A 144,179-nucleotide genomic window follows, 5' to 3' on the forward strand; every position below is an offset into this window, starting at 1 on the left:
ATATATATATATATATATTTCTTAAACCCTTAATTTTGGGGAAATGGGACACCCGGGGAGAAATGGGAAATGGGACACATGCACAAAAGAATCCGTAAAATCATCACAAAGTATTGACTGGTGATAAAACAAACACCTTTTAATTAAGATATGAGACAAAAAGGGAATAATTTGTGAACAGAAGGCTTTTTTATAAGAGACGTATATGGATAGAATAATAAATTGTTGAAGATGCCTGTATATTATTTATGACAAAAAATGGTATGGAAATGATAGGTTTCTTTGCAAATTGGATATCCATAAAGCAATTGTTTTTTTTAAACTATACCTGTAGAACTGTATAGTGGCTAATATGTCTATATTGAGGTGTACCGAGGCTCATCTTTTTACTAATATAATTGGATTGTTGATTGGCCGATCATTTTTCAAGTTACAACAGTGTTCCATATTTCTCCCCGGTCTCCCTTATGTTTTTTTTTTTTCTTTTTTTTCCAGGAGAAGGCACGGAAAGCGCGTGTTGCGAGAAGGGTGTCAGAAATATGAGGGAAAAAAAAATCTCTGGCACTTTTATCTCGTCCTCTTACATTTCTACGTCTAAATTTTTACCAGTGACATTTTTACCTCTGGCATTTTGACCACTGACATTTCGACCACTGACAACTTTACCTCTGACATTTTACCTCTGGCATTTTTACCTCTGACATTTTTACTTCTGACATTTTTACTTCTGACATTTTTACCTCTGACATTTTTACTTCTGACATTTTTACTTCTGACATTTTTATTTCTGACATTTTACCTCTGACATTTTTACTTCTGACATTTATCACATTTTTTAGAAGGTACTTTGATGAATGTATATGACGGATGGGGGTGGCCTCCTCTTGGCCTCCTCCTCTTGGGGGTGGAAAGGGTCAACTAGGCAACGAATTTTCAGATTTCAAATACGCAATAATTATGATGACTTTGAAACACAATATCGAGGGGAAATGCTAAATTTGTTGCAGAATGTACATGTGACAAATATACATATTTTGTGATGAGATTAAAGCTTGTCCTATGATAATTAAGACATTCTGGCAGCATAGCTTAGAATTGTAAGGAATTTAGACGAAATTTAACGAAAACTGGGAGGAATCTGAGGACCTGTAATTTCAACCTGTGGAAGCAGTGCTCTACAGAGCTGTAGGCCATTGTCAGTTACCGGCATGGTCATGTGCATCAAACTTACAGCAGCGGGCATCATTCGAGTCCTTCAACACTATGCGTTGCAACAGACTTTCAACCCTGGATTGCCCAACGAATAAATGATTGTTACTTCGAGAAGTAGGTATGTATAGTTCAATAAATTGAAGTTTTGATTTGAATTTTGCTACGTGGGCAACTTGAGTATATTTCTTGAGTTCTAACTTCACCCCTCCTTTGTTGGGCGGGAGGTAGGGGTGGGGCTTATTATTATTATTATTATTTTTTTTTAAAGATCATATCGCCATAAAGATGCTACATTGTATCTGCCAAATTTGGTGAAAATCTGTCATAGATTTTTCAGGACAATGCAGAAAATGTGAAAATTCCGCCTCCTCCCCCTCCCCGCCCCGATCATCAGGGCATCCCTGGATCCGCTATAATCAAACATGAAACTTCAGTCATTATATTTGTCTTCATATAGCACTAGGCCTATCTTAGCCTTTTGTCAAGGCCCTCTCGCTGTATGTTATATGGTGAAGAGAGCCCAGCTGAGTGGGGTTGCGCGTCGCTCGCCCATTACAGCGAGAGGGCCTTGACAAAAGGCTAGGCCTATCTTTGCTCTGTCTATATCCTTTATCGGGTCTACAGAAGAAGATAAAGTCCAGAGTGTATAGGACTCTGTGGGTTCACCTCCCCCCTCCCCCCATGATCACTTTCTTGGGCGGCAGGAGGGGTGGGTGTGGGCTTGTTTAATCACCACACACTTTTTTTTTTGTTTTTCAATGATATTTTATTGATTTCATTCAAATCAATCATAAATCAACCCATTCTGGGTGTAACATGAACATAAAAACGGTACAAATGCCATTCAAAAGACAAATCCATTACCAACTTATACTGCCCATCATCTCCCTTCAAACATAACAACTCGATTATAAATCAATCCTACTGACCATTTCTTCACGAGAAAGTATTAACATGTACAAAAAAAAATTTATATATATATATATATATATATGTATCTTTGACTATGGTATACTTATACTGCCAATCATCTCTCTTCAACATAACAACTCGATTATAAATCGAGTATGTAAGGGTATATATATATACACAAGGGTTTGTACATAAAAAAGCAACAAAAATACGTTATACAAAACTAGAATGAAATCATTTCATTGAAAATCAAATCCCCATGCCCACCAACCCCGATGCACTCAAACCTATCCCACACCCCCACCACAACCCCAAACACGCACATCCACAACCACCACACACATACACCCCAAACACCAACACACATACACACCAACACCAAAAACGCACATACACACATACACCCCACACACAAAACACACCCGAAGCGATACCACCTTCCTTCCTAATGAAAACGACTTTCAAATGTTGATTGATACATACAACATACAAGCGTGTAGTGGCCGTATGCAGAAAAGCATCGTCCGCCCGCACCCAAATACCGCTCCAAATACCCATTCAAATTCACCAATGAAACAAAGCTCATCAAACTCCTAGCTGCGGACAAAATCCTATAACTTTTACACCACCAAAAACTTATCCCTCCCCGCGCGCGGCCAATGACACATTATATTGCCTTCACCACTGATAACTACACTGTACTAATAAAAAGAAAAAGAAAACAAAACAATACTTAAGCTCTCGTTTCAGAAACATTTTCCCATTTCAGCAAATGTAATCCCAACTTATTTCTTTTTATAGCAATTTCTTTTTCTTCATCCCGAAAACTTATTATTCTTTTACAAATTTCCTCCAAAGTAGGAATTTTTCCCTCCGACCTAGATCTAAAAATGATATATTTCAAAATAAAAATTATTGTATTATAAAATTTTACTTTTGGATCCCTTCCCGTAACACCAAAATGAACGTCTCTCCACTCTATATTTGGAAGATCTGCCATCTCAAACCTATCTATCACTTCCTGCCACAAATTCTTAACATACACACAATCCCAAAATAAATGTTTATATGTTTCTACCGACTGCTCACAAAAAGAACACCGGTTATTTGCAACGAAACCAAACTCAAAAAGATTTTCCTTTGTATAAACAACTCCATGTAATAATTCATACTGAAATTCCCTAAGTTTTGTTAGAAGTGTTGTCATTCTTGGCCTTAAAAATATATGTGTAATTTCCTTTTTCGAAAACAAATAATCATTTTGGCCATCTTTCATTCGTAAAACATACAATTGCTGTAAATTTGTAACAAAGAGTTCATACACCTTTCTAAATGAAACATCTTTCAATAAAATTACATTCTCAAAAATTTTCAAAGAAATATTATATTCCTCTTTATCAACAGAATAAAAATCATATATATTTCCCTCAAATTTCTGGCTTCTTACAACAACCTCCCCTATTTCCCAAACTTTAACTATATTTTCACTATCTAATCCTAACCTGTGAAAATATACTGCTGATCTCATACGATCTTTTTCCAAAATTTGCTTCACTAAATAAATATTCTTCCTATATAAATTCTCACAAAAAATCATTTTCCCTTTACACAAATAATCCTTATTATTAGAAAAAATTGGATTAATCTTGCCTTCTTGATAATTCCGGTTATTCTCCATTTCTTGCCATGCCCTCAAAATTTCTAAATAAAACAATGGTACATTAAACTTTAGAAATCGTATATCATAATTGCACAAAAATATGAATCTTCCTCCCGCAGTCCTAAAAATATAATCAAAGAAAAGTTTCCATCTCATGAGCTTCTCACCATATAACAATCGCTTCAACCACATAATTCGTTGACTCTTAACAAACAATTCAAAATTTGTCATTCTAAGACCACACACACACACACACACACACAATACGCTAGCTGCCAAAATTTGGAAAATAATTTGAACATTTTGCGACTTCTTTCTCTTCTTCGTCCCAAACTTGCTTATTATGAAGCGCAATTTGTGATTGATTGCAACTTACGCTCAATCTTTATGAAACAGGCCCAGACAATCTTTGGCCACTCCCCTTCTGACGAGCCCCCGTCAACTGACCAATCAGCGCCTGAAGCTCATGTGATATAACTCTCAATTTAATACCTCGTGACCCGGGCGCTGATACATAAAACGTGTAGAGATCAGTGTCATCGGGCCAAATATATTGCGCAGATCGAACTATAGATCGTAGACGCGCATGGTGTTCAGCCCACTAAAGGCGGTGTTTACACCACTAAGTAGATTCAGCACGCCGAGCCGCCACAACACGAACGAGCAACGCACACTCACGCACAAAAACACTGCATATCGTGCTCAAAACAGAAAGCAACACAACAACAACAACAAAACCAGCACCGCGCCACGAGCACTTGCTATCGCGCGTCGACGTACGACAACACCACCACGGCATATATAACTACTACTGTACTGTAACAGATCATCACACCTTACCGTATAAAAAGGTCCGAGATAGCGTAGTCCGTCGTTGTGTGTCGGGGCAGCTCAGCTCAGCTAAACCAGCAAAGACCTGTGTCTCAAGCAAAAGCTTGGTGCTAGAATTAGACTTCGACTTTAAAGCTCTCTTTCTGCATAACGTGGTGGTAGCAAATAGACTGAACACGGAAAGATGGCAAACAGGGACAAAGCTACGCGTCAGCTTGAGGAATTTGCTGCAGCAGCAAAGGCAAGTAACTGTTAGAACTAGGGTCCTAGGGAAGTACAAACCCTCGATGACGTCGATGTATTTATTAACATGAGTAAATTTAACAAAAAATCGATTATTATTGTTAACGTGTTAGACTTTGTCATGAAAGTTTAAGTTGTAACGTTATAGCCTAGATAGGCCTAAGCTAAAAAGGAAGGTGCCGAACTAACGAATAGACAATTTCTAGTTGAAGGTTGAACTTGAAATCTTTCAGTCAGAGAGCTGTAACTGTTAGGCTACCTAGTAACATGTTACAATAACAGTTAGGCCTCTAACAAGTTACCCATGTTACTAACTGAAGTGTTAAAACTAATATTAACTTGGAATAGCCATTGTGCAGAAACTGTCGAGGAAACATCACTCAGTGTCAGTGAACAGCATCAAGTCTAACGTTAAAATGTTAAGCTCAACGACAGCGATCACTAGGGAAGCAGAAATATAACAAATTTAGGATCTAATCCAGATAGATTGCATAACTGACCATCCCGTGGATACATCGTCATCACATAACGTTATGGATCTCCTCGATTGAAAGGATTGAATCCTTTTTTTTTTTTTTTTTTTTTTCGATGGCCCTCTAACGTTAATATTACAAGTCCTCAACTTACTTAATACTGGGCGTCATCATAGGTAATTCAGGTAAATTCAGGTAGGGGCCTACCATAAATTTACTGTACTGTTAAGGGCAAGCAGAAGCATTGCCGAATTTTTTGGGTAGCCATATTGCTCGCTCCGAAATTCATAACATCTGAACAAGTCGCTCTTTCTGAATTTTGTGGCATAGGCTACGCTTCTGCTTTCTTCAATCTTACAAATCAAGTTTTCATACTTGCCAACATTTTGAAATCCTGAAGAGGTAGATTTTGCGAGGGAGCGAAGCGACCAAGCCCGAGCCAGGCGCGCGAGGGGGGGGGGGGGGAGGGTGTGGGAGGGGGGTCCCCTCTGCCACGGTGTGGACTTTTTTTTTTGTTTTTCAATATCAAAATATGAGATTTGGTGCATGCTTTTTAACCTTTTTAAAGGGTTCTTGGTATTGATAACAAACATATAATCCATGTAAATCTATGAACTATTTTGTAGACTATGCATATAAATTTAAAATCAGACCATATTGGTAAATAATTTTTGTAGGCTAAGCATATATGAAAAAGTACTCAAACATATTGGCAAATAATTTATCCCCTTATAGTGTACTTTCTATTGTAGAGCTAGTTTGATGAATAAGACATAATGTTGCCCTCACCAAATCTAAATTAATTAGCAGATGACCTGGCTGTGAGATTCCTGTATGTGGCAGATTTTGCTCTCTTCTGCAGTGTTTCCATTCGTAGCATTCACTCTTGCAGAACGTGAGCTACCAAAACATTACTATTACGCGTGGTTCTAGCTACGCGTACACGTGTACAGTAAGTCTTGCACGCACGTAGATGATAGACACTAGTACGCCACTGTAGTGTGCATACATGTGTGCATATTAGAAGGCTGAATACGGCGTTTTTGAGGAAAGAGTTCCTTCAAATTATTATTAGTATTCTAATTACTAGCTTATTTTAGGGAATCAACGCACAATGAAGGGAAAATATGACTTTCATTTCATTTTATGGTAGGTTTGCTACAAAATCGGTAGATCAGAAGAGAAAATCGGTAGCCGGTCAAAACCTCTTAAAAGCGGTAGTCTACCGCCCAAAGCGGTAGAGTTGGCAAGTATGAGTTTTAAGCAAACGTGACTCATGAGAATATCTTGACTGAGAAGGCAATCCGTTAGACTTGTTCTATGGTGGACCTAAAAGTAAATGTAGGCTCTTGGCCCTACTCTAACGGTTGATGGCAAGGCCCAAGGTTGGTTGCAGTTGGTTCGCAGAGCGCACATGAACACAAACATAGCATTCATTCATAGTCATAGGGGCCTAAAGTTACATTTGTACCATAGTGCTGGATGAGAAGACAACTGTAGGTAGCTTACTGTTAGTCAGCTTGTGATGTCGCATACAAGAACAATAGATCTGTAGATAAAGAAAATGTAAAGAAAATCCAACATATTTTCACTTTTCTCGTATTATATAGTAAAAGAACGGTTGACTTGCCTCTTTCAGAAGGCAGTTTCGGAATACCTTTATTAATAAAGGTATTATTATTGGCTTGTCAGTGACAAGCCAAGGAAATGTGCACCCTTTTCCCAAAAAAGAAAGAAAGAAAAGAAAAAGAAAGATTTTGTGAAATTTTCTTTATATTTTCCTTTTATCGTTCTAGCATGTAACACCATACACTGTAACTGGTTAGTAAAGACCCAGTCTTCTCATCCAGCAGTGACTGCACAAATACTTTAAAAATTAATTACTTTTGAACGGATTGTCCGATTTTCCCCCCAACTTTCACTGATCTAATTCCACTTGCTGCATTCACTACATCCACATGTCACATGTATACAGAGGTGGATCCAGAGGGGGCACCCCCTTGCGTTTGTTGTTGAAACAAAAGAAATAAGTAAAAATGGCAGGGGGGGGGGGGTGCATGTGCCCCCTTTACTTTCGTAAAGGCACCTCCCCTTTACGAATTCCTGGATCCGCCACTGTGGAAGGTGGACTTGTTGTTTGATTAGAGACTTCTAACATGTTGGTAGTGAGAGATTTTAAAACTGTGACCATGCACTCTGAAGTCGTAAAGAGAACAAAAGATTTGCTTGCAACTGATTGACAAATTGCCCTACATCGACGTAAATAAGCACTGAATTGATCAGTGTTTTAGTAGTAGCCATGATAAAAAATCATGGGCGTACATACTCGAGCAGGATTCGAACCTACGACCTCCTGATCACCGGACAGGCGTCATCTCCACTAGACCACCGAGCTTTCGCCCGAAAGCAAGTGTTGGTTCTAATCCTTATAGCATGCAGCGGGTACTGCTTTGTTATTCAAATTCATGATTTTCTTCCGTCGAGATGTTTTCATTGCAACTGATTGACAAATTGCCCTACATCGACGTAAGAAAATCATGAATTTGAAAAAGATTTGCTTGTTATTAACGTTAAGAAGTTGTTCTTGTACAGCTTGGAGGTGTGGAGTTGTCCCTGCACCTTATCTACAATTGCAGTGTAGTGCTATTGTAGTCCAAATAACGTTATTGTTGTATAAACTTGTACGTTTGCATGCACTGGCAGCCTGAACAAGCAGCTTTTGGGCCACCCCATCCCACGTGTGTAGTATATCTCTTGATATGGCTTAGTAGTATCATGGAGACCAGAGACCAAATTGCAAGACTGCATTCTAAAATTTGCAGCTGATCTGTTACTGTAGGTATGATAAATCTCTACTTAAAATTATTATACCCCTGCCCCACGTAGTGTGAAGGGGTACAATGTAGTGTTACAATGGGTTAAATCTACTGAATTGATAACACTTACTTGAGGGTTGAACTGACTTACGTGATGTTAGCTCATTCACTGTAGATCTCCAACTCCAGCGCCGGTGCATCTTCTACGCGCACATACATGGCCAGGGATGATATGCTGTGCGCTGCCTGGCAACGCAGTATGATGCGCATTGCCAGGATGAGGGATATCCACTACATTATCCCCTCCTTATAAATTTGACGTCCCGTCAAATAAATATTACCTTGTCTGAACACAAACACGTTTCAATTCAACCAATAATGAACTACAATTCTTTCTTTTTTTTTTACTACACTGATCTCATTCGTTACTCCTCGATCATTGCGCTGTATCCCTGTTCTTCACAGGTACCAATTTTCAAGCGCTCTAATGCTGAGAGTGACAAACGAGATCCGCGCATCTCGTCTGGTAGAGATCTGAATAACTCTTTTAAATTCTTTCATCCAAAAGAATAAAATACTCATACAGACTAATGAACAACAATGGTGTCAGAAGGTGTCTGAAACGCAATTACACCACACATCAAAACATTCTAAACGGGAAGCTAACTAAATGAATAAAGAAACTCAACAACATCATCAACAACAATAACGAAACTTTTAATTTCCTTTATTACTTGTCTGAGTGCACTTGTTAAAGATAGTAGTTTTGGTACCTCAAAAGTTTCCCTGAATTTCCTTGTCTTAGTTTGTGTTTCAGGTTAAAGTACCTTCCATATAACTAACACTGTGAGACTTACTCGCCCCAAAGTGCTCTCATGTTTTAGTAATCATGCAATTAACTGCGACCAGCAGCCCCATACGCATAGCGTAATGGGGCTTCGCATTGTAGCATTCAGGATCATGACAGATTTAGTATCGCGGGTAAATATCAACTTAAAATCCAAAAATTTCTTCAATTTGAGGACTTACCAATTAAGTTGAAGTATTAAAAACAGGCTTCAGACAACGTTTGGTTCTGCCAGTAGTCCCTTTCTGTTCGAATTGATGACTGAATGTGACTCGGTCGAGAGGACCTTGGGAGAGCTACATTAATTACATACACTGAATACTATGGCCAGCGTATGCGCACACATCACATGCGCACAAATTTCAAATCCATGAACGGATAAGATGTCTGTGTGCGCATGCGCTGGCTGTCAATTCAGCGTAGCTCTCCCAAGGTCCTCTCGACCGAGTCACATTCAGTCATCAATTCGAACAGAAAGGGACTATTGGCAAAACCAAACGTTGCCCGAAGCCTGTTTTCAATACTTCAATTTAACTGGTAAGTCTTCAAATTGAAGAAATTTTTGGATTTTAAGTTGATAATAACCCGCGATACTACATCTGTCATGATCCTGAATGCTACAATGCGAAGCCCCATTATGCTATGCTTATGGGGCTGCTGGTCGCAGTTAGCTACTGTACAGTATATACCAAAAGAAACTTTGCGTTAAATTTACGTGTAACGCAAGCGCCGATCGTTACTGCGTTAATCTTTCTGCGTTACAAAATTAACGATCACCGTGCGTGAATGATCGTTACAGATCGTTACTGTGCGTTACAGATCGTTACTGTGCGTTAATTTTTAGATCTTGCGTTAGCGGACTTGTCATGTGGACTGGCAAGAAATCTCGGAAATTGCGAGACTCGGAGATGCCTCGGTTAAGTAACTGTCGTTCGTAAATATTTACTACGGACAATTCCTGCCGGCGGAAGGCATTTAAATAGCGATATCAAGTGCCGAAAAGATTTTGTAGTTGAGCAGAACTCCCCTGGCAATGTCGTGTTGTCATGGTCGTCAAATTTGTACTCATGGGCGCAGTCAATGGAATCGGGCAAGCAAAAATTTCGAAGCCACATTTTTCCCCACAGCCAGCATATTCCATCGAACATTGAACCCATGAAATCACGCATACGCAAGCCTAAAACTAACGCCGACTGTCTAACGTTAGCGATGTCACGATTTCAACAACTGTCAGACACTTACTCAATTCAGGAAGGTGCAAAAGTCCATTTATATTCCAATACACAAAGTCACAACGTGTGTCTCGCCGAATAACTGGTGGTAGTGTGTGGTGACAAAGCCGAGTATTTCGGCAGTAAAAGTAGCTGCAGCAGAAGAACATGTCTACCACTTTCTGCTCGCATTATTACACTGCCAGCAGGTGAGTCAAGTGGTGACTTGATAGGCACGCTTCACATGAAAGTTTACCCAGAAACATGAAAAATCCCACGATGCCAAGGTGCCAGAGTGGGGAATGGGGAGGGGTGGAGAGAGAGAGAGACCAATCAACAGAAGAAACCGCGCGTACTGGCGCATTCTCGGAGGTCATGAACAGTCTGGGGTCTTGGAGATGAACAGAGAAGGAATGTTTAATTAAAGATAGCTCAAGTCGAAGACCCAGGATTACAAACGTTGATTCTTTTTTCCCCTTTCATGAAACATGCCTTCACGTTTAGAAATGGTTGCACTCCTTTAAAAAAAAAAAATCTCCTGCGATTTTTGTTAACTTAATATAGCCGTTTAAAACGTCAAACTTACCATGAAAGTGTTACTACTTGTAATAAAATAGTTAATACTATACCTATTGCTTTAATCATATCTGTATAACACAAATTTGACTAGCAATGACAATAAAAAATACTTGTATTTGTTTTGTGCGGAGATTTTTTTTTTTTTGTCTTTATCCTGACTAGTTCCTATGAAATTTCTAATGTTTTTACGGCAGCATCAACAGCCTAAAATAAATTACTGACAGATTTATAGATTATGAAATTTTTGGCAACCATCCATTTGAACGTCAGGCATGAAAAGCTCCTGATATTCAGCAAAAACAACTCAACAGATCAGAGACAAAGTTCCTTCAAATTTTGAGAAATAGCACGCAGATTTGCTGGGCGTGGTAGGGTCCATGCTTTGAGATCGTCACAATCGTGTTGTCACCAGGGAGGTGGAGTGTCTCTCTTCCACCTCCCTGTTGTCACGGAGTATCGGGAAGTTCTCACAAACTCCAGGATCACCCCTCCCTGCCAACTCCATGTTGCTCCCAGGGAGGCGGGAAGAGTCTCTTCCCACCTCTCTGTTGCTCCCCAACGTGCATCGTGAATGCGTGGCGTTTCTTGTCACCGTCAGTACCCGAGGCTGCTTTGTATTTGTCTTGGAATATTGATTCTTCTTGTCAAGACTTGAGTGTAGTAATCGTTTTGCATGGCTATGTAAAAAATTGTGATACAACGTGTACTCAACTCGTCTTTGTGATTTTTTCTTCAGTCCAAAAGGAAGACAAAATAGTATCATGACGTTTGCAATTGTTCGAAAGGTCTGCTTTTGATAACTCAGACTACTCAGTAATCACCCTTGTTTTCCCGCTCCCAGGCCCTCCAATTTTATTGAGCAATCCACACGCGCGCGCAAATTCCTTTGCCATGTGGTTTTGCCAGCCAGCTGTCGGAATGTGCTTTGAAGTTACATTTCAGCCTGGCCTGGCTGGCATGAATGGGTGTCGAGTTTCAATCAATACCTACTGTTGTTTTATTCTTGTATTTGAACATGTCGTTTCACCTGACAACACACGGAGATCGGGAAGGTGTAGGGCTAGGGAAGAGGTTTTTGTTGTTGTGTTGCAACCTAATCCGGGCAATTAACCCCAGAGGGCAATTACCCCCCCCCCCCCCCCTCCCCCGAATACTGGTTAATGGTAAGGTTAGAGTAAAGATTAGGGTTAGGTTTAGGGTGAGGAGTTTGGGTTATGGTTAGGATTAGGGCCAGGGGAAGGGTCCGGGGTAATTGTCCAGGAAGAAAAGAGGGACGCGCTTTTGTTCTTGGTCAAATCGATTTTCCTAGGTGATGCTGTGGAGCTAGAAAGGAACAAAAAAAGCAATTATGATGTCTGGCGTACTTCCGGGACGTCTTATTTTTCTTGCACTCTAAAATTTCCTATTGTTTGGCGTTATCAATTTCATTAATTGTTGTTTAGTTACCCTCTTTCGCATTATAAACTTAAAGTCCATAGAACATTCATTCGCATTAAGATCACACTCGAAAAGCTATACTGGTGTATAGTTTGAACAAAGCAAAATGAAATAACGAATATCCCGCAGATTTTCCAAAATTATGCGTCATGTGGGTCAATTCATTTTCTTTTCTTTCTTTTTTTTTTTCATTTGTCTTCTTGTCGATGTGGGAGGTAGATTCAGGATATATTACTTTTCCTTTTCCCCTTTCGGCCCGATGCGATTACTCCTGGTGCTGACATTCTTTCTGCTCGTCTTCCGAGTTCCGATTACAAGTTATACTGTTGTTGTAAATAAATGCGCATGGAGCCCCAGCTGTATCGAAAAAAAAAAAAAAAGCTATCTAAAGTTGACCGTCAAATACAAGTAAAATCAGAATCAATTTAATGGTACGGGTTCGCGGTTTCAATCCCCTCGAAGCCCGCGATATTTGCCTTTCAGCAAGACACTTTATCCACAAAAGGCCAGGGCTCCACACTAACTTTTTTTTCGGTGGCCCGCGGGCCACCAAAATGATTGATTTTTATTTTGTGGTGGCCCGAAAAGAAAAACAAACAAGCAAAACTACCGGTCCTAAACATAGAAAAATAAATATCTAGTATTACTGAAGTGAGTGAAATGAGAAAGTGGGAGCATTTGCAGACATTGTAAACATCCGACATTTGTTTTAGCATCGTAAAGAGGGAAAAGTTACCGTTATTTATTTCTGATGGAAATTCAAGCAATCATCCAACATTTACAAGTATTTTAACACCTTCCGGACGTGAAAGCAAACATCCGCTCTTTATTTTATCATCTATGAGCCGATTGATACCGTTAATCATTTCCAAACGTACAAACAACAATCTGTTACTTATTTTAGCATCGTACGGAGCTGAATATTACCGTTATTCATCTCCAAATTCAAAAGCAAACACCCGACATTCATTTTATGATCGAAGGAGCCGAATGTCACTGCTGTCCACTTTCGAAAGTGAAATGAATCATCTGACATATTTCAGCATCGCACGGAGCCGAATGTTATACTGTTTTTCAAACGTCAAGGCAGACATCCGACATTTACTTTAACATCAAACGCAACTGAATGTTATTGTTATTCATTTCGAAATGTTAAATAGCAAATGTCTGATATTTTTTTTAGCATCTTAATTATGGAGCAGAATGTCGATACTGCTTTTCACTTCCGAACGTTCAAGCAATCATCTGACATTTATTTTGGCATCTTCCGAAGCCGAATGTTATTGAGCACTATTTACTTTCGAACGTAAAAGCGAACATTCGGCATTTCATCGTCGTATTTGTATACGGAGCTGAATATCATTGTTATTCATTTCCGAACGTCAAAGGGATCATTCGACATATATTTTAGTATCTTCCGGAGCTGAATGTTATTGCCATTTACTTTCGAACGTAAAAGCGAACATCCAGCAATTATTTCATCATCGTACTGAGTTGAATACTATTGTTATTCATTTCCGAACGCCAAAGCAAACATTCAACATTTATTTTAGCATCTTCCGGAGCTGATCGTTATTGCTATTTACTTTCGAACATAAAAGCAAACATCCGACAGTTATTTAGCATCGTATGGAGCAAAATATTACTGTTATTCACTTCCGAGCGTAAAAACAATTATCTGACAATTATTTCAGCATCTTCTGGAGCCGAATGTTGTTGCTATTCACTTCCGAAAGTAAAAGCAAATATCCAACATTTATCTCATCGTTGTACGAAGTTGATTATTATTGTTATTCATTTCCGAACGCCAAAGGGATAATTCGACATTTACTTTAGCATCTTCCGGAGCTGAATATTATTGTTATTTCCTTTCGAACGTAAAGGTAAATTTCCGGCATTTATTCTATCATCGTACGTAGTTGAATATCATTATCATTTATATTCGACCGTCAAAGCAAACATTCGACATTTATTTCAGCATCTTCCGGAGCCGTATTTTATCCTTATTCATTTCCGAACGTAAAGGTAAATTTCCGGCATTTATTCTATCATCGTACGTAGTTGAATATCATTATCATTTATATTCGACCGTCAAAGCAAACATTCGACATTTATTTCAGCATCTTCCGGAGCCGTATTTCATCCTTATTCATTTCCGAACGCAAAATCAAATATCTGACATTAATTTCAGCACCGTACGGAGCTGAATCTTACCATTATTCATTTCCAAAAGTATAAGCAAACATCCGACGTTTATTTTTGTATAATACGGAGTCGAATATTGCCGTTATTCATTTCCAAAATTAAGGGCAAACATCTGACATTTATTCTAGCAGCTTACGGAGCCGATAGTTACCGCTGTTCATTTTCAAAACTCAAGGCAAACATCCGGCTTTTTTGGCGGCCCGGCGTGCGTTTTTGGTGACGCCGGTCGCAAATTAACAATGCGCGAAATCGTGATTCGATTCGCGAAAAGACTACGCTAAATCGCTACACTCGGCAGGGGCTACGTCGTCCTTTCACTAGGTCTCGTTACAAAACCAAAATCTCGCGTGAGTTCTTGCGTTACCTATCGTTAATTTTAACGAAACATCGTTAATTTGCGATACGGATCGTTACTCATCGTTACTCATCGTTACTCATCGTTACTCATCGTTACTACAAACGTTAATTTTCCCGATCGTTACTTTGCGTTACTAACGATTCAGGTGAAAGCGCTTGCGTTAATGAAACGTTAATGTTGATTAACGCAAAGTTTATTTTGGTATATACTGTATGTGTATGGGGCTGCACGCTGCTGGTCGCAGTTATCATGCAATAATGGTTTTGTACAATACCTGTACTACCTTGCCGCCTACGGCGGCTCTGGTACGAAATCATTATTGCATGATTACTTAGACATGAGAGCACTTTGGGGCAAGTAAGTCTCACAGTGTTAGTTATATGAAAGGTACTTTATCCTGAAACACAAACTAAGACAAGGAAATTCAGGGTACCAAAACAATTATCTTTAAGAACTGTAGCTGAGTTCGTCTCTTCGTCAGCCAGGCAGAATTCCTTGTGCACTCTGTACCGCCACAACTGATCACGGTGCGCAACTTTGGGCTTGCTTCGTTTGGTCATCTGAATTCTGTAGACCACATCATTCAGTCTCTGCAATATTGTGAATGGTCCCTCCCACTCTGACTTGAGTTTAGGTGATAATCCTTTGCGCCTACGAGGATTGTGCAACCACGCCTGTTCTTCTTTCTCTAAAGTTTCATCATACATCCTTTTCGGCGTCAATATTTCCTTCGGTCCTGTACCACTGGGAGTTATGGAGAATAGATCCTGCCGTTTGTGCAGAAACTTCCGCATTTCATCTTTCTCTTCCATAGAAAGATCTGTCCCACTCCTTCCAGCTGGTGGCTCCAAATGCGGTTCCAACTCAATCTGCTTCACCTCGACACCTTCTATCTCTCCCTTCATTCCCTCCCTATTTGAAGGATTGACAACACATTCGACACTTTCGCATGTTCCAGTACACATGCTACGAGAAAGAGTGCAAACATCTGACTCTACAGGTGCAGCAACACATCTCGATCCCAAATTAACCAATGTCTCACCTGACATTATCCTCACTTGATAATCTACCCCTTGGTGAGATTCAGTGACATCCACTCTCATGTCACACTTCATTGATACGTCAACTGGTACGTTATTTATTTCATTTCTTTCTGGTACCTCAGCCGAAGATGCTACAATTCTCGAGCATTTCACACTGCTAGCACCAGACACCTCTCGAAGTAGAATATCGTTCATTCCCATCTTGAGTGTTCGAGTTGCCATATCGATCATGCAATCTTGCGTAGAAAGAAAGTCAATGCCAATGATGCCCCGTCGACAATATCAGCAACGATAACACAATGCTCCACCACGTCATGGCCCAAGCGAATGCGCACCCACGCGGTACCTCTAACATCCGCCGTCTCACCAGTCACTGTGACAATTCGTCGTGCATCTGCAGTGAGTTGCATTCGTGTCTTCCTCTCGATTCTTTCCCAGACATCCGGTCTGATTAGGGTCACCCCTGACCCAGTATCGACGAGGAACCTACACGCCTCTCCTTCAACTTCATCACTCACGACAAGTCCTCCCGGCTCCCCTCCCAGTGACCTGATCATAACGTGATTTGGAGCATTCTCAAAGTTCCTAGTCGTCCTCTGCTCCGTGAGGGCGACTACTGGTCGTTTTCCTGCTTCTTCCTAGAAGCCGAAGTTGACGTGCAATCCTTTGCAAGATGTCCTCGTTGTTTGCAGATGTCACACATCATTTCAGGGCAATCCCTGATAAAGTGTCCCACCTTGCCGCAGTTGTAGCATTGCCCTTTTCCCTTTTGTGCGGTCTTCTCTCTGCCACCACTTCCACGTCTGATAGCTTTCTCAATTCTCTCAATCAGCGTGTCCATCAATTTCTCAATGCCATTGTCAACCGTTACCTCCCTTGTCCTGATATCCCTCTGTCTTTCTCTACTAGCTAGGGAGAACGACTCCAGTTCGAGAGCGAGCTGCAAAGCCTCGTGAAGCGTAGCGCAACGCTGATGGCGTCGATAAACTGATCGAGTGCTAGCGACTCATGAATTGCGGTGCCTGCGTCCGGATATGCCTGCATAACGAGACGCTCTAAGTCTACTGCTAACTCAGGCAAACTCTCATCAGGGCGGCGTCGACGATTTCTAAACTGTACGCGACTCAGTTCCGACTGGTGGACGCAGCCAAATCGCATTCCAAGGGCTTGCACTAGTACCCGAAATTCACCTCTCTGCTGTGCTGGAATGGTAGCTAGAATCGAAGCCGCTTTACCTGTCCTGTCAGACTTGCTGCCAGATAAACAGCCATCTGATCTTCATCCCACCCATTTGATCATGCTAACAAAGAAAACTGAGAGAAGTAAGCTTCCCACGGCACTGTTCCATTGTATGATGGAGGTAGAATCACTTTGCCGCGTTACTGATTCGAACTAGACTGCTCTAGTAGTTGCGACGGAGATGGTTCCCTGACTTGATCAACTTTAATTTCTTCATGCTTAGTTTCAACAGCTGTCATGCGCCCTTCAAGTTCTTTTTGACTAGCTGTAACCGAGTCTAATTTTGCATTAATCGTAGATGTAGTCTGCTGCAAGCTTACAGTCAACCCATTCAACACCGTAAGTAGGGCAGTCACGGCAGACTGATCGCTCGATATCTGATGACTTTTTCCAGTTTTAGTTTGTCGCTTAGAGCGCGTTATTACCGGTGTTCGGCGCATCATGCTTGGTACATCAACCACTGATCATAAATCATAAATGCACATTAACAATAGATAAGACACATCAGTTTATCGTCAGCTGGCAACTTAGCAAAATACACCTATCTCATCAACAAGTTATCCCCATAACTCTACTCGATCAATTCGATCACCTCTCACAATTTGCACCTAAGGTTATAATTCAGTTTCATCCCACTCCTGACACCAATGTTACAACGGGTTAAATCTACTGAATTGATAACACTTACTTGAGGGTTGAATGGACTTACGTGATGTTAGCTCATTCACTGCAGATCTCCAACTCCAGCACCGGAGCATCTTCTACGCGCACATCCATGGCCAGGGATGATGCGCTGTGCGCTGCCTGGCAACGCAGTATGATGCGCGTTGCCAGGATGAGGGATATCCACTACAATAGGAATCACCGCGATGTTGGTCGGGCGGTCAGTCGGTCTGTTGCAAAATCTTGCGTCGCGAACTCCTCCTACAGTTTTGAAGCAATTTAAATGAAACTTAGGGTAAATGATGATATTGAGGTATAATTGTGCAAGACATGTTTTTTGTGTTTGTCGGACAATGCGTTGCCATGGTAACCATAATTTTACCAAAACATTGTGGATTGAATAACTTCCATAGTATTTAAGCAATCAATTTCAAAATTGGTATCTGTGATGATCTATAGGTGTGATTATGCAAGACACTCTTTGTGTTTGTACTTGACACAGCGTTCCCATGGTAACCGCATGTTTTCTTCGAAATCTTGTGGAGTGAACAACTGCCACAGTTTTGAAGCAATTGAAATCAAATTTGGTAGGCATTGAGGCATAGATGTGCAACACATTATTTTTGTGTTTGTCCGACAAAGCGTTGCCATGGTAACCATAATTTTACCCAAACCTTGTGGATTGAATAACTTCCACATCATTCAAGCAATGAAGGTCAAATTTAGTATGGTATGATGATCAGGAGGTGTAGTTAAAATGCAAGACACCAGTGTGTTAATATCAGAAAAATGTGTTGCCATGTTAACCACTCATTTTTGTATCAAATTGAACCATTTAATCTATGAAGGAGAAATTTGGTGTGTATGATGCTCTTGAAGTGTAGTTTTGCTAAATGTCCTTTGCATCGGACAGTGCGTTTTCATGGTAACCGCATGTTTTTTCTTTTAAATCCTGTGGAGTGAACTTCTTCCACAGTTTTCAAGCTATTGAAATCAAATATGGTAGGCATTATGGCCCTGAGGTATAGATGTGGAACACATAATTTTTGTGTTTGTCACACAAACCGTTGCCGTGGCAACCACAATTTTACCAAAACCTTGCAGATCGAGTAACTTTTCCATCATTCAAGCAATTAAAGTCAAATTTAGTATGTATCATGATCTAGAAGTGTAGTTTTGCAAGACACCAATGTGTTAGTTTGAGGAAAATGTGTCGCCATGGTAACCACTCATTTTTGTATCAAAATGAACCATTCAAGCTATGAAGGTCAAATTTGGTGTGTATGATGGTCTTTAAGTGTAGTTATGCAAAATGTCCCTTGTGTTTGTATCAGACAGATGCATTGCCATGGTAACCACACTTTTCACCCAAACCTTGTGGAACTCGGTGTCAACTCTGTAATTGTACAGTAAACTAAAATTATTCTGTTTCCAATTCGACAAGTGCACAAACTTGGTATTAACATCATTGCCCTCATGACATCACGTACTATAAAGCAACACTAAGGGCGGGGGTATTAATCACCTTCAGTGATGATTCTAGTTGTTATTCATTTCCGAACGTCAAAGCAAAAATTAGACATTTATTTTAGCATCTTGCCGGAGCTGAATGTTATTGCTACCTACATGTACTTTCGAACGTGAAAGCAAACATCCGGCATTTATTCATGGCCAAGTAAAAAAAGAAAGTAGTTTCTCGTCCGGGTTTTTTGAGCAAGGCGATGAGGGAGGTCCTTACTATTTGATATCTTACTATTTTTTCGAGGATTGTCAAAATGAAAGTACAGCTGTAATATGTGTTTCTCGTCCGGTAATTCTGAGAAAGGTAACGAGAGAGGGCTTTACTATTTTCTATATCCAATTTATGAAATGAAATATCACTCTGGTAGCTGTGTTATGAGAGACCAGGTCCCAGTGTATGTCTTGCCTCCACTCTGTGCATTTTCATAAATATAAGAAGAGTTTGTTTGCAAAAACCGATAAATCCATTTTTGAAGATTTTGAAGTACGGTCTCTGTCATAAAGTACAAAATAATACCTTTTAAATGATATACTAGTCACCACATATAAAGGTACATTTTTGAGGTTATGGTCAAAAGAAGCAAACATTTTCTTATTATTCTTTTTATTTTTCTTGACCTTTAATCGCAAATATCTCCATTTGGCAAATATGGACTTATCGGTTTTTGCAAACAAACTCTTCATAAGTACCATTCTTGAAATGAAACTTCATGTATGCAGAAATACATTTGCTTTTTCTTTCCACTACAGATGTCAAGAGAAAATGACCATCTTAAAACTGGTATTTAGTGTTGTAATGGCATTTCTGATACCAGTGTACTTGCAATTCTGATGTATTGTGCTATTAATTGAAACAGGTATAAAACATGTCTTTCAACAAATGTACGACTGAAATGAATTCCATGATATTCAAAACACTGCTTTATTTATCATTGGTGTTTGTGACTTTTTGTGTCCACTACAGCTGGTATGTATCTGCATTTCTTCACAGTACAATTGTAGCACATTCAACTGGAAACTGGCTTGTACAATTGCAGATGGATGTCAAAATGATACTGGTATGGCATTATAGCATTAAACATTTAAAGATGTTTCTTCATGTTCTAAAAAGACATTTGATAATCACTCATCATTTGGATGATGAATGATTGTATACCACACTACAGATGATACGACTCACGGCCGTGTCCGTGAATTTACATCGTAAAGAAAAGTATCCCGCAGAAATACGAGACAAACCAGAATCCGTAGAAAAGTTATTACTGCATTACCGTACCTTCCGACACTGCACGCACATGCACATAGTCACAATGACAGGAAAATGTATACAAACTCCATACAATCCGCACAAGCATTTGTACAGTACAGTGGACTCCCGTTATAACGAAGTCCTCGGGACCGGCAGTTTTCTTTCGTTATAACGAAATTTCGTTATAACCGAATGAATAAACAATAAAAATACATAGAGTTGATAATGTTGCGGCCCTAAATTTTATTTCGTTGTAACTGGAATTTCGTTATAACCGTGTTCGTTATAACGGGAGTGCACTGTACAATTCATCCGCTTAAAATATGAGAAACAGGGAAAAATACGAACAATGCGCGAAATACGCGTGGAATATCAGCGATTGTTCGCAAAAATGTTGCCGCTATCGCGTTCATGACGTACCGAGTGCGCTGTACATCACAGCCCAGGCCCGCCCGCGGCCCGCCCATCCAACTACAGTTCGACTGGTGCTTTGTGGAGCAGTGTGAAATGCATGCGTTATTACATACGCACTACAGAAGCTACAGCTGTACTACAGCTAAGAAGAGGACGCAAGGCGTAATTAGAAATGAGACATCACCATTGGTAGGTGAATATTATTGTCAATTTCTTTTTTCGGCGGCCGAAAAAATAGTTAATATCAAAAAAGTCGATTCGGCAACTGAAAATCGATGCGGGCGGGGAGCGGGCTGGGACGAGAATTATGAATTTCTTGGTATTTTCAGCGCCATTTTGAAAATAGTAAATAGTAAAAAAATCGATGCGGCGGCCAAAATCGATGCGCGCGAGGACGAGAAACTGGTTTCTTTTTTTACTTGGCCTAATCATCGTACAGAGTTGAATATTATTAGGTGATCTGAGTATCCTCTCGGATCACCTTCTGTATCTGTACTGATTCTTTGTTCTTCTTCTTCTTTCTTTATTTCTGGACAAAAGTTGTGCAGAGGTTAACTCAGAAAGTTCTCAGACTATCAATTTCAAACTTATACCATGTATGTATCATGTCCCAAAGATGACAGATCTAATGTATCATTGTGATTGGTCGACCATGACGTCACTATGACGTCATTATATGAAATCACATTTTCATTCATATCTCATTAATGGAATGGAATTTTTCAATGAAATTTACTTGCCATATAGTTCAAGTCAAGCGCTTTTTACTCATATTCTCAAATTTCATCTCTACCCTTAAAACGTGCGCGTATGCGCACGTTGAAATATTTACATGCTCCAATCGAGCTCAAATTTTTTTTTCCACACGTTTCAGACCATTTGGAGCATTTTTTGAAAAGTTGAAAATATTGGACTGACGCGTACGCGCGCGTACATATACCCAAGCATAGCTCATATGCAATAAAAATTTCCCGATTTTTCACATGGATCGGATGTCTGAAATGTCAAGGAATATTTCTACCAAGTTTCAAGTCAATCCGACTCAATATGACGTCATACGGGCCTGTCAAAGTTGAAATTCCGCGCGCGCGTCAATGGCGATATACAGTGCAACTATGCCAAAAAAATGCCAATTTTAAATCCGATTTTACTTGTCAGGATGGATGGTGACCCCCCATTTTCTTTACATATTCTGAAAGCTGATGAATTGTACATGTCATTTCATCGGTTGGCGATGCTGAAAAAATTATTAAAAGATATCAAATTTCTTAATGAAATAAAAAAAATAAATTTTCAAAATGACGTCATCGAATTTCAAGTTCACTCGAGCGTATTTCACTTATCCTTTGCCGATTTACACCTAGATTTCAGTATGTTGTAGCTTCTTTAATGCTCTTTTATAATGTTCTACAAAATTTTGATTGGATGACGGCATCACCTCATAAAAATGGATTGAACTTAACCTTGTCAAATGTGACCGGTTTGCGTGTTATCTCCATGGGAGTGCAGTTTTTCTGGAAATAAAGATTGACATGACTATCTTTATCGAGAACTAGCTCACTTACCCTTTGGTGAATTTCTCCTAGATTTTAATATGTTGTAGCTGAGACTTTGGGCTATCGTAAGTGTACCCTCCATTTTTTCTCTGGACGTCGACATCACGTCAAAAAACTTGGTTGAAATTAAAGCTTATCTTTGATGTATTGAGATCTGCAACTTTCTTTGCAGTAACTTAGGAAAAACAGCCCCTATCACCCCCATATTTTGCAGATGTTTAGTTCATGTCACATACATTATTTCATAAAATAACAACTACTTGATAGGACTCCATCTTGGGTATGTAAATTAGGGTCAAAGGTCATAAATGTTTCATCCTGTATCTTGGTGAATACATGTCCTATCTTTCCCATATTTTGCACAGGCAAAGACCATGTTACAAGAATCATTTGACAAAATAGTCACTTTTTGCTCAGATGCCATCTTGTCTGTGCAAAGTGGGGTCAAAGGTCGGTCTCTTTCTGTATCTTCGTTATGACGTGTTATCTCTGTGGGAGGGAATTTTTCTAGATGTGAAAATTGACATGATTGTCTTTATCGAGCACTAGCTCACTTACCCTTGGGTGAATGTCTCCCAGATTTTAATATGTTGTAGCTGAGACTTTGCGCTATCGTAAAAGTGTCCTCTTTTTTTCATACGATGTCGGGATCATGTTTAAAAATTTTGGCTGAAATTAAAGCTTATCTTCGATGTATTGAGATATTTCTTTCTTTTCTTTCAAGAATCATTTCACAAAATAACCACTTTTTCCTCAGATGCCATCTTGGGAGTGTAAATGTGGGTCAAAGGTCATATGTCCTTCTTTCTGTATCTTCGTTTTAGTGTATACGGAATTTGGTACCAAAGATGGCAGATATGACTCCCTTTTCTAAATGAGAATCCAAACATCTTACGGCCAAAGTCTCTAAACACAGATGAATTCTGTATGGTCATGCCTATTACAATCAGGACCCGAATCATTGATTTCCAAAAAGATCGGATCCCCTTAATTTGTCAGTGTTGACAAATTACAATCTCTAGTTATTATTCTTTTCCGAACACCAAAGCAAACATTCGACATTTACTTCAGCATCTTCCGGAGCTGAATGTTATCCTTATTCATTTCCGAACGCAAAATTTACTTTCGAACGTAAAAGCAGACATCCAACATTCATTTAAAAATCATATGGAGTTGAATATTATTACTATTCATTTCCGAACATCAAAGCAAACAATCGACATTTATTTCAGCATCTTCCGGAGCCGAATGTTATCCTTATTCATTTCCGAACGCAAAATGAAACATCTGACATTTATTTAATAATCGCGCGGAGTTGAATATTATTTTTATTCATTTCCGAATGTCAAAGCAAACATTCAACATTTATTTCAGCATCTTCCGGAGCTGAATGCTATCCTTGTTCATTTCCGAACGCAAAATCAAATATCTGACATTAATTTTAGCACTGAACGGAGCTGAATCTTACCGTTATTCATTTCCAAAAGTATAAGCAAACATCCGACATTCATTTAATAATCGTACCGAGTTGAATATTATTATTATTACTCATTTCCGAATGTCAAAGCAAACATTCGACATTTATTTCAGCATCTTCTGGAGCCAAATGTTATCCTTATTCATTTCCGAACGCAAAATCAAATATCTGACATTAATTTTAGCACCGTATGGAACTGAATCTTACCGTTATTCATTTCCAACAGTATAAGCAAACATCTGACATTTATTTGGTAATCGTACGGAGTTGAATATTATTATCATTATTCATTTCCGAATATCAAAGCAAACATTCGATATTTATTTCAGCATCTTCCGGAGCCGAATGCTATCCTTGTTCATTTCCGAACACAAAATCAAATATCTGACATTAATTTTAGCACCGAACGGAGCTGAATCTTACCGTTATTCATTTCCAAAAGTATAAGCAAACATCCAACATTTATCTAATAATTGTACGGAGTTGAATATTATTATTATTCATTCCCGAACGTCAAAGCAAACATTCGACATTTATTTCAGCATCTTCCGGAGCCAATTGCTATCCTTATTCATTTCCAAATGCAAAATCAAATATCTGACATTAATTTTAGCACGTACGGAACTGAATTTTACCGTTACTCATTATCAAAAGTATTGAAGCAAACATCCGACATTTATTTTATAATTGTACGGAGTTGAATATTATTATTATTCATTTCTGAACGTCAAAGCAAACATTCAACATTTATTTCAGCATCTTCCGGAGCTGAATGTTATCCTTATTTATTTCCAAACGCAAAATCAAGTATCTGACATTAATTTTAGCACTGACCAGAGCTGAATCTTACCGTTATTCATTTCCAAAAGTATAAGCAAACATCCGACATTTATTTGATAATCATACAGAGTCGAAGATGATTGCCTCAGCTCTAACTTAGCTTTGGACTTTGGTACTGCACTGGAACGTATATACTTATTATACCTCGCGCCGTACCGTACCAGCTAGCGCTCGTTGCATGCTAACTCGTACGAGTACGTACCGACGCGCGTACAAATCGAGCGGGCACAGTAGTGTCGGTGTGCATTGCGCGCACGTGCAGTCTCGAATTGAAACTATTTTTTTTCTTTTCTTCTTTTTTTTGTTATTTTTTTTATATTTTTTTCTTGTTCTTTTTTTTTCTTCATTTTTTTATATTTTTTTCTTGTTCTTTTTTTTTCTTCATTTTTTTTCATTTTTTTAAAAAATGAAGCCACAGCCGGTTACGATCGGCGTTACAGCCCGTAAAGATAACCAGTTAACGGCTATTAACAAGAACACTGCTTTTATACTTAGAGTCAAAGGTCATGCTGTTGGTGGATTTTTTTTTTGTGCTCTATCGGCTACATTTTGGACGGATTTTGTTCAAATTTGGTATGAATGTCTACCAAGATATAAGTCAAATATTTTGGAAGTGCTGCCCTCAGTGAATATTCGCCTTCTTGTTTTAAGAAGGGGAGGGGATCTGTTCCCCTCACTCAAATGTGAAGATAAAGCAAAAGCTGGTGCTAGTGCTGGGGGATACAATCGTATTGCGCATGCAATGGACATTTCTAGTTTTTCTGGGGGGGCATCACGGCCAACTCAAGAGGCATTTGATGACCGTTGATTAATTCAAGCCCTGAAGGAGTATACAGTACAGTACTAACTACATACTACTACACATACTAACTTTAATATTAGCCTCAGCTCATGCAAAGGAGTGTTGTAAAAAATAAATGCCAGGTTTAGTGCCATATCTCCCTCTACCCATCTCTTCTCTGCATCAGAATGTATGACAGATGGGAAATCAGTGTTGACATTCAGTAGCCAGGTGTCTCTCCGCATTTGACTTAAATGACAGCACTACAAGGCCAATATCACTACTGTGACATTGTTTTGAAGTGCAAGATAATGGGTGAATCACCCCTGAAACAGTACCTGCTGTCTGTGGCTTGGGGTATCCTGTCACAATTTTTGGTTAAAAGATTCAGTGGGAGGGGGGGGGGGGGGGTGGTGAAATATCCCTCCCGTGTTCTCCCTTTGTCAAAATTGCTTTGAGGCAGGATGAAATGTCAACACACTTGGTGGAAGTTTCTATGGTGTGGTGGGAGGTGCAGAGTAAAAGTAGAAAAATCTTGCCTCCTCGAGGGATAGTTCCTGCCTGATGTAACACAAATCTTGGACTGTTTGTCTTTTTGTGACCTGATGGGCTAATTCTCGCTATCGCCAATGACGTAAAAAGTACCCGGATGTTGATTTTAAGTGTCATTTACGGTGCATTATGGGATAGTCCGGGAGCCAAGTCACTTCCGTTCGTACGCGCGTGATACGTGACTAATGCTATTTACACATACAACCGACTGTATTCTATGTGTACTCACTGTTTCCTCGACTTGAATTCTAGCTTTAATATGATTTGAAATTTCTCCATTCTTGAGAAATTGCTCTAGATATGACTATGGGTCGTTACTGCGGAGCTGTCATGTGTTGTTTGCACAACAATAAATGAACAAATTCTACAGAAATAGGTCCCTTACTGGCATGCGAGACGTGACTTTGCCGCGTGGGTGAAGTTTGCGGGTGACTCCACAGCGCATTGCGCAGCGCGCGTGCGACTTGCTTGGAAGAAATTGCTTCGATCGGAGACGGGATAAGTTCGAGATCACGGTTCGTTCCCGATTGTGTTCACGGCACCTCGACAGAGAACAAATAAAAAAAGATTGGGCATTCCATATGACGGTATCCAGGTGGGTGAATATTTTCCAGTATTACTGTTATTTTCAGCGTATGCAGAGATGACTGATCATTGATGTGCAAGTTGATCGCATGATCAAGCAGTACAATGTACCGGTATGTCTAGCTTGTGTCGCGTACGTGCATGTGGTGCAAGCTAATGCAAAGCCTAGGGCAATGCGGAGGCTATAGCTACAGTATGTATCCATCACAGGCCTGGCCACTGGCTGGTTCGGGCACAGCCGCCTACTGTACTAGTATCCGTGGTCGGCGCTGCGCTATAGGTAAGGTACACATACGCGCATGCTGGCGCTGTGCAAAATATGCCCCGCGCCGGAAGTGCCCCAGTCCCGGAAGTGCACTAAATCTTGACGAAAAAGCCACATCCGGGTACTTTTTACGTCATTGGCGATAGCGAGAATTGTTCCAAGGTGGTGCTAAACAGCTGTTATTTGATATAGCGTACTATACAGCACATGAACTATCCTTCATTTTCATTCCGGACTAATACATTGGTCTCCAGTAGCCTTCTTGGCTGCTCAATCTTTTTGTACAGGGTATAGTTTGAGGTAGCAGATATCTGTTAAGTCATGTTCGGTAGATGAAAGCCTATCTGACTATAGCTTCAGTGCCAGCGTCCTTCTCTGTGATTCATGCCAAAATATCCGCAGGAAGCCAGCATCATGCAAAGCTGCCGTGTCCAAGGCTACTAGGGTATTTCAGATTATTTTTCCCTCTTCACACTTGACTTCTGCCTACCACAAATCCTCATGCTGGAAAACCCACCCTTTTGTCACTTCATGGGCATATCACAACTCAAACAATATGAAATGCATGGGCCCATTGTGTTTCCTTCACAGTACATAGAGCTCACAATATAAAATGCAGCCCTAAATTGCAAAACCATAGATTGTTTGGGGCTATCCCTTTGAACAGAACTTCCATCTATTTCCTGTCTGTCTGTGTTCTAAAAGCACAAATCATCATAAAGAAATCCAGGATTGGCTAAGAAGTTTTGGCTGGAATTTTGAAGTTTTTAGAATGTGTGGGTCAAATTTAGAGAGAGAGAAAAAAAAAAAAATGAACATTTCTTCCATAATGTATTCAGTGATGTTGTGAGTGTGCAAAATGAGAGCAGTTCAGAGGACAGTATCAAGCATATTTTTAGTGGTAATGAAGCATGTAAGGCCAATCTGAAAAGTGAACACTCCAATTGGAAGAATGACCAAAGAAAAATTAAGTAAAACAGAGTGATTTGATATAATTTCTCAGCTGCTAAGCTTTTATGCTGAAATGTGACACTAGCCATGTTGATGCATTCCACCATGACCAGACATTTTTGTTGGAATGGAGAGTAGGATATCAGAAAGTGATTGTTTCTTAGGGTGCGTTCATGCTTAACTTTTTGAGGCCAGAATCAGCCTTTTGAAGCATGATTAGTGCAGTTTAACATGATTGTGTCCAGACTCACCTCGATATAAACAGCGTTTGAAAATGCCGATTCAAAATGCACATATTGGTGTTTTTACAATTCATATCACTCTCTAATTACGTTTACTGGGGAAGCTGAAACACAAAGCACTGAAAAAGATGTTTACAATGACATCATCTCAATGCCTTCCGAGTTTGCTCTGGTTCGAGTGAAAATGCGTGCCCCCGGCCAGCCATCCTTTCAATTATTGTGCAATGTGTTTCCACCTCCCTGGTACAATTCACGCATGTTGTGCATTTTAGCTGGAGCTTCCAGTTGGTACTGTATGTATACATGTAAATGCATGACACAGCTCCTACAATACAATATGATTTTTTTTTTTGCCAATAATTGTCAACAAAATAAATACCCCCTTTTCCTATCTTTCTAGAGTCCATACAGTATAGTACAAATTAAGTGTCGTAGTAAATAATAGAGATTATACTGTATTGATAATAGACATGCTGAACAGGTAGCCAGTCAAAATATGAACGATGCACACACTCAATTCAGAACTTCAGAGAAAGCGCGCCCCACTTTGACATGTCTGCATAGGTCAACCTACATGTAGCAACTGCAAATGTTCTTTCTTGAGGTTAAGAAAATAAAGGAGAGCATATTAATCCATTGAGAATGGGCTGATTTGGCTATACCAGGCATTTTCCATAGACACCTACCCGAGTTTACTCGGGACTAGTTTCAACGGGTTAAACAGTACCCTTGTGAATGATGTTTTGGATTAGCATTTGGTATCAGTGTTTCAAATCAATGATTTTGCCTTCACAAATAGAGCATAAACCCACCCTTAGAAGATTTGTAATTTGGAGCAATCTTCTGTTATTAAAAATTTTATCAAAACGTTTAAAAAAAGTCAAACATGTAAATTTAGATGCAGCATTCGGTTTTCAGCCACAATTCACTGATTCTGTTGTTGTTGTTACGAGGTCAAATGTCTACACTTCAATCAACCCCCTCCCCATTAACCTGATACTTTCCGTGCTTTGAATCTGATGCATTCTTGACAGATATTTCCCTTCACTTACTCCTGTAACAATCTCTAGGAAGTTACCCATTCCTCAAAGGGTGGAATCCAATCCACAGCGTTGTGGTGAATGGAGAGCTTATCGGTAACTGTAGAGAATACTGGCAATGGCAGTGTACCATACAGATGTATACCCAATAAACATCCCTAATTTGAATGCATGTCTGGATACAGTACATCTGAATAGTAAATTGTGTTTTCTTTGATGTAATCAAATGCATTGTTTTCATTAATTATATGGGCTATATTGGGTTTAGACTCTGTATGTTGTATGTAGTGGATCATGTTCCGTAAAGACAGATTGGGAGACATTTCATGTGATAATGCGCTATATAAATGTTGTGAATTATTATTATTATTAAATTCACCGGTTAGATATCTTGCATGCAGTAAAAGTCTTTTACATTCGCTTTCAGGGGCCTACTTCAGTTTAAAACCTCCATATGCATTAATTGCTAGATAAAACTCTATTCTTGAACCCCTATGTCAATGAAAAAACTTTTAAAAAGACATAATCTAAGAGGCAATTTGTAGAGCTATACATCAAGAGGTGCAGATACAGCATTTTTAGCTCACCTGAGCTGAAGGCTCAAGTAAGCTACATTGCGATCACTCACCCTCCATTGTATGTCATCTGTTGTATGTCGAGCATAAACTTTTTACATTTTCATCTTCTTGAAAACCCCATGACAGATTTTACCAAACTTGGCAGGTAGCATCCCTAGAGGGATAGGATCTCAATGTATTCAAATGGGCACCATGCTCCCCTTGGGGGCCCCCAGGGGGCCCAACCCCGCCCCCCCCCCTCCAAAAAAATACTGTACGAGCTGAAGTTTTCGCGTACAGATATTTTCGCGAATTGCTACTTGTTAATTTCGCGGTTGCGAGGGTCTAACTGAACTTAGTTATTCGTGCGTTGTTATTTTCGCGTGTTGTTATTTTCGCAGTTCAAAGGCGATTCGCGAAAATAAAACCACCAGCTCGTACAGCTCATACAGCTCGTACAGTAGCACTTTAAAAATTTTCTTCTCTAGAACCAGAAGTTATAGAGCAAAGTTGAATTAGTACATTGATGAGTGTAACTTCAAGTCTGTTCATGGCAGATCAAGGGGTGTCCTGATGATGTATCACTTGGTCTACTCCCACTTTGTCTTATAGCCACTTACATGTAGTCTATACCCATGTATAGTCTAATCCTGTTTTGTCTACAGCCAGTTTGTCTACTGACCATTATTAAAATCCAGTTGCCACTTAGCCTCATTACCAGTTGGTCTACTTCCATATGGGCTATACCTATTTCTTCTAAAACCCACAGTTCATAAGACAAAAATGGGAAAAAAAATCCAAGGAGACTAGATTGCAATTAGACCATATAGACAAAATGATTGGCCAAACTGGACATTTTGTTATATATGACCAAGTGAGGATTAGACCAAATGGGCATTAGACGAAATTGATAGTAGATGAGTTCAGCCATAGTGGTGTTAAGATGAACTGGGAAGTAGACCATTTGATATTAAAGGGTGTGTACAGTTCTGGTGGAGGTGAGGATTTAGGTTTTAATGTTTTGCGAGATATTCAGAAACCATTCTATGAGATGTCAAAGATCATGCAATTCTAAGGGGTATCAAAAGTTTTTTTGATGAAAATCGGTTTTGAAATGGCTGAGATATCCAAAAACAAGGTGAAACAAAGAGATCCTAATAAAGTTGTGGCCTGTCGCCTTTTATTATTATCACTTTTTTGGATATCTCAGCCATTTGAAAACCAGTTTTCATCAAATAAACATTGATTCCTACTTAAAACAAAAATTACATGCTCTTTCATATTTCATAAGAGCTTTCTCATTATCTCACGTGAGAATGTTCAAAACATGAATTCTCACCTCAACCAGTACTGTACAGTTCCTTTAAACCAAGTGGCAATAATCCTTGGGGGGGGGGGGTGTTCAAATAGGATGCCTTAATCGTACATTTTCATCTTCTCCTTGAAAACCCTATGATGGCTTTTCACCAAAATTGGCAGGTAGCATCCCTAGGGGTATAGGTTCTCAATTTGTGCAACAGGACACCATGCTTTCCTTTGGGCCTCAAGGGGCCCACACCACCCCCCCCCCCCCCCCCGAAAAAAAGAAAAAGAAATAAGGAATCTTTTAAATCTTCTTTAGAATTAATAAGCTAAGTTAGTGCTATGAGTAAGTAGTTTGGTGACTATAGTTTCTTCTTTGTTCATGGCAGACCCAGGGGTGGGAGGGGGGAGGGAAAGGACCAACACATTTTCTTTTTCCTCTTGAAAACACATGTCAAATTTGTCACCAAACCCAGTGCCTTATCACAAGGATGACAATTTGTAAACTGAAATGGGTGAGACAATGTTTCATGTTTCCAATGCTTTTTATGATAATTTTTTTAGATAATGAGAAACTTATTATGAAATATGAAAGAGCATATAATTTTAAGAGAAATTCAACATTTATTTGTGAGATATCCAAAGCAAAGGGATCCTAATAAAAGGTGGGACCCACCTAGTATTAGGATCCCTTTGTTTCACTATGTTTTTGGATATCGCACCATTTAAAAACTTATTTTTATCATTTGAAATCCTCTTGGAATTGTATGCTTATTATTCTTTCATTAAGTGGTTTCTAAGTATTTCACAGAAAATTTAAAGCTGAAAAGTCACCTCAACCAAAACCTGCTGTTTCAAAAAAGGAAAATATATATATTGTTCAAAATATTTGAAAATAGTGAGTGCATGCACTTTCAAGTAGATCCAGGGTTTTGGCAGGGGGGGGGGGGGGCAATTGGCAATTGTTACATTTCAGTTGTTGTTGTTGTTTTTAAACTGCAATAGTTAAATTTTCTAAAGAGAGTGTACTTGGCCGGTATTTTTACCAGTATGATGGAATGGGCATATGGGTGCCATGCCCCAATAAAAGCCCTGAAAGCTGCCCCCTCCCCCCCCCCCCCCGCAAGTTCCCCCCCCCCCCCCCCGCAAGTGTTCTTAGGTAGTAATTTGGTATAGTTTACAAGAATGCGAGGAAGGTGAACTACGAGGAAGGTGAAATATCCTTCTCATACAGTGTATTTTATGAGTGAAACGTAAGAGACTGATGGAAAGATGGAGGGGATGGGGAGAAAAATAGAAAAACGACGGCAGTAGTTTGTTCCTGGTACCAGGCACTTTGTGCTCTGCTCTGCTCTAGTCCAATTCTAATGATGTATTTTATTACTGAATAGCAGGCATTATAACAGACCTACCCACCCACACGGCCTGTTTTTGCAGCCTTTGGATGTAAGCTCTTAAAGGGATTGTATAGTTTTGGTTGAGACCTAATTTCATGTTTCTAACATTTTTTGGTGAGATAATGAGAAACCTCTTATGAAATATAAAAGAGCATGTAATTCTATGAGGAATTCAATGTTTATTTGATGGAAATTGGTTTTGAAATGGCTGAAATATCCAAAAAAGAGCAATTCTAATAAAGTGTGGGACCCACACTTTATTACGATCGCTTTGTTTTACTTTGTTTTTGGATGTTTCAGTCATTCCAAACCCGATTTTCATCAAATAAAATGGTATGCTCTGTACTATACAACTGTATCATAAGTGTTCTCTTGGTATCTCTCAAAAAGTTAAAAGCCCAATTCTCATCTCCACCAATACTGTACCATCCCTTTAATCACTTTGTTTTTTTATATTGTATTGCTTGTATTGTTAGATGCATGTCAATATGAAATCAGTTAGCAGCAAAATCTCTGGACGGTTTTCAGCTGAAGCACTACAACAATACGTGTGCCTGTGTGTGTGTGTGTGTGTGCAGATATTACATATGATTGTAAGTGTCCATACCGAAGCATCTGAAATAAAAACAGAACACACAAAAGAAGTGTAGGGTAATAAAAAATTCATGGTCTTCACTATTTGAAAATGTGTCTATTTGGTGCTGAGTGTATATGATAATCTCATGAATGGTCTTTTAACATGCATCCTGGATACATAATGCTTTGCAAACTGGTCATTGCTAGTATAATGATTTAACAAGTGATTCACAGGGAGTTCAGTCCGTATCTAGAAAAATGAAAATGGAGGAACATTTCCTTTTTTTTTTAATACCCCCGCCAAACGAAGTTTGAAGGGGGTATATAGGAATCAGCGGACGGTCGGTCGGGCGGGCGGTCGGGCGGTCGGTCGGTCGGTCGGTCGGGCACTTGGCACAGATGTGTGCCTTGGGTTGTAGATGTGCAAGACGTATTTTTTGACAGTACCCAAAAGTACGTTGCCATGGTAACGGCATATTATGGGCAAAAATGGGTACAAATCTTGCGTCGCGAACTACTTCCTCAGTTTTCAACCGATTCCCATAAAACTTGGCACAGATGTGTGCCTTGGGTTGTAGATGTGCGAGACGTATTTTTTGACAGTACCCAAAAGTACGTTGCCATGGTAACGGCATATTATGGGCAAAAATGGGTACAAATCTTGCGTCGCGAACTACTTCCTCAGTTTTCAACCGATTCCCATAAAACTTGGCACAGATGTGTGCCTTGGGTTGTAGATGTGCAAGACATATTTTTTGACAGTACCCAAAAGTACGTTTCCATGGTAACGGCATATTATGGGCAAAAATGGGTACAACTCTTGCGTCGCGAACTCCTCCCACAGTTTTTGATCAATTTTTATGAAATTAGGTACAGATGTTCATCTGAATATGTTAATGTGCAAGACACATATTTCCGCAGTGGCAAAAAGTGCGTTGCCATGGTAACGGCATGTTATTGGTAAAATATAGGGCAAAATGCTTCATGGCAAAACTGCTTCATCAGTGTTCTTCCAATTCTCATGGAATTCATATTGAATGTTTGTCTTAGGATATAGGTCAGCATGACACATTTCTTGACAGTGACAAAAAGTATGTTGCCATGGTAACAGCTCACATATTATGAGCCAAAATGATGGAAAATTTTGTGTTGCAAACTACTTCCTCAGTTTTTGCCCAATTTCCATGAAACTTGGTACAGATGTGTGCCTGTGGTTGTAGATGTGCAAGACGCATTTTTCGACAGTACCCGAAAGTACGTTGCCATGGTAATGGCATATTAATGGAAGAAGATCAAGGAAAGATCTTGCAGATTTAACTACTTCCTCAGTTTTTTGACCAAAGCTTATCAAATGTTGTTTTGACCAAAGCTTATGAAATGTTGTTTGGCGGGGGTATAACCAGTCGCTGTAGCGACATTTCTAGTTTTTTTTTGCTTCAGTATTCTCCTATTTCATGTTTGTTGAATGTTTATGGCCTACTGGAAAATAATGTTTCCCTTTGTTTCTTATCAAAGTAAATGGCCCCTCACCCTGACAAAGAGAGAGAGAGAGAGAGAGAGAAAACACACACACACACACACACACACACACACACACACACACACAAAAGCCCTCTTCCTGAAGTATGGTTAGATTTATACATTACTGAACTGAGCTATTCTAACTAGAACACACCCATGAAAGAGAGTAATTCTAATTGATAAAAATTCTTCTGGCTTTATGTTGGGTTTTGTGATGCAGGGCAAGACTGACCGTCTGACCACATCCACAGGATGTCCCATCGACAACAAGAAGGCAGTCATTACTGCTGGTGCTCGTGGCCCCCTGCTCATGCAAGACTTTACCTTCACAGACGAGTTGGCTCACTTTGGCCGTGAGAGGATTCCTGAAAGAGTCGTCCATGCCAAGGGAGCAGGTAAAGAGATGCTTCTTAGATCTAGAAGGTGTTAAAGGAATTGTGCAGTATCTAGATGGTTCATATTGTACCTAACACTATGAGTATTACACAATTCTTAGAACCCTCCCATCAGTTGTAGGAATTCAGTAAATTTTTGGCATATGTCAGAGATTATACTAATTTTGCAATTTTATACAAACCGTGCTCATGTGTGTTGTCTGGAAGAAAAGAAAATTGTAAATGCTGAATATATTGTACATAAAAGAACAAATAACCATGATGATGCAGGTGCATCATTTGAGATGACCAAAAAAAAAAAAGTTATGAAAAGGGTATGAATAACATGGAGGATTATGACTTTTAGTTGAAATAGTAAACTTGTAATTGGATATGACATTGTTTTCAAAGCGCACTAGTAAACAAACTGAACTGACGTTCCATAAATCCATATTTTAGCCTTGTAATAGATGTGGGCTACGTGTATAGAGGTTCAATTTTAGGTCACATTTTCAGAACATGCTCACCACACCTTAGTTTGATGACTTTGTGCCTACTGACACCATTTTTGATTTTTTTGTTGTTGTTGAATGCACCAGCCACATACCAGTATCTGCATAACACATACCTATAATGTAGGTTATTTATATATTTCTTGCTGTATTGTTGGTAGAAAACACCAGATTGATAGCTAGAACTTGTAAGAGTATGGTAGCTAACAGGATGTGAAAAAAATACAGAAAAAAGTGCCAAAAAAATGGTGGTTGTGGTAGGGTTAAAGTCCGAGAAGGAAAATTTAACCCTAAATATGGGAAAAAGGTTAGTATCATGTGGAAGATTAGGTTTTACACTAAACTTATCTTTATAATCCATTTCCTTGACCCCTAAAACATGGGGTTAGACACCAAAATCATCACAATAGACCAAAAAATAGTCGAGTTACAGAGAATTTTTTTTTTTTTTTTTTTTTTTAAAGCTGAAATGGCAGCCATCTTGGATTTTATATGAATTCGGTAGAGACAACCCGGATTTCACATTTTTTTTTTCGTTCTTTTTTCTCAAAAAAGGTGTCAGTAGGCACAAAGTCATCAAACTAAAGTGTGATGAGTATGTTCTGAAAATGTCACCCTCTATAGCCCACCTGTACTTGTAATTTTATTTGTGAATATGCAGCATGTAACAGCTATGTAAATGTTTTTTGAAAAAGAAAAACATGTTTGTTAAATACAAATGCTCTCTCTTGATGTCCAGTGCTACATGTATTGTAAATCAGTGCTCAATCCACATTAACATGAGCTTTTCACTTCAAACAGGTGCTTTTGGCTACTTTGAGGTCACTCATGACATCACAAAGTACTGCAAGGCAGCACCTTTTGAATCGATTGGGAAGAAGACTCCTGTAGCTGTCAGGTTCTCTACTGTTGGTATGTCAAAGTGGCTGCCTTTTCTCACCAAAGTTCTGTGGTTTGATATGACTTTGCTTTTTAATACAATCAAGAGTAATCAGACATATGTGGCTATCTGACTTTAAATCACTCTTTGTGAGTTTATCATCCCTAGGGGGTTAGGAACTCAATTTGTTAAAATGGGCACCATGCCCCACCCAGGGGGGCCCCCAGGGGGGCCCAACCCCCCAAAATTAAGGAATCTGTAAAAATCTTCTTCTCTAGAACCAGAAGTGATAGAGCTAAGTTAATACTATAAGTTAGTACATTGATGACTGTAGTTCAAGTTTGTTCATGGCAGAATCAGGGGTGCCCCCCTTGGGACCCAGGGGAGGGGGGTGGGGAGGGGTCCTAATGGGGCCTAAATTGTACATTTTCATCTTCTTCCTGAGAACCCCATGACCATTTTCACCAAACTTGGCAGGTAGTATTCCTAGGGGGTTAGGATCTCAATTTGTTAAAATGGGCACCATGCCCCACCCAGGGGGCCGCCAGGGGGTCCAAACCCCCCAAAATGAAGGAATCTTTAAAAATCTTCTCTAGAATCAGAAGTTATAGAGCTATGATAATACTATGAGTGAGTACATTAATGACTTTAGTTTCAAGTTTGTTCATAGCAGATCCAGGGGTGCCCCTCTTGGGGGCAGGGGGGGGGGGAGGGGTGGGAAGGTCCAAATGGGGGCCTGAATTGTACATTTTCATCTTCTTCCTGAAAATCTCATGATTTTCGTCAAACTTGGCAGGTAGCATCCCTAGGGGGTCAGGATCTCAATTTATCAAAATGGGCACCATGCCCCACCCAGAGGGCCCCAGGGGGCCTCATCCCCCCAAATTAAGGAATCTTAAAAAATTTGGGCCCTTATTGTACATTTTTATCTTCTACTTTAGAATGCCTGGTCAAATTTTAGTAGTGCTGTGAATAATTTAGATTAGTGACTGCGTGAAAGGTGAACTTGCAATACTCGGGTGAGTGCTAGACCCGCGGGTCTCTTGTTGAAGTACATGTAGATAGGCCTAACTAAAAACCATATTCAAACCATGCATTTGAGCAAAAATTCCAAGTTTAATGACATAGAAAGCAAACCTAGATGTCTTCACAGCTGTTGTTTTTGTTATTATTATTATTATTATTGTTATTGTTATTATAATTATTATCATCGTCATCATTATTATTAATATCATCATCATTATCATTATTATTATTATTATTACTGAGTGCATTTCATGCTGTCATTTTTTATTTTTCTTTTTTGCAGAACAGTTCATGTGATTCCTGTTTAAATTATAGAAATATGGAAGGTTTGATATTTTTGGGTATGTGTCTGTGTCTGTGCTAGTTGTATTTGGTGGTGATGTTTGTTCTTTTGCCATCTTGCCTTTAACCTGTTAGGGATGGACTGATTTTGCTATTACATGCATTTCCCATTCTTGTATTCTTGGGACTCATCTTCAGTGGGTTAGAGGTACTGTTTACCATTGGGAGCAGTGATTGAGAAAATGTTTGAGTAATCATGTTTGATGCATATATGTAGGAATGTTGTATCACAAAACATCCTACATACAGAAATTTGCAAAAGAAAAAGCTTATATATATGGATATGATATCACTATTTTTCTTGATAAACCATACTGTTTTTCTCAATAATTATGCTGATTAACATTTTTACATTGGTTGTTTCTATCCACATTCTAGAACTATTTTGAGCACTTAGGCTGGGTTTTTGTTTCATTGGCAAAGGTAAATAATGCCTTTAATTTGTCTGAGGTAACAGTCATTTCTGCCTCTTTATTCCACTCAAACCCTGTTAATTCTTCTTGATTCAGTGGATTCAATTTGTCACAACTGAACATTCATTCACCAATAATGTGATTGTTATGAATGGGCTGCCAACTTGTGGTGGATACTGTGCTTGATTTGAGATCTGTTGTTGGTTATGGAGCAGAAAACCTAGGTGACCTCTCAGGAAACATGTAGAGCAGTTATAGTAAAATACATACATTTAGCACAAGAGCAGTTGATGTGTGACAACAAGTAGATAATACCCCCGTTCCACAGAGATTTTTTTTTCTCATCAGTCACATGTCGGGAGCAAGGTTTGTTGCATCTGACCACCCACCGAAATTTATCGGATTACAGTCTAATGAATCCTACTTGTGTTGGCCGACTATCAGGTCAGTGTCAGACATGTCTGGCATGACCGGAGAGGCAAGATCGTCCAATGAAGGAACTAAGCTCAGAGCTGTGAGCTTAGTTCGTCACGAGATGCCTTTCTTGATCGCAAGTGGAGTTAGTAGGGACTTTTCGATTTGCACGTTGAGCCAGGCGTCACCCTGTTATGACGTAGTTTTTACGTACTGCGCATGCGTGAGTGTCGACCCTCGGCTCATCGCACAAATTTCGAACGCGTTAACCCCGGTTATCACCGTCCACCCAAATCAGTTGCGCCGCGCTCAACCCACCTTGCTATGACGTCACACTCCTCTCGGGTATCGTGCGAAAGAGCACGATGACTCTCGGGAAATCCGTGCTCAATTCACCTGTTTTCCTTTGTCTTTCGAGAGAATATTTATATTCTAATTACATGAAAGCTTATGATCTTGATACGTCACAGCAGCAGCGCTGACATACAAACTACAGCCTCTGGTACCTACTTTATTTGTCCGTTTTCACTGTTTCGCACTTTGCCACTGCCTACCGTAGTCCCACACATGCATTTACACGTAATGCTTTATGCAAACGGATCTTGGTGCTTTTGGCCAAGCTAGTGCACAATGTGCATTTGCCTAGTAGTCTTACCATGCATCATGTTTTAAAATCCACATAATTCCTCCCAGGATACGCATCTAGTCAAAGACAAAATAAATATTACAAGTACAGAAATCAGTCACAAATTCCGTATACTAGTATATGCACGCAAGGCACAGGTTGCCTCCTGCACACGCCACGCACGAGACGTGACGCCGGCGCCCGAAATCGAAATGTGTTTTAGCAGCGGGTCAACGTACAGACGTGACGCCTTGACGTACGGTTGCGCTCGGCGCCACGTCCTTCTCGTTCACCCAATCGAAAACTCCCTAGTGTCGGACGAGTGTGGAGTCTGTCTGTTGAGTGTCAGATTTGTGTTGCGCAGCTATTGGACGTGTCTGGCCGATGTCCAGCAACAATCTATGTAGTGTCCGATGATTAACCGTCATCAGACGCTCATCTGATTCCAATCTGCGTCTGCCCGATGTGTTCGAGAGTCGCCCAGCACAAATTCAACACTCATCAGAGGGTAAACGATATTCTGCACAGTCCGATTACTATCCGTTGTGAGATCGAAGGGTCAATAGCTTATTAACTGTCACTTGATACTCATCGTTCACGCATTGTATAAACCTAGTGACATCTGATGGTCAACAGTCGATAAAAGGATGGTGATCCCATGGTCAGCCAACACGAGCGCCTTCGCAGAAATTTTATAGGACAATAACCTTTAGCTACATCCTGATTGTGAGGATTAAGGGTCAACAACCAAGTCCCCTTCTACATTTTGATGTAGAATTAGACCTAAAGGGATCGTATATTTTTGGTTGAGACCTAACGTCAGGTTTTTAACATTTTTTTTTGTGTGTGTGTGTGTGTGTAAAATGATGAGAAACCTCTTATAAAATATGAAAGAGCACATAATTCCAAGAGGAATTCAAAGTTTATATGGTGAAAATTGGTTTTGAAATGACTGAGATGTCAAAAGATGGGAAAGATGAGACTCACCTTTTATTATGATTGCTTTGTTTTACTTTTTGTTGTTGTTGGATGTTTCAGCCATTCCAAAACCGATTTCCATCAAATAAACCGTGAATTCCTCTTAGAATGGTATGCTCTGTACTATTTCATAAGTGGTTTCTTGGTATCTCGCAAAAAATTAAGACCCATTACTCATCTCCACCAATACTGTACCATCCCTTTAAGTAAATAAAATGGATTGAATGTATGTAGCAATATTAGTTGAACACAACAGTGAAAGCTTGAGGAAAATCGGACGATCAGTTCACAAGTTATGAATTGAAAAGTTTCGGCGCCGCTACTGATGGATAAGGGGACTACAGCATTTTGTGACATCACTTATGGAAAATGATATAAAATTCCACAAAATTGATTTTTTTTTTAATGTGAAAAGTTCACATTCCCTCCACTTGTTACTGACATATGATAAGAGAAAATTTATCTTCCCCCCTGTTTTTTGAGTGAGGGAAATAAAGTGATACTTTTTGAACACTTTTTCGAGTTCATATTTTTCATAGCAGATTCTGATGAAAATCAGTTTATATGTATGCAGTGTATACCGTAATAAAGTTAATTTAATTGGCTGTCAACCTAGTAGGTCAATATAAAGGGAAACTTTACACATGAGTAAATACATTTGTTTTTCTCCTCCAAGGCACAAAAGTAAAAATTGCAAAAGTTGACATGTTGTCTTCCATTTGGAAATGCCCTTCAAGATAACGGCGATAACAAAAGACCAGTTTAACACAGTGAGAGACATGAATGAACTAGCAAAAATAATTTTTTATTCTCTTTATCTCCTTATAACCTCAAGCAAAATCAAAGTGAGAAACTGAAGTGGGAAAATAAGAATTTTCTGTCAACTTGAACTTCAAATGATATAGGGAGTAAGGACACAAACATGAATAAATGAACAGAATATCGGTATTTCGTTCTTTTAATTTAGCAATTTAAGAAATCATTAGAAAAATTCGAGGACCAAATGTTATTTACAATTTTCTTAATTTGAGAAATCAATTCAGATTCCTACCCTTTTTTTATATTGCTTCTTCTCTCATTCCATTTCAGTTTGGATTTGACAGAAGATTCTTCATTTTCCTTATTTTGGCATTTACTAATCTTTTGGGCTTCAAAGGTATTATAGAAATCATAGGTTTATTGTTGTAACGTAAGTCATATTTTTCATTGTGTAAAATTTGTCTTTTTTTCTGATTGTTACATGGAAGAGCACTTACGCATGAATGACATCATATCCATTTTTGCAATTTTTAACTCATCTGAGCCGAAGGCTCAAGTGAGCTATTGCGATCGCTCTTCGTCTGGCGTGCGTCGTGTATTGTGCGGAAACTTTTTACATTTTCTTCTTCTTCTTGAGAACCTCATGACCGATTTTCACCAAACTTGGCAGGTAGCATCCCAAGGGGGATAGGATCTCAATTTGTTCAAATGGGCACCATGCCCCAACTTTTTTTACCCCAGAAGTGAGTAAGTGGCACTGGAAAGAAATACTGTAAAAGTGGATATTTTCGCCCGACTAATTTTTGGCGTTTGGCTGGGTAAGAAGAGTTTGCGTGTTTTTAATTCCGCGGAATCAAGACATCATGCACAGAAACGTATGGCAAGCAAAAATATTTGTGTGCTTTTATTTTGGCACCAGTTTCTGGTTGCGTGAAAATTTCCATTTTTACAGTGATTATCTTGGAGTGTGAGTGGGGTGAGGCTTTTCTTTTGCGCTGAAGACTCTTTTTTTTTTTTGCATGTCAGCTGAAGAAACCAGGAAGTAGCCCCCCCCCCCCCCACTTTTGAAAATGTTCCGCTGGCGGTGCGATGTACTTCACAGGTATTTTTACTAGTGTGATGGAATATACGCAAAAGGACACCATGCCCTCAGCTCTCAAAGCTGCCCCCGCCCCAAGTTTCCAGTGTTCTCAGGTAAGAGTATGCAAGAATGCATGGAAGGTGAACTTGCGATCTTAGGTGAGCGCGAGACCCTCAGGTCTCTTGTTACTTTTGTGCCTTTGAAGAGAAAAACAAAGGTGTTCTCTCATGCATAAAGTTTCCCTTTTTATTGACCTGCCAGGTTGATAGCCAGTTGAATTACCGTTCATATGGTATAGTACATTAAAGGGATCATATAGTTTTGGTTGAGACCTAACTTCAGGTTTCTAACATTTTGGGGTGAGATAATGAGAAAAGTGTTATGAAATATGAAAGAGCATTATTTCCAAGAAGAAGTCAATGTTTATGTGATGAAAATTGGTTTTGAAATGGCTGAGATACCCAATATAGAGCAATTCTAATAAAACGTGGGACCCATGTTCAAGCATAGTATGCCCTATACTATTTCACAAGTGCTTTCTTAGTATTTTGCAAAAAGCTAAAAGCCCAATCCTTATCTCCACCAATACTATACCAATCCTTTAACTTTTAGCCAAATATTCTCTGAGAAATATAAACATAAAAAAGTGTTTACTTTCCCTTTTTTGATATTTTGCCTGTTATGTGAAACTGGCATCACACATTGTCAAGACATTGTACTTATACTATAGACCTATTAGGAGAACCAAGCATTATGGTGGAGGCATACCAGTCGCCATAGCGACATTTCTAGTTTCTTATAATCTTCTTTTGTCGTTTTCCATAGTTGACGTCACAAAATGTTGTAGACTTCTCAACCAGCAATAGCAATTTTCCTCGAAATTATTTTACAAACTTTCTCTACTACTATTGCTGCATCTACTTAATCCACACTTACATTTGAATTTATTCCTCTGTAAGTGCCAGCAGACTCTCCTGTGCCCCCACCTAAAATGCCAGTGGACTATAATATGCACTTCTACACCTACATGTATGGCTAACAAGGATTAAATGATGGAGGATACTCTGGTCCCTGTCACCCCAAATGCTACTGTGGAGATCCAGGGCTCCCTAATAATTGAAAAGTAAACTTGAATTTACGAAACTGAAATAGAAAGTAATAAAATCAGTGTATGTTTATGATACATATTTTTTTTTTTACATTGCTGTTTTGAATTGTTTAGCTTCATGTTATTTCTTTCTTTTTGATGTATCTTGCACAAATATATCTTTAGATTTGTTCCCCACATTTATTCTTCAATACCTATCCATTTCTTACAAGAGATAATTGTACAGATTTCATGTACTCATGGCTCAATCTAATGTTATAGCTGTAATGAGGAAATAGTCTGTGCATCCAAGGATAATCTTTACTCATACCTACAAATGAAAAACAGTCACGTACTCACAACCCTTGTTATGCAGTGATGTAACGTCTGCACGTAGTCCCTATGTAATCAAGATATTTGCATGATTTGCCTGACCTCGGGAGTACTTTGGACCTGAGCTTGATTACTGTAACTGCTGTTAACATCAAACCCATTATTATAAAAAGGAATAGTATGCCTATTTATTTCTCCCTTTTATATTGTTTTGTTGATAATATGCTGATGCATCATTTGGAAGGATGCCAAGAAAGGATGTACAGGTGCCAGGGTAATCTTTTAGCCATAGTGTTTTATGGGTACTCTTGTGTGTACATGAATGTATTTTCGTAACCAATACGTACTTCAAGAGAGAATCATAGATCAATGAAGGCTACCATGTGTTCAGAGAGAAAGTGGTGCATGTGTGATGTGACTTTAAATCATAGTGAAAATTATCTGGTATTGTATCAGCTGAATTTTATTAGCTTAACGCTCTCCTAGCTGAACAGCTCAGGTGAGCTTTTGCAGTTCTTTTTTCTGCATTTTTTTCTGCCTCCACCATGAAGTGGTGCCGGAGGCATTATGTTTTCAGGTCGTCCGTCCATCCGTCTGTAATCAAATTTTGTGGACAGCGTAACTAAAAACCTTTTAAGGTATCCTAATGAAACTTGGCATGTATGTGTATGAGGGGGTGAGGTTGTGCTATCAATTTTTGGGTGCACATGGTAGATAGATAGAAAGATAGATAGATATTAGTTTATTTCATCAAAAGGAAAATACATAGCAGCCCAGAGACTGAATTGCGTATTCTTGATGTAAATAAAATACAAAAGAAACAAAACAATACGATACAATAAACATTCACATTAAACAGTCTATGCAAAAAATTAAGCCTTATTACTTCCTTACCATATATATCAAAATTCCAATCAAATACTCAAACTCGTAGAGAGCTGAATCTATCCCTAAAACTGCTATTATGCTATTACAGTATTCATCGCATAATCGGGACAGGTTGGGAGTAGCAAACACGGCCCCTTTAAGCGGGGGTGCCCGATTTCGCGATGAGCACTCACCATACACTAACGGCATACGACATGTACATTATGTAGTGCACACACACACACACACAGCATACTGACGTACTGTACATGAATACACAACCACGCTACCCCTCGGCGCGACCCTCTAGCTGTCCCTGCATTCTCGCAATGATGTAGTAATCGCAACCAGGTTCTTTTTCTGTCACCTCTCTTCGAACACAAAATATGTGGATTAAAAGCTAGCACTTTCTTAAACATTCGTAGAATTCTTGGACACGTAGGGCGTTCTGTCTAAATACATATCCACAACCATGGGAAATGATTACCCAGAACTGATGTGGGAACGTCAGTGAAAAGTCCTTCAATCATTCAATCATCACGGCTTGATTGTTTACTTGCTGCGATCACTGCACTGTACAGCGATCTAGCTCGCCATATTGAACATGTACAGAAAAGCGAAGGCGGGCAGCGAGCTGAAATGTACGTGTACTGGATGGACGGAGGTCAAAACACACCAGTCCGAAGCTTGCTTTGTAAGTTTGATGTAAACGACAACTGATAGGGAATCTTTGAAATATTGTTGTGGTATTTTGGTATATTTTTTGGTGTAAAATATCAACAAAATCAAAGATCACTTGAAGAAAAATTGTCCCATTTATCAGAGGTCCAATTATCCAGTGAAAATAATGTGCATTGGAAATGTTTCTGGGAAGCATATGTCATTCAAGCGAGGTTCCCGATTATCAGATGCCCGATTATGCGATGAATACTGTACTGCTATTATGCTTCAAATACAATTCTCTTTCATAATACAGTATTCCATCAGAGTAGTGTAAGAGAGGTGTACATTATATAAGTGTAGGTGTTTTTTTTTTTGCATCATAATACAGTATTCCAATAATACAGTATTCCATTACACATAAATAATTACAGCAGACAATAAAAACATTTGATTTAGAGTATCAAAAGATACAAATAGACCTACCGTTGTATATGCACATGTATATGCATATACAACATACATGTGCCCCATTGACAATAATAATAACTCTTACCAAATTTCAAATCAAATGCTCAAACACTACATAAAGTAACAATATACTTATCTACCTTTTACTTTACTATCAGCTTAACAATTGGTAACTTTTTTTTTACCTCCCAAAAAGGAGGAAAACAATAAACTATACAAATCCCCCACACAAAACTTTAAATCAACTGCTCAAAAATATCGGGGTAGTCAGCCAAATCAGCTATCATTTTCACTATACAGAAACAAACAAACAAAAAAATCTTATAATAACCATATGTATCAAAATTCCAATCAAATACTCAAACTCTTGGAGAGCCAAATCTATCGTTAAAACTGCTATTATTATGCTTCATACCTCCCGCCACAACAGAAGATTATCCCTGCACACTCAATCTGCTATGGCCGTCATATGCGCTGAATCCCTGGTCACTTATAAACCGAGAAGACATACCTAATCCATATCTGTTCGCCCCTAAAAAAATAAATAAACTAGAAGCACTCTGAGAGCACAGACCTCCGCCAAGCATGCAGCTCATTTCCACCACTGATTTTGTTCTTCCATAGATATCAGTGAGCATTGTGTGCTGAAAGTCGCCCGTTTTCCCAATATAGAAGCCTTTGTTATGTCATAAACCCTCAACTGCACGGCGCACCTTGCCCTAGCAGAAACTAGAGCACGCACTTTAGTGCGCACATGCAAACCTCAAATACGCGCAGCCTGAACTCCCAAGTTCATTGACCCTACCCGCCAAAATACCAAAAATCCTTCATAAATTCCCAAAAAATTCTCGGATCACCACCAAAAGTCAATCGTTTGTTACTTGTGCCATTCTTAAAGGTTGTGTACAGTTCTGGTCGAGGTGAGGATTTAGCTTTTAACATTTTGTGAGATATTCAGAAACCACTCTATGAGATGTCAAAGAGCATGCAGTTCTGAGGGGTATCAAAAGTTTAATCACTGAAAATCAGTTTTGAAATGGCTGAGATATCCAAAAAACAAGATGAAACAAAGAGATCCTAATAAAGTTGTGGCATGTCGCCTTTTATTATTAGCACTTTTTTGGATATCTCGGCCATTTGAAAACCAATTTTCATCAAATAAATGTTGAATCCTTCTTAAAATTACATGCTCTTTCATATTTCATAAGAGGCTTTCCATTATCTCACTTAGGAATGTTCAAAACATGAATCCCCACCTCAACCAGTACTGTACAGTCCCTTCAACCTTTCCTGCAAGTTTCATGCAAATCCGTTAACTACTTTTTGAGTTCTTTTGCGGACAAACTAACTAACTAACACACAAACCAACGGTAACGAAAACATAACCTCCCCCCTTGGCGGAGGTAATAAAAAAAAAATGATGCTATCATAACAACATACTTTCAATACCTTTCAGATTTGCTACAAATATCCAAATATCACAGTGCTAACATATACATGTTTGTAAAGGTCAAAGATCAAGGGAAAGTGCTGAACTTTACTTTTTCCTCCATCTTGGAAGTGGCTCAAGTTGTCTTGACACCTAGTACATATTTATGCATGTTCTACCTGACATTGTTTCTCTTATGAATTTTAGGGTCATAGGGTCAAAAGTCAAGAGTCAAAGGCCATGAGAAAATGGTAACAATTTACTATTCAATACAGAAATTGCACTTTTCTCCATACCATGAAAATTACTCAATGCATACAATGTAAACTTATAAAAGGGTCAAAGTCAAGTAAAAGTCCTCAAATCCCCAAGTACATGCTCTCCCATTCATCCAATTAAACCTACATTGTAGGTCAAGGAAGGTGAACATTTAAGACATTTGTGAAATACATGTACATGTCATTTTAATATTTTGCCAATTATGGTTATGTGAAACTGTCATTACACATTGTCCACATGTACTATAGACCTATTAGGAAAGTCATGCATTATGGTGGAGGAATAACCAGTCGCCTTAGCGACATTTCTGGTTTTTCTCATAAAACATGATACTCTTAAAAATTTGCGGCTGGGTTTTGATCAAACTTAGCAAGACTCATGACTGGGGGGGGGGGGGGGTAGGGAATTGTTGGTTTTTTTTTTTTTTCACAAGTGATTGCAGTGTCCCCAAGTCCCCCTTGGGCCACTTAGCAGAAGAATCCCATTTATCAAATACAAAGTCACAAATTAGAAAATAACTTTATTATTTACGAGATTATAAGACAGATTTTAATACGATCTGTGAATACTAGGTAGTACTTGGCATTCAATGTGCTTAAAAGCATACATTTACACATCACACATTCAAAACCAGAAGTTTATATTCCAAGAATTAAAGGTAAAAGATTAGGGCGCCACACGTGTAGATTTGGAGAGCTATATGCGATATGCGAGAATTAAGAGGATGTTGTCCACGGGGCCTTGATTATACTCCTGTTTCTGCAGGAGGCTCTCTGAAATTCTTCATGTCGTAACAAAAGGATCAGAAATCTTCCCTTATTCCGTAATAACTTTCACCTTTTAAAGATGCATACAAAACACAAGGATTTCTTTTCAACCTCTTTTGAACCTCCCTGATTTCGGTGTGCGAATATCATCAACCCTGAAATTAGCAAATTTTTCGTTGATACCTTGGGGTACCAGATACTGCTTCATATTCTATGTAGGCAAGTCTCACATACTCTAATCGCATTCCACCTGCAGCTCACATAAAAGTGATAAGATATTATGTCTTACATATTCATACTTTTTTGCAATTTTCTGTGGAAAAAAAAATGTGAGGTTTTAAATACTTTTTTTTTTTAAACATGGTATGTTGACTCTAGGCGGAGAAGCTGGATCTGCCGACTCTGCTAGGGACCCTCGTGGCTTTGCCGTCAAGTTCTACTCTGAAGATGGAAACTGGGATCTTGTGGGCAACAATACACCCATCTTCTTCATTCGAGACCCCATGTTCTTTGCCAGTTTCATCCACACTCAGAAGAGGAACCCTGTCACTCACCTCAAGGTTTGTATGGTTGAGCTTCAAAGCAAAGCAGGTGCTACAAAGGTGTATTTGTCATGTTGATACTAATTTTCTGGTATGAACAAATATGAACAAATATCACAAAGAAGTGAGAGAGTCATGTTAAATGTCATTTATTACCAGTAAACCCCCTCCCCCCACTATTTTCCAACCCATATTGCTTTGCTGCCTGTGTCAAGACCCTAGTTACAATCTGTGTAAAGGTACATGCATAAGGTAAAGTGAACATTACATGATTTCATTATTTCATTATTTCATAACTACAGGGTAGGGTAGGGTAATTACCCTCTGGGCCGGTATTCCGTAAACTAGATAAGCATGCTTAAGTCAGAAAATCTAAGCAATTTTGCTTATTTTCTGGCTAAGGTAAAATTCTTAGCTTAAGTTTGTATTCCATAAAAATTGGCTAAGAATTTGTCTTGGCATTTGGCTAAGAATTTTGCTAAGAATTTTGTCTTAGCTAAGACAGATTTCGGCTGGCTGGCTCAGCATATTTTCTTAAAAATGTGCGGTCGGTATTCCATAACGACATTTGTCTAAGAAATTTACCCTAAATTTAAGACAGCTATTGAGCTGTCTTAACTTGGGTTCCAGTAAGAAAAAATTATGGGTGTAGCATAACAATGTAGAAAAGATGGCAGCTTTAGCTCATGATTTTTCATCTTTTTGCTAAATAAAGAAGTTCATCAGTAATCAGTAATGTAAAATGAAATGAGTTCAAGGTTTGACGAAGCATCTCGTGTGCGTCTCGTGGGAACTTGCACAGTAACAGTACGGTAGAAACTCGGTGGGCCATGGGGGAATCGGGGGGGGGGGGGGAGGGGTATGTGTTGCGCGTATATGCGTGCCCTCGTAGCTCGACCTCCTTCTCAGTGCGCATTAACGGCGGAGTGGAGCGCGCAGCTAGAGGAACGCACATAGCCGCCCGGATAAGTCTACGTTTATGCCACAAAGACTAGACGTATACATGCCCTTAATACGTGCGCCGATCACAGTTTGTGTATCGAGTCAGGCGAGTACTGTCACAAAGCGTCCTCTCCGGCTCTACCAGATCGGTGAGTACGGAATACTAAATACTTTTTAAAGTTATCTGGGCCTGGTAACGTTAGGGTTTAAACATAAGCATACTCACTTTGATTTTGATTCCCGTGATTTCATGATGTTCACTCGGTGTCGTACACGAAATGTGGTGTGATGTGATTGCGGTGTGAGTCTAACTAAAAAGGCCGTAACTTTGGCCGAAAAGATCCAAAACAATATGTAACTGTTAGGTCTAGGTTGCCTACCACTAGATAAGTAGGCCGTTTACTGACATTCATAATGTTGAACAGAGACATTGTGAGACCTAGAGTAACATGAAGACGTTGCTCCTATATTAAAAAAAAAAAAGCTTCTGAAAAAGTGTGCATTAGGCCTAGGCCTACATCTTTTTCCATGGGTGGCTAGGGTAGTTGCGATTGTTGCTTAAACATGTAAAATACATAGACTTTCACTGCGGGGCAGCTGTTCGCGAACAGTGATGACATGAATATCTTGCTTATGACGTCATCAGAATTGTAGATTTTTGCTTAGCCAAATCGCCCGACTTAAGAAAAATCCCGTACAGTTTATGGAATACTGCTTAAACTTAAGCAATTTGTCTTAGAAGTGTATGGAATACCGGCCCTGGACAATTACCCCAGAGACCCTTCCCCTGACCCTAACCCTGATCTTAATCCTGAACCTGATCCTAATCCAAACCCAAACTCTAAACCTAACCCTGATCTTTACTCTAACCTAATCACTAACCAGTATTTAGTCGGGGGGGGGGGGGTGGGTGTAGTTGCCTTGATACGCTACCGGCTATCTGCTTGGATGGATCTAAATCACCCACAGGAGAGACTACTGCTTGGCTCAAGATAGGTCTGCATATTGTTTTTTTTTCTTCTTTTTTTTAATACCCCCGCCACACATAGTGTGAAGGGGAAAATAGGAATCACCGTGATGTTGGGCTGGCGGTCGGTCGGTTGGTCTGTTGCAAAATCTTGCGTCGCGAACTCCTCCTACAGTTTTGAAGCAATTTAAATGAAACGTAGGGTAAATGATGATATTGAGGTATAGATGTGCAAGACATGTTTTTTGTGTTTGTCGGACAATGCATTGCCATGGTAACCATTATTTTACCAAAACCTTGTGGATTGAATAACTTCCATAGTATTTAAGCAATCAATTTCAAAATTGGTATCTATGATGATCTATAGGTGTAGTTATGCAAGATACTCTTTGTGTTTGTACTTGACAAAGCATTGCCATGATAACCGCATGTTTTCTTCGAAATCTTGTGGAGTGAACAACTTCCACAGTTCTGAAGCAATTGAAATCAAATTTGGTAGGCATTATGGCCTTGAGGCATAGATGTGGAACACATAATTTTTGTGTTTGTCGGACAAAGCGTTGCCATGGTAATCATAATTTTACCAAAACCTTGTGGATTGAATAACTTCCACATCATTCAAGCATTTAAGGTCAAATTTAGAATGTATGATGATTGGTAGGTGTAGTTATGCAAGACACCAATGTGTTAATATAAGAAAAATGTGTTGCCATGGTAACCACTCATTTTGGTATCAAATTGAACCATTCAATCTATGAAGGTGAAATTTGGTGTGTATAATGCTCTTTAAGTGTAGTTTTGCAAAATGTCCTTTGTATTTGTATCGCACAATGCATTGCCATGGTAACCGCATTTTTTTTTAATCCTGTGGAGTGAACTTCTTCCACAGTTTTCAAGCAATTGAAACCAAATTTGGTAGGCATTATGGCCCTGAGGTATAGATGTGGAACACATAATTTTTGTGTTTGTCCCACAAACCGTTGCCATGGTAACCACAATTTTACCAAAACCTTGCAGATCGAATAACTTTTCCCATCATTCAAGCAATTACAGTGAAATTTAGTATGTATCATGATCTAGAAGTGTAGTTTTGCAAGACACCAATGTGTTAGTTTAAGGAAAATGTGTTGCCATGGAAACCACTCATTTTTTTATCAAAATACACAATTCAAGCTATGAAGGTCAAATTTGGTGTGTATGATGGTCTTTAAGTGTAGTTATGCCGGGGGAAAGCATGTTTCCATTTGATGTAAGTTTTATACTCAGTGTCAACTCTGTAATTGCACAGTAAACTAAAATTATTCTGTTTCCAATTCGACAAATGCACAAACTTGGTATAAATGTCATTGCCCTCATGACATCACATACTATAGAGCAACACTAGGGGCGGGGGTATTAATCACCTTCAGTGATAATTCTAGTTTTCCTTGTTATAATTCCTCCTCTTTTTTTTTTTTTTCTTTGATGAGAAGCCAACTCATGGATATATGCATTGCAGTAAATGAAGGATGTGATGAGAGAATAACAAGTTGAGAGCTTTCTTTCCTTTTACTCTTCCTGTATGATTTGTCAATGAATTCATTGTTCAAGTACTGATTCTATATTGTAAAATATTGGGGCCTGTATGACATTCAAATGATCTTGCAACTGTTTATCTTTCAATCCTTTATTTTCTCATCCTATCAATATCATCCCTATGACTTTGCATGTGAATACATAGCCCTTGCCCCCGTAAATGCCATGTTTATAAAATTATAACCTTTACTATTCACATTGAACCTGACCTGCACTTTCTCAATCCAGGCCACTGCCATGAACCTGTACTGAGGTTACAGGAACAAGGACACACAAACACACATAAACAGACACACACACACACACACACACACACTCAGACACATATAGCAAAGTCATCATTTTTTTTCTTTCTCTCTCTTTGTGATAAGCTATGCAGACAAACAGGTCATCACATTGTAAAAAGCACACTTGTTTTCTATTTCCTTTGATTAGTCAGCTTTGAGTGATAATCAGGGTCATGTCAGACCCCAATGATCTGTGTATAAATGAATGAAAGAAAAGTGGTAAGAATAAGTTGTAAAGTTTTAGCCAAATGATACTGAATACCTGAATGATTTACTCAGAATCAAAAGTATCACTGTTGTGTACCAACTAGGCTAAATACCTGTCTCATGCCATTGTAGAAATATGTGAATTTAAACACCATCTTCTCAAAGGGTAGATGGACAGCCTTTCAAAATCATATGTTATTATGTTGGCTCTATAGGGGTGACACTGTGGAGGAGGATCACATTACTAAACTCCTTTTTAGCTCACCTGAACCGAAGGCTGAAGTGAGCTACAATGTATTACGATCACTCATCGTCCGGCGTCTTGGCACCCGATGTGCTTCATACGTCATGCGTAAATTTTTTACATTTTTATCTTCTTGAAAACCCCATGGTAGATTTTCACCAAACTTAGCAGAGTGTAATATCCCTAGGGGGATAGAATCTCAGTTTGTTCAACTGGGCACCTTGCCCCACCTTGCTAGTCCCCAGGGGTGCCCCCTAAATTAATGTATCTTAAAACTCTGCTTTTCTAGAACCAGAAGTGATAGAGCTTAGAATTAATACTATTAGTTTGATATTACATTGATGACTGTAGTTTCAAGTTTGTTCAAGGTGCATCCAGGAGTGCCCCCTCCCCCTTAGTGCCCATGGGAGGGGAGGGGGTTGTAGGGGTCCAAATGGAGGCCTGAATTGTACATTTTCATCTTCTTCTTGAAAACCCCATGATGGATTTTTACCAAGCTTGGCAGCAAGCATCCCTTGGGGGATTGGATCTCAGTTTGTTCAAATGGACACCATGCTTTCCCTGGGGTCTCAGGGGACCCCAAGAAATTAAGGAATGTTTAAAGACCATCTTCTTTTCAGGGCCTGGAGGAGGGGCTCCAAATTGGGCCATAATTGTACATTTCATCTTTTTGAAAACAGCAGGATGGACTTTCACTAAGCTTTGCAGGTAGCATTCCTAGGGGATGGGATAGGATCTCTATTCGTTCAAATGAGCACCATGCTCCCCTTGGGGACCCCAGGGGACCCCCCCCCCCCCCCCCCCCACCCCCACCGAATTAAGGTATCTTGAAAAATCTTCTCTAGAATGGCTGAGGGATGCAAAGCTCCTTTAAAAGATTGCATGTTCATAGAAGCATATTTTTTATGCAGAGAAGTATTTGTAGTACACCTTGTATAATAGCTATATGGTATAGGTAAAAGATGAGAAGGAGTGACGGCAGTGCCTGGGATGGCCCAAATGGAAATGGATAGAACACTATTCATATTAATGAAAAAATTGTCAGTCACTTGTGATAGAATATTATTTATTTCCAAAATTTACTTCAAACTACCTGGGAGTTTTCAAGCATATGTCTTGGTTATCTTCATGAGGGGTAGGGAATATTGGGTTATTTTCAGGGAGGTGTAAGAGAAGGAGAGGAGACAAGAATCTCTCCTTAGTACCCATGCTCCGTGCCCGCCGAGAAGTAAATGTGCACCATCACAGGTGATAATAAATTGCTTTGACAAAAGACAGCACTTCTATTTGAATATTCATCATTCCTGAAATACTACATACCTAACGAGCAGCAATTCGCTGTCCCCTTCAATGTTTTTGACGGCTATTGTTAAGTGTGCATAGAATACAGGACACGTGAAGAAAGTTTGTAAAAATTGTACTTTTTTTAACTGTAAAATGCTACATAACATGCAAAAAACACACATTAGCCAATTACTTAATTCGAAAGATTTAAAGGACAAGTCCACACATCATATACATGTGGATTGAGTGAATGCAACAATATTAGTAGAACGCATAGTAAAAGTTTGGGGAAAATGCAACAATCATTCTAAAGTTATGAATTTTAAAGTATCTACGCAGTCACTGCTGGATAAGAAGACTTCTTCAGTAGTATGATGTCACATGCGTACAACGATATAACGAAAATAAACAGAGAATTTCACAAAACTTTACTTTTTTAATAAAGTGTACATTTCTTTGACTTGTTACTGACGTATGCTAAGGGTAATATCATTCCTCCTGTCTTCTGAAAGAGAGAAGTCAAATGTTCTTTTGCTATGCGAGAAAAGTAAAAATATGTTGAATTTTCTTTATTCTTTCTTTATATTGTTGTACACATGTGACATCACAAGCTATAGTAGTCTTCTCATCCAGCCATGACTGAGCAGAAACTTGAAAAATTCATAACTTTTGAACGGATTGTCTGATTTTCCTCAAATTCTCGCTGATGTGTTCTACTAAATCTTGCTGCATTCACTCAATCCACATGTCTATGAAGGTGGACTTGTCCTTTAATACTGAAGTACTAAACTTGGCAAACAATATTATGCACAAACTTTTTATGAGATACTAATATGCCTCGTTCTGTCTGGGGGTTAAACAGGATATTTGAAGAAAAACTGTACAAGATTTCCACAAAGTTCCATGCAGGACTTCAACATTTCATCTAAAATCCAGTGAAATGCGAAGCATCAGTTGTCATGCTATTGAACCTACGCATAAATTTGAGGAGATTCCACTCCTTCTCTGACACCTCCTTGGTTGTTTTAATCTGTTGAGGACGAGTCCCGAGAATACTCAGGCGAGTGTCTATAGGAAATGCATGTTGTAGCAAAATCAGCCTGTCCTCAATGGGTTAAAGATATTGTTGTCTCTGTTTAGGTCTAAGGGCAAGGACCCTTAGTACAAAAACACAGTAACTTTCAAACATCATTTTCACTCTGTCCACAAGTGGTAAATGTACTGGAGGTGAAGTTGTTCTGTGGTGTACACGTAGATACTTTTATACGTAGTGAACAATTACACCATGTATTTATGGGACTATTGATGAAGCAGTTCCACTTCAGTTTATGATATATACCCATGAGAGAATGACATGATTTTTGTGTGCATGCACGAAATGTTTTCTTGAGTCACAAGGTCCAAGGCATGATTGATAATTTATCGAGAGACAAATGACCCTTCATGTATGTTGCATGCTATCAGATTAGAATGAGTTGGAATACTCCACCTGCTACTTAATACCATGTATCACATAAGGCCACTGTCTATATATATTGATAACATGAATTATCATGGAGTGTGGAGGATTACAAAAGTAGTGCGTGATGTGCATGGTTAATGCAGATGAACACTTTGACATTCAACTCTCTTTCAGTTTAAATGGTACAGCAAATCACACCTTGTCATGCAGATACACCCTCAACTTGTATGATCACATGATAGGCTTGAAGACTTGATGGGAATAGTATCAGATGTCTTAGTGCAGAAGGACATAAAAGTAATTACATTTTCAGAAACATAAAACCTCTGCTTGAGGTAAGACCACTGCTTAGTACCACCCCAAGGGAACGATTTGTGTATGTATACAATCTTTTTAACTCTCAGATGACAGAAAGGGAAAGAATACAACTTTTTTTCTCTCTCTCTGTACAAAGAGTAACCAGTGCAATAGTGGCACGCATGCAGATCTTGCTTTTGAAAGAGGTACTGTGGCTAAGACACATGTGGGGAAAGATTGATGTAATTGTAGCACGTAAATCACAAATTCATGTGAATCACTGAAAAACTGTCCCCATGTGTATTAATGTTTGTTTTGGAACCATTTAGCCCTTTCAGGTTGTGTGAGTAATTTCTAAAACACACAGAAACCACAAAGCCAGCTGAGGGTACTTAAAGCAATATTGAGAGTGTGTTACAGAGTTATACATTTTTTTTTCAATAGATTTTAATGCACTTTCTCATGCCCAAAGGCACCGTGATCTCAAGTTTGATTTATAATGCAGCCTGACCCCCAAAGATGAAGTCTAGTGAATGTTGTAGTTGACTTGCCAAAACTCTAGAAAAAGAAGCATCAACACACACCGTACGCATGCCACATTTCAGGTAGGTATTACCCATTAAATGCATGTCACAATTTTTTTCCTTTTTTTTTTTTTGCTGGAGAAGGTTAATGATTCAACAGTCATTATCTTTCTGTTTGAACATATATGTTTTGTTTTCCCCACATGACACTTATCTATTGATGGTCTCAAGGAGTTGTAGAATATAAACCATGATAAGGCACAGAACATATGCTGAGACAGTAATTTTCTCACCTCATTTGCGGGTTTGTGCATGCATCACTAAATCTGTAGACAATACAATGATCATATCCCATGATGTGGACGTGAAGCTTGAGGGATATCTGATAAGAAGTCATACTCGTAGCTGTCTGTTTGGTTTTTTTCTCTCTCTCTCCATGTAGCTAAGTTGTGAAAGACATCCTGCCATTTCAACCAAATATGAAGTGAAGTTTAGAGACAAAATTATCACAAAGGACACCATTTCTGCAAAAAGGAAAAATGAGAATGTAATGAGTAAAGGTAGAGAATATGGCGGGATTGTGACATGGTTGGGGGGGGGGGGGGAATGGGGCTGGGAGTTGAGGGTGGGGGAACAAGACATCATGTGAACTTGAATGCATGTTTCCCTGACACTGCTTATTGTTATAACTGATAGAACCATTTATTGTCATCAAGAACCTTGGACCCAGCTATGAATACTAAACAAACTGTACAGGCACAGGATGGTTCTATCTATTTTGAAAGCAAGGGATGTCCAACTACACTAATTGGAGTGAACTGTGGCCTGCAAACAGCAGCAGCAATAAGGACCTGCTTTAGTAATAACTTCAAGTGGATAACACGATAGTTGCAATGTTAAAGTAGTTATGAGCCGCATTTACACCTATTAACAGTGCGATTTTTAAAATCGCAATATTTGGTTCCACCGTTTACACTTGCACAAAAGCATGCGAAGTTTGAGCTTCACGAAACATCACAATTTTTTGGTCGGTAGTGTGCATGTGTAATTTACCTCTCTTGAACACGGCAGACGAGTGAAAGCGCTGGCTATTCGTATTCATTGCAGTGCAGTCAATTTTGCTCACAGCTGGCTAGCTGGTTGGAACATTGAGCCAGGGCTTTTTATCAGTCCAATGCACACATAAATCTGTGTTTCTCGAGAGTGTAAACTTACGGTTAAACTATATACAGTAGCTTGCTATATTAGATCACATACGAAGCAGGTGTGTAAAACTTAAGCTTAGTATGGGAAAGTTGATGAAAGTAGGATCATGAAATTTCGCCGATATGACGAAAGTGAGAAGTAGGCTCATTTCTTAGGACTGGTATTTCATCAGGCGACATGCAAGTATTAGATATTTTTAAACTTCAGCTAGTCAAATTTGTCAGAGTTTGTTTTTATGTGTATCAGAGTGCTGTGGTGTGTGACAAATAAGTATTGTTTGTGGATTATCACTAAGGTTGCCCTATTTGACCCCTTTAATATGATGGCCATGCAATTATGATAATAGAATGTCTCAAGTAGAGGCAATATAGTATCATAGGAGTGTTTGCATGAAAACAGTAAGCCTACATTGAGGTAATATTGAAGTGATGTGAAGGCTCACTCTGGTTTGAAATCAGGACAAGGGCAGGAACTTGTATAAGTCTAATACCAGCAACCTTTGGACTCTATGCATTGAACAAATTGCATCCCATTGTGTTCGTACAAAGCAGTGGGTGTTGTCGACATTTACACAACGTTCCAACATTTGTTTGTTGGTATGCCTGAAGGAATGAATGTTTGTGGGACTGTAGACCGAAAGCAGACACATGCAGGGACGCCAATATTGTAAATGACATTGCAATATTCTGATGGCTGAAAAGTGTATTTTTGGTGGATAACAGTATTTTCACCTTTCCTGCAGTAGACATGCACTGTATACAAATTTATTTTGAAAAAAAAACAAACAACCAAATATTGTATTCCATGAAACCTGCAGCATTTGGGGGAGCAGTAAAAGCAGTTAAATTCGTGATTGTGGAGAAATGTACAATGTATGCATGCACGTCACATTCATGACGGGATGAGAGTTAGTCTTTTTGCATGTTTTTAAATTCGCGAATAGCATCTGACTCGTGAAATTCGTGAAAATGAAAACGAAACAAAATATTGAATATATACAGTACTTTTTAATTTTTTTAACATCTCCCTTTGTAGTTGGGCAGATATGTGAAAAAGATGCTCACATCCAGCGGAAAGTATGAAATTTTACATGGAGGGGTATTTTAGGGCGCTGATTTAAAAAATTGCCTGATCCAAGAGATGTGGCCTCAGGGTCGGCTGCCATTTTGAATTCCAATATGGCCGCCATCAAAGATCCCTATCTTCAGTTCTGAATGACATAAGCCATTGAAATTTGATACATAAAAGCATGGTGATATAATGACTTCAATAACAGACTTATTTGATATGTCTGACAAGCTGCACAGCAGCCAATTTGAATTTTCCTACATGGTTGCCATGTTGGAGTGTTGAAAATCTCTATCTCAGGTTTGTAAATTAGGCTACCTGATTGAGCTTGCGTTTGTAACTGATTGAGTGCGCTCTGCTGTATTTACATTGTGACGTCAGTGAAAGGTGCATTATGCTTCATTTTTGCTGCACTTTTTGGCATGCCCGTGAATGTTAGTCGTGAGGTTTGTCTTCGCAGCCATATTAGAATTCAAAATAGTGGGCATTACGTTTGTTAGACACATCACATTCGTCCATTTTTTAACTCAGTATGTTAAAATACTTGTTTGCACCTAATTTCAGCGTCACTCGCCACTTAGAACTCGAGATAGGGATTTTGAACATTTTGTGGAGGTGGCCATATTGGAATTCAAAATGGTGGCCATTCGATGTTTGTCAGACACTTCAAATTAATCTGTCATCAAATTCAATTTGTCAAAATGCTCTTGTGTACCAAATTTTGGTGCCACAGGTCATTCAGAACTGAAGATAGGGATCTTTAAATTTGTTTTGTGATGGCGGCCATATCGGAATTCAAAATGGTGGCCGACCTAGTGGTCAGATCTCTTGGATGCGGCAATTTTTTAAATCAGCGCCCCCAAATACCCCTATAATGCAAAATTTCATACTTTTCGCTGGATGTGAGCATCTCGACCAATTTTTGCTACATATCTGCCCCACTATCATCATCTCAATTAGTTCAGCAACAGATCATACCTTACTTTATTGCTGGCATTTGTACTTGCAGTGGGACTCTCACGTGCATAGCATTAGGCCTACATTGTATGTGTGGTAGAAACCATTAATTCCCCAAAGAAAACCTCATATGTGGTAATGTCACCATCAACACTGTCTTTATTAACCATTTCTGTCATATCATCCTCATCATTATCTTCCTAATATTGTCATTATTTCTCTCTCTCTCTCTCTCGCTTAAGATTCACATCATATATGTCACTGTGATATTTTTGATTGCCATATCTTTTTGATTATTGTGTACATACATGTACCAACCCAGGACGTGATATGGTGGTGATTTATTTGTTAGGTGGAAAACAATGAAGTGAAAATGGATTGTTTTATATTGCACAGTGATTTAGGGCTTTTGCATAATAGACCACAATACAGAGTATTCGTGAAGTGTGAAGAATAGCATTTTGAACAGGGAGTGACATGTCCTTCAAAGCAATTTGTATCAGGGCAGGTCACAGTATATCATTGGAAAAGAATAACTAGACTTGTTGAATAAAACATTGCAGCATGTTATGGGTAACTGATAAGTTGTTTCCCCCCCCCCCCTTGTTTTTTTTCTTTTTCTTTTTCAAGCCCATATCTGTATCTGTAGATCGCTATCAGTTTCACAAGACTTTTCCCACCGACCCTCCCCCTAATATCAAATATTTGATGTCTGTGAACTCTGAACCCCTTGTTGATTTATGGGGGAGGCATTACAAAGTCATCCTGTCATGTGTCCAAGTCACATGACAAAGTACAGGGTAAAGCATGCATGATCATACCGTATGCAACTTTACTTAAGAGCACTAGCTCCCCCACCAGCCACATCTCTTTTGAGTGTAATGATAATAATAATAATAGAGACTGAGACTCTTATGAAGGCTCATTCTACCTAAAAAGATATGCATAGCACTGTGGAAACAAAATATTACCCTACAACAGAGTGTCATAGAAGATATCACATAAGAACAATAAAGTGAACAAACAATGCATGATCTAAGGTACCTGTAATTTTTGTAAGTTCGAAGAGCGGAGATTTGTGGTGGTTGGTGAAGATGAAAAGTATTTTGAAGGTAGGGTGGGGGCAGATCTATGCAATGAATGGTAGACAAGAAAAATCTTGAAGTTAATGTGTTTGTGTATAGGGAACCAGTGTAGGGACCGAAGAATTGGGGTTATATGAGTTGTTTTTTTTTTTTTTTTCGTGAAGATAAGTAATCTAGCAGCACAATTCAGAAGACATTACAGTTTACCGAGTTCTTTTTACGCAAGGCTTCATAACAGAATTGCTGAAAGACAGGACGAAATAAGAGCATGCATCAATTTTTCTGTTGCTGATCTAGTTAAATATCTCCGAGCCGAGGTTACGTAAATGAAAACTTACAGATTGGGATACATAATGAAATATGGTCTTTGAATGACAAATTTGCATCAAATACAAAATGAAGATTTCAAACTTTGTTTGAAGGCTTTATATACTGTTGCCAATTCTCAATGTATCAGAATTCACTTTGGACAATATCTGTTTGGATTCTGTCAGAATAAATTCTAACTTACTGTCGTTAAATTTCAGACCATTTCTTTCCATCCATGTCTTAACATCATCAATACATAATTATACCCCCGCCAAACGAAGTTTGAAGGGGGTATGTAGGCATCAGCGGACGGTCGGTCGGGCGGTCGGTCCGTTGCAAATTTTGCGTCGCGAACTACTTCCTCAGTTTTCAACTGATTCCCATAAAACTTGGCACAGATGTGTGCCTTGGGTTGTAGATGTGCAAGACGTATTTTTTGACGGTACCCAAAAGTACGTTGCCATGGTAACGGCATATTATGGGCAAAAATGGGTACAAATCTTGCGTCGCGAACTACTTCCTCAGTTTTCAACCGATTCCCATAAAACTTGGCACAGATGTGTGCCTTGGGTTGTAGATGTGCAAGACGTATTTTTTGACAGTACCCAAAAGTACGTTGCCATGGTAACGGCATATTATGGGCAAAAATGGGTACAAATCTTGCGTCGCGAACTACTTCCTCAGTTTTCAACCGATTCCCATTAAACTTGGCACAGATGTGTGCCTTGGGTTGTAGATGTGCAAGACGTATTTTTTGACAGTACCCAAAAGTACGCTGCCATGGTAACGGCATATTATGGGCAAAAATGGGTACAAATCTTGCGTCGCGAACTCCTCCCACAGTTTTTGATCAATTTTTATGAAATTAGGTACAGATGTTCATCTGAATATGTTAATGTGCAAGACACATATTTCCGCAGTGGCAAAAAGTGCGTTGCCATGGTAACGGCATGTTATTGGTAAAATATAGGGCAAAATGCTTCATGGCAAAACTGCTCCATCAGTGTTCTTCCAATTCTCATGGAATTCATATTGAATGCTTGTCTTAGGATATAGGTCAGCATGACACATTTCTTGACAGTGACAAAAAGTATGTTGCCATGGTAACAGCTCACATATTATGAGCCAAAATGATGGAAAATTTTGTGTTGCAAGCTACTTCCTCAGTTTTTGCCCAATTTCCATGAAATTTGGTACAGATGTGTGCCTTTGGTTGTAGATGTGCAAGACGCATTTTTCGACAGTACCCGAAAGTACGTTGCCATGGTAACGGCATATTAATGGCAGAAGATCAAGGAAAGATCTTGCGGATTTAACTACTTCCTCAGTTTTTTGACCAAAGCTTATCAAATGTTGTTTTGACCAAAGCTTATGAAATGTTGTTTGGCGGGGGTATAACCAGTCGCTGTAGCGACATTTCTAGTTCTGATTGTTTTAAAGCTTGAAAAAGTCCAATCCTGGTTGGTGGGGAAAGACACAAATATTTGTATATCATCTGCATAAGAGTGATACTGAATGTTACATGTCTTTCAAAATGTGCTTAATCCTTGAAAGATATACACTTGAAGAGAGAACAGAAGTGGTCCGCATGCAGACCCTTTTGGGACACTGTAATTAAGTGTAGCAGGATTAGAGTTACTGTCATTGATCTTTTTGAATGGCTGGTAAGGTAAAAGATTAAAACCACTGTAATGCACATGGCTGGCACCACATTTTAATAAGTGTGGGGGGGGGGGGGCACTTCAGACTTCTTGTGCCACTTCCGGGTTTCATCAGTTGACAAGCAAAAAAAAAAAGGTCTCGAGTGCAAAATCAAAGGCTTTACCGCACTCACTCTTCAAGGTTTCTATCTGTTCTTTCTTGTGCCACTTTAATATGCACTTCCGGGGTAAAAAAAGTTGGAAGGTGGTAACACCTTGATATGTATTCCTCTGTATGGTGCCACCAGCCCTGATGCAAGTCCTGTGACACCCACATATCTGAGAGTCTGGGTGAGAATGGAATGGTCCACAGTATCAAAAGCTGCTGACATCAAGTATAAAACAATTGGAGTGATATTTCCAGCTTCCATCTGTCTCAAACTGTGGTCAGTTTGGTCAGTAAGTATTGTCTCTACATGATGATCAGGGTGATATCCTGATTTGTGGCTATCGAGAAAATCATTCCCCTGCAAGTGATCTCATAGGCGTGAGAAGGAAACATGTTGCACAACTTTGCTAACAAATGGTAGATTTGAAATTGGTCAATAATTGTGTAACATTTTTTTGTTTAAATGAGGCTTTTTAAAGGTTGGAAATATCACTGCTGTTTTCATTCATTTGGCACAACACCTGCTTCAAAACTGACATTGATTATGCTTGTAATGGCAGAAGCGGTCATTTATGCATACTTTGTGATCAGATTTGTACAAAAAGGGTCTAATTCACATGAGTTGTGTGGAAAATTCATAATTATATTCTTAACCTCAGTTACAGTGGGCGGATAAAACAAGTCTAACAAATAGTTGCAACTTCAGCTTCAGTGGTGACCACATGGATGCATTGCAAGGACAAGCATGTATACTTGCTATCTTATCTGAGAAAAACTGATTAAACTGGTTTGCAGTTCTTTGTCAGAATCATGCTCAGGTAGAATGGATGTCTTGTTTCCCGCCGAGAAGTTTGTTGACTGCTTTAAAGAGATACTTTTCTTTATATCCTTTCCGCAGTCATTAACCTGTTTGGAGTAATATTTGGTTTTCTCTTTCCCGAGTAGTGATCAGACATTCTGACGTTGTTTACAATATACAGTAGGACCTCATGAATATCCGGCCATTGATTAAATCTGGACACCAACTGGCTGACATTATAAATGTTTTCATGTATATTCAGTGCCGAATCTCACTCAAAACAAACAATGATTCCAATCATTGCAGTGGACTGCAACTTTTAAATCAGTTTATGAGATGATGTCAATGACTGGTGCTGTGCTTGTCACTGGCACTGAGTGCACAGTGGTGGTTAAGGTGCACAGAGCTGCCAACCGTAAAAAAAAAGAAAAACCTATTTTTTACAAAAAAAATGGAAGAGAAGACAAAAATGCACAAACTTCTGTAAAAAGTAACTCACAGGGGAAAAAACAATGGAAAAAATTACAAATGCACATAGTATTATATGCCATTTCTGTACTCGGCTGGGATGCAACACGTACATACTATAAACTAGTGCTGAACAGAAAAATGTGCACACACGCAAATTACTGCGTGTATAGCAAAAGGAGCTAGCTTTGTGCGCGATGTTTACATCGATTGCACGGGCATCCCATTCCCTTCCATGGCTGGGGAGCCAGCTAGCTACACACTGTAGCTCCCAGCCACATCTCCCCAACTCCCCAACCAGACCCCGTACAAAACACATTCATGATGTACCTGTGTGGATTTCAGTATAGGTATCTCGGGTATTGAAGCGACATATTGAGTGACATGAAGTTGCATATATGTGATTGCCTTATTTTGAGTCGGGGTAGAAGGTGTTCCATTGTCCCATGTTTGCCTTTTTTTCTCTTCTTTGCTTCTTCATTCGCCTTCATTCGCCCCAAGTATGAACTGAGTTTTTAGAATGTTGTGTGTTCTTTAAAGTGTTATTGCATCATTTTTCTGCAATAAGAGGTGAGTTTCTGTTCATGTGTTGGATGATTTCAAAAATGATGATCTGAGTTTAAAACTTATTTGATCTCACGGCCATCAAAACTGCGTATTGTACTTTTTAAAATTTGAAGGAACTTCACCTATGAACTGTGAAGTTCCATAAAATAATGATTTAATAGATGATGTGGTTGTTATTCATTTGCTTTTGTTGTTGTTTTGCTTGTAATAGACATGATGATTTCTTCATATAAAACGTAAACTGTTTACCACACATTTTGACCAAGCCATAAAGCACGTGCATGGTGCATTCAATACATCAAACTTGCAGTAACCTTGAACATGCCAGAAGCACATGGCGCATTCCTTTGAACTTGAAAGTAAAACCATGTCTCGCACATTGGCACATGCACACACAGCGTGGCAATTAGGGACTTGTCGTTGTGGCAGACTTTCTGATTTTTGTCGGGGAAAAGGAAACTGGAATACTTCGAAAGTGATGATATTTAAAATCCAATAAAATGGAAAAAGTCCTGAAAACAAAGCATGACTGTTTTTTATTGTAAACAATAATTAAAAACACGGAATAAAGTTTTGCATTCGCTCACACAAATAGCGGTTACACACAGTCAAAAAATCGTCATTTGAATGATGATTCCAGTGAAGAATAATTCTAATGACGAATCTTTAGCACGTGTGGGAGCAAATTAGAATCACGAATTCTAATCACAATCACGAATTCAAATTCTAGTCCGGAGGTGAATTCCAGTGAAGTTTCACTCAAATTACGGTGCGAAATTTGCGTGTGTAATGCTTGACCTCCTAAACATCTTTTGAGGGGCGGAGCTTACGTGACCTTTCAAGCACTTCCATAGATAATACGCGCGCCGCATGCATGCACTCGATCGTACATTTTGATTGACAAGTCACCAAGGATTACGGAGCGCCTTAGCTCGAGAATTCTAATTCTAATCACAGTTTTCGAGCGAGCGTGTGTAAGGTCTGATAATTCTAAAGACGAATTGCAATCATCATTACAATGATGATTCAAGGTACAAATTTTCTCTCGTGTGTAACCGATCAAAAGCTCTTTAGAGAAGATGATAATGTTCCCCTTGTAAAGCCAGTGTAAGTTTCCATAACCACCCCAGCAAGCTTTTGGATCATGAAGGTCCATTACTAGCACATGATTATTGCATGTAAGCAATACAAATCAATCAACGTAGAACATCGCCTAGTAGTTTGGTATCTTTATCGTGCTGGTGACCAGCTCAATATTTTGGCATGTGTTATAATTTCTGTTAGAGCCCTTATGCCACGTTGGTGAGTTTAGGTTGTAAAGGACAAAGAATGCAAGATTTAAATCAAGAAAATCATATATAAAAAGGTTTCAAAGCAGAGGAAAATGTCTCCTGAAACTAATCATTAATGTGGCTTATTAAAAGATATTTACGCCACTGAGAAATAGCGAGTTAAAACTGATCGATTCACTTCACCTTTTCGCCCCAGAACAGCTGTCTTTTTCAAGCCCTAAATTATTGCATCACTCAAGGCTTAAAACCCTTTATGAGTACGGTGTACATTGAGGCCGTTATTCATAGAGCATGTATTCCCGGGTGAGCGGTTATAATATCTGGCCTATCTTTCTTTGCATCGGCTTTCTCTATGGCTGAGCCATTAAAACGTTCAATTTTTGATGAGACTTAGTTTGATATCGGGAGTGAATTGAGTAATGACAGTGACAATGACACTGATAGTGACAGTGGCAAAGTCAGGGTGGTACAAGGCGAGGGTGAGGCGACGGAGCCCACTATCTGTCTCTGGTGTGTCTATGTTGATGTGTTTTGCTATGGTGCACCAAAAAGAACCATGTCTGGTTCTGTTACAATTTCACTTCCCCAGTAATAATTTTGTAAAAAAAAAAAAAAAATAAGAAAAATATAAATCTTCAACTAATGATGTTGTTGCCCTTGATTTTGACATGAGAGTAACATTTTGGGTGATTTTGTACCGAATTACAGATTTCACACCAGCTAAATATCTACTGTAAGTGGCATGCACACGTAGATGTAAGAGTTCATGGTATAATTATGTACCTGACTAAGTTTGTATATTATGACATAAAGCAAAACCTAACTGAAATATTGACCTTGCACGTGTAACCATTGGCGGTAGATCTAGATCATGTAGGACTAAGTGATTACGAGTAGCTAGGGTTCTGCAGTTAGCTTCTAGTTCTACGTAGTTCAAGTACAGTGTCTAGGCTTACGAGCTGTTTGAGAGGTGAGACTGAGGCACAAAAGTGCAAGTGTAGAAGTCTAAAAAGATAACATCTGTACACTAGTAATTCTAAGCAAGATGGATTCAATAAGTAAAAACTTGCAAAAGTTATGCAAAAATTGAAAAACTACGCAGATCATGCAGAATTCATGCTCTGAACCACGACACTGCGCAGCAAAAGTGCATCAACGCAGGGCTGATTCATTCTTTGCCTGAAGTCATAATTTCGGTCCCCAAAATTTTGCTGTCAGATCGGGTTCTGGCAGTCAGAAAATGGTCTCAAAACACCATCTCTCCATCTAGAGATGTTTTCACATTCAGAAACTTAATCATTCATATTCATAGAGACTTGAGCTTTCCAGAAATGTGTAATTCTCTTTATTTATGAATATCAAGCTATTTTTTGCATGATGACCACCTAAAGATAGCAAAAAGACAGGGATTGAAAAAAAAAGAAGGATTTTTGAGCTGCTGGGTCCTAAGTTGTGCTTCCAAAAATTGGCAGCTCTGAGTACAATGCCAGTGGCAGTATTTGACAAGTTTCAATATTGATCGCCTGTCGATCAGTATCAATCAAACAAATAGTACATGAAAGGACATGAAGGGATATTTTACTTATATTTCATTTTATTTCCATATCATGTGAAGTATGAAACATGACAATGCCATGCAGATTGTTATAATATTAGTAAATTGGTAAAAACATGTGTTCACCCCGAGCTTGATATAGTGGGAAGTGCTGTATTTTAGCATATATCTCTTATCCGGACGCCCGCCGGTTGCGACGTGGTCATGTAATTGAGGTCCTACTATAACTGCCCATCAATTTCTAACAATGATTTCCTCAATCACATTCAGTGATGGATTTAATTATTTATTCATTTATTTATTTTTTGCTAATAAATAAGAACTAAGAAGGAAATTTGATTAGGGTGAGCAGTTGACCGATACTGCTTTGTTCATTTTTTTTTTTGTTTTTAAACAGAGCATTTTGTACAGATCCCAGACCAAGAATGCTAGTATAAGGGTTTGGATTAGGTACAGTACAGTTCTGTGCGTTAAGTTAGTGAATAATACTGGTTCTGTGTGATCTGCCCTCTGTATTATACATTGTAGTACCTGCACATGCTGACAGTGCATAAAATGCAAGAGGTATTGAGCACAAGGTTGTAAAAAAAAAAATGGAAGGCATAAATTGTGAGGGTCTCAAGAGACCTGCATATATCTCTCTTCAAATGACCTTTATATAATTCTTTGTGTCATTAAACAGTCACTTGTTTGTTTGTTTTTTCTCTTAGTATAAACTGATATTTACTTACTTAAGTTAGAATGTTTTGTAATCCGTGGGTACAAAGTGTAATGAAGGTATTAGCAGACTTCATAAGCCGAAGTTGTGTAATGTATGATGTTGCAGCACAGAAAAATGCTGCATTCTTATACAGAGTTTCTACCAGCATCATTTGCTGCAGGCAATGTTAAATGCCCTTATCACAGTAAAGAATATTTGAGTTACAAAAGGTGTGAAACAGAAAACATACAAGTTGATATGTTGGAATATGAATAAATTACAAGTACAGATCTGGCTTCCTATTGGCATCGAAGAAATGGGTTTTTTCATGATTGCATGACTGTCATGTAGTTTGTATTGTGGCTATACTGATTACAAGCATTGTTTGCATGCAGATTGCTAAAAATGATTTCTCTTTAGTCTGAATGATGGATTAATCCATGTCTGATAACAGATATGTAGTTGGGGCTGTGGCAGAGTAGATAAGACTCCCAGTCGGAGGACCCGAGTTCGATTCCTGGCCAGTGCTTACAGCCATTGGACAAGATGTTTTTACCCACAATGCCCTTCTCGACCCAGGAGTATAAATGGATTCCTGTCAACGCTAGGGTTACAATAATAATGGCAAGGCCCTCTGGTAGAGCAGTAGCAACATTGAAAAGGCTACCCTGGATAAATAGAAACCTTCTTATCATTATGTACCTAAGCCTTTATAATGTTCATGAACATCACACAAGGCAAATAGACAGTTGAAGTCTGTGTGTGCCAAGATTTCGCTTTAATTGTTGTAAGTGTAGCCCAATCATATCTTGTTTAATTGAATGGAATAAGCTAGACAATTCAATCAGATCAGCTTCTTATAACTATTATTCATTTAAAAGATTGTTTAATCAAATTTGTTATTTGTATAGAAAGTAACACTATCAAATTTATTATACAAATAATGAATGTTGTGCAATGGATACAAGCATTCAGGTGATCAAGGCTTGACACAATTGTTTTGTCACATGTGACTCCCCTTTAATTCTGTGAATCACAAAGACAGTGTAGAACAACAATTGTCTGACTTGGACAACAAGCAAATTCACTTTTATACAATTCAGTATGAAGTACCAACATATTGATAGGTTTGTTTGTCATGTGAAAAGATGCACAACACGTGACCTTGTGACCATCAACGGAAGGAAATTTGAAATTGTGCGCAGTCTTCAAAAAAAAATTTTGAACTGCAGACAGGATGGCAGAATAGATCATATTGTACTTAGCAAACAAACACTGTTGGGCCAGCCTGCCCTGGATGTATGCATGCAGAAATGAAGCACGGTGTCCCTCTATTTGTCATCCAAGTCAAACCAGGCATAATGCTTGGTAAAGGGGAAGTAATCTTATGTTATTATATTGGTGGCACTCATAGGGATTGAAGAAACTACTAAAACTATTTTGTATAATTTTGAAAAAAAAAGTGTGTACATTCTTGTATGTACAAGTATGTACCTGATACTAATCACTGTTCCTGGAGATTTTGAAAATTGTATGCAGTGACTGTGTGCTTATTGAATTAACAAATTGTGTATGTGGCATTAAAAAGAAAGGAAAAAAGTTGGACACATTGTCATTGTCCAGATCTGTTCATAATCATGGCTTCCTTTGTAAACCGTCTCCAAGAAACTTACTTGGAAACTAATCATTTTATACATTATGTGGTATATTCTATTCCTTATCTGTTAATTTGTTGATAATCAGGGTGACTGGTTGTGCTGTCAAGAAGTCTGTGGCTAAGATATGACATTGGTGTACAGCCAAACCTGCTTTTAGTAGCGGCCACCTGTCTATAGCGGCCACCTGCCGTATGCGGCCACTGAAAAATCCCCCCCCCCCCCCCCCGAGAGGAGGCCCCGTTAAAGACCCTGTGTATAGTGGCCACCTGCCTGTGGCAGCCAGTGGCTACAAATTTTGTTTCCTGCAGTAAATTTTGGGAGCGGCCACAGAGACACACCAAGCCGCTGCTATAGCCAAGCCGGTGGTAATTCAGCGTGTTTTTCTGCTTTGTAGCAGTCATTCATGGGTAACGTTCAGTGATCACCACCACCTCATTCATCACTCATTCAGTCATAGATTTAGATTTTATTTGACTCTTCCGACCCCATTCCTTGGTATGAGAATACAACACATAAATACAAGATATGGTCATTACAATATCAAAGAATACATGTTTGTGATATATTACAATGATGTATATAAAATAGTCTATACCTACTAAACATATATACAGTGATATACAAATTGGCAAGCAAGGTTAACTAATCGTATGAACCATACAACCAACCAATCGTGACATACAACTACTAGAGATCGAGTATCACTGGATGCTTAATTTTTCTACCACTACGAGTTACAATATTTTTTTTTTCTTGACTAAAGTACACTCAACTTGTTCAGGCTTCTGCAAATTTGCAAAATATGGCATGATCAGCCTCACAAATAATACTAATCTTTTAAGCTGTCCTAAATGCGAACATGAAAATAATCTGGACATGTGTAGTGAGCAAGGACATTTAACCAAATAATGATAGCTGAAATATAACTGTCTTTCCTTTTCAAAGAAGGGGCAAAGCTTTCTTCACAACTGTAGTGTACACATGCTACTGTGCAACAACTTCATCAATACTGGCATTTTTCAATGCATAGAATATGTGTTCATACGTATAATATACAGTGTACATAAATGTACATGTACATGTACATCTAAGTAGTATACAAGGATGATACATGTAAATGTAAGCAATGCACATAAAGGTCGGAAAACATGTCTATAGCGGCCACCTGTCTATAACAGCCACTCTTAATGCTTCCCTTGGGTGGCCGCTGTAGACAGGTTTGACTGTATTCGTTTTGCACATAAAAGATTGTCTCATCTTTGCCATGATGAATTTAAAAAAAAATAAATAAAAAGATTAAGGACTAGCCAGTGAACAATGACCAAGCAGATCCATCATTCTTTGGCCCACTAATATGTGTTTGTCACTAAAATGGGTCATTGAAGGAACTGTTGTAGAAACTGCTTACCGTAAATGTTACAAGATTATGCTACCATATTATTAAATGGCACCTCTATGAAGTGAGTTACAGATATCATTTAATGAGTAGAGATTCTGAATGCTATTGTTTTTGCAGGTGTGAAGTTGCTCTTCAGACTTGATATATAGTAATGATTCTACTTTTCTCTATCTTTTCCAATTTGTAGGACCCAGACATGTTCTGGGACTTCATCACTCTGCGACCTGAGACCACCCATCAGGTGTCATTCTTGTTCACAGATCGTGGCACTCCAGACGGCTACCGACACATGAATGGCTACGGCAGCCACACCTTCAGGATGGTCAACAAGGATGGTGAGTCTGTCTGGGTCAAGTTCCACTGGAAGTGTGACCAGGGGATCAAGAACTTCAATCGTCATCGCGCTGGGGAGTTGGCATCCAGTGACCCAGACTATGCTATTCGTGATCTTTACAATGCCATTGCCACTGGCAACTTTGTGAGTAGCCCCAGTGATGCCATTGCATCATCTGCTGCACAAAACATTCTTTGTTTTACATTTTTCTATGTCATATTCTCTGCCTCAGCATATGTGATAGAAAATGTGACCCGCCACGACAAAAGGATCCGAAAGTCGCTGAAGGCAGAGCCATCAAAATCGAGTTTGAAGTCAGATAGTCAAAATCAGTCAAAACCATCAAATTTCTGTTTTTGGCATAATGTTGTGGTCTAATGTTTTGTCTGTCATCTGCCGAAGTTTCGGAGCGAAATGATCAAAGGAAAGGCAAGAAATTAGCGTTTTTCTGGGCCATGATATTCCGACTTTCAACGGAACAGAAACATGTCCGAAGATTTGGATTTAGCGCCACATATAGACTCTGCCCCTAGCAACAAGGGAGTGATCTTATTGGTCAGTGCATAGCATCCTGGTTACTGATTGGTCGTGCATAGACCACTGGCGCTAAGCATGAATGAACATCGCGGATGTTGCTATAAGCAGACCTTCTATTGTCAAGAGGTGAAAACTGTCTTACATGTACCTTCCCTTGATCACGACTGCGTCGGAAAGCATACTTTCAAGGTGGTTTTTTCGAAACACTGATTTCCTAGACCACTGAACATGGTCCCCTAAAATCATCAATACAATGTATCTCCGCAACCGAGTCATTTTATGAGTCGTGTTCAATATGAAATTAAAGCAGAAGAATAAGGGAATAATGTCATGTCATTGTCAGAAAATCGACTTTCGGATCCTTTTGTTGTAGCGGGTCACAAATATTTCGTGATGCAGTAGGACATTTCCTTGGTATTCCCAAAGGCATAGATATACTTATGAATTTTGCACCATTAAATCATGTAACCCGTCAAAGTAAGAAATCTTGTTGAAGATCTCGGTACAAATAATTGGTATGTTGACAAAAATGAGATGTACTAACACTGTACATGTAGATCACTTGCTTTGGACCCCCTGAATTGACACTCTATCACCATATTAAAATGCCACAAAAAATTGTGGTGAAATGGGTCATAGTTATAAAAAAAAAGAAGTAGATATTCATGTGAGTGAAGAACATTGAATTCACTGGTTTGTCATATTGTTATTTATCATATCCTTTGTACTCTCATACCCCGAGAGAGGGTCGAAAGAGTCAATAAAATTCACTAAAGTCACTAAATTCACAGATCATAAAGCTACAATATTCAATGGTGTCATATTTTTCTTTAGCCATCATGGACACTCCACATCCAAGTCATGACCAATGAGCAAGCAGAGAAGCACCGTGACAATCCGTTTGACCTTACCAAGGTTAGTATGTAAACTACATGCAAGCATCTTCTTTTTATGCCTTCGCCACGAAGTGTCACCGGAGGCATTGTTTTTTGTTGGTTTTTTTTTGTCCGTCCATCCATCAGTCCATAATCAATTTTGTGGACAGTGTAAATGTTTGAGGTATCCTAATGAAACTTGGCATATGTCTATATGTATGAGTGGACAAAGTTGTGCCTATCAACTCTTGTGTGGACATGCTCAAGGTCAAAGGGTCAAGGTCAATTCTTAAAATTTCATGTTTTCCCCCATATTTCTGCAATACGTGAAGATATTTTCTTGAAACTTAGTGTATACTTGTATTACCAGGTGAATATTTTCTATGGAAAGTTTTTAGCCATGGGGTCAAAGGTCAAAGATTTAGTGAAAATGCCAAAATTTCACTCTTTATCCATATTTTGGAAATCAAGGTATTTCTATGAAACTACATGTAAGTATGCATATTATACTGCCCGACAATAGGAGTAGATATGCAAACTTCATCTTTCGTCATTGTTAAACAATGCGTTTCCGCAGTAACAGCATATTTTGAATGAATAATCATACAAAAATGGTATAGATTCAGCTAACTCGGTCAGTCTTTGAGCATTTGACTTGAAATTTGGCACATGTGACCGCTATAGTACATACATGTGCGAATTTATTCTTCCATCATTGTTGAACAATGTGTTGCCATGGTAACTGTATTTTTTAACAAAAATCATGCAAAAATTTGGATTCAGCTAACTCTCTCAGTTCTGGAGCATTTGGCTTCAAATTTGACAAATGTTGCCACTATTTTACCTAGATGTGCAAAATTTATCTTTTATCAATATTGAAAAATGTGTTGCCATGGTAACAGCGTATTTTGAATGAAAATTATACAAATGATGCACAGGATAGAGTGCGTTAGTGTTTATTTACAATGTAGTGCAACATGCACTCGGCTTCGCCTCGTGCATGTTTCACAATTGTAAATACCCTCGAGTGCGCTACGCCTCCACTAACGCCACGAAATAATCCTGTGCATCATTTGTTTTATAAAATGGGTCGAAAATTCGAAAACTAACATCATTTTTCACGTACCTTTGTGGGTCAAGACGTCGACGATGTCCGTCCCAAACATTTACGCACGTCGCACTCGGAAATCCCGCACATACAGTATAAGTATGATGGGGGGTTGGGTTTCCGGACACTTAAGTTCCCGCATGAAAACTTACTTATTTTACATAGAATATGCACCCTTTACCTTAAAGACTTGATATAGACTCCTCATATAGGCCTACTAGACAACATACTCTGAAAACGGCGTGAGAATTAACCTGCTAAATCGTTGGATTTGCCCTTCAAAGTGACTCCATGTACGCGTCCGGTTCCACAACGCTTGGTTTACTGTACTGTGCAAAGTGTATGTATAAGAGTATACGTACGCCACACATCATGTTATGCAGGGAAGAAAGGCCGGTCGGCCGGCAGCCCAAACTAGAAGTTGTTTACAGGATTGACAGCTCGTACTGTATGCATGCAATTCAAAGGAGCCGCCGCGCGCACAGACGATCGGCAATAGGATTTAACACGCAGTGCGATGGGACTAGAATAACCAAAGCACACGTGACTCATTTCAGCGCTTCCTATTGGCTACATTCTTGAACCCATTTTATAACATACAATAATATTGTCAATTCAGCTAACTCCCTTTGGCTTGAAATTTGGCACATGTGACCACCATGATATATTTACATTGGAGTTGCGCAAACTTCATTTTTTGGTTAATGTCAAATATTGTGTTTCCATGGTACAATGTAAAATTTTTAAAGGAAAATCATAGAAATTGCCAGTTTATTTATCCTACTTACCCACTTTTTGTGCACTTTACCTGAGATATGGCACATGTGGCTAACAGTGAGCAAAATGCAGTATTCATTGTTGAACAATGCATTGCTTCGATAAGTTTTTTTTTTTTTTTTTTTTTTTTTCAATCAAAACCATGCAACATTATTGCTGGTTGAGCTAACTCCTTCAGTGTTAGGTGGGGGTATTAATCACATTGAGTGATAGTTCCTTTTTTTAAAAAGCATTTTGTTATCAAAAAGCTGTAACTTGTAAAGCATCATGTGAGTTAATTTGACAAGGCTCATACAAAGACACTGCAACAACAGGAACTATCATTAATGCAAATAATTGAAAGCACTGTATTACTTTGAAAAGCTGAGACATACATGTATATTAAATGGGTTAGTCAAATGCCAGTTAATGATTGGGTAAACACAGTCACGCAATGGAGGTACATTCGTTATGTTCGCCCATGGGCGAACATTCTTGTAATGTTCTCCCATGGGAAAACATTTTCACGTAACAAATGACAGAAGGCTTAGCACCGCACGCACAGTACATGCATTTGGCTCAGCTGCGCGAGCGAGTGATTGAGTGCGTTTTGCTGCTGGTGGTTGACATTGACGTATTTGACCAAAGATCGTAAGATCTTTGATTTGACGTATTTGACTAACCCATATAATACAAGAGACCCGCGGGAAACGCGCTCACCTGAGTATCGCAAGTTCACCTTCAATGCATTCTTGCAGACTCTTACCTGAGAACATTGGAAACTTGGGGCGGGGGCATGGTGACTACAATGTGTATTTGCATATTCCATCACACTGGTAAAAATACCTGCCAAGTACACTGTGCTTCATAGAATGTTGGACTATGCAGTTTGGAAAAAAAAAAAAAAGACTTAAAGCTCTATCACTTCTGATTCTAGAGAAGAATATTATTGAATATTCTTTAATTTAGGAGGTTTGGGCCCCTTGGGGCCCCCAAGGAAAGCATGATGCCCATTCAAAGATGTTGAGATCCTACCCCTAGCCCCTAGGAATGCTACATGTACTTGCCAAGTTTGGTGAAAATCCATTATGTTGTTTTCGGCAAGAAAATGAAAATGTACACCGTAGGTCCGCATTTGGATTCCCCCCCCCCCCCCCCCAGCCCTGGATCTGCAATTAACAAACTTGGATCTACAGTCATCAATATGTACAAACTCATAGTGACTTTGCTTTATCACTTCTTGTTCTAGAGAAGAATTGTAAATATTCCGTGATGTGCTTCCAAGGGGAGCATGGTGCCCTGTCGAATAAATTGAGATCTTAACCCTGTGGCATGCTACCTGCCAAGTTTGGCGAATATTCATCAAGGGGTTTTCAAGAAGAATATGAACATGTACAATTTAAGTCCCCAATTGGACGCATCCCACCCACTCCCCTGGGTTCCAAGGAGGGAGGGGCACCCCTGATTCTGCCATGAACAAACTTGAAACAACAGTCATCAATATACTGACTCATTGTATTAGCTTAGCTCAATCACTTCTGGTTCTAAAAGAAAATGTTTATAGATTCCTTATGGGGGGGGGGGGGGGGGGGGGTTGAGCCCCCCGAGGGGGCCCCCAGGTGGGGCATGGTGCCCTTTTGATGGAATTGAGATTCTATCCCCCTAGGGATGCTATCTGCCAAGTTTGGTGAAATTCGGTCATGGGGTTCTCAAGAAGAGGATGAAAATGTAAAAAGTTTATGCACGACGCACGACGGACGCCAGATGAAGAGCGATCGCAATAGCTCACTTGAGCCTTCGGCTCAGGTGAGCTAATAACAGATGATGACTTTTGTTGTTGGGAACATGTACCAAATGTTCCGCCCTCGGGGTTTGAAATGCTATTTCGGGAGGCTATAAGTCGTCTCGGGACTTGTAACCTCCCTCAATAGCGTTTCAAACCCTTCGGGTGGAACATTCGGTATGTTCCCTCCCCTGCCAGTCATCATCTATATAATGTCTACTACCCAAATATTAGTTGTACCCCCACCACACATAGTGTGAAGGGGGTATATAGGAATCATCGTGATGTTGGTCGGGTGGGTGGGCGGCCGGGCGGTCGGTCTGTTGCAAAATCTTGTGCCGCGAACTCCTCCTACAGTTTTGAAGCAATTTATATGAAACTTAGGGTAAATGATGATATTGAGGTATAATTGTGCAAGACATGTTTTTTTGTGTTTGTCAGACAATGCTTTGCCATGGTAACCATAATTTTACCAAAACCTTGTGGATTGAATAACTTCCATAGTATTTGAGCAATCAATTTCAAAATTGGTATCTATGATGATCTATAGGTGTAGTTATGCAAGACACTCTTTGTTTTTGTACTTGACAAAGCGTTGCCATGGTAGCCGCATGTTTTCTTTGAATTCTTGTGGAGTTAACATTTTCCACAGTTTTGAAGCAATTGAAATCAAATTTGGTAGGCATTATGGCCTTGAGTTATAGATGTGGAACACATAATTTTTGTGGTTGTCGGACAAAGCATTGCCATGGTATCCATAATTTCACCCAAACCTTGTGGATTGAATAACTTCCACATCATTCAAGCAATTAAGGTCAAATTTAGTATGTATGATGATCAGGGGTGTAGTTATGCAAGACACCAATGTGTTAATATAAGAAAAATGTGTTGCCGTGGTAACCACTCATTTTTGTATCAAATTGAACCGTTTAATCTATGAAGGTTAAATTTGGTGTGTATGATGCTCTTTAAAGGGAAGGTAAACCCAAAGAGCAATGTGGATTGAGTGAAAGCAGCAACATTAGTAGAACACATCAGTGAAAGTTTGAGGAAAATCGGACAATCAATGCAAAAGTTATGAATTTTTAAAATTTTGGTGTTGGGACCGCTGGATGAGGAGACTACTAGAGGATATGACGTATGAGTGGACAACAATACAAAGAAAATATAAAGGAAATTCAACAAAAATTCACTTTTCTAGAATTATGAAAGAGCAATGGACCAACCACTTTCAGAAAGCAGGGGGAATAATTGCTACCCTTAACATATGTCAATATCAAGTTGATGGAATTTGTAATTTTCATGAAAAATGGATTTTTGTAGTATTTTCTTTATATTTTCTTGGTATTGTTGTCCACTCATACGTCATAACCTCTAGTAGTCTCCTCATCCAGCGGTTCCAACATCAAAACTTTAAAAATTCATAACTTTTGCATCGATTGTCCGGTTTTCTTCAAACTTTCACTGATGTGTTCTACTAATGTTGCTGCTTTCACTCAATTCACATTGCTCTTGGGGTTTATCTTCCCTTTAAATGTAGTTTTGTAAAATGTCCTTTGTATTTGTACTGGACAATGCGTTGCCATGGCATCCACATTTTTTTTTTTTTTTTTTAATCCTGTGGAGTGAACTTCTTCCACAGTTTTCAAGCAATTGAAACCAAATTTGGTAGGCATTATGGCCCTGAGGTATAGATGTGGGACGCATAAACCGTTGCCATGGTAACCACAATTTTGCCAAAACCATGCATCATTCAAGCAATTAAAGTCAAATTTAGTATGTATCATGATTTAGAAGTGTAGTTTTGCAAGACACCAATGTATTAGTTCAAGGAAAATGTGTTGCCATGGTAACCACTCATTTTTGTATCAAAATAAACCATTCAAGCTATGAAGGTCAAATTTGGTGTGTATGATGGTCTTTAAGTGTAGTGATGCTGGGGGAAAGCATGTTTCCATTTGCTGTAAGTTTTATACTCGGTGTCAACTCTAATTGTAGAGTAAACTAAAATTATGCTGTTTCCAATTCGACAAGTGCACAAACTTGGTATTAACATCATTGCCCTTATGACATCACATACTATGAAGCAACACTAGGGGCGGGGGTATTAATCACCTTCAGTGATGATTCTAGTTAGGACATACTGTTGCACAACAGCACACAGTACATGTTGCACGTTGTTTTCACTTGCCTATTAAAAGAGTATGCAATTCATTGGGTCCTCCCATGTGCACATTCTGCTTGCCTCCAGGTCTGGTCCCAGAAGGAGTACCCTCTGATTCCTGTTGGGAAGATGGTCCTCAACCTCAACCCCAAGAACTACTTCGCTGAGGTGGAGCAGATCGCCTTCTCCCCTGCTCACATGATCCCAGGCATTGAGCCTTCTCCAGACAAGATGCTCCAGGTATTTCCTTATCTAGCTAGGCATGTGGCAGTATCTCTTTGATCCCCTTCAAGATGATGATGTTTTGAAGATTGAACACCGTCCAGCAAATGCTATCTGATTATTCCTAAAAGGTTAATCACAAGTTTATATAAAAGTGAAAATTGATTGCTTTCACATGATATCATTGCCCTTCTTTCATATATAATGGAAACTGAATTATGATATGCATTATTAGTAACTGTATGACATCTATATCTTGGTGTATTGCACATTCCTGACTTTGTTTATACATGTATAAGTATGTCATGCTTAATATCATTTATAAGCTGATAAAGCTAGCCACAACAAGCATTGAATTTTGCGGGATATGAGAGTATATTCTCATACTGAAGTGGAGAATATCATTTTAGTCGTACTGATGTACCCCAATTCTCTGGTTTCACTGGAGCATTTACTCAGTGCATCTTGAAAGGTAATGCAACAAGGCAATACCTAGAGAAGAATAGCCCAGTCATGAGGTTTATAAGCATTGTAATTTTTGCACGTCCTGCTCAAAGTGTTTTTTATGTACAGATAATTTTTACCATTCCCTTCTGTGTTTTTCTAGAGGTCAAAACTTGCATGGTAACTTAGGGCTTGGAGTCATCAAGTCTTTGCTGATCATAGCCAATTTGTCTCTATTAATATTCTTCACAGGGCCGTCTCTTCTCTTACTCGGACACCCATCGTCACAGGCTGGGGACCAATTACCTGCAGATTCCAGTTAATTGCCCTTTTGCTGCCAGAACCCGCAACTACCAGCGGGATGGACCCCAGTGTGTCACTGACAACTTGGGTATGGTTTAGCTCACTTGTCATACCACCAGAATTTTGAGGGTGCTCCACTTCGAATGTTTTGCATATATACAAGCCAACACAGTATATGTCAATAAGAAGTGAAATATGCACTATGGGAAACTAGTTTTATCATTTTGCTCTCTCAGTTCCTACAATTTCTTAAAGTTTGGCAGAAGAAAGTTTTGCAGAAGAAGAAAATTTCCAATGCTTGTGTTATTGAAAGAGTTGAAAGCTTGATTTTAGTCAAATTGGTTTTATTTGTGACTGAGTGTTGATAGAGGCATTACCATATGCAAAAAAAAAAAACCCCCAAACTAATAATAAAAGAATGTCTCATGAGAAAAAGAATTTGAATATGCAGCACTTCAAGGAGTAAATATCTCATTTCAAAAATTTCCAGGTGGGCTGCCCAACTACTTCCCGAACAGCTTTAGTGGGCCCACAGACAGCCTTAGCTATGCGCAGAGCAAGTTCAGTGTGTCCAGCGAAGCCTGCCGCTACAACACTTGTGATGAGGACAATTTCTCCCAGTGTGCCATCTTCTGGCGTGATGTCCTGTCTGAAGCGGACCGTGAGGCCACTGTTGACAACATGGCCTCCCACATTGTCAGTGCTGCTGATTTCCTCCAGAAGAGGGCTGTGAGTGTGTTTCAATGCTCTGCTCATTTGTACCACGGCAGAACTGTTACCTTTGAGATATTGAGAATTAATGCAAGCCAGGCAGGGATATAAAGCAGATATTATGTTGGCTCTTATATGAAACAGAATGTCCATCCCCACAAAAATGCAGATCAGGATTCTCTGTAATGGACTGAAATATGTAATTTGTGTTGACCCACACGATGTATCGCCAACACGAAAAGCTATCGCCACGACGTTATATGACTTTTTTCATTCGAGTCTCCCGCATCTTTTGACACCAAATTTGCGATGCCCGGGTGCGCGGTTCTGAAGTTGCGCATAAATATGTACATGCTTGTCAGACCAAAATTGCTCAAAAACATGAATTCGTGTACAATTTCAATGCAAACTGTGCTCACAGGCAAATTTCATAAAAGCATGATTATTTTGGGGTTTTATTGATTCAAATCAATTAACAACATATTTTCTTGTTCGGAACAGTGTCGCGGACAAGTTTCATCGAGAAAACAATGAAGAACATAAAGTCAAAAAAACAAAGAAATACATAAGAAATTTAAAAAACAATAAAATACTTGAGAAATTTTTTGTGATGGCACAATTTTTTTCTCATATTTGCTCAGGATACTAAAAAGAATATTTACACAAAAAAGTGCCCATTTTGAGCTTTATTTAGTGATTATACCAAATTGTCTGATTTCATGCATCATTATGCATAAATTAGCATAATTTAACATAAATTATCATTTTTTTTTTTTAATTTAACTTTGTGGTACTTTAGATTATGTCATAGGCAATGTGTGTGTACCAATTTTCGTCGCGATCGCGCGGTGGACGGCCGAGATCTGGAGGGGGGCCTGGGAGGCCCCCCCCCCGCTCTATGATCTACCTAAATAGCCCTGCCTAGTTAGGGTTAAGAGAGTAATCTTTTCTCTACCCACTGTCAAAATATGGCAGCTTAACACAAAGTCAAAATCATTATATACAAATTTTAGCAGCTTCTTCTGAACCATATTCTATTTATACAAGTACTTCTGCACACCATGCCTGAGTGATCGTAGTCTTTTAATCCCTTTTTCTCCCCTTTTCTATGAAATAAAACCACCTAACTCTCGTATTTCAATCAATTTTTGAATGACTTAGGTTGGGTCAACTTTAACCCGTTGAGGACGAGTCCCGAGTATACTCGGGCAGGTGTCTATTGGAAATGCGTGTTGTAGCAAAATCAGTCCGTCCTCAACGGGTTAACAAGTTATATATCATTTTAGAGCTGAGAACTTAAACTATGTAGAAATGTGGAAATTTATTACGGCTTACTTTTTGTGGTTTTGAGCTGGGCAATCACATGTTATATTTTGCATACATTCTCTCTGTGAATCATGGTGTAGTCACTCTGTAATCACTATACAAGGGAGAAATACATTCTATTGAAAAGGAGGCCAGTGTTAACCCTAAAACAGTTGGGGGGGGGGGGAGTTGAATCAACCCCCCTTGGTACACTTCTGTCAAGACTTTCTGTGGGAAATTGTGTATGTAAATCTTGTTTTGTCTTGAAAATTTCTACCATTAACTTAACCCGTTCAGGATGAGTCTTGAGTATACTGCGGCAAGGGTCAATGGGAAATGCGTCCGTCCGCAATGGGTAAAATGCTCTCCCAGTTATCAGATACTACATGCATCGGAACTGTTTGCTTAGCCGTTAAGAAGCAGAGTACACAATAAAGTGGTACCCAATAATACATATATATACTCACTATATTTCATAAATGGCATCAATTATTTCTTGGTTTCCCTTTACAGAAATCACCGACGTGCTGTAGATATTTTACTCGCTTGTGTTTTGAGAGTAATACCAGATAAACAAAGTGTTCCTTAGCCTGGAGGTCACATTTAAGGTTGAGTGCATTGAATTTACCACCAAAGTGTCACAAGATCTTACAATAGGAGATAGGACTGAGGAAAGTTTTCTGTCACAAGATCTGCTTAGTATGTGCAGTACTTTTTTTTTTTTTATCCAGCCTTTCATTCTATATGTATTTTGTCTCCCACAGGTGGAGCAGTGGAGCAAGGTAGACCTAGGCTGGGGCAAGCGGCTTGAGAGCAAGATTGCCCAGTACAAGGTGAGCCAGGTTTTGCCTTTTCTCTCCAGAATATTTGTTGCAATGTCCATGACCACTGGAAAAGCAGTAAGTGACACATTCATTTGCACGAATTCAGACTCATCATGGATACATGGAAATCGTCTTGCCAAATAGGACTTTTCGTGGCATGAATTGGGCAGAGGAACATACACACACACACACAATCAAATCACCCCCATCTGCACATGTATACATGAACTCACATACAGGGTGTGCCAAAAGGGTTTTCAGGTGAAAAAAGGGTTGAAAACCTTCTGTCTCTCCAACCTTATCAGCCCTCCCATTGGCTTCACAGGTGGAGAAATTCATCAGTTATGACAATCAGAATTCTCCCCATGAATCACCAGGGCCCCGTTGCTAGAGACTCAACTTGTGATCAAACATACTTTCACATCAGATGGAAGTGTTGCTGCAAATTGCGTTTGATCCTTGCCATTCGTTGCTGTTTACATTTTTTGTAATTTCTGATGCGTGAATTATGAGATTTTCATTTTTTAATAAGTTTGATTGTCAAATTCTGATATAGTGAAAAACAAATTCGCTAGTTGCGACAGGGTATGATTTTAATTTCGCAGGGTTGTCATTGCAAAGATGTGAACGTTGCTCAGATAAGGCATGTAGGCATACCTCTATGAGTAGTATGCAGTGCTATCTCAGTGAGACGACAAGTTTTGAGGGTCAGGTTGTCTTTCGCTTCCATACTATTACAGAAAAGAATAACTGTATCACAGGGAGGTGATCATCAGTGGACATCAATTCTATGTAGTTAAAGGAGATGGCTTGTAACTAATCAGTGGGAATGCTGGGGGATGATTGTTCCAATCCTTGTGGGATTCATTTAAGAGTACATTATATATCTATTGTTGTGTGAAAATTATTTGCTTCAGAATGGTCTCCTATTCAAGTAATGTGCAGTTTAATGTTTCCAGGTTAGCATGCCTGTACAGTACACATTACTTGAATATGAGACCATTCTGAAGCAAATAATTTTCACACAACAATAGATAAATAATGTACTCTTAAATGATTCCCACAAGGATTGCAACAATCATCCCACTGATTCCCACTGATCAGTTACTAGCCATCCCCTTTAATGAAAACTAACCTCCAGAGGTACAATGTGTGTATTCTAGGTTCTGCATTGTATTTATTTATTTATTTTTTTGCAACTGATTTTATTTTACACAAGTCAAGTTTTGCTGAACAAAATATCAGCATACTGGTGGGGCCAATGTTGTTTTTTGCTACAATTGTGGCAGTTGTGTTTGATATTTGTGTAGGAAATCAAACACAAGTCTTTTCAGCAATGCACTTGCGCTTAAACACACAAAGTTGCATGCGATTTTGGGGACTTGAGTTTGATTTTTCGAGTTGCTTTAAAACGCAAAGTTTCTAGCAATGGGGTTTAGGAGTTCCACAAGTAGCTAACAGGTAATATCAGTTTGAAATGGATGGATCTTATGATACTGAGAATTGCTTCCTGGATCGAGGCTGTAAGTATTCAGGTTCTTTTAGTTTACACTTTAGCATTGTTACCATTCTCAAATTGCTGTTTACTTCCTATTTATGTTCTACAGTGCTTAGTGATATTGCTACATATTTCATTTTCTCAAAATATTTTCTGCTCTTCCTTACAGTCCCAGACCACCACTACTGCCAACCTGTGAGGTCATCACACAAAGTCAGCAAATTCTTGAAGAAAGCAAGAGATCGATGAAATATGGAGGAATACACAAGTGGTGCTTCCTTCCTCTTTATACAATTGTATCATTAGTTGGTTGGTTTACAGTTGTCTCTTTCTTTTAAATCTCCAAATAGATGTGGCTACATGGGAAACCAAAATGTAGAGAATATTGCAAAATGCATGACATTTATGAATACATGTATTAAACTCTTCTTACTTCATAAAAATTATCTATGTTGTGAAAGGGAAAACATCCATGTACCTACATCTTTTTCATTTTTTTCCCCCAAACACCGTGTGAAAAAACAGAAATGAATACAAATCTGAGACAAATAAACTTAGTATGAACATGTACTTTTCCAGGTGGTGGCATTAACCAGAGTTGCTCTTGAAATAAATTAACATAAGTCGATGATTGTGATGATGTAGTACTGCTGTTATGGATAATTTCATTTTACTGAATCAGAAGACTCTATCATTGACACATATATCACTAGCGTAAAAGGAGTTACGATCCATAAAATCCCATTTTCCTTCAATAGAGTGAACTGATCATGAAATAGTTGTTTACTTCTTTTTGGCACACAGAATGTGTGTTTGTAATGTCTATTTGCTGCATCATTGAAACATAATCGCATTAACATATGTTGTGTATTTTGATACCTCAAATCTTGCAAGATTAAAAAAAAAAAGTACTGTGAAATAGAGGTGTGCGATGAATAGGTTTGTCACTAGTATTTGCTTCAATGCATAGATTGCTAAATTGGAAAGTAGATTTTTTTCAAGTAAAATACAAGAAAATTATGTCACTGTCAAGTGAATACATCTACCAAAATATCTCTATGTTGTGTATGAAAGTGATATTCCTTTTGAGTATATTGCAACTTGTACATGTTATCTTCACATATATATACATGGAAAACAACCATTGAAATTTCTCAAATGCAGTGATCAGGAAATAGTTGAACTGAATTGTGAACAGTGGCTTTTTAATCATGATTTGCCAGTTAAATGTGCCATACTCTTTGTAGTATAGACATTCTTTTTGAAGTGCTGTACTTTTCCATATTTCAAGTTTTGTAGACCAAGTACAAGTGATCATCAAGCACCAGCATATTTCATGTGTACACCAGTTTCATATCACACAGCATGTACTTCTCCATTTTTTTAGCCAAGTAAATATATTGAGCCAGATATTGTATTTTCATGCATCAGAAATTGACTGCCACCTTACTGATTTCTCTTATCTTATGATTGCAGAGTATATTATGGTACACCCATTTTCAGTTTGTTTACATGCATCACATTGCCGTTCCAAGTATCATAGTAGTGTATGCTCATTGTACTCTTCATATTCAAGTATCGGTATGTGGCCTTCTATCAGTATCCAAGTATAACAGCAAAATGACGCTACAAAATTTTGATGTGGCTAAATGGGGAGAGATTACATTGCATTACATATAAATAGTATTTTATTTTATTTTTTTGAATTTGTTCCAAACTTGTTCATTCCACCCTTCTTTTGATTAAATACAGTAAGTTGTCTCTACATGATCAGGTAGTGTTGGGCTGAGCATTCTTACGCAGTTTTAAAGCTCGTGGAGCAGGCTTTACCAGTAAACAGTTAGCTTGACATGTGTAGTGATCAGTGTATCACTGTGTGTGTAGTTTGAATAGTGTATAATGCTGGTGCGAGGGTTTCTATACAGCACGTGTAAATGCATCTACTTTGTAGAGATAATGACTACCTAGGTAATCAATCATACACTGCATATTCAAGATGTTCAAAATATGATATTAAGCAATCTTTCACTTCTCAGCACCTCAGTTTCTTTAGAATTTATATTTTGACCCATTTCAAAGGTATCTTGTGGAAACTGTAAAACTGTAAGTGATATTCAAGTATTGGGCCTACTGTAACATGCATCTGACGGTTTGTTCAGCCTGTGCATAAATTAAGCAGAGTACCCAATAAAGTGGTACACTAGTACTGGTATGCTGAGACTACTTTACATGCACTTGGTTTAGTCTCTTGGTTATTGAAATTTAGTCTTGGCTTAGTGGAATAACTGAACAGGGCTTCCATTGTGCATTGAATTCAGATTGAATTCATTTTTCTTTTTCTTTTTTTTCTTTTTTTTTTAGTTCTACGAGGCATGTCTACTGTTAAACTTGGTTTATGGCTCTTCAGACAAACAAGTTTAATTATAGGAAAGTGCATTTTTCATTTCAGATTTGCATTACTCCAGAATTACTTGGTTCATCAAAAAGGCAATTAGGAAATTATTCATTTATACATTCTAATACAAGCAATTCTCATTACACATTTAGTGCAGCTAGTCAATTTCACATATGTGCAACTTTGATAATAATACTGTACGTTTCAGCTTTTGAGATATGTGGCAGTGTAGTCACAAATTGCCTTGTATAATGTATACTGCTTTTTCAGCCATTATAAGAGGTGTAGTTGCAGTTGACAGTTCAAATTCTCAAGTGAACTTGGTCCAAACGAATAAACTAACATTATTGATATACCAAGAACATTGAGGCTAGAGTAATATGTGACCCTGCATCACAGAACAACCTAAAAGTCACCAGACATGGATCTTTAGTTAAGGGCAGATCACTCAATACATTATGGAGTTTCCTAACCTCTCTAAATAATGGATAGAAAGTACACACTCCAGAAAATTGTTTACTGAGAAAAGAGGCTCTGAAATTTAGGGTCTATTCAAGTGTTTTATCCTTGCCACACTGCACTCCGTGCAATGAATGGGACAAGACCAGGATGTAGGACCTAAAACTCCATAGTAAACCCCAATGAAGAGTTTATTGAATTAAACTGAAATTTTCCACACTCATTAAGCGCATTCTAGTCACTGCAATTAACTTTCAAAGTAGCATTGTTCTTTAAAAAAAAAAAGAAAAAAAATAATAATATGAATGTGCAGAGGGTTTTTAAGAAATCCAAAGGGGCCATTAGAACTTTTTAAATCACACTACTCTACAAGAATATGTTGTAGGAAAAATCGCAAAAATCACAATTTTCCATTCATTTTATGAGACCAAACTTTATGATTATATGGAAGAATTGCCGTCTTCCAGAAACTATAAAAATTCTTAAGATTGGCTAGGTTGACCCATTTCACCAATTTTGAGTCCTCATGTTAAATCAGTGTGTGCTACTTTTTGTTTGTTTTGTGATGCACAGTCACATGTCATGATATGTAGAATCCAGAAAATAGAGGTGAAAAGGGGATGACCAGCACTGGCTGTTTTAGAACAAATCCCTTTTGAGCCTGTTTTTCACACATTTCCTCTAGTCTTTGTATAAAAGTGAAAAGTCTTCAGGAATTGCCTGATTTATGTTAGACTTTTGTCATTTTGACCAATCCCACTTTGAGGCATGATTTGAATAATTACTAATTAGTGCATGTGTCTGATGGAAAAAAAAAATGTATAATTATTGTTGAGGAATTTTCCAATAAAATCTGGAATGCTCTCCTTACTATGATGTTTGATATGATTAATATTGCATATTACATGTAGGTTAATATGCGCAAAAATGAGTGCATTCTTTGCTAAAGAACAGACCACTTCATAGCATTCAGTATTTTTGTACATTTACTTTGTTTCTGATTAAATATTATAAAGATGAATATCAATACACAAGATGTGGGGCATGAAATATATTTACTGTGTAGGCACATTCCTGAACACAAAATCGAATCACTTCAACCGCAAACTCTGTTCTGAACAACAATGGCAGCAATCATCATCATCACTGTTGTTGGTACAGTGTGTTTATAGAGACAAAGACAGATAAGTTGCCCCCAAATCTGATGTCGCAACAATCAGAAGCGGCTGACCATGAAGCACATGTCAAGGAGTATGAGACACACAAACATGAATTTAACATCCCATATATTTGCAGGGGTGGATCCAGGAATTCCGTGGGGGGCGCACATGTCCCCCCCCCCCCCCTCCATTTTTAAAATTTCTTTCGCTTTAACAAAAAATAAAGGGGGTCGCACAACCAGTGCATTCCCGCCTAGATCTGCCACTGATCTGCATGCAACATGTTGATTTGTGGGCAGAAATCAACATTGCAAAGAATTTAACCACACAATAATTGGGCACTCTTGTGTTTTCCAGTTTTAGCTCTACATGTACATGTACATGTATATTAAGAAAATAGCTATTGACTTTAATATCAGAGGCAAAATAACACATGATTTTTCAAGAAATTGTGTAAACCTAAGAAATTTGTCAACAAGTAAATGTCGAATTACATGGAGAATTCACAAGAACTGACATAAAGCAAAAAAAAAAAAAATCGTCTTTCGAGTGTGGCGACTTGTGGAATGTCAACATAGTAAGGTTTACATTACTATATGCACTGTACAGTACTCTGCACTTTATCGGGTAGTGTCTGAAACATAGTTTTGCAAACAATCTGCATGCAGCCGCAAGTCCTCATCAAGCCACATGCATGCTTCTAAAACATTTGTCATTTGAAACTTGAGTCCTTTATGTATGGTATGTGCAACCAAATGCTGCAACAAATTCTGCTGCATATCCATGTGTTTCATGGCGATTGATGTACACCGATGTACATGTAAATTTGTTTTCAGTTAACGGCCTCAAAAAGTGAAGAGTTTATTTTTTATTTTTCTCGCGAGCTAGCCGTAGCTCATAGCCACATGAATAGTTATATACATTTGTAGTGTGTTATTGTGTGTGTGAGTGTCTTGATTGTGTGTGGTGCTGGTGTGGTTCGTACACACAGTAAAATAATGGGTATGTTTACCACACTTTAAACGTCCCAAATTTTATATTGACTTTCAGCTCACAATTTCACCAAAATTCATATTTACACAAATTCTAAAGGCTTTCTGCTGGTTAGTATGGAAGTAGATCAGGTTAATCTAAAAAATTCCTACCCGCTTATCTGGAATGACTACCTGGTTATCTGGTATCGGGAACTGCTTTTCAGTTTTTAAGCTAAGTGGAGTCTCCAATTAAGCAGTACCCAATCAAGCAGAGAGTACATGTACTGTATTACATTGCATCAACTCAAAATTGATACATACTCCATAAAAGGACACTTGCGCAATCTTCTGCACAGATGACATGTAACCACACTGTAACGCAACGATACACAGCCCTGTCGCTGTGCACAAGTGTGGCGACAGGCTTCACATGGCGTCTGTTTGGGCTAACTGTAATGTAGAGTGATGTACCCGTATTCAATGCTTTCTGTTTGTCAAAACGGTCAACCCGATGATTTAGACACAGCGGCCCGAATTCTCAAAGGTGGAATAACTTTATTACACCGCTTATTCCGCCGATTTTATTACGCCTCTTATGCAAATCAGGCCCTCGTGACGTAAAATGATGCGACTTATTCCCCGGAATAACTATTCCGCGGAATAGTTATTCCAGCTTTGAGAATTCAGGCCAGCAAGTATAGTGTATCATCATTAAAAAGCACAAAGCAGACAAAAGTTGTGCATGGCATTTTACTTCAAAAATTCTGTACATGCTATTACATTTACAGTGCACTCCCGTTACAACGAAATGCTCGGGACCGGCAGTTTTCTTTCGTTATAAAGAAATTTCGTTATAACCGAACAAATAAAATGCATATAACGAAACAAGGAAACCACACATATCTGTTCATTGAATACTCGTCATACACTGGAAAGCTGTGTGAAATGGGATGGTATCTTTTTAATTTCGTTTAAAGATAATATAAAGTTTTGGTACCTCAAAAGTTTCCCCGAGTTTCCTTGTCTTAGTTCGAGTTTCAGGTTAAAGTACCTTTCATATAACTAACACTGTGAGACTTACTCGCCCCAAAGTGCTCTCATGTCTGTTAGTAATCATGCAATAATGGTTTCGTACCAGAGCAGAGCGGGCTCTGAAAAATTCGAACGAGCCGTTAGTTTGACTCGACGCGGTACTGCGAGAATCAATATACACGTATTGTACGAAACCATTCCATGTTGTCACACATGTAAAGAAAAATGACGGTATAGGATTCGGTTACAGTTCGCTAATCCAAAGGTTCTTTTCTTACTGAAGTTTGTTACTCCGAAGGCTCCTTATTCCGGAGTTTTGCCATTCCCGGGATTCCGAAGGTTTGTTCATCTGAAGCTTCGCTCTTCTGAAGTTTTTTTTATTCCGACAGTTCATAATTAAGATAGAAATTATATTGTTCGTTTTCCCAAGGTTCATTGATCAGGAAATGAAATGAGATTCGTCATTCCGAGGGTTTGTAAATCAAACTAGAAATGTCGCTATGGCGACTGGTATGCCTCCGCTATAATGCATGGTTCTCCGAATAGGTCTATAGCACAATGTCTTGACAATGTGTGATGACAGTTTCACGTAACTGGCAAAATATTAAAATGACAGGTTTGTCACAAATGCATTGAGTGTTCACTTTCCTTGAACTAGGTTTATTTAAAGAAGTGAAACTTAGCACTTTCACTTGACCTTTGACCTTTTGACCTTTGGGCAAGAAATTTCCAAGAGAATCTGTGTTGAGTAATACATGCATACACTTAAGTTTCAACAAAAAATCCTGCATTGCATAGATGAGAGAAATCATGACATTTTGATGAGTTGACCTTGACCTTGACCCATGACCCCTAAATTCCATACATGATCACTGCCAGTCAATACATCCATATGATACTAAGTTCCATGAAGATACCTTGAAATATTGGTGAGATATGGAGAAAAAAGTGAAATTTTAACATTTTCACTTGACCTTTGACCTTATGACCCAATGCTCTCTCTGGGGAATCTTCATTTGGTAGTTCATGTATACACCAAGTTTCAAGAAAATACCTCCAGGCACTGCATAGATATAGGGGAAATAGTGAAATTTGAGCATTTGACCTTGACCTTTGGCATGTGAGCCCAAAAGTCGATAGGCACAACTTCGCCCACTCATACATATACATGCCAAGTTTCATTAAGATACCTCGACATTTTTTTAGATACACTGTCCACAAAATTGATTACGGACGGAAGGACGGACAACCCGAAAACATAATGCCTCCAGCGACACTTCGTGGCGGAGGCGTAAAAATGAGAACGGTTCACTATTCCGAAGTTTTGTTGTTCCGAATAAAGTTTATTAATAAAAAATATGAAAAAGGTTATTCATTTCGAAGGTTCAGTTATTTTAAGACAAAGGTTTGTAATGGCGATCCTAAGTTTTGTTAGTAGACTCGCCTTTTTCACTTTTGGATTAACGAAACTTTTTTTTAATGTGCCGATTAACGATCGTTTGGATTTCCTATCATTTTCGGACTAACGAACCATCGTAATAAGAACCATATTTCATTGTCGGATTAAAGAACCTCATTAATATCGGACCTTTGGAATAATGCCAAAATGTTAGTAATAACGGCCCTATTTGATTTCCGAACAGACATTTACGTAGGTGTATCAGAATCTTTGTGTTTTGTAATAAAGAACCTTTGAAACAAGAAAACGAATTGTATTCAATTTCAGATTATTTTATTACAGTAACGCAATTCCTCTCATACAGTGTGCGTGACACACGGAGCGAACACACAGTAATGTGAAGCATTCGCCCATGCAGAGACTCTGAAATGCTTGTTCCACTACATTTTTTCAAAAGCGATCCGCATTTCGTTAAAACGGAGCACTTTTATTTTGTTTTACTTTGTCAGTGGCGCTTGGAAAAGACTTTGTTGTAACGAAACGTGTTGTAACGAACCGTGTTCGTTATAAGCGAATTTTGTACCATAGACTTTAGTGGTGATAATTTTGGGACCAGAAGTTTTACTTTGTTATAAAGAAATTTCGTTATAACCGTGTTCGTTGTAACGGGTGTGCACTGTATTATTTCTTTTCTCAGAAATAGGCATGCTATGGGTATTTTATTAGCATGTTTTTTAAAGCAAAAGCAGATTGACAATAGTCTTCTTATCCGGATAGTCCATACACTTACCAGTACATCTGCCCATTAACCACCAACCACCTCCCCCCCCCCCCCCCAAAAAAAAAGAAAGAAAAAAGACATGCACACGCTCACAATGCACACTTAAAAAGACTTCATACATGTACATGTACATCGTACACGTTTAGCAAATCTTTGCTCTATATGTGCTGTAGTTTCCCAGTTTCCTTACATTGAATGCAGTGGCAAAGAAGCTTATAGGAGACTTCTGATCTGATGCACCACCCCATTTATTTTCTTTGTGTGTGTGTGTGTGTATCCTTACTTTTAGTTAAACATAGCACTCACACACACCCAAACCCATGCTCCAAGCTTATCTGATGATAAAACTTGTGTTGCCTAATCCCCAACCATTCTGGAAAAATGGAAATAATTGACCTTTCACAAACAATCGCTCTTTAACCCTATATAACTGAGATGTTTTTTGTTTTGTTTTGTTTTTTTTTGGCTGGAGGGGGCGCAGATTCCACCAGCCCCCCCCCCCCCCCCCCCAAGATCTCGGCCATCAGTGGTGCGATCATGATGAAATGTAGCATATGCGAGACACCCATGTCGTAATATACAAGATTGTGTCTTAAGATTTTTTGAAATTATCTACATATAATGTATTTCTAATCTTAATTATGCAAATTAAGCCAAAGATCTCATTTGGCCTGATTTTGTTTGTTTGTTTGTTTGTTTGTTTTTTGTTTTTGTTTTTGTTTTTTTTGGGGGGGGGGGGGTTTACAATGTAACTCTGTTTTAACATAGGTCCTATTTAACACTTGTACATCATAACGAGACCCCGGGGTCTCACGCTCACCTGAGTATCACAAGTTCACCTTTCACGCTGTCACTATAATCTAAATTACACACATCTCTACTAAAATTTGACCAGGCATTCTCAAGTAGAAGATGAAAATGTACAATTAGGGCCCAAATTTGGACCTCCCCCCTTCCCCACTCATAGTATCAATTTTAGCTCTATCACTTCTGGTTCTAGAGAAGAAGATTTTTAAAGATTCCTCAATTTGGGGGGATGGTGGCCCAGGGAGCCCCCCTGGGTGGGGCATAGTGCCTATTTTAACAAATTGAGATCCTAACCCCTTAGGGATGCCAAATTTGGTGAAAATCAATCATGAGGTTTTCAAGAAAAAGATGAAAATATACAATTTAGGCCCAAATTCGGGGGGGGGGGGGGGCACCTCTCCTGGATCTGCTATCAACAAACTTGAAACTACAGTCATAAATGTGCTATTAAACTCATAGTATTAACTTAGCTCTATCACTTCTGATTTTTAAAGATTTTTTTAGGAGGTGGGACACAGTGCCGATTTGAACAAATTGAGATCCTATCCCCCTAGGGATGCTCCCTGCAAAGTTTGGTGAAAATCAGTCATGGGGTTCTCAAGAAGAAGATGAAAATGTACAATTTAGTCCCAATTAGGACCCCTCCCCACCCATTTCCCCTGGGTCCCAACTGGGGTACCCATGATTCCACCATGAACAAACTTGGAACTACAGTCATTTATAATGCAATATTTCATAGCATTAACTTAGCTCTATCACTTCTGGTTCTAGAGAAGAAGATTTTTAAAGATTCCTTAATTTTGGGGGGTTTGGGCCTCCTGGGGCCCCCTGGGTGGGGCATGGTGCCCATTTTCACAAATTGACATCCTAATCCCCTGGGGTTAAAAATCAGTCCTGAGATTTTTAAGAAGAAGATGAAAATGTAAAAACTTTAAGCACGGTGGACGACGGACGACAGACGCAGGACGAAGAACAATGACATCGCAATATCTCACTTGAGCCTTCAGCTCAGGTAAGCTAAAAACTTCCAAAAGTCATTTCAATTCTTATGTATTTTATTATTTTCTGAATTTTTTTTTTCCATTAGAAATTGTCACTGACTACTTGTTTACTATAATTAGCATAAAATTGATCAAACAAAGCAATGAATAGTACAATTAAATCAGATTCTCATGAATTTAATGACAGAGCACTGTTCGATAGGAATTGTACACAAAATCACACATTTGTGCCTATTTTTGGGTGACATGCACTTACAAAAATGGGTGTGGCTTCATAATAGTATGCACCGACATGCAAATCTGGTCTCAAAAGTTGTGCAAGACGAAAAAAAAAGAGAAAAAGTCAAGTCTCATGACGAGGCCTGCTCGAATTATTGCGCAAAATGTGGAGGGTGGGCAAATTCTGCCCCTGCCCTTTTATGGTTAATGAATCATCATTTAGAAAGCTTCTTGTCTGTGACCTTTTTTAACATTTAACACCTGGTAGTCAACAAAAAAGTACTTGGAAAACTCTGAAAGTTTGTTGGGTGGAAATACCCCCGATACATTGCATATTTATTGTTCAAGACCATTAACCCCAACAATCATGGAGGATACATATAACATATCAGAAAAAAACAAAACAAAACCAGTATATGTACTAGCATAGCCAGGAGTGCACCTGCAATAATTCAATGGGAAGGAAAGATACTGGTATGTGATTTAGTAAACCTGCAGGTCAAACCAGGTGTAGTTTAGCTGGTATTCTGCAATGCAATGAGCCAGTTCGGAGTTAGCTCATGGGCACATTGGTACTAATGACCACTCTTTTTCTCATTCGGTTAGGGGCACTTCACTTGTTTTAAGAACGTCATAATGCATAAGCTTTTATGGGATCATCAATCCTGTTCAAACAAAGAATGAATTAACTTACATAGACCAGATGACCAGAATGATCTGTCACTTACATACATCGTAGTAACACTCGGGAAAACATCCATTTCATTATTTCATCATTGAATGTATTAACAATCTCTGTCTATTGATATTGCCAAATACCATGTTTGCTGTCGGGTGGATGTGCTGGCAAGCAGCATTTCTAAGGAATACATGAATAATCATTACCTCAATACAGATGCTTATCCCAGTAAATTTCAAAACCAACATGCTGGTTGGTACGAATGGCCTTTTTCTGCTCATGCGCAAAGTGGAACTGCGAACTGGCTTACAGAGACTCTGACAGCATCTTTAAAAAAAAAAAAAGAACACGACTTGAATAAAGACAAAATGTGTTTTTCATAAACAGTGCACATGACGGCCTTCAAGGAAAATGTTCTTTTGAGGATATTGATACTTCCAATAAATGGAGTCCACATGGTCTGTGGCTGGGATGACTGCAGTCCCCTCAAAACACATACAGTACTAAAGTAAATGTACACAACTGCTTTTACTGATCATGTAGCATCAATAACATCACATCTAAAGGACAAGTTCATCTTCATTAACATAAGGATTAAGAGAATGCAGCAATATTAGTAGAACACATCAGTGAAAGTTTGAGGGAAATTGGACAATCGATGCAAAAGTTATGAATTTGTAACACTTTTTTCTTGGAACCGCTGGATGAGGAGACTACTAAGGCTCGTGATGTCATATGAGTACAACTGTATAAAGAAAATGTACAAAAAATTCCACATATTTTCACTTTTTTCGCATAATAAAAGAGCACTTGACTTGCCTCTTTAAAGGCAATGGGAATAATATTACCCATAACATATGTCAGTAACAAGTCAAGGGAATGTGTACTTTTTTCAAAAGATGAAATTTTGTGAAATTCTCTTTATATTTTCCTTATATTGTTGTACGCATGTGACATCATACACTGTAGTAGTCTTCTCATACAGCGGTGACTGCACAAAAACTTCAAAAATTCATAACTTTTGAACAGATTGTCCGATTTTCCTCAAATTTTCAATGATGTGTTCTACTAATATTGCTACATTCTCTCAATTTTTATGTTAATGAAGGTGAACTTGTCCTTTAAATGATACATCAGCACAACAAAAGGCATGAACACAGTCCAAATTTGATTATACTGCCATCTCTCATACAGAGTTTTCTATCATTTGTACATGTACATGGAGTGACGACAGAATAAAAAAAGTTATTTCAAACTCAATCAAATCTCCTAAAAAACTAACAAGATTTACCTAATATTCCCCACAGAAACATGTTACGAATTTTACATTATAGGCCTAATGTGTCAATTTCCATTTAAAAAAACAAAAACCAACAAACAAATAAAAAACATGGATTACGACTTTAAGGCTAGCAGAGATTACACCACTGTTGCGGTGTACGCCTCCTACTCAGCTACCACTGGGTCAGCAGCCACATGTTCATGTACATACAATTAAACACTGTTTCTTCCATATCAAGTCAAGTTATCTGCATGGGCGTCGATCCTGACATGGCCAAAAAGCAGATGTTGGACTGTACAAAAGAAGTAAACAATTAAACATTGTTTCTGCCATATCAAGTCAAGTTATCTGCATGGGCGTCGATCCTGACATGGCCGAAAAGCAGATGTTGGACTGTACAAAAGAAGTTCTTAAAAAAAAAAAAAAGGTCACAATGATCCTCCAGACATAATATACACTGTACATGTACAACAAACCACCTAATACTAACCTCAACATGGCAAGAAAACATGGTTTCATCCACTCTATAGCATTCATTGCAGCTCATCAGTTACAACATGTAAAGAGCAAACTTACAAAGTACAAACAAAATTATAGAAACGCTATTCAGTAAACAATTATACCAACATTTAAAGAACTTTTTCACTCCATAGTTCTGAAGAAAAGTTTGTGATATATGTCACATTAATTCTCCAAACACATTATTTTATTATCCTTTGATGAAGATCTTCAAAAAATACAAGATTAAATTTTTATCAAAACTGATGCAATGACATTCCTCAAAGCTCAAGAGTATTTTATTCATTTGAAAGTAAAAGCTTGTTTTTCTGTACTCTCACCTGCTATACTATATAACACAAAGTTCATGAGACACTTTTATGAAATCAAATAATTTCACTGTCACAGCCAATATGAAAGATGTTGTTATTTGAAATTGTATGGAAATGTAGGTTTCAAGTGAGAATCTTGAGGTTGTAAATCAATGTTCTCCAGACATGAAACTCCATTGTAATTGGTGTGCACTTTGTTGGAAAAGTATTCTGGAAGTCCATGGCTTCATTTTGAACAGTTAATGCCAGTCGCTTGAAGAACTTGAAATTTCAGTGTTGTGAATAAGTTATTTGAGCCGATATAATGGGATTGGCCCTGGCACCCCTCTCGAGTGCACAGCAGTGGTTTCAGTACAATGCAGCGGCAGTATTCAGTGAGTCCCAATATCAATCCCACTGTCGGTCAATATCAATCAAAGAAACAATACATGAAGGGATATTTTTACATATATTTAGTTTTATTTTCATATCAACTTACGAGGTATGAAACATGATAGTGCCATGCAGATCATCATACAATATTAGTGGATTGACATTGTGTATACCCCTAACATAATATGCTAGAAAGTGCTGTATTTGATCATCTGGCCAAATTGATTATCCAGATGCTAACTGGTCCAGATGTGGCCAGATAATTGAAATGCCGCTGTATTCTTTTTTGTGTAAGGCTTTATACAGGGAAACCTTGTTATAAGGAGGTTGCAGGGAATGCCAATTTTACCTTGTCAAAGTGGTACCTCCTTGTAAATGAGCTCTTCATAACAGAGTTTCCCTTGACAATAATGGTAAGTCACATTATTTGAAAATAAAAGAATAATACTGAACTAATTTGCTATTATCATTGTAGCTGAAGTATTATGCAGTACACATGTTGTGACATTCAGCAGTCAGGCACAGGCGCAGAAAGCTGCGCCTCCTGCCAGGCCCAGAAAACTGCTACCTTTGGGTTATGCACTCAAACAGTTGATTTATTGATATGTGTGTACTATCTGTGCAGCAGGCGCCTGTCACTGCTTTACCTTGGCTTTACTACATCATTCCACCCAGTCTGCTCCCTGATTCCACCAAACCACTCATGTGTAGTGCACTCTGTATGCAGAACAGTCAGTGACAGGCCTTGAACATCGTTAGTAAAAGCATGATAGTATACATTGTATACTGCATTGTATCATCACCTGTTGTGCACGTCTAAAAAGAAAGCAAACCATTGGTTACTCAAAAAAACACCTATGCCTAATTATGTATTCCAATCAGAATTACGCCAATTGTCATCATGGGTTTTTTTCCCCTAGAAATTGATTATCATGCAAGATTAGATACTTGGCTTACTACAGGTGAAAAATCAGTGAAGTGTCAATGTTCAAATTTTTAAACGAAATTAATATTAATTTGCTGTCTTCATCACCAAAATTTTCTCCATGCCTTTTACACTATGAGCATCACATTGCACGATGGGTATTGTAATTATGATATTCATGATTGCAGAATCCAGTGCTTTACAACATGCGCAGAATTCTGTGCCTGTGCCTGACAGTTCAGGAAATGAGAACCAGAACTCCTTGTGTGAAGAAGTAGGCATCTAATTGGCAAAAAAAGTGGCATCACCCACTATGATGTTGTCCTTATGTGAACATACACATTTGAAAATAAAAGTCAAAGTTTAAAATCAATACATGAAAAATACAAGATTGTAAGTGTGCAAAACAAACACGAACACTGAACCCTCATAATCCACTAATAACACTGCACACGTACTCTCTGCTCTGGACAACGCCTGTTCTCTTTGTGTAGGCTGCCATTTCCTCGGCTTTCACTCTCTAAACATTAATTCAATCTAAATAACATTTTAGCATATTGCTTAATTTTTTCTGCGCTTTTGAGTGTGTTTCATGGCTGTCTGGTGAAGATCTTGTTATTTTTTTTTTTCTGTAAAGTTGGAGAGAGTTAAATTAGCAGTAGGGCCTACCATGCACATGGGGGAGCCAAGGACAGGCGTGATCACCATTTGTTTTGCGTGCATTGTGCCACCTCGCCTTGTTAGGTCCGTTGTGTACATGGCCGGCTGCGCGCTGGCCGGCCAGCCCGGGCGGGCTGCGCAAGCGCCCCCTGTGTAGCGAGCCGGCTGGATCGAAAGGGTCCCCCACCGTGCTACCAAGGTTGACTGACTAAAAGGTTGCTTCATTAAGAAAAGAAACTGAACTGAATTATCATAATCATAAATTACTCCAGTCTGTCATAAACCTTCGGGGACACCAATAATCCAGCTAGATTCTGATTTTTCTGTGCTACTGTAGGCCTAGGCAGGCCATGATGTAGCAGCCAGTGAGAGCCCATTGAATAACCACATTATGTCATCATATTTGGTCATATGAACCTGCAAGATTATGAGGGAATCAGAAAACTGGGGCAGATTTTCTGTTATTCTTTGATGGCTTTAGTTATATTGGTCAATGGTATATTGCTGCAATTCCCTCATTCATTGAATGGCCATGTAACATATGATGAGGGAATCAGGAAACAGAGGCAGACTTTCCATAATTTTTTGATGGCTTGGTAGATGGTACTTTGGTAGGGATTTATTCCTGCTATGGGGGAAGGACTACAAAAGGGAGTGGAACCATAACTCTGAATGTGAAGATGAATAAAGAAATATTCATAATACATATCCAAGTGAAGTAGGTCTATGCAAATAGAAATACACTATGCAAGTACAATGAAATTCGTTGAACTTCTTACCAATAATATAACTGTCTTTTATAGAAATTGTCCCACTGAGCTGTGACATTACAAAATATTGTGATGTTCTTGATTTTTTTTTAAATACACGAATATGTTCAACTTAAAATTACATTACCAGATTTAGCCTCTACTCCAGATACATAAAATAAACTAAGGAAGTACTGAATATATATACACAATTATGTAGCTTAGAATAGAGATCTACATGTAGTCTAGAAGATCACACACTGACACAGACTATAAAATCATGAAATTGAAATAGTTGTACTGTAATTCTACTGTCGCTTCCGAGCAAACTGCAAACTAAAAGTCCTACGCGCCGTATCATAATTTTACAGCCATTATGAGAGTCTGATAAATCAACAGTCAGGTGCTTAGAACCTAACGTTAGAGATGCATTTTTTTTGATTCCCCAACTTCTAACTCAGTGCTTGTGTAGTTAGAATCCAAAATCCAAGCATTCTCAACTGAGTTGCAATCAATATTCTATTTAGAACTGAACATTTAACAACCACATGCAATCACTATCGATTTATTTACTTCTGCATTTCATGCAAATTACTATAAATCAAATGGGTACGTAACATTGATATTAGCAAGCTGGTCCTTGTCCATACCGCATGTGTAAGTGTTTGAACATGGTGGGACTAAAAGCGCAGGCCTACAGACACGGCGATGTGACATGAAGCAACCGCTAAAAAATGTTGTTCAGCGGCTCTCTGATCAAAGTTTTCTCGAATGTCATTTGCTTATACATGTCAAGTGAAACGAAACGAGCATTTTAACGTTTGCTTTAGGACCTAAATTTAATATAAATGGCAACATAACATAGTGTGTTAACTTATGAAAAGTCACGCACCTTTTCTATCCTCTCGTGAGCACGCTTTTCATTCCACTAATGCAGAAAGTAGCGTTTTTAGCTCTGACTTTGATCCTCTCTCTCTTCATGGGAAAAACTCCAACGAATTCATACTCTTAACCTACTTCATAAACGCATCCATATTAATCGCCATAAACGTTTTCTAAAAAGTAAAAAAATTGATATGAAAATTTATTACAGATTAGCCAAAAGCTTACAAATATTACATACAATGTATTTTCTGCCACAATTTTTGTTTTGTGAAGGTCAAGTTAAAAAGCCAGAAAATTGTATTTTTTAAAGTCAATTTCCTGACACTTCAAGACATTTCATAGAAATGCATATATTCATATTTATATATTCATTAGAAAAGGGGTGGTAGGGAATTTCATTGGCTGTAGTAATCTTGACAGACACCAACCATGGAAGAATAAAATAGGAAATTGAAAGAAAACGTTTATGCAAATTTTGGGGGCGTGCGTACGCAACAAAATGGCCGCGCCCACTAAGAGCCCAGGTTAAAGTACATGTGCTGCAAGGGCCTTTGATAGTGCAAGACGTTAAATTAAGAAACCAGATTGACAGCTTATCTATTATCTGTTAAAATCAAAATTCCATTAAACATTGTACTGGGGTTGCATAGACGGTAAAACAGAAAGGGGAGAAAGGGCCATTAAAAAAGAAAAGAAAAAAGAGAAATTTCATTACATAAACGATGGCCGAGAGATCTTCCTCCATATACCCCAAAATTGATAACTTAGAGTTATGAATTTTCTTTTGTTTGATATGTGGGCTCCAGTTTAGGACCTATATACACGTAGGTATATTTGAAATGTAACCACATCAAATTTATAGGGCCTTTAATTAGGGTAATAAACAGGGAACTGTTGACCAAACATTCAGGATTACAGCCCTACCAATAATACGTAAAGTTAGAGTTGCACCTCAGTGTGCTATGACAGGGCTCCCCTGCACACAGTACTCCCATCTTTTGAAGAAGAGCTCCCAATAAACGTACATCATGTGAAGAAGTGGGTGATAGCCATTATCCCAGCCATAGTGGTACAGGTACTTTTTCCATCCTGTTTGGTAAGCTGAATCAATGTCTGTTGCTGCTGTGTGGTTGTCCCATTAACTTCTGAATGGAAATGATGGAATGAGTATGGCAGGTAGAGAAAAGTGAAAGAACTATGATGTGACCATTGACTCTGAGGAGATATTGAATAGCTTGGTGAGAAGCACTCAATGTCATATTATCTAACACACGTTTTCTACTAATAAACAGGGAAAAAAGATAAAAGGTACAGTAGAGCAAGCATCCCATTGTACCACGCACATAAACAGGGCTCGACAGAAATGGATGCTGGGCCAGCACAGATATGTGTTGGGGGTCTGATCAGGCCACTACGCTTCAATGTCGCGCCACCAAAAGAAAAAGTTAGTGTGAAGCCTTGCACATAACATGACATACTGAGTAACTTTCAGTGCTACACCAACATTTCCATCTAGCAGCAATAATCATTGCAACTGATTGACAAATTGCCCTACATCGATGTAAGAATTTCATGAATTTGAGCAATAATCATGTTCAATATTTGAAATTGTCAAAGACAGTATACACATGTACTCATTTTGAAGATATGCTGAAGAATCTGAGCACAAACATATAAGCCTCAAATGAATGAACGAAGTGAGAAATTTGTTAAATTGTATTCGCCCAGAATTTTTGTGTATCTCACTTTTCTCTATCATTGATTTCTCTATCATTGAAAAACTAGAGCACTCTGCTAGGGGACCCATTCGAGCACATGTATCCCCCAAATTGGTCCCCTATACCCCATTTGGATGTCACTTTAGACCAAAATGTTGTACATCAACAGGGGATCATTTTTTGCACTTCAGGCATTTTTCTCTTGTTTTCACAGAATTCACCTTGTGCCACTACAGGTTATGAGTAGCAGTCTCCGAATACACTGGGTTGTGATCACTGTAGTAGACAAGAAATATGACGTACATGGCATCCTATAAAAGTCAGACCAATGAGGCCACTGTTAATGACCACTTTTGTTACCTTGAATAACCCCATCAACTTTCATAGCAAGTTTGAATAAAATCTGACCGTGGAAATGTGACTGATAGAGCACATACTGTACAGTGAAACCCCGTTATAACGAGGTCCGTGGGACCGGCGCTATTACCTCGTTATAACCGGTACCTCATTATAACCGTACGCATCAAAAACAAAGAAATACATTAGCGCATAAACATATAACATATCCCCATCAATGAAACTTAAGAGCATCCTTTGCGTTGTAATTACACAATTATGGATCATTTTTATTGAGAGAATAAAGGGAAATTATTTGTCAATTAGATGAAAAAGTAGGGGTTGAAATGAGTTAATTCTTTATTTTTCTTCCGAAAATCTCTTCGCATAATAGTTGCACATTATGTTCTTGAGAAGTATGTGCCTATATGTTATATTCGTGATTCTTTCTACACCTATCTCTTCCTCTTGTGTTGAACCATTCTGAAAGAATGATATTTTTTCGTTTGTGAAATACAGTGTAAAATGATAATGAACAAAATCAGATTGTATAAAATGCGTTTAAGTTTTTCTAAACACCAGCGCAAATAGAGTAACATACATGCGTTGTTTACCGTAACTTGCGAGGTATTTTTACGCTGTTGGTGCCCAGCGGGAATGCCATGATAATTCGGCTGTAATCTTATACAGTACACTGTACGTGTATGATCGTTGCGCCCGAAGTTATTAAAAATGTGTTCTTTATTTTCTGCCATAAATCTCTTCACGTTTTGTACAGCCGTTCTTGAAAAATATGCGACAGGATTGAACTTGGAAGATTGTGATCCTTTTTATGCAAATCTGTACCTCGTAGACCATTCTGAAATAAAGAAAAATCTTCGTTGTGAAATGCAGTGTTAAAATTGTGATAATGAACAAATCCGTATCTATTCAAACTGTTAAACATGTTTGTTCTTTTTCTGAACACCAATTAAGTAGCTTAACGTGCGTTATTCAACTATTTTTACTCTACTGTCAACCGGTGAGATCGCGATGATTTCAGAGTAACTTACATGCGTCGTTTACCGTAACTTGCGAGGTATTTTACGCTGTTGGTGCCCAGCGGGAATGCGATGATTATATTTTCATGAATCATTTCGGCTGTAATCTTATACAATGTATGATCGTTGCGCCCGAACTAAATGCGTTCTTTATTTTCTTCCGAAAATCTCTTTGCGTTTTGTACATCTGTTCTTGAAAAATATGCGACAGGATTGAATTTGGAAGGTTGTGATCCTTTTTACGCAAATCTGTACCTCGTAGACCATTCTGAAAGAAAGAAAAATCTTAATTTTGAAATGCAGTGTTAAAATTGTGATAATGAACAAACCCAAATCTATTCAAACTGTCAAACGTGTTTATTTTTTTTTCTGAACACCAATTAAGTAGTTTAACATGCGTCATTCAACTATTTTTACGCTACGGTTAACCGGCGAGATCGCGATGATTTCAGAGTAACTTATCTACGTCGTTTACTGTAACTTGCGAGGTATTTTATACTATTGGTGCCCAGCGGGAATGCGATGATTTCATGAATCATTTCGGCTGTAATCTTATACAATGTGGTACTATGATCGTTGCGCCCGAAGGGATTTAAAATGCATTCTTTGGTTTCTTCCGAAAATCTCTTCGCGTTTTGTACAGCTGTTCTTGAAAAATATGCGACAGGATTAAATTTGGAAAGTTGTGATCCTTTTCACACAAAACTGTACCTAGTAGACCATTCTGAAAGAAAGAAAAATCTTCATTGTGAAATGCGGTGTTAAAGTTGTGATAATGAACAAACCCAGATCTATTCAAATTGTTAAATGCGTGTTTCTTTTTCTGAACACCGATTAAGTAGCTTAAACTATTTTTACGCTACTGTCACCCGACGTGATCGCGATGTCATGAATAATTTCGGCTATAATCATACACACTCATATTTGCTAACCAGCAAAAGAACTGGAAGTTGGAACTAGAAATGGAAAGGTTATAATGATGAGTTGCACACGCATTCCAATTTTCCATTTTTGGCCACAAGTGTCGCTACATAAAAAGTTTTTGAATGCGTTATCTTTTTGTTTTTCTCGTTGCGCTGTGGTCTGGCCTAATATCACGCACGCGTATCTCACGAAAAAGAAAATCGAATGATTATGTTCAATAATTTAGTATCATTATTATTACTTTTATCATTTATTTGGCAATAGCAAAACAATACAAGTGACAACAGAGAAACAAATAAAACAAGCAAAACACAAGAAAACAAAGTGTCAGGCTTTCCCAGTTGAGCTTCCCTAAGGAGCCGGGTTGGAAAAAAGCAATCAAAATCACTATGACCCTTGGGCCTCTCCAACCAACTTAAGGAAGCACATCAGGGAGAAGTTGAACAGAAAAGAAAACAAACAATACAATTTCAAATTGAGCATGTAAACCAGGTGGATTATTGTACAAACTAGAAATATCATTATGGCGAATGGGTATTAATTCCACCACCCCCCCCCCCCATAAAAAAGTAATAATCCAGTGTAAAAAAAAATTGTTATCAGAGTACATCTCAGCATCGGAACATCGGAAGGTATTCCTGTGTCTTATCGCGTGGTTTAGAAGAAAACATGCAACGAACGGTTCTCTGCAAAACGGGAAAAAGACATGGATAGCGTGAATTTGGTTTTTCATGTTTCGTTTGTCACGTGTTTGAAAGTGGCAAGTCAAGAAATTGAACCTCGTTATATCCGATCAAATTGCTTATGTTTTTCTTTATCATGATGCACCGAAATTGTCCTCATTATAACCGGAATTTCGTTATAACCGAACTCGTTATAACCGATTCGTTCTGCTATAGGTTTACATGCAAAAGAAAACGGGACCGACGCGATCACCTCGTTTAAAGCGGTTCCTCATTATAACCAAACTTGTTATAACAGGGTTTCACTGTACAAGGAATGTGACATACATCCAGGTCAGAACACTTGGGATGTTGTCACCACAAACTGTTGTGTCCTACATGTAAAGTGGCCACCAATACAGCTCCTTAGCAAGTCTAACAATCATGTTTACATATCAAATTTGAAAAAAAAAAAAATTGGTTGAGAAACACTGCCAGTATCGCACACACAAGCAGACCCTGTAAAATTTACCTTTGTGGGTATGAAGTCAGAACAAGCGAGGATGCCATGACCAAAAACGATAGACGTCTTGTTCTTACAGTAATGCACCTTCATGATCCAAGAAGAACTGCAGCTGGTAGAGCGCCCACAAGAAAATCTCTGCAGTGGAAGTGGCGGTGCGACAAGGCCAACTCTAGGTATTCTCCAAACTCTGTTCGGGGGATACAATGATTGGTGTATTATATCAGTGACTGGTTTAAATGTTGAAATTTTGAATTGAAACTTTTAGTTTAACTAATTTGGTCCCACCCAAACTCTGTTCCTCAAAGAAAAATACAGTTCGGGTGTGAGTTTCTTCAATTTGTCTCCCTCTACAAATTACATTTTTTCTGAAATATTTAATTTACAGATCAGCAGTTGTGATCTTAACAAATTCAATTTGTAGAGGGAAACAAATTGGTAGAGGGAGATAAATTGAAGGAACTCACATCCCTCTGAATAATACCTTTCTTTCATTTACAAAATACTGTTGCTGTAAGTTGCAATAAGTATACAAACACAAAACTTAATGTTTATTGGTGATTAACATGCATTGACTCTGTTGTAAATTTCATCACCTGGGGGGAAAGTCCATATAATGTCCCCTGAGATGATCAAATTTCATCTCAATTTGATTGAAATCAAGTTGTAGCCAAAGAGTTAAGGATGTTCCTCGATCAGTTAAAATGAAGTCCAAGTCATTTCCTTTAAACTTCCCATACCGTAACTTTGACCCATCCGAAGCCCAAATATGCAAATAAAACCACAGGTTCGTGTGCTTGTTTTTCTTCTATGGGACTTTGAAGAACATGACAATCTGCCATCCAGTACAAAAATGATAGCATTATAGGATCAAGACCATGATAGGCAACTAAATCTGCAATGGTGAATTTAAATCCCTACAATTCTTTCAAAATCCACTTTATTTCCCCCAAATTTTCAAGATTTGCAGAAAAAGGTACCCAAAATGAGGAAAAGGTTCTGAAGTTCGGGTTTACACTCTTTTTCTTGAGCAAAGCACTGCTCTCACGTGGCAGAAACCACCAAAATCTATCAAATCCTTGTCAAGGGCGTTTTCTGTTACAGGTGGGCTAAAGGAGAAGGTTCATCAAACTTATGGAGGGGGAGGGGAGGGGGAGGGGAGGGGGAAGAGGGTGAGGGATCTAGTGGGGGCATGTTGCCAACTTGTACAAATATCTATTCCATCACTCTACCTGCCAAGTTTGGAGAAAATTTGACCATGTGTCTTCAAGAATATGAAAATGAGAAAATTGGCTCTCAATCTGATCCACATCCCCCATTTCACAGGGCCTGAATGTGGAGGGCGAGCACCCCTGGATCAACAATGAACAAATTTGGGCTCTATTTAAGAGTTTAAGAGTTATAATTCATTACTGTATATAGTTGATTTCTATGGTAAGTCTATGGCAGCCTGTGTGGTAAGGAAATTTATAATTGATTTGATCTTTTGATAAAAACAGGGTTCTGGTTCTGGAGAAGTAGGTATCTACATTGTATTACAATTACAGGGCTTTGGGGTACCCTGACCTTAAGCCATCCCCCCCCCCCCCCCCCCCCCCCCCCCCCCAAGGGGAGGCACTAGCTGTTGCATGGTGAAAATCTGTCATGGGGTTTTAAAGAAGAAGCTGAAAATGTAAAGTGTTTATGCACAACGCACAGATGATGAACAACAAATGATGCACGCTGGACGATAAGTTATTGCAATAGCTCACACACAAACATACAAAACTGCATTGCATATCCCACCATTTACCTAGACATATACCACAGGAGTGAATCAGCAAGATCCTCTGGATGTAGAGATTCAGCATTTCAACTGTTGCTTTCCTCTGGGTCATGTTGGCTGAAAGGAAATATGAAACTGAAGACCTGGGAATCAAACACTTTACAACAGCAAAGCACATATTTTCACAGAGAATATCATTTCACACACAAATTTTGAGTTGTTGTGTCTATAATCATGTTGCATGGTAGTCCCATTCACCGATCGAGGTCAGATATAGCTAAATTGTTGAGTCCCTTCTATCAGAATTCAATGTTTCTTTACAGTGGAATTCCACAATAGCAAGATCATTGGTTCCAAACGATTTTTCTCGTTATATCCCAACTCTTGTTGTATCCGAACATGTGGGAAAAGTACTACACTGTAGAAACCTATGTAAACAAGCTGTTGTAAAATTAGGTTATACATGCATTGTATAATATGACAATGCCATGATGATGAACAGAAAAACAGGAAATTAAATGCTACGGGAAAATACTAGTACCGGTAGAGCATTCTCACAATAATTACAGTAATACAGGTGAAACTCGATATAATGAACTCTGCTATAATGAGATATCGGGTATTACGAGGAAACTTTCTCAGACCCAACTTCCTTCCACACAAATCTATGTAAAGATGCTACTCTTATAGCGTGATGGGCTATTATGAAATAACTGCTATAACGAGATAAATTTTGCAATTTAAAAAAAAACAAACAAAAAAAAAACAAAACATAGTTTACCAAACCTGTTATAGCAAGGTAAAACAAAATCTTGTAAGCAAAGCTAATACTTTGCCTGTATGATCATGTTCGAAGATTCTACCAATGTACAGCTTGGTGATGAGAGTACAGTATATATGCATTGCAAATTGTGTCTAGTACAATTTCTACAGTGCACTGCACCCAGCACTGCATATTTAATGTACAATGTACCGGTATGTATACATGAACAGAGTGTGCTACAGAATGTACGGCCCTATATGCCCACATCTATCGTCGTGACATGGCAGATGCGAGGCAATCTGATGCTGATTGGTTGTCTAATCGGGAATTCCCAATCTTCACACAGACACACTGGCATAATATGCAAAATGTGTCACACACAGCATCGATACGTATTACTTAATATGTACATGCAGAACATGTTCAACCCTTCCCCATGTTGCCAGAGTTGGCATAATTATGCTTTCTGACATAATTTTAAACGCTTCAGCATCTAGCATTATGCAAGGCGTAATTTGACTATTTTTAGCATGATTCTAGCATAATTGCTACAGAAAGGAAATATGTGTTTTGTGTACTGTGGTACTGCTTTTTGGTTTGTTTATGTTAGTTTGTTGCTTGATTTGTCGACTTGGATGAAAATGACAAGAAAAAGTGGTGAGGATTTGCTTTTTGTGTTTTTTTTTTTATTTGTTTTGGCGATTGGTTGCCACAGTTCAGTTGGAAGCATAGAATTGAGGACTTTTTTTTTTTTTTTTTTGCTTGTCAGCTGATTGGGCACCATAATTTGTATGAAAGAAAACATGAGGACTTTTTTTTTGCTTGTCAGTTGATCAGACACCAAAATTAGTATCAAACTAGAAATGGCAAATAGTATGCCTCTGCCATAATGCATGATTCTCGATCCTAATAGGTCTATAGTATATACATGTAGACATCAATGTGTGATTACATTTTCATAAAATTTGAAAAATATTAATATGACATGTTTGTCACAAATGTGTTCAATGTTCACCTTCCTTGACCTAGCTTTAACTGGATGAATGGGAGAGCATGTATTTGGGGATTTTAGGACTTTTACTTGACTTTGACCCTTTCATAAGTTAATGCATTCAGTAATTTCAAGTTACAGAGAAAAGTGCAATTTCTGTATTGAAAAGTAAATTGTTACCATTTTCATCTGGCTTTTGACCCTTGACCTTTGACCCTAGAATTCTTAAGAGACTCACTGTCAGGCAGAACATGCATAAATATGTACTAAGTTTCAAGATAACTTGAGCCACTTGGGAGATATGGAAGAAGTAGTAGAGTTCAGCACTTTCACTTGATCTTTGACCTTTTGACCTTTGACCTGTTTGGGGAAAAAAAAAAAAAAAAACTTCCCAGAGAATCTCTATTGGATTATACATGCATACACCAAGTAAAACAAAAAAAAATCCAGCAGGCATTGCATAAATATGAGGGAGAAAGTAAAATTTTGAAGTGCTGCCCTTGACCTTTGACCCCTGACCTTTAACCCCATGAACCTAAAATTCCCTAGATGATCACTGCCAGTCAGTGCATGCATATGGGTCAGAATTTTGAACGATGTACAATTGAGCAAAAACAACACCAAATTTTAAAAGTAGGAATTACTCAAAACCATTTATCTTACCCTGAAAGAGCATAACTCAAGCTTTAATATGAACCCAATTATACCAGGATGTTCCCAGAGGAACAAGTTTTTATTCACCATGGAAGTTTACCATGTCCAGAGCAGCGAACGTCGGTGAGGAATAATACTATACATACATTTGAATACCATTTAACATAGCTTCCAATGATCTGATTCAGTTTATAATCGTAACGAAATATCTTAAGGGATATGTGTATGTGTTCACAGAATATTAAGATTGTACTCTTAACTTGTACGTAATGGTAGACAACTGAATATTTAACCAAATTCGTTATTTCTGTTGAACTATTACTGTTTCGCTAAACACTTTCTCCACTTTACACGCATTTTACAGAAACTCAATATTTCGACCTCTTATTTCACTATCCCATACTTTCATTCTTACTCCCAAATAAGATGCTTTTTTAAGATGTATCTGATCTAGGCAGTCTCTATAACCCCACAAACATACCATAGTTTTCATCACGGAGGTTCGCATATAGCTCACGGACGTTCGGAACAAACAAGATATTGAACAATGCAGTTCTCTTGAGTTGGAAACGCATTCTACTCATAACAAACAGCGATTTCATGTTGAGAACAACTCCTCTGCAAAATCCTACATGATTATTATAAAGCTTGTTTATCTTTTCATGCTGAGGAATCAAAGAAAACACTTTTTCCATCTCTCGTAGATGAACGTACAAACGTACGTGTAATCTCAGTGACGTAGTCCATCTGATGAAACATTACGCCTTATCCTTAGTATGTTCCATCAAGCAAATCAGTGAACTCAGTAATTACAACGACTGCCATTTGTAAATCAAATGACAAGTTATATTTTGTCAGTTGTAAGCAGGCCATCGTTAACCTCTGAAAATTGGGGAAAAAAGCTATTTTTCACACACAGTGCTTTCATTACCATTACCCAAATAAATTGGATGATGTTTTTGACATGTTTTATCATAACTCTATATAGATGTCTTAACCAAAGATTATTAACCCAAGTCCGTATGAAAAAACAAACAAACAAAAACATAGAAGATCACTTTAAGAGTCGACTGATTTTAAAAATTTAACGCTCCCATGCAATCGCGATAAAGTGCACGTCCTTGAGAACGAATATATTTATCAAAATTTCGTAATCACGAAGTAAAGATTCAGGTCCTAAATTTGTTATCTAAAGTCTACGATGCAAAATTTGCTTATAACGAACACGGTCACAGCTGAATATGATAAAGAATTAACAAAGAAAAACAAAAAGAATGTGCTCCGTTATCGAAATATGAAGTTTAGCTGCGGAGGGCAAGAAGAAATCCCTCTGCGTTTGCTCCTTGTGTTACACACTGTTACCGAGGACAATTTGTGTAATAGTCAAAAATGATATAAGGTTTGTTACTCCAAAGTTTCGTCATAACAAAACACAGTAAGTCCATATAACTTAGATGGATTTTTTTAAATTTCATTTTCGGAATAACAAATCTTTGGAATAATGAATCCAGGTAATAACGGACATTCGGAGTAACGAATCTTTGGAAGAGCGTACAAATTAAAGTTCGACCTCAAACCTATTACTAAATCATCACTTTTTTCAACATGTGTTTTCAAAGTAAGCACAAAAGCACAAACAACTTGCCGATCTCTCTTGTCTCTTAAATGTAAAAAAAAAAAAAAAACAGAATTGCAAAAGAACATTGCTTTTCATTGATGAGTATAAAAAACACCATGTCATGATAAACGGAGGATTTGCTTGTTTTCATCAGACAATAATTGTGTACTGCATTATTCTTTGTTCGCTTATGACAAAATTTCGATGAATAAAAAGTAAACAAACAAAAACAGCTCCTCCAGATGAATTCCGTATAACGGGAGTGCACTGGCAATTCTTTTCTCTTTGTGTTGGAGCTCGATCCCTTCTCCGCTTCTTCTAATTTTCATTCAACTGCTTCCACGTTTTTTCGAAACTTTTACGTTTCTTCTTGACACATACCCATTACAGACTTCTTCCGTCATTTCATCCTTTTCGTTTCAATATATTCCGAATGTGACTACGTAGCACTTTTCGGATTTGTTTTGTTTTTGTTTTGTTTTTTGGTCGCAGCATGTTCAGGCTACTTATGGAATGAGAGAAAAATCGTTAAGAGAAAAATAAGAATGTACATAAGGCATAGAATATTATGACAATTACAGCGAACGTCCGAGATGGAGACCAAAACTGGATGTGTTCTGTTTGAGATGGCAGCTACCTTACTCAAACGATATACACGAGGAGCATCTGTCACTAAAAGTGGCACTGTTCCTCTATCTCCTATGTAATCCATGGACGTATATTCTACCAACGAACATCTGCAAGTAAAACATTTTCCTTTTGTTAATGCAGGTAAATTGAACGTTGAACGTTATTCACTTTTGAATATGAGAGACTCAGTGACTTAATGATATTTTCGAGTAACATTAAGTTATCATACAATGATATACATGTAATTGTAATTTAATTATCAGAAATTTCCTTTCTCGGACCGAATGTCCGTGAGCGAAACTTTCAGAACCTATAACAGTGCAAATTGTCTCCAAAACCTAATCAGAAATAAATTTAAATGCACAGAAATAACAGATTATGCAAAATTCCAGTTTCCTATTACTTTGTTTTCAGTGTTTAGCTGTATTTAAATAATTAGAGGGAATACAAGTGTAAAATTGCAAGTAAATTTTGAGCTGTTTGTTCATCATGATCACATACCGCCTTAAAAATTCAGAAACTACTGCTCCAAGCTCATTGTTTACTTTGTAAAACATTACTTCTCGTTATTTGAGCTGAAAGTTTTAAAGAATAGAGGACACTTTCGAGACAAGTTATCCCTATTGGTCGGATTGTTTACGTCACGGACATTCGCTGAAATTGTCATGGACGTTCGTTCTACCACAAGGGTCATGTTCCAGGACAGATAGCTGATCGACAGAACATACGTAGCCTTCCTAACTCTTTCAAAATTTCGAAGAGGTATTTTAAATGCAAATTATTAGAATTTTGACACCATTTCAACTTATACATTGCTCAGAGAGGGAGTAGGAGGTGGATTTTCATAGAAAATATACACTTTTTGCTTGGTTTTTGGTGAATTGTATAGTCCAAAAACTGTAGACGAGCCCCAGTCCGCTCCAAACATGGCATGCAGCTCCTCGGCTAAAAAGCCACAGGTAAAATGTACCTGCGCCATCAAAGCAAGATGGTGCCCCACTCGATAATGTTTTGATCATCACGGACGTTCTTTTTTTTTCAAGGAGGTTCATCTTAAAATGTAATTTCGGTTCGCATTTGACAAGGGATGGACAGAAACTCAAAACATACATATTACCATGTAGCTAGATCTTAGTTGATTACGACTCAGAACAATATCGTCAATAACGTTCAATAGGCTACGATCTTTATTAGTAAGTAGCGGACCCACGTCCGTGACGAAAACTGAGTATAATTTTGTATAAAAGAATGTGACATCCAATGTACAGCCATCAGACGTACAATTTTTGCAGAATATGTACATTACGTGGAACACCAAATTTTCATATACATTACAGTTGGGACAACAAAGTAGCATTGCAGCAGCGATAGAGATAGAAGCATCACGGACGTTCGCCTGTTTAGGACTTTAATATTTCAATTGTTCTCTATAATTTTATACATGCTCATAGAGTTCTTATAATTTTTATGGTACATACAAATGATATGTCAGATTCAGAACATGGTCAGATAATAGATGCCACGCACATTAAAAAGTGACATCATTGGTTTGAAAAACAAAAATTGTTGTGAAAATAGCATTTTTACCGTATTCTTACGTTTTTAAGTTCTTGTCAAATGCAAAATATCAGTCAAAAGTACACCAATCCATACATTTCCTGAAAGGAATTTTACCAGGCTTTGAGATGACATGAAAGAAACTGGTTTCTAAGATCATCCTGGTGTGTTCTAAGGGAAAGAGTGTCATAAGGTGCAAAATTGGCAATTGTATATCGTTCAAAATTCTCATCCATATACATTATTATACTATGTTCCATGAAGATACCTTAAATCATTTCCAAGATATAGAGAAAAAAATGAAATTTTAACATTTTACTTGACCTTTTGACCTTTGACCTCATGACCCCAAACTTTCACCAGAGCAGCTTAATTGGATAATACATGTATACACTAAGTTTCAAGAAAATATCTTCAGGCATTGCATAGATATTGGGAAAATAGTGAAATTTTGAGCATTTGACCTTGACCTTTTAACCTTTGATCTTGAGCATGTGCACCCAAAAGTTGATAGGCACAACTTCACCCCCTAATACACATACATGCCAAGTTCCATCAGGAAACCTAAAAAGTTTTTTTAGTTATGCTGTCCACAAAATTCATTACGGACGGACGGAAGGACGACGAAGGATGGACGGACAGGAGGACGGACAACCTGAAAACATAATGCCTCCAGCACCACTTCGTGGCAGAGGCATAAAAATAAAAGAACAATTGGGCACCACAATGTGATTATTGAAAGCACCATAATGCAACTGGGCACCACAATTCAATTTCATTGGTAATTGGTGGTTTGTTTGGTTTTTTTTTCGCTTGTCAACTGACTGGGCACCATAATTCGTAGAAAAAATGTGAGGAACTTTGTTTTTATTTTTTTGCTCATCAGCTGATTAGGCACCACAAGTGGTTGACATGATGTGAAATATGATAATCTCATACCAATTCAGTATAATTTTAGGCTGCTTCACTCACAATCCCATTTTTCACGCTGGCCACACTGACCCTTCGACACATAACACACAATACAAGCTTACCAGAACCACAAACATCGTACCAGTCCAGAGACGATCGTGACAGGATCGCACACAAACCTTACATTAATTACAAATTCGAACATTCATTAAGAGACACATTCTTAATTATTTAAATTGGCAAAAATGTCTTTTTACACATAAAGAAGAGTAATTCTCTCATACACATTGCCAGGTTATTAGTATTACTTGAAGCATGATCTGTGGTGCCACATGTACGAATTAGTGTCTTTATGATGTTTTTCATACCAACTGATATAACGAGATATCGGCTATTAACGAGGAAAATAGTTCAGTCCCGACCTCATTATATCAAGTTTCCCCTGTAACAAAGAAATATATATTCTTGATGTTGTTGTCGATTGTTTCAGATTTGGCAATCTTATGTAGTAATAGCGTAAGGCGATGCAGTCTGTATCATCCGAGTTTGTGGATAAGAGTAATGTAGACCTGTCTATTGCTTGGAAGATGTCATTGTAAAGTACATGTATGACAGACTTGCAACAGCCCTTGCATATACCACTGTTATTTGAGGGATAAGAAGCATTAAGGATCCAGCAGTAGCATCCCATTCTAAGCCCTGTACACGTGTATCTGTATAACATAACACATTGGGTGATTTCAAGTTCTGTGCTAGTGCTAGTGCTATCTCAGCACTAGCATCGGCGATAAAACCGAACCTGAAATCAGTTCGTGTTGGGAGGTTGACTTCAAAATTATGACATATTTCCCGTACTTTGTGCTGGGCTCAGTGTTGAATGTCGTCTGCTGAACCAAGCTCCACCATTTGTGTTAGCAAATACATGCTTTTTTCCCATTTGCTAACACGAGCCCCTTGGGATCATCATCTTGCCATTTCAAGTTCAGTGGTGATGTCAGCATTGCCGTGCGAGACCCATATTCACTTTCATAATAGATGCACGTTTTACGTGCAAAGTCTATGCTTATTATTGGGAAATTTGAGCACAGAAAATGGGATTCCATCGGGATCTATGCTAACGCAAAAGTCGCCCACGTAATGTTTACGAACACTCCAGACATGGCTACACAAATCTGAGCCTGGGAGCAAAATTACCCCGTTCCCAACAGGAATCTGGTTATGTGTGTATTAAGTTTATGGGAATTTAAGAATTCAGTATGGAACGGGTTATAAGATAGTTGTATTTAAAGGGATGAAATTTGCGGCATTTTAATCTGTCTTCCTTATTATGTGCCTAAAACTATAAGCAGTCATGGCTTCATCTGCTAAAGTGAAAACAGTTCTAGTAAGGGTTTGAGAACCCGTCTGGCACCATTTCATATTTGCTTGCAATGTATCGAAAGAGTCCACCAAGAAACTTACCTGGCTAACGTGATTTGCTGGGATGATCGAGTTGTTTTGGAGTATTTTGAGATCAAAAGTGTAGAATAATGAAAGTCGGTAAACCAACTTTTATTCCAGAAAGACCCAGGCTAAGACCCCGTTTACAGTGCGGGGCTCGGCCGCGGCCGAACCACGGCCGAGCCCGCCTTCATTTCAGTGTAAACGTGCAAAAAGCCAAATGCGGGGCCAAAATTGGCCGCGCAGTTGGCCACGCTCTGGAGGTGGTCACGGCCCCGGCCGAGCCGCAGCTGAGCCCGGCCTTTTCTCAGTGTAAACGCAAACTGGGCCAAATGCGCAGCCAATTTTAGTCTGGCTTCCAAACCCTCTGCACGTTCTATTTTGTTATTCAGGATATTAACCCCCTCAACGTCGAAAACTAGTATAGTTTAAGGTGGCTTTGTCCTGCAAAGGATTTTTCCTTCGGCAAAGGCCTTTGCCCGAACGGCGACTTCGTCGCCACGGAATCCAGTTGGCAAAGGGTCTGAAAACCAGACTATACCAAATTGCGTTTGTTTACAAGCAGAGCGCCACTACGACAAAATATTGAAAGGTTTGAAGTAAAAGCGCCGCGGAGCCCAGCAGTGTAAACGGACAAAATTGCGGGGCTCGGCCGCGGCTCAGCCGCAGCTCGGCCCAGCCTCGCACTGTAAACGGGGTCTAACTCAGTCTCAGGGACAACTTGGCCCTATTTCAAACAATTTACATGCAGTTTGTGATCGGCATATTTTACACATAGGCACACGTTCATTTTGTATGTGTGCCAAAGAGGTTCTTTGATGCACGCATTGTATCAACTCGGCCCATAACTATGACCAGTCAGAACGCGAAGCGCTCCCATAGTACAACACTGTACAATCCAGAGGGACAACTCTGCCCCGCCATCAAAGCGAGGCCGAGTTGTTACTGATTCTGAGTTAGCCTGACCCCTATCGGATAAGTTCTGTGATTGCGACTCCAGCTAACCTTTTTGCTTAATATTTTGCTTTTGTCGTTAAACAACAAATATCTTGTTATTACAACGTTATTCCACACATTTCTTAGGCATACAATTATACGTGTACATTTTGGAGCGAAATTTGACAATTTTGCAAGGCATACCAGAACTACGTTTTACCTTTCAATATTTGATTATAATCACACGCAGTCACTTTTTTCATTGCGCAAATTTCCGCAGACTTCGCGGTGCTGTGATTCCAACATCTAGCGCTGGGGATCGATAGTTGGGATCGGATATCGTTGCATTAATCTGACCGTCAGCGTTGGAAATCGATTTAAGGCTGTTGCATGGGAGACAGCACTAGCATCAAACCTGAGATCACCTATTGAGTGTTATGTTAAACATATATAGACTGCTTTGAGGGGTATTTTCAGATGATACTCAATTGGCATATCATCAACTGTATCTCTACAGAATCTTTTTTTTTTTTTTTATTCCCATTTCATTCTGACTGATTTTTTGAATGCAATATCTAAACAATGAATTGATCAATAACATGAAATATTCCATTATTCAATCTCATGCCAATATCTAGCTAAAGAAAATATTTCATAAAGTTAAATTATCTGTGATGTCAGCTGGGTGCTATTTGGGGCCCAGGATGATGTCAAATAATTAATCATATCTTCAAAACTAAAAATCATCTTATCATTTTCAGTGGGCATAAAGGTAAGAAGTATCACCTCATCTTCTTGGACAGTGCTTATCAGTCAGACTATTATGACGAGTGTGTATGTGTGTGTCAAAATTTTAGAATGCTCAGAAGGACTTCCCAACAAATTTTCTACATGTTTCAGACAATTCAAAGTGTTTAAAAATTTCTGTGCATGCCTGTCCATCTGTGCTTCCTTGCGCGCACAAGTGAGCAACGTGAAAACACACTTTCTCTTGATTTGGATTCATAATACAACCTGTAGCAATTTCCATTGATTTCCAGTCAATCTTGTTGAAACTCTGCTCATGTGTCTACGCAAAAATATGCATTGCAGTAATAACAATGTATCTTAAATGATTAACATCATATTTTTCTAAAAGTACTACTTTGATTTCTGACCCCCCCCCCCTTTTAAGATGTGTCAATCAGGGGCAACCAATATCTGATCACCCCCTCCTTGCATATTACATGTACTTAACTCATCCTCAAGTGATTCATTTCACGTCTCATTTATACAGTCAACCTCGCATACCTCGAAAATGGTTCGACGTACGCAAACTTCAAGGTCCGCGTACGTCGGATTTTCTTCGACTTATCCGACATTTATGATGTTCAACATGGTATCTGTTACAGTGCCTACTGATTGTTTGCATGCTTGTCAATTGGAATTGAATCGACTTGAATATGAATGAATGGAATGGAAATGATGTTCTTCTTTCAACACTATTTTCTGGTGGACAATTAAATCACCTATCACCATAAAAACAAAAAGAAAATACCGGTACGTAATCGAGTGCAAGATGGGGTTGCAGAACATGCGTGCCGAATGTACATTGCGTGTGGATGTGGTGTGTCTATAGAATACTGTGTATGCATTTGTGTAATATTCGTACACATCATGTGGAGAAACTTGTCGAAACACAAACTAAATTTACCCAAGCAGACAGTTACACAAGAATCACAAGAATCGCATTCTTAGCTTTGCAAACTTTTAATATTACGCACAACACATGGGTGTACATGTAGCTCACCAAGAACATCTAGAGCTACTACAGGGAGTGACGCAATGTCGCACCGCTACGCACCGGTCTTCCATGTGTCTACCACCAGCACTCACAGTCAGTGAGCAGTGCCTAGCTAGTTATGCTGTATTGATGAGATGAACACGTGGTTATACATGGATGAGAAACTGGCGCAATAAATGGCAACGCACCGTGCACGTGGCGAACATCATACAGTGTATGTGTATGCGTGCACAGATGCCTGATTGGGAGAATAATGGTCGCGTTGAGGGTGACTCACGGCTGAAAATACAACGCAAATTCAAACAAAACCAGATGTATTACAACATGTACAGGTGCTACTTGGTTGCCAAAGAACAGTAGTAATATTGCAAGATCAGATTCGGGCTACGAGTACAGTGCCATCAACTGTAATCATAAACATTTACCGAAGAGGACTGTTAGCATAAAAAAAGGAGAAACAATCCTAGGGGGCCCGATACAATTGTGCTAGAAAAGGGGAAAAATTTGAATTACCGAAAACTCAAATAAAATTCAAGTCAAAACAGGGGTAAAGTGAATGATAATTGCCTGAAAACTGTGCAGTGTATCTTTCTGTAAAATCTAAATTTATCTGAATAAACTGCTGTTAAATCGTATCTATTCTTTATTAGGCTAGGTCTACTTCCAGATCATATCCCACCATATTTTCATAATCGCATCATTGAAAAAAAAACCTAGTAGAAATGTCGCTAAGGCGACTGGTATGTCTCCGCCATAATGCATGATTTTCCTAATATGTCTATAGTACATGTGGACAATGTGTGATTACATTTTCACAAAATTGGCAAAATATTAAAATGACAAGTTTGTCACAAATGTGTTGAATGTTCACCTTCCTTGACCTAGGTTTAATTGGATGAATAGGAGAGCATGTATTTGGGGATTTAAGGACTTTAACTTGACTTTGACCCATTCGTAAGGTTATGCATTGAGTAATTTTCAAGGTATGGAGAAAAAGTGCAATTTCTGTATTGAAAAGTACATTGTTACCATTTTCATCTGGCCTTTGACCCTAAAATTCATAGGATAATCACTGTCAGGCAGAACATGCATAAATATGTAGTAAGTTTCAAGATAACATGAGCCACTTCCGAGATATGGAGGAAAAAGTTACCGGTAGTTCAGCACTTTCGCTTGATCTTTGACCTTTTGACCTATGAGGCAAACAAAAAAGAAAGTTTCCAGAAAATCTCTATTAGGTTATACATGCATACACCAAGTGTTCAAAAAAATAATAATCCTGCTGGCATTGCATAAATATGAGGGAAATAGTAAAATTTTGAAGTGTTGCCCTTGACCTTTGACCCCTGATCTTTGACCCCATGAACCCTAAATTCTCTAGATAGTCACTGCCAGTCAGTACATGTATATATACTATGTTCCATGAAGATACCTTGAACAATTTCTAAGGTACGGAGCAAAAAATGAAGTTTTAATATTTTTACTTGACCTTTTGACCTTTGATCTTTGACCTCATGACCCCAAACTTTCACCAGAGGATCTCAATTGGGTAATACATGTATGCACTAAGTTTCAAGAAAATATCTTCAGGCATTCCATAGATATGGTGGAAATAGTGAAATTTTACGTATTTGACCTTGACCTTTTGACCTTTGACCTTGAGCATGTGCACCCAAAAGTTGACAGGCACAACTTCACCCCCTAATACACATACATGCCAAGTTTCATTAGGATACCTCAAAAGGTTTTTTAGTTACACTGTCTACAAAATTCATTACGGACGGACGACCCGAAAACATAATGCCTCCGGCACCACTTCGTGGCGGAGGCATAAAAAAAGTATTCAGTGCTTGCATTCTCAGGGGAGAGGTAATGAAACAAACTTTGTGAAAAGAAAGAAGTTAGAAAAGTACTATGCAGGAGATTGATGTTTGGACAGTGGACCGTGAGTAATGCCAAAGATGATTAATTAAAAGAAAAAAGATTAAAGATTAAGTTTAAGATTAAGTTTAAAGATGATTGCGTTGATTAGTTAATCACACAAGACAGATGACAAACGAGTAGGTTGTTTACTGCAGATGGTCAAACCTACATGGGGTAGTGTTTGAGTACTGCTTCTTTCAAGGCAACTTTTCCCCTTCTTTTTAATATTATTCATAAATTATGGTTCAGTTATGTGAGATTTTTTTTTCTCTACATCTATCTCTTCTCCCTCCCGTCTACTCTGGGGTCCATGTACGAAAGTCCCGTGAATGTCCAAGTCAGGAAACTTCAATAAATTCCTATTACTTACAACATTCAAAGATATAACTGTCAACACCTAGGTGCGCCACGACGGTTAAGAAATCTACACGCACCGCATGACTATCACGATCGCAACTCAGAACACAGTGGTTAAAGAAAAGAAGATGCTGGGGCAGACAGTAGCGCTATCGTAAGCACTCCATTGGAATGGATGCTATGTGCATGCCGTGTACGTGTGTAGGTACATGTAGGTGTGGGGGATTTTTCTTGCCAGCCATGTATTGCTTTGGGCGCACAATCGTATTTCCAATCGAGTGTGAAAAGACTTGTAACATGTCTTTGCTGTCCACGCGCACTTACTCGGAAATGCTGACTGATGTTTGCAATTTTGATTCGAGCAACATGCTGGGAAAAACTATAAGTTAATTAAGATCGGGACATTATATTTCCCTTCGAGGTAACCGAACTTCGAGTGAGCTTTTGAGCTACGCGAGTTTTAACACAAGGGAACTCCATAGGAACAATCGGGACTTTCATTTTGCCCAAGAGGTTAGCTGATATTCGGCTAATCTGATGTCGAGGTAAGCGAGGTGGACTGAATTTTTTGTTACGTTGAGGTGAGCTCCTGGGGGACCATAACATCAACAAAACCTTACATCAAAGTCATCTGAATCTCTTTTATATATTGAATAAAACTAAATGAAGTTTTTCTTGGTATAAAGCCATCGTACTAGCAAGTTTACACATCAGGCGCTGTCAAAGACATTTGCATTATGAATGTATCAGACAAGAGTAACCTCTTGTGCTACGGAAACCAAGCGTTCACAGTATACATGCAAATGTATCAAAAGAGAGCAGTTTACTACAATGGGGCAGTTTAGTACTATGGGGCAAATTGGGTACTACAGAGCTGAAGGCATCGTTAAGTTAATGGCCCCGATTTCAACCAATCAGAATCAAGGATTCATCAAATGAGGTACATAACTGATTACAGTGAGAACCTAACTATGTGATCAGTACATAACATAATAAATCCATATGAATAGTCACATATGGAGAAATTATAAATTCGTTATACCAACCTGCAAAGTGATTCACGCTGTTGTAGGTGCCACTCATCAGAGGGTCTAAGTAGCAAAATTGCACATATATCTTGGTACATATCTAACTACTGCTCCAAGAACATAGGCATCTCTCTTTCAAAAGTCATTGCTGAGTTGTGTGGTGCCATTTCCAAGGCTGAAACTTGCATGATCAGCTGTAACATTGTTTGAAGACACAAGGTACAGAAACATCAAACTATGACATTAACTGCTACAGCTGTATTCTAAGTTTGAATCACTGTAAGGCTCAGTAGATGTGGTGCTGAACAGATCTGTGAGGTTGTTCTTGACCTTGCTGTCCTTGGGGGGGCGGAGGTGGGGTTGGAGTTGGGTTAAGGTGCTGTAGTGGTTGGATAGTCGACATGAAGGGGCTTGCCTGCAGGTGTTGCCCTCCTTGGTTTGATGGTGCGAGGTACTGCCGGGGCTGTGGCAGGGAATGAGTTGCCTGGTGCACCGGTGCCAAGTGTTGGCTAGAGCCTGTGAGGCCATAAGGGGTTTGCAAATGTTGCCCGAGTGGCTGTGGTGGCATTACCCGATGACCAAGCTGAGATGCAAGATAGGAGGCAGCCATGCCTGTCTGTGGAGTGGGCACTGACCCTGTTAGTGTGAGGGCTTGGGAGGCCTGTGTGGATATAAGTGAGTGCTCTATCCCAGACAGAGGTTGTGAAAGTTGAAAGGGTGAAGCAGTGGGCCTTGGCATTAGTTGTGTCACAATGGTCCCAGAGGGTGTCATGCTAGGTTGCCTTGGGATGTACTCTCTCTCCTGCTGATTGGGCTGGGGAGCTGTAGAAGAAACTGTGAGTGTAGGTGGCATACTGGGTATCAGCTGTGATGACAAGGAGACCAGGTCTGTCATGTTTGGAGCTGGTACATGAGGAAAAACATGATGCTGAGGCCTTTGTTGCAGGGGTGAAGACAGGGGAAGCAGGGCTTCCTGTTGCATCTGGGTGGGTTCTGAAGCACTGACTCCAGAAGAAGTGAATGTAGCTGATTGCATTGGCTGTATAAGACTTGCACCAGAATTAATGAGCTGTGGTGGGGATGGCAAGCCAGACTGTGATGGCCCAATGGCTGCAACTCCTCCACTGGACAGAGGCATTGGTGTGCTGCTGCTAGTGGGTATCATGTACACAAGGGCGTTGGTGGATGCCGACGACACAGATGTCACAGTTGTAATGACATAGGGGAGAGGATCAGTAATACATGAGCTGTGTGCATTGACAGGTAATGTCTTGGTGAGCTGATGGGTTACTCCTTGATCAGCATCTACACTTTCTTGCTCTGTATTATTTGCTTGTACAGAGCCCTGCTTGGCATGTGACCCCTTCTGTGAAGCAACTCCTCGAAGTTTCATCTGGAGCAGAGGGAGCTGGTTTGTGGCTTTGCGCTTTGGGCGCCGCCTTATATGTTGTACATGTATGTTGAGGGCATCGGAAGGCATTTGGGATTTGCATTTCATCAAGATGCTCGATAGTTCTTTAAGAATGTAGGGTAGGAGATCAGGTTGCACCTTGTCATTCTCGAGAAGAAAAAGTAATTGGTCATTAACATTGTATATCTTCCTCAAGTTAACACCAGATGTTTCATCATCTTCTAGTGGAACTGGGTCTGCATTGAACAAAATCCCAGGATCCCTCATCTCACCACCATTGTCACCATCATTTCCAACATTTTCACCACCATCTAGAAGATTGTCAACAACATCATCATCATCATCATCATCAAACCCATTTTGTTGGTTGATCTCCACAGCGCCTTGCTTTGGAGATGAGATCTGCTGTGCAGGTGGATGTCTTGGACTTCTCCTCAATCTCGGGGCTGTAAGCAATGGAGGAGAATGTAGTAGAGGAGGGTGGGCATTTGAATCTGTCTCAACCAACTGCTGTCTGACCCTTTGCAAGAAAGGAATTTGCATTTCCCTGTGAACCCTGTGAATGTGACTGCACAGCCTTGATTCTTCACTGCATGTACAGGTGTACAGGTGTGGACACAACTCGGCACACTGCATATCCAAGCAGTTGGCACCACACAACGACTCCCTGCATACTTTTTTCACACGTTTGACATTCACTACAGCTGAGTTAAATTTGACTGTGTACACTTTTGACATCACTTTGATCACTCCATCTTCAGGAATATGCAAGGATTGTTCATGCTTTGAGCAGAGACTGGAGGACTGACATAGCAGAAGTGACTCTCGGCTGGTAGTCTCTTTTTCTTCAACAGTTAAGAGAAAATTGACCAGGTCATAAATTTCATTTTCAAGATTCTTGTTTGAAAGGAATGCTCTCAGTGGCTTGTGGAATGTTTCATCATACAGTGATGTGTTGATCTGATCTGAAGAGTAGTTTCCATAGCAACTAGCCCAAACTGGGCATCTGTCTAGGTAAGAATCTTTAAAGTACTTGATGAAGGCTTTGGCTTTTAGGCGATATCTATTCACAAACTTGCTAGTCATGCTGGTAAACTGAGAGATTACAGGTTCTTCCATTAGCAGCACCAACGACACATAGAGTTCACGGCGGAGCTCCTTGTCCATTACAGTGGCATGGATTTGCTGGATCCAATCATTGTGGACATGCCACTTGCAGAGTATATGAGTCAAATCACTACCAAAGACCGCAGATATGATGTTAATGCAGCTGGCCGACTCATCTGTCATTATACCAGTCAGGGAAGATTTGTGGCATACTTCACTGATTGCCTGAAAGAAGTACAACAAAGCATTCTGATCATCTGGGCTACAGATAAGATGTGCCACTGGACAACCTCTGCCATGGTCATCTTGTGTGCAGACATTGACAAGAAGGTAATCTTCATATTGCACCGAATCAACACATAAAAACTTCATTTTTAATGCTTCTAAGATACGCAATTGTTGCTTTGTCTGCAGGGCAATAACCATGGGACTATCATCGACAGTCAGAGCATCTCCTGTGAGATTACCGATAATGTACTGCCCACCATCTGGTTTATACATCATAACAGGGTTATGTCCATCAGTTCTATGCTTCTCAAGGAGTATGGCAAGGTTAGAAATACTGTCTAGACCTTCAGGATTCTTCTCTGCCCTCTTGAACATGTTCCTTCTCATCTGCTGTATGTGGTGCTTGGAGATGCTCTGCTGCCTCTTGAAAACTGTCAGATTCTCAATGTTGCTATGGTTTGGACGAGCAAGATCCTTTTGAATATCTTCCACTGTCACCCCGAATGCCAGTTTGAGCTTCAACTCATCACGTAATTTCTGTGGAAGGGGATGGAACTTGATATCACTTGATAACAGTGGGTGTGAGTGGGATCTGTAATATGTGACCTTAACGTGTCCAGTTTTCAAGCACTTGGCTGTGATGATTCTTGCTGGGCATATCATGTCTGTCTTCACACAACCTTTAGACATCTTACGAGATGTCTTTCTTGCTGGACTTCCTTTGGCCTTGTGACTTCGGGAGCTTCCATTCCTCTGGCAAGCATAAGTCTGATGAATGCAAAGGGAAGACTTGATTGCTCCCCTTTCTTTGGAAAAGTAGGCATAGTTTTGACTCTCCTCTCGCTCTTTCCAAGCAAAAAATTTGTCTTCACTTTCAAAGGACAACTCTGACTTCTGGGTGGACATACCATGTTCTTCTTCAAGGTGTTGTATCAATTTTGTTTTGTGGTAGAACTCTTGGTGACATCCAGGATGAATGCAGCATGTTCTGGCATTGCTGGTAGTCTCTACCTTGTGTATTTTGCGTAGGTGCCTCTGGAGGTTGGTCTTTTGTGTGAACAGGTGGTCACACTTACTGCAACAGTACTTGCCGTCTTTCTGCAAATGCAACAAGCATACAAATGAAGCATTAAGTGCAGTCTTAATGTAATATTAGCTACCCCCTGCTTGTTCATGGAATACTGGAAATATCTACAGTTTGATGCCATATTCCATGATGCCAAAAGCCAACTGGGTATGGCACCAGACTGCAGATACTTCCTTTAGTTTGTATGAACATATAGAGGGCAACAATTATATCTCTCAGTATAATCTCATTGGTAAATTTTCCATAAAATCCGTTTTTTTTAATCCATTCATATGACAGAAACTTTGGTCTACCCATCACTTGTGCTTTCTTGTCTTTCTTTCAGTAAAAGTAACTGCTGCTTGCAGTGCTGCTAGCTAGTGGCTAATTGCAAAGGTTCAAGTGTGTGCAGCTATGATGGGCAAAAATGAACAACATCAACTGATGCAAAACATAAGATACAACAGGAGCAATGCCTCATTCACAAAATATAGGAAATATTTTGTGGTTGATTGACAAATAAAGATTACAGAATTTAAAAGATAAACAGATTTGAATTGCTTTGTGCTCATTTTGTAAATGCCTGCTGTGATTGTGAGGTTGAAAGGTCAATAAGAATTTATCATTTTCTAGTAATAAAACATCTGTTTCTCCCCAGAAACTTCCCCAAATCCCTGAGGTAGGTCTACTTGGGTTCATTGATTTTAAAGCTGATTTGAGTAAAAATCTTCATGTATTATGATTCTGGGCTTTTTGGTGAAGTGCAGATTTCTCTGGCCAATACATTGTCACGCTTGTGGCCAGTTACAGATGGGCAGCAGAGCCACATGCAGCACTGCTTGTGCTGCAGCTGTGCTCTCCTAGCTGGATTGGATACATGTAGCTAGAAGATGCTGAGCTTAATCTCATCTCTGTGCTTAAATGGTCGTCAATCACTTTCATGGAGTCAGTCACATGACATTGACTAAGAAAACTGCATCTAGTTCCTGAAAATATATAAGAAACTAATTGTTTTTCCAGTACCATTTACAGAAGGCACTTTATACATGTAAACGAAGTGAAAAATCATAACATTTTACATGTCATGTAGACACACTTTCACCAGGTCTGTAAATGATGTGAGAAAAGAAGTCCATGGAGCAGCCTACTTGACCCAGATTTAACTAAGCTAGTCATATTCACAAAGATATTTATTGGTTATTCTTCTGGAAATTGTTCTCTATTTTGGTTATCCTCTTGTAACTGTGCAAAAGAGTGAATTTACCATATTGAAGTGTAGCCTGCTGGATGACAGAGAAACCTCATCTGGGTCCATGGCTTGTGGTGCTCTCGATGTATGGTGCATGGCCTTTACAGAATACAGACAAAAATATGACAAGATAATCAGTGCAATGACATGAAAATAAACACAGATTTCTCACCACCAGATTTTGTTGCAGAAAACTAAAATTACAAATTGATTCTAGGTAAAGAATCACAAGATATTCAAAGTAAACTGGACAGTGCTGCATGTAAGTTGAAATCAAATATAAGTCTCTGAATACTCAATTCTGATCTACTTTTACCAACTTATATCAGATTTTCTGGCTAATGTATGATTAAATCCTTTTATGCAACCCTGGACACACAGTGTTTTTTAACATACTCAAATGATTTCAGTAAGTCTACCACACATGTACATCTATGTACATCTACGTGTACATCTACAGGAATACAGCCTGGATACACTTCTTAGTGAAACTAAAAAAGCTCAATATCTGGCATGTGTTAAACCTTTGTTAAAAGAATGAGGAAGTAACGAAATTCATCCAAAATCTTCCATAGAGTCAATTCTTTACTTACATAACTTGTACCCCAAAGTACTTTTAAACATCATGTCGATTGTGCTTAAAGGAAACCAAAACTCGAAGGCCTGAATTCACAAAGGTGGTACAATCTTGTCCATGGTTTAAACCATGGACAAAGACCGTAGTTTTTTATGGGGCGCCAAGTGTCGCAATGGCCTATTTCGTTACGAAATCAGTTATCTCGCTGACAAAATGACCATTTATACAGGTATGGTCAATTTAAATTGAAAATGTATGTCTTGAGATTCTTTTTGAAACCATCAATGGATGATGCTTCTCTAAGAGATTTTGGTAGGCCATTCCATAGTGTGGATGGGAGTATTTAAAATAGAAATCACTCTTGATGCTGCGTGGCCAGGCGGTCGATCAGGTGGTCGGGCGGAAGGAAGAAGGGGCAGTTGGTCAGATGGATGGTATGGTTAGTCAGTTGCAAAACTTGTGGCTCAATTTATCTCATTTTTTGAGCAACTGATGTAAAATTTGCCATGTGTGACTGCTGTCAAAGGTAGATGTGGAAGACACTTCATTTAGTCTGTCGATATGGAGTAATATGTTACAAGAAATGTGTTGCCATGGCAACATCAGTTTTTATACAAATCCTACAAAAATATGTTGTTTGACCTGACTCCCTCAGTTATTGAGCAATTGACACCAAATTTGGCATGTGTGACTGCTATCATAGGTAGATGTGCATGACACCTTTTTGTCAATATCCTGTAATGCATTGCCATGACAACAAATTTTCATAAAATTCACACAAAATATTGCAGATTGGATTACTCTCAGTTTTAAAGCAGTTGAGTTGAAATTTTGGACATGCCATCACTGAATGTAATGTAGTTGTGCGAGACACCTTTTTTCATTCAGTGTTTAGAAGACTGTTGCCATGGCAACATCAGTTTTTATACAAATCTTTAAAAGATATGTGGATTTACCTAACTCCCTCATTTTTTTGAGCATTTGACTTGAAATTTGCCACATATGATGCTGGTAGTATATGAATGTGCAAACTTCATCTCTTTCCATTGTTGAAGAATGTGTTGCCATGGGAACAACATGTTTCAATGAAAATCATAAAAAAAATAGCATAGCTTTTGCTAATTCCCCAATTATTTTTAGACTTTTGACTTGAAATTTGGCACTTGAAATTGCTGTCGCTCGTTGATGTGCAGACTTGATATTTTGTCATTATTAGACAATGCGTTGCCATGGTAACATTTTTTTAAAATGAAGATCATGCAAATTTCCAGTGGATTTAGATAATTCCCTTAGTTTTTGAGCATTTGTCTTGAGGTTTTCGCACATTTGACCAATAAATTTCAGATGTGCATTTTGCATCTAATAGCAATGCAGAATATTGGACCAGATGCATAAAAACTAGCAATTGCCTCTTTTGCTTGAATCTGTACACATAAAAACAAGCAGTTGCTTGCGAGCAAAAGTTTTTGCTAGCAAGCACAAGCAATAATTGCTTGCTGCCCACAATCACTTGCTTAGAGACCAAGCATTTGCTTAAAAACGTATGCATAAAACAGACCTTTTGCTCATTCTTGCTAGCAATTGCTTACAATTTTCCAAGCTCTGTAAAATGAGCTTGAGCTTTTGATTTGAAACTGGGATGTTCGTTTTTAAGTATCATTTTCATATTCGTAAAAGAAAGACCAAACTTCTTCAGGTCCAAAATCTACATCAATTTTAATTTTCCTGAACTCCTCAACATTTTTCAAAAATAAAGCATACACCTTTTATGCATCGAGTCCTCCTTTTTTGTTCCTGGCAGATTACACAAATGCTCCAATCCATGGTGACCTAACGGGAATTAAGGAAATTAAAATGAATATAATGGAAATCAAAACTACGATACAGGTAACTTACTTCATTCTTCTCTCCCCACTCCACCCCCACTTCTTTTTGGCTTCTTGATATAGATCTCGCTGACTCTAATAATTGTCATTATGTAACATCATCTTCAATTGACAAGGCAATTAAACTTAAATATCATTTTATCATGCTGCTGGACTAATGGGGTTAGTTGAACTATTGTTGTTTTTAATGTACTATACTTTTTCCTCCTATCAATCACATGTATTTTGGGTGGAATGTATTTTGACATAAAGCATCATAAATATTTGAATCAACCACCTTTGGAGTCGGGAACATTGTTATATTATATTGTGATTTAGATTCCGCTCTATGCCACTTTTGTTTCATTTCTATCACCTTTGTCAACTTCCCCCATAGACTTTGTTCACCAGTGAACTTCATCCCACTCCCTTTGGAAAATGTGAACCAACAAAATATTGCTTTTACTTTTGGACAACATGCCTATATATAGCTATCAGACCCAAAATATTCAAACCACTTTGAGTCTTTATGAGTGAAATTACAAATATAAATACATTTTAGAAAATATTCAAAATGTCTAAATTTCACTTCAACTTGAAAACAATAAACTTTTCCCCTTTTTAAACATTTGAATAACCTCCATAAGAAATAAACACATAGAGAGCAGAAGTGAGGACTATAAAAATTGCTTATGGGAACCGGGTGTTCCCTGCGTTTAACATGTTAAACCTATGGGATTCACACAATCTTGGAGGAAACGGGTTAAATTTGTTTGGAAATATGTGGGGCAATACCCAAAACAGAGTTTTCAATGCAACATGCAGCTCTCCTTATTGGTAGAAAAATATGAGCTGTGATGTACGTCCTACACCTAGTTCAGTCATTGCCCAACATCATCTGAGCCAGATTCTGTTACGGCACATTTTGGTAAATTGCACATTTTGGTAAATTACCAAAATGTGCAGTTACCAAAATGTGCCGTAACTATGTTATGGCACATTTTGGTAAACTTACCAAAATGTGCAGGACATTGATACGGGTGAGATACGTGCTAGGTACTATTACATGCAGGTCATCTGCGGGGACCTCTGGGTAGTAAAAATTGTTCTTCGCAAGTCGCATGCAAGACTTGCCCAAGGCTGCTCCTCCACAATCATCACAAAAACAAATTGTAAGTGCAGTTGGTTTTTGTCCCCACCGAATGAGTTTGGCAGCCTAAAGGCCGTGTCACACCTTTCCGGGCAAGCTACATGGGCTTGTTGCGAGTAGGGATTTTTTCAGCACACAGGAAAATTTTCTGCGGGCGGACAAGAATGTTTACGAGTTTTGCACTTGTGTCTTATTTGCTAGACGCGTGCTATTTACCTTCTACTTGCGTGTATTCCGTTTGACCTGCGTGAGAACTTTGAAACCGATCCGTTTTCTGTTACGAGCGACTTACGGGTACTGCGAAGTACCTGCGTTGGAGTTGTCTGCAAGGTGCTGCCGGTAAGGGTCTCCTACTGGTATTCTGCATGTACCCCCGCAACTCACTTGGAACATTTTTGTATTTTGAACATGCTCAAGGCCTTGTCATACCGTATCTGAGGAAGTTTGACTTGCGGGGAAGCAAATTTGCTACCCGGAGCTCTCCGCAGTTGGTCCGCACCTGACAGTACCTGGTGCGTATCTCGCCTGTATTTGCCTGGAGGTGCGCACGCAAGTCCGATTTACCCGCAGCTAAGTTTACAGCATGACCAAAACTTTTTCTGGGTGAGTCGTGGGAATTGCCCGCAGAGGTACACGCAGAATGCCAGTAGGAGGCCCTTAGCGGCAGCACCTCGCAGGCAACTCCCACGCATATATTTCGCAGTCCCCATATGCGGCCAAATTAATGACATTCTGTGGTACTTCTACCATTCCTTCAGAGGAATTCCTTCACTGAGTTGTCAGCCCCACGCACCTGGCACGCAGGTCACAGCATATCCGCACGAAAAGCAATCGCAATAGCTTACTCGAGCCTTCAGCTCGGGTGAGGTAAATAAGTGTCTTGCCTGTCTTTACTGCTGCAGCAGGACCATATCACCTTAACTCCTTGACTGTATTATAAATCTCAAGCCCATCCATAGGTTTTTAGTTCAGTTACCAAAATGTGCAGATTGTCCAAAATGTGCAGGCAAATCCAGTTGATCCCGTCAGGTATTATAGGTGCACTATCGGCACATTTTGGTAAATTACCAAAATGTGCAGTTACCAAAATGTGCCGATTTACCAAAATGTGCCGTAACAGATTCACACGTCATGCTTTGCCATTTCTCTACAGGAGGTAGATACTACTATAATCCTTTACCGGTAATAATATCAAATCATTTAATGAAATAGTGCTTAAGAAAACTGGACTGCTCTAACAAACCCCCCTCAGGTCTGCACACAGAACAATCACCTGTTACCATAGGAAAACCAGAAAAAAATAGTGCATTATTGTAAACATGCACATAATATGTCATGTTGCGGGTCTGAATTGTAAGACTAGCAACCTTGTACATTACATTGCGTTGTACAGAAATCAGGCGAATGCCCTGTTGTATAGTCTATGGATTCAGACATCATTATTATGTACAAATTATTTTTCTCATTGTTCCTGTTAGCGGATTTCTTGGAGTACCCCCTAATTTTGATCTTCATATACAACAAATGGGTCTTTCTAAGGGTTGGGGCACATAGGCAAAATCTCATCACCTGCACATACAAATGCAATTTCTGTAAACACATATAATCCAAAGTTCAGTGTTTTTCTGTAATTATGGTATGTGTGTATGTATGTTACAAAATGTGATACAGAAATTGAATCTTCTGTTTTTGTTGTTGTTGTTGTGTTCATTTAATGTTTGGTGTCCTACAGTGTACCTTATTTTTGGGGTACCAAGTGTAACACAAATGTATGTTGGGTTCAAAACACTAATACACATAAATGCCTTACAATAGATCATATTAGATTATTGCAAGTACACTACCATGAGTTGTCTCACTCACAATAGAAAATTGATTTGGCTATCAGAAAGCTAATATTGAAAAATTACATGTGAAGATTGCTGTTCCTATGTGATGATTCAAATTGATCCTTTGCATGTAGCATCACATACATGCAGGCTATTCCATCAAAAATATTGCATTGTTCAGAGCTGCAAAAGTTATCCATGAAAGCAACCCTGGGCCATAAACACATGTGCCAAAGATGGAAAAGAATGGAAGCTTAATGCTTTCATAACTGCAAGAAGTAGCAGCCATTTGGGGCTTTGGTGTCCGCATCACATATGTACATGGGAATGTCACAAGTCACTTTTTTACACTGAAGTCCTCAAAACTGACTAACTTCATACCCCTCAAGTATTGTGGAGTTGGATGCATTATTAAACCATAGTAGTTACGGAACATTTGAAGAACGCTTTATTTGGGACCAGGGCAAGTTTAAGGGTTTGGTGTCCGCATCACATAGGTATTGTAGTCATATATCATTGCTCGCTGGTTTCCAAATTTCACCATTAAATTCAAAACAAATGTCTTTAACAACATTTCATGGTAGGATGGATTGATTTAATACAAAATTCTGTGCAGAAAAATATGTTTTCTCAGAGTTTGAATACCTATGTGATGCAGACACCGTGTCCTAGATTTTTGCATCACATAGGTAAATCTTGTTCATGTTCATCATTGATAACTTTGAACAAACTATAGAAAACTGATAACTGATTTCTAGCCCATTCCTAATGTTTTTCAGTACAACAGTCAAAAAATGTTGTTTCAGCACAAGAAAATACACACAAACCTCTTTTTATCCAGAAATATGTACCTATGTGATGCGGACACGAAAATTTGGTGTCCGCATCACATAGGTACATTCGCATGTCAGCCATGGCATGGTTACTTCAGATATTGTATTGAGTGTTTTGCAACTGATTGTTTTCAGCAGTTGCTTTATGCATAATGCATTTTATGATCAAAATAGGCATATTTATGCCTCCTTTGACCTCATTTTAGCTCAAAATAGTACCTATGTGATGTGGACACCATTGTGTCTTTGGTGACCCCATCATCCTGACAGCCTTGCATTGCAGTTCTATTCATGACTCTTTGCACTTTGTGACTTCAATTCCAAGCCTTCAAGAATCAATTGCTACTGGAACAGAAGGACTTTGTTCAGTGTGAATTTCTTCAAGAATATCTAATTGTACCTATGTGATGTGGATACCGTGTCCGCATCACATAGGCAACCATCATTTCATATCCACTACTACAAAAAGGACTAATGGAACAAAATTCATCTTTCTCAACAACTTGCATAATTACATTTTGTTCATTCTGGTCCATGCAAAATGTTTGTAGAGTAAATTTATGATATTTTTTTTATTCTCACTCATGTTTAACCCCAAATGAACAAAAAGAGCACTACAGGGTAGTTCTATTACCATAACAGGTAACCTTCAATATTTTGTGAAAAATAATGATGTAACTTGGGAAAAATGCATCTAATGAGGATACTACATTCATGAACTTGTTTCGCTGAAATGGTGCGATGATCTAAACCCTTTTAATTGAAATTCTCATGCAAAAATCACACAAGAGCTCAAATTTGGTGTCCGCATCACATAGGTATTCATGATTTTGAACATTTTGCCATAAAATTCTAAAATGACCTTTTTTGTCTAAAATTTGTTTTGAATTAATTGTTATAATGACTAATAGTTTCAAAGAACTTCATTTAATCAGGAATAAATGATGAAATTTTGACCAATATGTTACATTTCGTGCCCCAACCCCATGGAAAGACCCATGTGTACGTATATATTGTTTGTTGGTTTATTGTCTTATCATTTTCTGTGATACTGTTGTAACGTGACACAATATGTACTCTGTTCTATGTATAGCGCCTTGAGTATCTTTTTTAGGTAGAAATGAGCGCTTTATAAGAGTCTCACTATTATTATTATTACATATGGGTGGGGGTATAACGTCGCTGGGGTGACAAGACCTTGTATCTGAAATTTTGGTGAAAAGGACTTTTTTGGTGTAAGGGTCAGATAATCACTTAAAGCAGAAATTTATAGAGAATCTAGAAATATGACAAGTTTGATATCTACGGAAAGCTAAGAAGCTAGTTAACAAAACTGGATATCTTTTAGACGATGTAACTTGACCCCCAAACTGTTTTTGAGATTGAAAAAAACACCCAATTTCCATGGCCACGTAGCTCTGTTCGCTACAAGAAACATCGGATTTGAGCGACGTCACCTATTGTGTATGAGCTGATTTGCCGTACGGCTATATGAGACCCGCTCTGGCAAAACCCGAAACTTCTCGGCAAATGTGATTTCGCGCTACAGCCCGAAAAAGGTAAAAAAATGACCTACCTCAGGGACCAAATTGACATTTTGGTATCACGTTGTAGGGGAAATTTTCTAGTTTCTGATTGATATCAACAGCATTTCCAAATACAACCTACAAAATGTGGAATTTTGAAGAGAAAAGTGGGATGTCAATCTCAAATGTTGGCCAAAATCGTACGTCTAAAGACCAAATCGCCTTCGCTTACGGCGAAAATGACTGTTCTTTTGGCGATCGTGTCTTAGATATTCTGCGTTGAACCCTGACACATTTGGTACCTACAGAAAGCTCTACCGCTGCTTATTCCAAATATGGTCATGACATGATGTCATGCTACTCACTTTCATTCATAAATTTGTCTGAAACATGCGTAAGTTTATGCAAATCGTCTCCCAGACGCGTAAACAGCCTTGTTGCTTACCAAGACACGTGATCGAAATACGTGTTCGCGATTGGTCAACTGCGCCAAGGACCCCCTTGTTTACAAGCAACCTACGTGTTATACTATGGGGATCGCTGCAGCAGTGGTGCATGCTTGGATGCAACATGTGTATCGTGACTGCTGCTCAGCACGGAAATGTTGCAGTTTCCCGCTTTGTTAGACTGTTTTTTTTTGGCAAGTTGAGGTAGAAATTAGAATTTAAACCAACACACAAGAGAAAAAGAAGGTCACATTTATCTAACAAACCTTCATCATGCCATTTCGAAGAAGAATCAAGCTGAAATCACGGCATCAAGGAATACCTCTTCACTGCCGATTCTGCTGGTACTGTTGTGCGTACACCTGATCACGGCAATCGCGAATCTTGAGCTGATTACGGTAGGTTTTGTGCTTTTCAAACATTGTATTTCCGTAAATTTATGGGTGTAAAAATTATTTCCAATCGATTACAGCTCTTTGACTTAGTTATCATCCTTCATGAGTATGTAAGATTACCTCAGCTACATGTATACGCAATTCCCCCACAATGATCGATTTGTTGTGTCAATAATAACAGCAAATTGTGGCTGTATGAAGGAACAGCTGATCACGGCAATCGTGAATCTTGAGCTGACGATAGGTTTTGTGCTTTTAAAACTTTGTTTTTCCGTAAATTTATGGGTGTAAAATATGATTCCAATGAACACAAACAAACAAACAATTTCACGACGTGAATATATAGTTTTGGCAGACGATTTATTCTAGATTGACAACAAATTACACACCAATTTCCTGAAAAGTGCACACAGTTTGCCTATAGATACGTAAATCCCACTGGGTTGCATACACACGTGGTGACGTCACAGATTTGGCACTTTTCGTAGCCGCATCGAACTTCTTCCAGAGCTCAAATTTGATAAAAATAAAAATTCTTATATTCAAAGCAGAGACAACTTTATTGCATGATTTATGTCAGAAATTAATCAAAATAACATTAAATGATGGAAAACAGTCAATTTATATGATATTATTTCCTATAAATTTCTTCTTTAAGTGATGTCCTGTCCAAATCCTAGCTGTCTTAGCCCCAAAATGAAGCTACCACAGGCTACTACATACCCATTTGATATACAGTAGTGCTTTGGCTGCCATGTTTTCTTTGCTCTCCTGAACATTTGACATTTTGTAGATACGAGGTCTTGTCGCTCCAGCGATGAATTAAACTAGAACTATCACTCATTGTGATTAATATACCCCCACCCACAACTGAGGGAATTAGCTCAACCAGTATTAATTTTTTTTTTTTTTACTTTTTAATGAAAAAAAAAATTACCATGGCAATTCAACAGTGAATAAATGTATTGCTCACTGGTAGTCAAATGTCCCACATCTCAAGTCAAGTGCTCAAAAACTGAGTGAGCAAGATAAATAAAAAACTGACAATTTCTATGGCTTTCATTAAAATTTGTGTTACCATGGCAACACAATGTTGGACATTAAGAAAAAAATGAAGTTTGCACAACTATATATTATATATATCATAGCCATCACATATGCCAAATTTCAAGCCAAATGCTAAAAGGCCAAGGGGCTTAGCTGAATTCACAATATAAGTGTATCATTTTCATTCAAAATATGCTGTTAACGTGGAAACGCATTGATCAACAAAAACAAAAGGTTAAGTTTGCACATCTGCGTACCATAGTGGTCAGGTGTTTACATGCTTTTTGGTGAAAAGATGCTTGTTACCATGGCAACACATTGTTCACCACTAATGACAGATTAAGTTTGCACATCTATATGCAATAGTGGTCACATGTGCCAAATTTCAAGCCAAATGCTCAAAGACTGAGGGAGTTAACTGAATCCACAATATTTTGCATGATTTTCATTCAAAATATGTTGTTACCATGGCAACATACGTGTATTAATCAACAATGACGAAAGATTACGTATGGTGATAAGCACAATCAGGGTATGCAATCATGACTTTCTCACTTTAAAAAATTGTAACTTCTAAAAGAATGCACCAACTGACTTAAAAATTCACATGCAGCATGCTAAGACATCAGTAATAACATGTGGTAATACAATAGCTAATTTCTTCTTATTTACTGTTAATTATTAAAGATTAATTACCAAAAGGTCCCCCAAAACCCATGTAATGCGTCAAAAAAAGCATTTTACAACTTACGTAAAATCAAGATTTGAGGTCCAAATTTTAAATTTACCCCTACAATGTGTTTGGTATCAAATTAATGAATTTTTTCCTGGCATTGCTTGCATGCAATAAAAAAACAGTGGTCCTTTCAGCTGGAGAAAGTTATGAGGTCTGATGTCCCATCCTGGTAGGAGTGTAATGCTGGCTTATTTATGTGACATTGTGACCTTTTAATCCATGCTGTACAGCTGTATATGGAGAAACAGCTTGTTTTTCTGCTTTTCCTTAAAGTAATGAAGATACACTACAATGTGGTGTGCTGTTTGCCAATAAATGATCAGCCAGTTTTGAGTTTTGAGCCATTTTCAAATGCTGAGGAAAATAAGTGCAGCCGTTTTTTTAGTATTTTCAGTGAGGTATATCCTAATTTTACTTCAAAGAATCTTTTCCCCTTATTGAATATCCTTGGTTTTTTAGCCATGAATTGTACATATGGGCAATTCCGCAGTTAGGTGGACATGACATGGATAAAAGAAATGTGCCTCTTTATCTTACCCTTTGATCTAGGTATCAACTAATGCCATGGATGTTCACCAATCATTAGGGTCTTTCAAATTCAGTAGATTTTATTTTTCGTATTTATTGATTTTGCGAGATCTAAAACCATCATTTAAAATGTACATGTGGGACTGGGGACGCTGAAATTCACTTAAATGCAAATTACAGTGGGTTCCTTTGAAATTTTTTCCTCAAAGTTTTGCTTAAGGGTAAAAGATGAATACCTTTAAATACTCCAGAAGTCATGTGACATTTTGTCAATTACAAAAGGGTGAAATGACCTGCGGAATTACTCCGGACAAATGTAACGTTACTAACCGTAACGTTACTAACCATGCTTTTGGGGGTCTAGCTAAAAAATTATCGGTCGAACTGCTAAAAATTTTTGCATGAACATTTGTCATGCTGCTATAATTGAAATTAATGCAACACTTTGTTTGAAGTAACTTGTATTTTTGCACACTTTTTGCTACAAGACATTGATTTTTTTGTCATGTCCTTTTTTCGTAACGTTACTAACCAGCCCTTTAAGTTGCTATAGCAATTCTAATATTTCTTGGATTGGGTTCATTCTTTTCTGTATCATAAACCTGGGAAGGATGAACATGTTTTTGACATAATTTTGACTTGAAATGAATAAATGGTAATTTAGTGGTAAAAACAAATATCTAAATTTGTTCAAATGTAACGTTACTAACCGCGGAATTGCCCATATGTAGTAATCTATTGTGTGAAAATTTTAGCAAATTTGAACAATAAGAACTTATTTTTCATATTTTTACAAATTGCTGAGGAAAAATAAGACTGATCCACGCCCATGTTCTACTGCAGGAAGGTCATATAAGTGTTCAGTGTTCCTATTTCATTGCTTTTTCAATTTTTAAAGATATCATAAGCAAAAACATAGTATATTGGCTTGATATGTCATTGTTTGAGTGTCACAGCTTGGATATCAACTCAAGTCATCATAAATCTCATATTCATTCTTCTATCTGTGTTTACAAATATGAGAATGGATCCAAAAACTATTCGCACATTCAACGTCAAACAGTACAGATAATTTTTTAATGAAAAATATCATATCTTCCAAAGTACCTGCCCTAATTTCATAAAACTTTGTAATAATGGCCAATATATATGTCTGTTACCTATTCCTGAAAGTTTCACCTCTTCACTCTTTGGCAAAAGTGAAATATTATAAAATATATAAAAGTGGTTTTATTTTAATTCAAAGTAATGCCTACAAAATTGATCATCCATTTTGAGTAGTGAAAATATGACATTAATTCATATTTTGTGATATGTCATGGCTATGTGCTGGTGGTGAATGGAAGGGATATTTATCAGGAATATCTACAAGCAATTTCAGATGAAAAAAAAAAATTTCCTTTCTTTTAATGAATTTTTCCAATATATTAGTCATTTCAATGTAATTCGACACCCCTAATTGAAATGCCAATTTATGCGCAGTTTAATGCGAAATTTTGACTTTCTTTACATGAAATGAAAATTTGAACACTCAGCTACAACAAACAGCAAAAAAAGCATTTTCACCAAGTTTTTTCATTTTTCCCGTTACGCAAACACTTGCATACCCTGATTGTGCTATCGATCGTATGCACATCTACTTACTATAGTGGTCACATGTGCCAAATTTCAAGCTAAATGTTCAAAGACTGAGGTAGTTACCTGAATCCACAATATCTTTGTATGCATTTTAGTGAAAAGATGCTTGTTACCATGGCAACACATTGTTCACCACTAATGAAAAATCAAGTTTGCACATCTATATGATATAGTGGTCACATGTGCCAAATTTTTAAGCCAAATGCTCAAAGACTGAGGGAGTTAAATGAATCCACAATATTTTTGCATGATTTTCATTCAAAATATGCTGTTACCATGGCAACACATTGATCAACAATGACGAAAGATTATGTATGCACATCTATGTACTATAGTGGTCACATGCGCCAGATTTCAAGCCAAATGCTCAAAGACTGAGGTAGTTACCTGAATCTGCTGAATCCCCAATATTTTTGTATGTATTTTAGTGAAAAGATGCTGTTGCCAAGGCAACGCATTGTTCACCACTGACGAAAGATCAAGTTTGCACATCTATACACTATAGTGGTCACATGTGCCAAATTTCAAGCCAAATACTCAAAGACTGAGGGAGTTAACTGAATCCACAATATTTTTGTATGATTTTCATTCAAAATATGCCGTTACCATAGCAACACATTGATCACAACTGATGAAAGATTACATTTACACATTTACATACCACAGTGGTCATGTGTGCCAAATTTCAAGCTAAATGCTGAAAGACTAAGGGAGTTAGCTGAATCCGCAAAATTTTTGTATGCTTTTTGGTAAAAAACTAGAAATGTCGCTACGGCGACTGGTGTATGCCTCCGCCATAATACATGGTTCTCCTAATAGGTCTATAGTACAATGTCTTGACAATGTGTGATGACAGTTTCACACAATTGGCAAAATATTAAAATGACAGGTTTGCCACAAATGTGCTGAATGTTCACTTTCCTAGAACTAGGTTCAATTGGATGAATGATTAAAACATCAAGAGTGCAGGTATTTGGGGGAACTGATGATTTTCACTTGACTTTTGACCCTTTTACAAGTTTATGCATTGAGTAATTTTCAAGGTATTGAGAAAAAGTATAATTTCAGTATCAAATGGTAAAATAGTATTATCGAAACCTGGCCTTTGACCTTTGACCCCACAGTTCCAAAGAGAATCACTGTTAGGTAGAACATGCATAAATATGTAAGTTTCATGACAATACCTTGAGTTATTTTTGAGATATGGAGGAAAAAGTGCAATTTAGCACTTTCACTTGACCTTTGACCTTTTGACCTTTGACCTTTTGGCAAGAAACTTCCCACAGAATATATATTGGGTTATACATGCATACATCAAGTTTTAAAAAAATCCTTCAAGCACTGCATAAATATAAGGAAAGTAGTTATATTTTGAGTTGACCTTGACCTTTGACCCCTGACCTTTGACCCATGACCCCCAACTTCCCTAGATAATCACTGCCCATCGGTACAAGCATATATACTAAGTTCCATGAAGATACCTTGAACCATTTGCGAGATATGGAGAAAAACATGAAATTTCAATTTTTTTTTTTCACAAAATAACCTGTGACCTTTGACCTTTGACCCTGTGACCCTAAAATCCACACAAAGTATCATCCCCCAAGGATATACCCTCATACCAAGTTTGATGCAAAACCACCACACGGTTCTTGAGATATCGACAAAAACAAAACGGGACGGACGGATGTACGGACGTACGGACGTACGGAAGTACGGACGTACGGAAGTACGGACGTACAGACGGACGGACGACCCGAAAACATAATGCCTCCGGCCACTTCGTTGGCGGAGGCATAAAAAAGCTGTTACCATGGCAACGCATTGTTCACCACTGACGAAAGATTTGGGCCCGTATTCTGCTAAAAACTTAGACCAAGTTTAAATCCACATCTGGGTCTAAAGTGGGTTTAAACCTGGGTTTAATTTGTATTCTACTAATAGTCAAGGCACTAAATCCTGTAAGGGGCTTAATTAAGGAGTTCGTTCAACCCATCCCGCAGAAAAGGTTTGACCACATAGAGTGGTAGATGGGACCTCCATGAACACCCCCAGGTAGTACTGTACGAGCTGAAATATTCGCGGTGGTTTTATTTTCGCGAATTTCGCGAATCGCCTTTGAACCGCGAAAATAACAACACGTGAAAATAACAACGCGTGAATAACTAAGTTCAGTTAGACCCACGCAACCGCGAAATTAACAAGAGGCGAAAATGTCCTCCAAGTAGCAATTCGCGAAAATATCTGTACGCGAAAATTTCAGCTCGTACAGTATGTGATTCCAAATTGTGGTATCAATAAAATATTACAGGCCACTTTTCATCATTATTGTTGGAACAAACGTAAAAAAAGTTTGCGTACGCCAAGACTACTACACGCACCACGGGCACTTGCAGGAAGCTCTATGGGACGCACAGTGTCAGTGGCGCGTGTAGTAGTCTTGACGCAGACTTTTTTTCGACAAAAAAAAAAAAAGGTTTGTGCCTGCAAACTAACAGCGCTGTCACACCTTTCCGGGTAAGCTACGCCGGCTTGTGACGAGTAGGAATTTTCCAGCAAGAAGGGGAATTTTCTGCGGGCGGACAAGGGTGTTGGGGAGTTCCGTACTTGCGTCTTACCTGCTAGACGAGTGCTACTTACCTGTTACTTGCGTGTATTCCGTTTGACCTGCGTGAAAGCTTCGAAACCGACCCGTTTTCAGTTACGAGCGACATATGGGGTCTGCGAAGTACCTGCGTGGAAGTCGCCTGCAAGGTCTGCCACGGGGGTGTTCTGGGTGTACCTCTGCGGGCAAACCCCCGTGACTCACCCGGAAGTTTTGAGCATGCTCAAGTCCTTTAATTGTTAAACCGTGCCTGGGGAAGCCTTGCGGGTTGACTTGCGGTTAAAACATAAAACAAAAAAAAACAAAACAAATCCGAGTGAGTCGCGGAGATGGTCTGCAGAGGTCCACGCAGAACACCAGTAGGAGGCCCGTAGCTGCCGCAAGTCGCTTGAAGTACGCAAGTTGCCCGTGGATCTATGCAAATCGAATTCCTTTAGAAGGATTCTTTCACCAAGTTGTCAGCCCTCATTCTCCACCCATGCGGCTGAAACGCAGGTCACATCACGGAATGCACGTAAGACGAACGTAAGTAGGACGGGTCCAGCATGTAGGACGCAAGGCCTTGTCCGCCTGCAAAAATTGTCCTGCGTGCAGGAAAATCTCCACACGTAACAAGCCCTCGTAGCTTGCCCGGAAAGGTGTGACAGGGCCTAAACTTGACTGCGGGTAAATAGGACTTGCGTGCGCAACTCCGGGTAACTACGGGCGAGATTCATACTAGGTACTGTCATGTGCGGGTTATCTGCGGGGACTTTTCCTCTGCTCTTTTCCAAGGTTGTTTCGCATAACCATCGCTCTGTAAATACTCAAATGAGCTAACATTAGAATAACCCAAAAACATAATGCCTCCGGCACCACTTCGTGGCGGAGGCATAAAAATCTCCCTAACATGGGAGCGGGACACCCCCTCCCACACCCCCCCCCCACCCTCCCTCGCTCCGCTCACTCGGGCTTGGTCGCTATGCTCCCTCGTTTTCGGCCCCCTATACGGAATTCCTGGATCCGCCCCTGACTATACGTACAGCAAAAGGAAGAGTCCTTTTCGTGGCAATGTTGCTCAAAAGGCATTTTCACATCAGCCTGATAAAAATCCAAGCTCGAAATATTTTCCGCGATTGCGAATTAGAGAGCTATTTCATTTCTTATTCACATCAGCCCGAAGAGGGGGTAGCCCGAATAGTTAAAAATTTTAAAATAGCTAATTCGACAGCTGAGTATGTGCAAACAGCATCAGTAATGCGTGTGCCCTCTCAAAAATTCCTCATGATTTGTGTGCAGTTTGCCTCGGTCGATCAGGTCACACACGCTAGGCATGATGGGATTCATCGCGCTAATTTCTCGAGTCGTTTTCACATTATCAAATAGCGCGCTACTATCCCGCTATTTCAGAAATTTCCCGAATTGGACTCGAGAAATTTTTTCGATCAGAGCGATACAACTAGCGTGCTATTTCGCTATCGAGAAAATTTCCCAAGTCCGAAAATAGCGCACTGTTTCGAAACATCGGGCTAATGTGAAAATGCCTAATGACTGCGCTGTGGAATGTATCACATTCCGTTATGTATTGTAGTCCCCATTAAGTTTGCAGACTGACAGCACAAACACACACACGCACGCATGCACAAGCATACACACTCTAAAAATTACTTTTCCACGAGGTGCCCCCCCCCCCCCAATGTCTTGACCCACGGTACGCCACTGGGTGGAAAAATGATTAAAAGGTATCAAATTCCTCAATGAAATAAAAAAGGTAAATTTTCAAAATGACGTCATCAAATTTCAAGTTTACTCAAGCGTATCTCACTTATCCTTGGCCGATTTTCACCCAGATTTCAGTATGTTGTAGCTTGTTGAA

At 38.7% G+C, this 144,179-nt stretch overlaps 2 protein-coding genes across 2 annotated transcripts; one reads left to right on the forward strand and one right to left on the reverse strand.

Moving 5' to 3' along the window:
- The first annotated feature begins 4,601 nt into the window (after positions 1-4,601).
- LOC140228634 (catalase-like) lies at positions 4,602-87,643 on the forward strand. Its single transcript, XM_072308881.1, has 11 exons — positions 4,602-4,856; positions 34,776-34,950; positions 36,243-36,353; positions 48,231-48,412; positions 71,243-71,533; positions 72,761-72,841; positions 78,700-78,852; positions 79,531-79,669; positions 80,072-80,310; positions 82,362-82,430; positions 84,089-87,643. Exons 1-11 carry the CDS (start codon positions 4,800-4,802, stop codon positions 84,116-84,118), a joined length of 1,527 nt encoding a protein of 508 aa, XP_072164982.1. The 5' UTR covers positions 4,602-4,799; the 3' UTR covers positions 84,119-87,643.
- A 13,278-nt stretch (positions 87,644-100,921) lies between these two features.
- Positions 100,922-127,245, reverse strand: LOC140228635 (uncharacterized). Its single transcript, XM_072308882.1, has 6 exons — positions 127,165-127,245; positions 122,107-125,932; positions 118,787-119,059; positions 107,524-107,613; positions 105,741-105,921; positions 100,922-101,673 (listed from the first exon to the last, which is right to left on the reverse strand). The coding sequence occupies exons 1-2, from the start codon at positions 127,243-127,245 to the stop codon at positions 122,375-122,377; spliced, it is 3,639 nt and encodes a 1,212-aa protein (XP_072164983.1). The 3' UTR covers positions 100,922-101,673; positions 105,741-105,921; positions 107,524-107,613; positions 118,787-119,059; positions 122,107-122,374.
- Between the last annotated feature and the right edge of the window lie 16,934 nt (positions 127,246-144,179).

The sequence above is a fragment of the Diadema setosum genome, chromosome 5 (assembly GCF_964275005.1).
Source record: "Diadema setosum chromosome 5, eeDiaSeto1, whole genome shotgun sequence".
NCBI lineage: Eukaryota > Metazoa > Echinodermata > Echinoidea > Diadematoida > Diadematidae > Diadema > Diadema setosum.

Excerpts from the sequence above, each read along its gene's own strand:
- LOC140228634 (XM_072308881.1), top strand. The coding sequence starts at position 4,800 with ATGGCAAACAGGGACAAAGCTACGCGTCAGCTTGAGGAATTTGCTGCA. Across the intron at positions 48,413-71,242 it reads ACCCTGTCACTCACCTCAAG|GACCCAGACATGTTCTGGGA; the intron begins GTTTGTATGGTT and ends TCCAATTTGTAG. Across the intron at positions 71,534-72,760 it reads CCATTGCCACTGGCAACTTT|CCATCATGGACACTCCACAT; the intron begins GTGAGTAGCCCC and ends ATTTTTCTTTAG.
- LOC140228635 (XM_072308882.1), bottom strand. The coding sequence starts at position 127,245 with ATGCACCATACATCGAGAGCACCACAAGCCATGGACCCAGATGAGGTT. Across the intron at positions 125,933-127,164 it reads GCAGGCTACACTTCAATATG|AAAGACGGCAAGTACTGTTG; the intron begins GTAAATTCACTC and ends TTGCATTTGCAG.